The following is a 144,179-nucleotide window of genomic DNA, read 5'->3' as shown; positions in this document are numbered from 1 at the left end:
CCTTTTTATAGTTCAGTAAATTTGGCCTACAACACGTTATCAGCACGCTCATGACGCTGTGCTAAAGAGAGTTTATTCTTCAATCAAGGGAATATTACGTTTTAATCATACTTTTTATGTTTACTTTATTATTTTATTGAATTGATTTACATGCTATTGATTCAATTTAATTTTTTTTTGTTGAATGTGATACAATGCATTTGAGATACAATTCCGACTTTCCGAGAAGGATATTCTACAAAATTCAAAGGCTTTTATTGTTTTTTGACAATTAGGTACGCTTAAAATAAAGGAATATATTTGAAATGACCGTGAAACACGAAAACATTCCCCATATATATATATATTGTATATGTTCATATATTTGTTAATATATATATATATATATATATATATATATATATATATATAGAAGCATAATTTGTGAGTCAAAGAATCTAAATAAAATAGAAGCATAATTTTTTTTTCAATTTTGAAAACCTAAAAAAATCGAAAAAAAAAAGAAGGGAAAATCGCGTTGGAGTCGCGACTTGCAGCCGCGCCCTTTTTGAGCCGTGAGCCATCCTACCAAAAGAGCCAATAGCTCTTGGCCCAGAACCCAGAAACGACGTCGCTCGACGTCGTCTTCAACCGTGGATTCCAGGCTTGCCGCTCCTCCTATTTGATCGCCTAAAGTCAAATGAACGTGGGGCTAGACTGCCACGTCCACTAGCATAAGGAATGGTTCCCATCACCTGGGTCTTAGAAAGTCTAGAAGAAATCCGACTCAGATTTAGAGATCCACCGTGATTTTCATATTGAAAATCTCATCTCCGTCATGAACTTACGGTTCCCATTCGAACATAGGCTCACCCCAGCTAGTTTCCCCGAGAACACCGTCATTCATGGCCGCAGTCGAACGACTCTAGCAATCCCACACCCAGCTTCACTGGGCCTTCTCTCAGGACACCCCAGCCCGTTTTCCAGGCTTGTTGTTCACTTGGCCCAAAACCCAGCTGGGCTTATTTTTCCTTCTTTTCTCTTCGGCCCACTTACATGTAGCAGGGTTGCTAGCCATCATGTTCTGGCCTATTCCTCTCTGCCCATGACATCGCAGCACGCATGCATCTTGCTTTGTAGGTTATTTGGCTAATTTGGGCCTATTTTTTCCATGTGGCATCCAGCCCACATTAAATCACATATGGGCCTAGACAATTTTTTTATTTTGCTTCTACAATCGACCATGTATGGTCCGATCTATTGAATTAATTAAAGTGATCAACAGTCCATTAATCTGACAAGACATCCAAAATTATTGGCCTAAGGCCTACATTTGGGCACTAACAATTCAATATTTTATTTTTTTTCTTTGAACCGCTAACTCCTTTTTCTAGTCCCGAAGCACTCACACTTGAGTTCCTGAAGCAATCCATATCCACTACACTTAGTTTGTATATTGTATTATGTGTTCTTACAAGTACCTTATTTTAACCAGTAGTTTCGAATTTAGTGCCTTTGAAACCCAAAGTTTTCATAAAACAATACACCCATGAAAGATTAATTTTTTCATGTATACCATGTCTTAGAACCTGAATGTTCTAACTTTGATGGTTATGAATATTTTATTTTCTATAGCATCAATCACAATCTTGTTCCCTCTATTTAGTGCATTGTCGAGCCATAACAAGTTCGATTTCACTGATATGGACATTTGTTGACCGAAACCACTTTATGTGGGTACATGACGTGAATCTCCACTTCACTATCAAGAAGCTGAGTAATCACTGAAGCTAACAATGGCATGGAAGAGCTAAATAAGCCTTGGCCTTGATCTTCACTCAAAGACTTATGCTTAAAGCATTACAAATGGAAATACCTCCTGACCAAAGATTCCATGGCTTTTTGGCTCACTCATACAGACTGTATAATCATGAAAGATATTCCCTAAAGCACACCATGATTATGTCCATGAATGAGTACCATTCGGAAGTTTATAAATCTGATCGAATTTTGACTAGAGAATATTTTTCTCGTCCTTCCATGTTTCTAACTTGCTCCTGAAGCAGCAGTGTAGAAAGCGGAAGTTTACCAAATTTTCGGATTTGATTACTATCATAAATGTGATAAAATGGTATAGACTTAGCTTCAGCTGGAGTCTACCGAATGGTAGTGCCCTGTTTCAGCAGGGATGCACCGAATGGCATACTCTACTTTGGCAAAGGTGCACCGAACTATATTGTTCTACTTTGGTAAAGGCCTACCAAACAGCCTACCGAACCCAAATCTTAGTCTGTCTATCTCACAATCCATTTTCAAGTTTGTTTTTACAACATATGGTATAATCAGGGCCTGCCAAGGTGTGGCATCATGCCCGAAGCGTGGTCATTGGCACTTAAGACCTAAAACTTCAATAATAAGGGATAATATTTCTAAACCTTAACCCTGCAGAATCTACTTCTGTCTTGATGGAATAGATCATTGGTTATGCACCTATTCGTGCCTCTACCAATGTGGTTGAGAAGTACCATTTTCATAGTCAATATGTGATACTAATTTTGCTCCACCAAACATCGTTGGAAGAGCAGAATTTTGACATGGATGGCCTTGTTGGCTGAATCCCCTTAGTAACTTTGTGAACATTTTTCTACGTTCTTGGATTCCAGTTTGGTGTTTATTTTGGTCATGGATAATCTTATCAATATTGTCCTCGAATATGAGTTAATTGAATCATGTTTCTTGTATAGGGTTTAGGTACATGTGACCGAATTCATGTGACCAAATTCAATTAAACAAGTTATTAGGGACGAATGTGGGAAATTTAGTTGTTTGGACGAATGCGATACTATGCACATTAACTTTATACCTAAATCACATATCTAGCAACAACTTTAGGTCTATCTAACCTAATCAAGAGCATTGGCATGCTCATTGTTGTATGAATGGTACTACATTACCATTTAAGAGACCTTATATTCTCCCTGTTCCAGACAAACGTCGTTGAGTTTTAAGGATATTCAAGATGACAATGATCATAAATGAAACCAATGAAGAAAATAGCATTATATATCTTTGCACCACCTCAAAAAATGAGTCTGAAGCTTTGCTATGGGGCCAATAGGCTATCTCTCAACTGGGAACACGCCACATGTGGCCGGCCTGGAGCCAGGTGATTCGAGCAATTTACTTGTATTGGCACGACCATTTGGGACACTTAAGTCGAACAAGGATGCTTTAACGCATCTCCTTACCCGAAATAAGGATCTTATGCTTACAAGCACACTTTGCCGAGCTTACTCGTTTGAGAAATTGATTTTCTAAATCATCCTTTGCAAAGATATAAAACAACCCTATTTCCACAGTGGATTCAAGGGCATATATGTGACCTAATCCAACCAAAATGCGGACCATATAAATACTTACGGTTTTGGTTGATGAATCAACAAACTGGTCACATGTTTGTCCACACACATTGCTGCTAAACCTCATGGCCAATTTTAAGGGTTCACCACCCTATTTATCCCATAAAGTCTGGAAGACTGGATAATGCCGGAGAGTTTATATTGACTGTTTTCGATAAAGTATTGCATGTCTTTTAGGTTTATAATTGGACATCGAATTCTCAGGTTCACCCCAAAACAACTTGCACAGTGATCATAAAGCATAATTTTATTGATCGCCCAGACCTTGGTGAACGCACCAAGCTTTCGGCTTCTGCTTATGGCTATGCAATTTTGTATGCAGCTATGTTGATCCGTCTTGAGGCCCATTGCCACCGAACCATTTTGACGTTACAGTTGGTTACTAGGTACGAACCTGACATTTCATATTTACGTATTTGGGTGTGCATTCCATGTGCCAAGTTGTGTCGCCGTAACGTACCAATATGGGTCCTCAAAGAAGGATGTGAATATTTTTTTATTACGATTCTCCTTCATATTAACTCTCTTAGAGCCCTTGCAATCGATCTATTTACCACTCAATTATGGATTGTCACTTCAATGAGATAGTCTTCCCACCGTTAGGAGGAGATAAGAATGTCAACGTTCTTGTAGAATGTCGCGAATTTGCATGGACGTTGCCCACTATGTCTTATCTCGATCCTCATACTGCATAAGTATGATAAGCAAGTGCGATGTATTCTAGCTTTCAGAATGTTGCTCCAGACGTATTCCTCTGATCTAGCTAAAGTGACGAGATCATATACCAGCTGCAAACATGCCTGCAAGGATAGACGTACTTAACGGACGTCGAGTTAACATCCTCAAATAATGTGCAGCCCCTAAATGACAGTTTGGCCGCCTCTGTTGAATGGTCTGGTACACTGACAAATAGCCAATCAATTTGTCTCAACCTGAAACACGACATATCACTCGATTTATAGGATTTTCCATAGAAGAAGAAGGTCATGACACAAAATGAATCCATACTCTATCATTGTCTCAAATCATTTCCATATCATGAGATTAATCCGGATTACTCCCGAGACTTAAAGTTCTTGGTCCAATATACTAGTTTGGATGAGATAATGGAATTGGAATAAGATTATCATCGATGATGTTTTCACTTATATGGTAGTTACCGACATAAATGAAAAGTGACGATATCGAACTGTGTTCCGTTGATTAGTGATAATTAGGTGCAACTTGGGTTGGGCCAATCAAAACACGCCCATGTCCAACCCGACTTTAAACCCGAACAAGTGGGTTTTTTTAATTATAACTTGCCCGAACCCAACTCAATTTCAACTCGTTCATTGATTAGGTTGAGTTGGGTTGATCACTTGCTCGTCCATCCCCAACCCAACATAACCCGACTAACCAAACCCAATCTAACCAGATTGTAACCCATATCAATTAATGCTCATACTACATCCAAGTGTGCCAAGTCCAAAAAGCAACGCCCTTTCTAATATATATTTTTTAATAATAAATTATCCTTTATAATTACTTAAGCTTTTAGGGAATAAGAGGTTTTGATTAGTCAGCCCATATTTGTAGTCTCTAAATCCTAAAACTTTATAGAAGATTGATTTATGAGATTAAAGTAAGCTAGCTTTGATGCTACTTGGCTTAATTTTTTTTAGGAATTCATGGAAACTAAGTTGTTACAAGATCAAACTTAAAAAAGTTGGGCAACCCAAACCCAACCCAAGTAAACCCGAGCTCAAATGAACCCGAATGAAACCCAACTCAAACCCGAGCCCGAATTGTAAAAATTGGGTTAGGATTTGGTTGACCTTCCAACCCGCCCAACCCACCCGAGTTGCACCCCTAGTGACAATGTAGAATTGATTAGACAACTGAAATTACAATCCAAGTTAAATTCCTTACCAAAGTGTGTTTTAGACCTATTGTTCCTACACTGCCCAAGGTAACCCTGCTGTGTTACATGTGGGAAATGAAGTGTACTGAGATGAATGAAATAGTGCAATATGTTGCACGCCTAACAACGTAAGGTTTCTCTCAAACACCCTGTGATTGACTGCAACATTATGAAATGTGGTTAATGTTTCTCCATGGGGATATATATATGGAGATTTACATGTAAGTTCCTGAAGAATTACATGGATTGGTTCAAATAAATTCCAAACCACATAACACCTTTTCAACTTGTTTGAAGCATTTACTTATGGATTATAGCAATCCATCGGATGTGGTATACTCGTCTAAGTGATTATTTAATCAATTAAGGATATAAAGTATGCCCTTGCGTGTTAAACTATGAATTCTTATTCCGAATTGTTAGAATTACAGTTTATGTCATTGACATGAATCTCACTAAGACTCTAAAAGAGTTTGAGAAAACTATCTCGCACCTGAAGACGAAATTTGAGATAAAGGATCTTCGGAAAACTCATTTATACCTTGACTTGAAGTTCAAGTGTTGTTCTGACGGTACTTTGGTCTACCAGTTGAACTACACCCCGAAGGTGTTACCTTTGAGTATACCTATAATCTTTCATACGCTATATGCAAACGAGACCCTTGAAGAAGTTATGGAATCCAAAGTTCCATATCTGAGTTCAACTTTGCGCTTGTTGTACTTAGCTCATTGCAATTAGACAGGACATCTCCTTCACTGTTGATCTATTGGTAAAGATGCAGCACTGGGCCTACATGCAACCACTTAATTGGTATTAAAGACGTTTTTTCGCTACCCTGAAAGGTAGTATGGATTTGGGCTAATTCCAACGCATCTCGAGCAGATCTAACCCCCCTGATCCTCAAAATGATGCTTGCCTTGTTTGTTATGCTAACGTTGGTTACTTATCAAACCCACACAAGACACATTCCCAAATGGTTATGTCTTTACCATTAGGGATATCGCAATATCTTGGAGGTCCACGATATGACCTTAGTTGTGAAATCTTCGAATCATTTCAAGGCTCACCTCACTTCACTACGCCACACGTGAGACATGGTTAGGAGTTCTTGTTGAGCATATTCAAAGTATTTGTTGTTTTCATCCATCGTTGAGTCCCGACGACGATCCATGAAGAGTATGCCGCATGTATCCACTTGACCAAGACATGATACATTAACGAAGTTAACGCCAAGCAATATTACGTCTACATCACATCAGCAAAGGATCAGAAGATTAAAGTCAAGCAAATCGATCCCAGATAACCTTGCAGATAGCAAAAAGTTGATTTTAGCCCACATGTGATGCATATTTTAGGGAAAATTCAAAAAATTTATATCTTCAAATTAAACCCCATAGTATTCCACATAACCAAACTTCTCATTTTTAACGTGATTAGTTATATTATGATTTTGAGTGAATTTCTCATACCAATTGTGAGTTGATTTTTACAATGTTACATATGCAATTCATGAATCCTTTTTCTTTGAGGCAAAATCATATGTTACATACCATTGATTGAGCCTAAATTGAAAGCTCCCAAAGACAAACAATAACAAACATTCTTACTAACTGCACACTCAGAAGTGATGAATGCATTAATGATGTCTCTTGGAGTGCCCAGGAGCACGACGTTAATCATAATATTAGTGGATCGATGCACGTATGGAACAAGAATTTAATTTTACGGCTTAATTTTTCGTATATTCCACAATTATGAATAAAAGGTACATACAATCCTTGTTACAAAAGGAAACAAAAATAAAGGACATAATATCCTTCCTAAAACATGACTCTAATAATTACAAAATATTTACATTCCTTTTCTCCTAAATATTGACTTATCCCAATACTCCCCCTCAAGTTGGAGCATAGATATTACTCATGCCCAACTTGACATGCGAGTCATCAAACCTCCTACTACACACGACATAGGTAAGAATATCTGCAAGTTATTCCTCTGAGTTCACAAATGGTATTGACACAATCTTCTTCTCCAGCTTTTCTTTGATAAAATGTCTATCAACCTCAACATGCTTAGTCCTGTCATGTTGTACTAGATTCTCAGCAATTTCTCTAGCAGACTTATTATCACAATACAACTTCATTGCCTCTTTCTGTTTAAAACCGAGACTCTAATGTAACTTCCGTAGCCAAAGAATCTCACACGCACCCTTTGCCATACCCCTATACTCGGCTTCAACAGAGGACCGAGATACCACGTTATGCTTCTTGCTCCGCCAAGTAACCAAATTATCTCCAACAAATGTAAAATACCCAGATGTAAACCTTCTATCAGTCACATCACTTGCCCAATCAGCATCAGTAAATCCTTCCCCTGTTACGGATATACCAAGCAGGACCATCCATGTACCACTACTACATGGTGCAGTTAGATTAACACACAACCTAGTTACCCTTATCTCAACCTCTATGATTTACAACGTAATTACCTGCACTATCAATTTCTCATGACCACTAACTAACATGTCACACAAGTACACAAGTTCTATGGGAATACTTCTAATAGGATTCTAGGGTCACATTGTCATAATAATTATCATTCATATCATTCATATTATCGAGAAGTTAAATACACATATATATCACCATAAGGCATCCCATACATGTAACCGAGGTATATATTACCTGGATAGCTCACTAACCAATATTGGCCCACTAAGCCCTACTTAGTCACTAGTAATACTAATTTTAATATTTAAGATCAATTCGCAACATATTGACCAAAAATCAACTCTATGTCCATAGTGGGGTACACAACCCTATATAATTCGATTTGGAACATCCGCCCATGGATTTCTAATCCATAACTTCCCAAGAATCTGATTAATCTTCTAGAACATTATCCTAAAATTTCTGAACCATTCAACGGTCAGATCTCCGCCAATTGCTAGAATTAGGTGGCGGTCGACAATTAGTTTTACAAACTTAAATATTCAATTAATAAAGATCCGTATGTCAAATTCTTGAACCATCAGTTTCTAATGTCTTCAAATATTACGTGCTATAACACATTAAGGTTTGGCGACAATCCAACTGTAGGATCGTCGATGATTATAATGATCAAGAGGTGGACCCTAACAAAACTATGTTCGAATGATGGAATTTCGTCCATTGGATGTCACATATGGAATCGAGGTATCAAATTTAACCTAGAAGGGTCAAGTGGGTCCTCGGGCCACTCGCTGCCACCACCACACACCTCCGCATGCAGAGGCTGGGCGTCCCAACTAGCCAGAAAATTCACCTAACTTAAAAAATTACCAAATTTTACAAAATTGTAGAACACAACAAGGGGAACAACTTTCCTACCTGGGCCAAAGTCCAATTCGGTCAGGAAACACCTGAAAACCACCTCGATCCACTGGAAACCCTAGAAATTGGTGTTCTCGATTCGACCTCAAAATGAACTCTTATGCATCAGCCACTACTTGGGCTTTGTTCTTAAGGTTAGGGAGAGTATATTGGTGGTGGTAATCGATGGAGTTAACTTTGGAATTGACGGATCACCGCCATGGAACCATCGCACCCATTGGTGAGGTTCTTCATGAGTCTGAGCCCAATTTCATCGATTTTGGGGTGGAATTGGTAAAAGAAGGGTCGTGCAGTATTTCCCAAGTGGTTTCTCTACGTAATTCGCCAAAATTTGGCCTGAGAAAGCATCGGATTCCATGGTTCCCGCCGGGTTGGGTCGCAAAGGGAAACGGGTCGAGGAATCTCATGCTTCTCCTTTCTCTCCCTTCCCCTCATTTGTTTCTTTTCTAATTGGGTAGCACCCCCTCCTTTCCCTCCCTTATCTCTTCCTTCTCCAATCACAGCCACACACGTGGCACATCAGATTTGCTGAGACTTCTAGATTTATGGTCAAATGACCATTTTGCCCTCAATTTCATTTTTTTATAACTCTTTTGTTATAACTCAAAATTATATTGTGTTTGTGCCCATGCGTCCGTGTTGACGAGTATTATCCGAATATGTAAAGAAATCTGGAAAATCATGAAAGGATCAAATACGTTCGTGAAAAATCCTGTTTAATTCAATAGGGGTAATTTCATCCTTTTACTTATCGGGAAAAAAAAAAAACTATACTCCGAAAATACAAACGCATCAAAACTAAGAATGTGAAATATGTAATTTTAAATAGTGAAATCTGGGGACGAGATTTCACGCATCTCCTATTGTTTGTCAAAGTTGTTTGAAAGGAAAGTTTACAAAACTTCATTTTCAATCAGTGTCAACTAGGTCTGTAATCCCTTTTGAAGTTATCCATAATGATTTGTGAGGACCTGCACCATATATATCCATTGATGGGTTTAGGTACTATGTCATTTTTGTCGAATATTGTACAAGGTTTTGCTGGATGTTTACCTTAATCAATAAATCAGACATTTCTTATGTCTTTGCTACATTTTATCAGTTTGTGTGTACTCAATTTTCAGCAAAGATAAAAATCTTGCAGAGTGATGGTGGAAGAGAGTATATAGGAAAAACATTTCAATTTTTTCTCACTTAAAATGGTATTGCTTACCAAAAGTCTCGAATGAGAGACGATACGCTGCTTCTTGGAACTCTACGACATTAGATTGGATCCAAAAATACACAATATCTGGTTGTGGACCTTCTGGTATCGAGGCAGCCTGCCCAATCTGCATTAGAATAGTTGACTAAAATAGAAGAAGTAGAAAACCATCGAACAACAGGAGATGTCAAGACGAGTTATGGTTAGATATTGTAGGGTGCCAACCATTTATCGATAAAGGGGAGGATTAGTGAGATCATTACAATCAGTGCGGGAAAGTGTACCTTTAGAGGCCATAGGGGTGGAAACAGGTTTACAGTCCAAGAGATTGCTGTGTTTGAGAAGATCGAATGTGTACTTGTTTTGAGTAAGATGAACAGAATCAGAGTGCTAAGTAACCTCCACACCAAGAAATAATGTAAATGTCCCAGATCTTTGATATCGAATTTGGCCCCCAATGTTTGAATAAATGAATGTAAAGCCGACGATTAACTACCAGTGAGAACCATGCCGTCCACATAAAGTAGCAAAACCATAATGGTTGAATTATCTTTGTAAACAAACATAGAATTGTCAGCCTGACTTTGAATAAAACCTGTGCGAATAAGGAAGGAATTGAACTTTTGAAACCATGCCTGATGAACTTCCTTGAGGCCATAAATGGCCTTATGAGGTTTACATACATGATTGGGAAGAGTAGGATCAACAAAACCAGGCGATTGCTGCATATAAACTTCTTTAGAAAGATTGCCGTGCAAAAAAGTTGTTTTTAACATCAAGTTGCCTAAAAGGCCAACCAGAAATAATGGCAAAAGAGAGAACAGTTCTAATTGTTGTGGGTTTTACCACTAGGCCAAATCTATCAAAATAATCAACACCAGATTGTTGATGAAAACCTTTGGCAACCAAATGTGTCTTGTATCGCTCAATCGTACCATCAGATCATCGTTTGACTTACCTCATCATTAAATGATTACATTCATAGTTTTTGTCTTATTACGTTTTAGACAAAAACATACAAAGTTACACTAAATTTTAAGTCTTCATTCACTTGAGGCACATAAAAGAACAACTGAACCAGTGCGGCAGTGCCCCAGTCGGTGCATAATCATTTGGTTAAGAAGTCAGACTTACGCACAACTTTCACAAACACTCAAACACAAACAATGCATATTGGGAACCTCCAACAGACGCATGCCTACTCTATCTTTCTCTTGAGTCATCCCATGGCTCCGAGACCATAAGCAACAATGGGAGCAAATATGTGTTGAACCCAGTCCAGACTTGTTCTAAGTTTTGACACCAACACTAAGCATACGAACAACTACATTCCTTGTAGGAATTCCTTCAGAGAAAATTTTCATTGTGACCAGAATACGGATGGTACACCATGTGTTTTTATATAAGTGATGGGAAATTTTACTTTTTAAGTTATTAACTTTTTAACACACATATCTCACAATATGCATAGTGACACGTGGTATACCATCCTGTGTTTTGATCATACTGAAAAATCTCTCCCACAGTTAAACATTTGTCCTTTTCACCCCAGGCAAGTAAAACACGTTCTTTACATTATATTTCGCAGAGCGGATTATAGGGAGGAAAAATAAGGTGGTTGGTAAAAGAGGAAGGAATAGTCTACAAAATCCCTTCAAAGCGGTCAGATTGAGAAAGTGAAATATATCAAATAGTTGTAAGGTTTTGGTATGGATAGGAAATGGTAGAGATACAGAATGTTCTGGCTACATGTGGAATCACCTAATAAAGTAGGTAAACAAGAGAACTTGCAAGTTTGAAAGGGTTCAAAGACTTGTCAAGTTGAATTTATTGACATGAAGTCTTACCCTAGGTTTCAGAAAGACTTAGGTATCAGTGAAATAAAAGCATAACTTTTGTTGACGATGCAATGCTAACGATGACGTTTGGATGAAGATGGTAAGGATTATGTTATCAAGGGAACATGCATGTAGTCCGGTGTATAAAATCTTGATCTACTTTGTTTAGTTTTCTTTAATTTATTGTGAAGAATTTGACAATGGCTATTAGAATTTTTTGAATATCCTTGTGGGTTCATAAATGATTTATATGGTGAAGTACCAGACTCACTACTAGAAATTTGGAAAATTGCCACTGTTCAATCCGTGGCCTTGAAAAGTCAAGATGTGCTGGGTCATTTCAAATGCGACAATACTTTATTGAGAAAACATCTACTTTCTTTTTTCTTTAATACAAGCGACAGTGTAGGAGGGGTCGTTCAAGACCTCAGGCGTGGGAGGGTTCTTAACAAATTGAGTTACATGGTCTCTAACAAGAAAACATCTTATTTAACGATAGCAATCTAAAAGGAAGAAACAATAAAAGAAAAGAAAATACATGACAGTAGAAAATAAAGGGCAAAAGAGGAACCAGCCGCTTGGACCTTGGACCAAAGAACTCAAATGCGACAGTATTCCTGGACTGTAGGGTCAGCCTTACCGTCAAGTACTTCTTTGAAAAATTCTACATGATCCAGTGGCTTGTACAGTCGAGGGTGATCCTCGTCCACGAGTTCGTGTGGTATGCTCACCACGTCTTTCATTAATGTGAATTGCCTAACCGAGAATCTTACCCCATCGTCGTCAACGAAACTTTATGTCTACAAGGTCGTATTTTATCATTGCTCCAAATCTATTTTGAGAAATTTGAATCAAAATATGCATGAGATGGTATAATTATACTTGAAGAGGTTAATATTTCGAGATCGATGTACCTGAAATACATCTCCTTCTAGGTATATAACGGATGACGGCAGTGGATCAAAGACTATCCAGTCACCATCCTTTGTATACATCTCCAGACCACAGACCTGGTTTTGATGAAGTATGGTGGAGAAGCTATTGTCCGTATGAGGGGTTAACCCCACATCCCCAGTTTTCTTGGGATTTTTGTATTTATTGAATCGGAGATGGTAAGAAGTTGATTGAACGTGAGCATCATGATACTTCTCTACACCGTAGTTTTCAAATACTATTCTTGTCACAACTTGATTTAGTTCTTCCATCGCTTTTGCATACTCAAGTGCACCCTCACTGGTCAATAAAGAACATTTTCTAAATGGGTAAGTTACAAGTGAAGTCAATATGTTAAAACATTAATTAATATGCATATAATTTAATGTTCTCTTGATCACCTGATGATAACTAAAAAATGCATATATAATCACCCACCCTTGGATTTGATATCAAGGATGGAGAATAAATAGATTTGCTTCTTAGCCCCAAAAAAATATTTGTTTCTAATGTTTTAATCAAAACCGTTGATTTAAAATCCTACGGTATGTAATATTTTGGTCCATAAACTATACTACTACAGGAAAAAATGTAAATAATGTCTTCAGTTTAAATCTTAAAGACGAGAGTTGTTGATATGTAAAAAATATGCATAAAAATCATATACCAAAAATGGTCGTTTCCATTAAGCCAAAAATAACGAGTGAACTTCTGAATTTCTCCAGAAGTGTCACTAAGCACCCCCAAGGCCTCATGGGCAGGAGTGATAGATAAATATATTTACTTGGAGTGGAAGACAATGAAGCCATGATTTTGTCTTCTCTTCTCTTGGATTCAGAAATAGTATCGCAATACTCTCAATAGGATCGGTATTCAATACGAGAACAAGTAGTACCCGAAAAGAGAGACCAAAATCAACCTTATATGCTGCAACTGCTCTTTATTTGAATTGATAACCGCCTTTAGTTTTCCCTCTAGTATAGAATTAATCCGGTGTAATTCATATAAAAATCATTCTTACATATCAAATATAAGAATATATATGGACTTGAATGGTCAATTAGTACCCTTCCACTTAAATATTTGCACTCTGGTTTCAATGACACTCAAATATAAGTCATTCTTACAACCTAATCATTCAGTTTACAAGAGCCATCACTTTAACATTCTTCTAAAATATATATACATACATACATACATATATATATATATAGGCCTTTTAAGGGAAGAGATCCACATTTAAAAAAAAAATGGAGACACCTTGTTGACCGTTAGATTTAGTTTTAATGAAATTTTGTGGTTGAGATTAAATCACAGGCCACAGAATCTCAACCACATAATTTCATTAAAGCCAAATCTAACGGTCAAGTAGGTGTTCTCATTTTTTTTTTTTTTTGAAATATAAGGATCCCTTCCCTTAAAGGCTTTATATATATATATATGTGTGTGTGTGTGTGTGTGTGTGTGTGTGTATGTATGTATATATGGACACAATATTGAACATCACTGCCTTGAGATTGCAATATTATATTTCCTTTGTGTGAGAAACGTGGTTTTAAGATTTTAATCTCAACCATTGATATTAAATCCAATAAAATATGACTATGCATATAGGGCCATCAGGTGATCAAAAGAACAGGACTCCTAAGACACAACATACCTCTGGAAACATAATTATGCGTGTTTCAAAAATTGTTGTTAAGACAACAATATCTACAAGATGGAAGAACGTACGAGTCTTGCACCCAATATGTGTTTGTCATTCATGACTAATCCGGCATTCGAAAAGCTTCTCTTCATAGGTACATGTTGAGGCTTTCTCTCGTATTAACGGTTGAATTCACACTGCATCAGGCCCAATGTTGTTGAACTTGATCTTCATCGATCTTTATGCGAGTGATGCAAATGACAGAACTTTGTTGTCGCCCTCGAAGCCATTCTCATGTCCGAAACGCTGGCGGCTTTGAAATTGATGTCAAATTGTAATACTTGTACTTCCAAGTCTCAAATTCCTCTACACTACAATTGGTCATCCATAATAATGCGTCGGCGCAAAAGCTTTTCTCTTGCTACTTTTGTTCTTGAAGAACAAGCCTGCTATGAGCATAGCAAACTACATTACTCAACCGACCCGAGGAACTATCGATCAAGTTGAACTATCGACAATCTATACTAAGCCAACTGCCCCTTCTCCTATATCTGGCTGAGATGGAAAAGCATGGGGTGGACGGAAAAAGGGAAGGAATTTTCTCTTCCTTTCCTGTACGGAGGAAGAGTGGAGGGGTGTGGTGTGGTTGCAGACCCATCACCATTCTACCGCGTAAAAATTGGACAGATTGGAGGAATGAAACAAATTAAATCGCAATACGGTTTGATGCAAGCTCAAATTGTAAACATGGGAACATAAACCTGTATGCAGCACATATGAGAAAATGGCTCTTACGGTCAGAAATGACGGATTAAGCAGCAATTCAAGGACTCCCCTCAACAAATCTAATGAGAAAATTGACCAGTACCATCAAGTCTCGACCAATACGAAACTAAGTTGCAATTCTTCTGGGTGCAGACCAAAAGGAAATTCCTAAGCAGTTTCATTTTATATCAACTACAAAGAGAGCATTTTGGTGTTCCTTTCAGCAGATTGGTCCTATAATAATTCATCATCAGGCAGACTATTACCGTTTCTTGTGATCAAAGAAAAGAGAACAATTCAATGTCACCGAAACTATGATTTTTTGTTCAACAGGATCCAAAACCAGTCAGTCCAACTAATACCAATCATGCAATCGAACGAGAAGGAGTTCCTTACCTTTCCTACTTGCATTGAACAGATTAAAACAGGAATCCAACAATATATGTATGCATATGCCAAAGTCAGAAAATTCTGATCAGATGGAAAACATCAAGCAATTACTAAACTAACTCAAAAATTGCAACTAACAAGGCACCAATAGCAAAAGCTTTCCACAATATCGATCCAATCCCTAACTACGACTGATTAAACCAGCAAAGCGAACCCAAGTTTCTAAAGTTACCCAACAATGTAAACAATTTCTACTACGCTACTAAAGGCATAAAAAACCCGACATTTCAATTTTCATCTCGAAGTTTCAACATCTCTATTCCATTCCACAAACTCGCATTGAACAGAGGCAATCAGGAAACAACGATATATGTATATACATAAGCCAAAGTCAGAACCATCTGATCAGATGAGAAACATAAAGCAGTAACTAAACAAGCTCATAAGTGCAAGTAACAACACATCAACCCGAAAAGTTATCCACAATGTAAACCGAAATCCCTAATTCAGGTCCATTAAAACCAGCATTGTAATCCAAATTTCTAAACTTACCCAACATTGTAAGCAATCGTGCTAAAGCCATAGAAAATCGACATTTGAATTCTCACCGCAACAATGTCGAATTGCAATCCACTAAGCACCCCTAAGATTCAATTGCCTAGCAATCTCATAAGAAATGAAAGCATCAACAGCAGCATACTGAATCTGATCATAAGTAAGCCACTGACTGTCCCACCTGCTCATCGTCACCCTCTTCGGCTTCTGCAGCTCCTTCCCCAGCACTGCGCTCGCCAACCGCTTCAACCCGGCGTTCCTCAGGTCCGGAAACCCCAACCTACGCGCCGCGAAACCCCGAAGATCGACCGCATTGGCGACCCGCAGCTCGTAGTCCAAAAGTAGCTTCTCACAATCGCTCTCGATCCCGACGCCGACGAACGTGAAGGCGGGATTGGCGAGGAAGTTGGATAGGGACTGGGGAATCGATTCTGAGTGTATGACCTGGAAGATGAGGCAATTGGGGTCCAAGCAGACGCCGGGAAGCACAGTGCCGGGCGGGATTTGGAGGGAGCCAGCGTAGTTGGGGCCTGTGCAGAGCTGCAGGGTGGCGATCGGGTTGTCAGAGTTGCGGCTGAAGTTAGGGCGCCACTCGACGTCAAGGCCGACGATGCGGTGGTTGGGGTTGGCGAGGGTGACGGTGGAGAGCCAGGATTCCACCATGGCGGGGCTGTTGGTGAGCATGGTGTGGATTCTGTCGCCGTAAAACGTCACGTCGTACTCGTTGTGGGTGTCGTACGGTAGCTCGTAGTCCACTATGCTGATCGCCATCCTGCACAGAGAGAGAGAGAGAAGAAGAAGAAGACCGCCTGTTGACCTCCTCTGGGGATTTGGTTTGGAAAAGTGAAAACCGAAACGCAGCGTTTCATCTCGTCGACAGAAATCCCGCTGGACCCGCATAAAGTTCCGGGTTTAAAATTTTTTCCAACCCGCCTTCTTCTCCGTATTTGAAAAGCAGAGATTAGTTTATGACAAAGTGACAGTTTTGCCCCTGTATTATGCGGTTTATTATATGGCAAGAAAGTTAATTTCACGAGGGTAAAGTGGAGATTTGAAAGTGTTACAGTTATTTATCGAATCCTAGTGGTATTAAACGTGTAACAACTTTGAATTTTTTTTTAAGTGGAACTCGTTTAAATTGCTTTCCCTCTAAGTAATCTCTAGCAGCCTTGATCCGAGAGAGCCGCAGCGGGTGAGTCGGTCCGCAGCGGCTTTTAGTATGTGATCCTAAACCGAAAATACAAATTGATCAAATAATTGTAATTAAAACGTCAAACAACGGATCATGATAAAATCAGTGAATTACAAGACGAGTGCTTTGGCACATGCTTCCATTCCTCAAAACAAAACCAACATTTTGTCTACGAGATGGAAGAATATATGGGTTTCTGCTCCCACCCTTGACATTCGCGGCATACTTCTCCCACACTATTGCTTTTGTCGAGCATGTACTTTCCTTGCGTGATTCTTCAGACATTGAAAAGTTTCGCCTTCACGCGATGACATCAACAGTTCATCTTGTGTCGATGGCTGGATTCGCAAGCTATTCTGCATAATGTTGTGTTGAACTTGATTTTGTGTTGAGATTTAGGGGTGGTTTGGGAGTGAGGTGCTTAAAAAAAAAGCACCCATGAAAAAAGGCTGTGACGGTTTTAGGTGTTTAGTAAACTGAAAAAAAAAGAGCTTATTTTGGAAGTTGATGTGAGAAAAAGCTGAAATCAAAGGAAAAAGCTGAAGCTACTATTTGTAGCTTTGGAAAACTGGCTTTTTTTCAAAGCACACAGAGTTATAGTGCTCATTTAATGAAAAGATCCATTATCAGATTGTTTTTTTTTTTCAAAAGCACTTTTACAAAAAAGTTTACCAAACACTCTGCTGATTTATTTCATAGCCGCTTATTCTCACAACACAGCCACTTATTCTCACAGCAGCTTTTTTTCAAAGCACAACAATACCAAACCAGCCCTATAGTTGCCCGATCGAAAACCTTTTCACATGCAAAACGCTGAAGTTTTTGAAGCTGGGGTCGAATTTTATCACCAATGTTCCGGCCTTGAAGATTTGGCTATAGAAGGATCTCGCAGATATAGCGAAGTTATAAATTTCAACATTAATTCATGCTCCTGAACTAAAGATTAGTATTAAAATTTGGAGAACAACTTACATATATTTTGATTTCATTGGCACAAAGTACCACCATGACGGTATACCGTGCCATGCAAGTCATTTTCAATTTTAGATCTTATAAACCAATGACCCAAGTCATGGGCTAGCTCGAAAGTCTAATTTTCTTTTATTTAGCTATTGTAATTATATTATAAGTGTTGATAGGCTCATTCCATTGTCCTATTTCTTCACCCATATTATAATTTCACTCATCTTAAAATGTTATTTTCCCATCCCATATTATTCCTAAAATAATATTTAATTAATATATATTCAAAGTTTTACACATTTTTTTAATATATCCCTTCCTTAATCGCAGCACCACATTCATGGCGACAGCCGAAGCCCCAGTCCGCCCACTCACCTCTGCTCGCAACCCATCCACCACCACCTCTAAATAATCAAGTATCTTTCTTACCTACCCGCCACCACACTTTCTCCTGATCTCTGCCTCTCTGCCACCCAAACCTGTCCCCATTTTCACGCCATTACCAAATCCTTCTCCAACTTCATAGCCAATCCATAATCCTTACTCTAGACAGCCCCCAAACCCCATCCTCATCTGGATTTTCAATGAATCTCATCCAACCTAAACCCTAGAACCCAACATTTTTTTTGGTGCAAATTGAAGTGGTTATGGTGGTTGATGGTGATGCGGCATTTACACATCAGCTACCCATGTATATGTCAATAACATTTTGATTAAAAGGTGGATGGCGAATAAGAAAATGAGATGGATTTAGTAGCACTTTTATATTATTTGAAGTGACAAGTGGGTGACGTGGCCACACCACAGTTTGGAGCCAAACTCGATGCTGAAGGGTCAGTAATATAAGAGTTTTGAATAAACCCTAGATTGATAATTTGAAAGTTACAGAGATGGTGGTGGTGATAACCAGTTGGTATTTTCCAGGGTAATCCAATCTCAGCAGCTCAAGCTCTCTCGTATCAGGTTATATATTTCTTTCTCTTAATAACTTTACCATCTGTTTGGTTACCAAGAAAATTGCCCAAAAAACAATAGAGAAATATATTCAAGTTCTTATCTATAGATTTTTTTGATACCTTGACTGAATTAAAAATAATAATAATAAAATTCTTTGTGTGATGAACAGACCAAGATCACCATAACATCGCCTGGTTAGGAGGCAATTAATCACTTTAATGCCCTACTTAGTTACAAACCCACGCTACTAGACTCAGCATAATAAAATTCTTAGCGGAATGGAATTTTATGAGTAGATATCTGTGAAGAAAATTAGCGTTCAAGGACTTAATTTGTTGTTACATGTAAAACTTATGATTATTGCCATTAATCTGCAAATTCTTGATTACAAAATTCGAAATATAGTGGTGTGTTTGTGTTTGGGGGGGGGGGGGGCGGGGGGATTTAGTATCAGGATACAAATGCCTTCGATGTCAAAGCGTCAAGCAAAATTCGAAATATAGTGGTGTGTTTGTGTGTGTGTGGGGGGGGGGGGGGGAGGGGGGGGGAGAGAGAGAGAGATTTAGTATCAGGATACAAATGGCTTCGATGTCAAAGCGTCAAGCAAACGATGCAGATAGGATCCGTGCATTGCCTGATACAATCCTTTGTCACATACTTTCTTTCCTTGAAACATTGCATGCTGTAAGGACCAACGTTTTGTCTACGAGATGGAACAACATTTGGACTTCTGTTCCAAATTTAGACTTCAATGATGGTCGTAAAAGTTTTTCGTCTGAAGGTGAAGATCCATTTGAAGGTTGTATCGAATTTACTCTCTTTTGTAACTATTGAAATTTGAAGGTGTATTTTTTATTATTATGAAGAAACAAAGTACAAAGATAGCTGAGCGTGGGAAGAAGAGAAAAACAACAACAACAACAACAAAGCCTTTTCCCACTAAGTGGGGTCGGCTATATGAATCCTAGAACGCCATTGCGCTCGGTTTTGTGTCATGCCCTCCGTTAGATCCAAGTACTCAAGTCTTTTCTTAGGGTCTCTTCCAAAGTTTTCCTAGGTCTTCTTTACCCCTTCGGCCCTGAACCTCTGTCCCGTAGTCACATTTTCGAACCGGAGCGTCAGTAGGCCTTCTTTGCACATGTCCAAACCACCGGAACCGATTTTCTCTCATATTTCCTTCAATTTTGGCTACTCCTACTTTACCTCGGATATCCTCATTCCCAATCTTATCCTTTATCGTGTGCCCATACATCCCACGAAGCATCCTCATCTCCGCTACACCCATTTTGTGTACGTGTTGATGCTTCACCGCCCAACATTCTGTGCCATACAACATCGCTGGCCTTATTGCCGTCCTATAAAATTTTCCCTTGAGCTTCAGTGGCCTACGACGGTCACACAACACGCCGGATGCACTCTTACACTTCATCCATCCAGCTTGTATTCTATGGTTGAGATCTCCATCTAATTCTCCGTTCTCTTGCAAGATAGATCCTAAGTAGCGAAAACAGTCACTTTTTGTGATCTTCGCTAGATTGCTCCGGTCATTAGTGTGGATAAGTATATAAATGGATAGAGATAGGAAAGCAAACACAAGATGTACGTGGTTCACCCAGATTGGCTACGTCCACGGAATAGAGGAGTTCTCATTAATTGTGAAGGGTTTACACAAGTACATAGGTTCAAGCTCTCCTTTAGTGAGTACAAGTGAATGATTTAGTACAAATGACATTAGGAAATATTGTGGGAGAATGATCTCGTAACCACGAAACTTCTAAGTACCGGAGTGTGGTATCGTCTTGACTTGCCTTATCTGTCTCATAGGTAGATGTGGCATCTTCTCTGGAAGTACTCTTCCTCCATCCAGGGGTGGTATCTGTAACTGGTGGAGATGCACAAGGTAATGTATCAATTTCACTTGAAGCTTACTTGTAGTTTCAGGCTTGGTCAAGCGCGATACAAACCAAGTAGTAGGAGTCCCCCAAGTCGCCGGGCTAGGGGATCTGCTGAAAGAGGTGACAGACAAGGTAAGCAATCAGAGCTCCGGCTGATTGTTCACATTCTCCCTATCTTGCAGGCAGCATGAAGGATAAAGAGAAGAAAAATGAGAAGAGATGATATAGGATACTTTTGCTTTTGAAGAAGTAACTTTCCACAGGCTTATTCTTGAACCGGGCTGGAGGGTTTTCTGGTTTCCTCCAGAGTATAAAGCCGACTGAAGAATTTGAGGGTCAAAACAAGTCCATCAAATCTAGAGTACGTTCGACCCTGCTGATATGGGATACTTTTGCTTTTGACAGAGTAGTGGATGTATCGGCACGTGTGCTGTTACGCTTGTCTCCACATGCTTCATTGTATCCTTCTCACTTGCCCTATCTGTTCCTCAGGCAGATGCGGTATCTTCCCTGGAAGCATAAGATGTTGAAGATGAGTACTCGAGAGCAATGCCAGGTAAGTAATCAGGTAAGGGGTTCCAGGCAGTCAGTTCCTGGCTGGAAGCTTGATTCCAAGTGCTGACTGATTGCTCTCTTTCTCCTTGTCTTGCAGGTAAGAACAAGGCCAAAGGAAAAGACAGGGAAAAAGCATGATATGGGATACTCTTGCTTTTAACCCTGATGATATGAGATATTCTTGCTCTAGTATAGCTTGTTTACAGAGGTATTATCGGGGGGAAAGAAAGCTGAATATTTCGAAAGGCTTCGTTAGGAGTGCCCTCTCAGATAAGAGAAAGGGTTGAGCATTTTTGCAGGTCTGCCTGTCCGTTAGGGATGGAGGTCGACATATATAGGAGTCTCCCTAACATCAAGTAATAATGCTATTCCTTTACCCTGCTTGGTCATAACACGGTAGTGGGAGCTGCCAGCTTCACATGTTTTAACTCTGTCAGAGCACTTTGAAAAAGTGGTCTGTGGTATCTGGAAAGCTGATGTTGCGTGTGAAGATTACAGACAAGCTTTATCCAAGGAGATCCAGCTCTTGAAGTTGGGAAAGTGGTGCCTCTTCGGTTTTCGAACAAGCAATCCTGTCGGGGATCTGGCTCTCGAGATTCGGAGAACGATGCCTCTTCGATTTTTGAGAAAGCAATCCTGCTAGGGGTCTGGCTCTCGAGATTCAGAGAGCGGTGTCTCTTCAATTTTTGAGAAAGTAATCATGTTGGGAGTCTGGCTCTCGAGATTCGGAGGGCGGTGCCTCTTCGATTTTGAAGCAAGCAATCTTGTTGGGAGTGTTTTCTCGAATGTGAGTAAAGGTTGGGCATGTTTGCTAGTCTACCTTGCCACACAGGGACTTTCTAATTATCCAGCAGTGGTACTGTTCCTTTACCCTCTCTTCGATTTTTGAGAAAGTAATCATGTTGGGAGTCTGGCTCTCGAGATTCGGAGGGCGGTGCCTCTTCGATTTTGGAGCAAGCAATCTTGTTGGGAGTGTTTTCTCGAATGTGAGTAAAGGTTGGGCATGTTTGCTAGTCTACCTTGCCACGAAGCACAAAGGTTGACACACAGGGACTTTCCAATTATCCAGCAGTGGTACTGTTCCTTTACCCTCTCTTCGATTTTTGAGAAAGTAATCATGTTGGGAGTCTGGCTCTCGAGATTCGGAGGGCGGTGCCTCTTCGATTTTGGAGCAAGCAATCATGTTGGGAGTGTTTTCTCGAATGTGAGTAAAGGTTGGCATGTTTGCTAGTCTACCTTGCCACGAAGCACAGAGGTTGACACACCGGGACTTTCCAATTATCCAGCAGTGGTACTGTTCCTTTACCTTTGTGGGTAATAATATGGTAGCTAGACCTTCAAAATTTATGTGTCTAAACTTTGTTAGTGTTGTTTCTTTGCAATTCTTTTACCCTTCTTGGTTAGAGCGATGTAGCGGGAGCTGCAAGCTTCACGTGTCTCAACTTTGTCAGAGAACTTTGGCAAAGTTATCTGTGGTACCCATGAGTTACTGTTGCGTATGGGAAGTGGGTGATTGAATAGTACGATTCATGTGCTTTCTACTTCGCCAGAAATCTTCGACAGAATGCCCATAATTTCCGCAAAGCTGAGTGTGCGTGTGACAGGTGCTGACAAGGCTGGAAAAGTAGGTGCCTCTTCGATTTCTGAGATCGGCCCTCGTGGTCTCTTAGCAGCCCAGCTTTTGAGAAAGCAAGCCTCTTCGATTTCTGAGATCGGCCTTCGTGGTCTTTGAGCAGCCCAGCTTTTGAGAAAGTAAACGCCTCTTCGATTTCTGAGATCGACCCTCGTGGTCTCTGAGCAGCCCAGCTTTTGAGAAAGCAAACGCCTCTTCGATTTCTGAGCAGGTGCCTCTTCGATTTCTGAAGCTTCGTCGAGTGCAGATTTTTATAGGGGCTGACATTAAGTTCCAAAGCACACTTGAATATCCACCAGTAGAAGCTCCATTCTTGCACTTCTAAGATCTTTGATTTGTCCGACCTCTTCTCTCTTCAACACCTTTGAAAAATGTCTGGCCATCCGACCGTCGTTTTAACTTGAACCTCGTTGAAGAGGCAGCCCCGCCTTTTCCAGACAACATATGGCGCCCATCCTTCGTCTCCCCTACTGGTCCTCTTACCGTTGGGGATTCCGTGATGAAGAATGATATGACCGCTGCGGTAGTGGCCAGGAACCTTCTCACTCCCAAAGATAACAGACTACTTTCCAAACGGTCTGATGAGTTGGCTGTTAAGGATTCTCTGGCTCTCAATGTTCAGTGTGCAGGTTCTGTGTCTAATATGGCCCAACGCCTATTTGCTCGAACCCGCCAAGTTGAATCATTGGCGTCTGAAGTGATGAGTCTCAAACAGGAGATTAGAGGGCTCAAGCATGAGAATAAACAGTTGCACCGGCTCGCACATAACTGTGCTACAAACATGAAGAGGAAGCTTGACCAGATGAAGGAATCTGATGGTCAGGTTTTACTTGATCATCAGAGATTTGTGGGTTTGTTCCAAAGGCATTTATTGCCTTCGTCTTCTGGGGCTGTACCGCGTAATGAAGCTCCAAATGATCAACCTCTGATGCCTCATCCTTCTAGGGTTTTGTCCAGTACTGAGGCTCCGAATGATCCCCCTCCGGTGCCTTCTCTTTCTGGGGCTCTACCGACTGCTGAGACTTCTCCTAAGCAACCTTTGTGAAGGCTCCCTCTTGTTTGTTTATTTTGACTCAAGTATATGTACATATTTGTAACTTATCGGGGATATCAATAAATAAGCTTTCCTTCATTTCAACGTATTGTGTTAAATACACCAAAGCCTTCTTCGCTAAGTTCTTTGAATTTTCTTTTGTTGAAGCTTGTATGTTGAAGCTTTGTGAGTGGAGCATGTAGGTTGAGGTAGTGTTCCCTTAATTTCCCGAGTGAGGAAAACTTCTCGGTTGGAGACTTGGAAAATCCAAGTCACTGAGTGGGATCGGCTATATGAATCTTAGAACGCCATTGTGTTCTGTCCTGTGTCATGTCCTCCGTTAGATCCAAGTACTCTAAGTCTTTTCTTAGGGTATCTTCCAAAGTTTTCCTAGGTCTTCCTCTACCCCTTCGGCCCTGAACCTCTGTCCTATAGTCGCATCTTCTAATCGGAGCGTCAGTAGGCCTTCTTTGCACATGTCCAAACCACCGTAACCGATTTTCTCTCATCTTTCCTTCAATTTCGGCTACTCCTACTTTACCCCGGATATCCTCATTCCTAATCTTATCCTTTCTCGTGTGCCCACACATCCAACGAAGCATCCTCATCTCCGCTACACTCATTTTGTGTACGTGTTGATGCTTCACCGCCCAACATTCTGTGCCATACAGCATCGCCGGCCTTATTGCCGTCCTATAAAATTTTCCCTTGAGCTTCAGTGGCATACGACGGTCACACAACACGCCGGATGCACTCTTCCACTTCATCCATCCAGCTTGTATTCGATGGTTGAGATCTTCATCTAATTCTCCGTTCTTTTGCAAGATAGATCCTAGGTAACGAAAACAAGGAACAAAAAACAATCTTCCTTCCTTGATTTACACCTAATCACTTAACAACTAAAGCAATGGCAGCAACTAGACTAACAACTAAGGCAAGGTCAGCAATCCCTTGAATTAGTGAGAATGACAGCCATACTCAAGTTGTTAGACAACACCCCATGCATACACCCATTCTACCTACCAGCTAGGGTAAGTGACAGATAACCAGACTAGATCTTCTTCCAATACTCCCCCTCAAGCTGGATCAAACGGATCGATTGATCCAAGCTTAGACAATAGGTGATGAAAAATAGCAAACGGTAATCCTTTTGTGAAGATATCTACAAGTTGATCATGACTACGAATGAAGTGTGTATCAATCACCTTGGACTACACTTGATTTCGAACATAGTGGTAGTCAACTTCAATGTGTTTAGTTCGCTCATGGAAGACATGATTTGATGCTATGTGCATCGCAGCTTGATTATCATAGTAGAGAGACATAGGTTGCTGATGAGGAAACCCTAAGTCCAATAACAGATTTTTGAGCCAAATAAGTTCACAAGCAGTCGAAGCCATAGCACGATATTCTGCTTCTGCACTAGAGCGTGCAACCACGCTTTGTTTCTTGCTCTTCCAGATGACTAGGTTACCTCCTACAAAGGTGTAGAAACTAGTGATAGACTTGCAATCGAAAGCGTTCCCTGCCCAATCTGCATCTATATATCCTGAGATATGAGTGTGATTATTGTTACACATGAGAAACCCTCTACCAATGGAGCCCTTTAGATATCGAAGCACATGATGAACAATCTTTATGTGATCCATGCTTGGAGCATGCATAAACTGGCTAACAAGACTTACGGCATATGCTATATCAGGACGAGTGATAGTTAGATAAATGAGTTTGCCGACCAATCTCTAATAGTACTCTATATTGGGAATGAGATCACCGTGAGATTGCAGCTTCAAGTTACTATTCAAAGGTGTGCGAGCAGGTTTACAATTTGTCATGTTGGCCTCATGAAGAAGATCAATAACATACTTGCGTTGATTTAGAAAACAACCCTTGTGAGAGTGTGCCATCTCGATCCCTAGAAAATTTTTAAGAATGCCGAGATCTTTGATAGCAAACTTGTGATTGAGATATTGTTTAAGAGCACTAATCTCTGACATATTATCACCTGTAACAATTAGATCATCAACATAAATAAGCAACACAAGTGCACCCGATGTGCTTGAACGCACAAATAAGGAAGAATCAGCATTGCTTCGACAGAAACCAACTCTTTCTAGAACATGACTGAGCTTGGCATACCATGCACATGGACTTTGCTTGAGACCATAAATGGATTTATGAAGTTTACGCACCATTTCTAGATTGTTTGATTGAGGATGACCTGGCGGCAGTTTCATAACTTCTTCTTTAAGCTCACCATGCAAAAAAACATTTTTAACATCCATTTGAAAAAGAGGCCATGAATTGTTAATGGAAACAGATAATAGCACCCTCACAATGTTCATCTTTGCCACGGGAGAAAATGTCTCCTTGTAATCCACTCCATAGGTTTGAGTAAATCCTTGAGCAACCAAACAAGCCTTGTTCCTTTCAATCGTACCATCTGAATAGAACTTGGTCTTGTATACCCAACGACTTCCCACAGCCTTATTTCCTTTGGGAAGTTTCACTATAGTCCAGGTACTGTTTTCATGAAGAGCTTGAAGCTCTTCTGCCATAGCAGCTCTCCACTCACTGTGTATATTAGCTTCTTGAAAGCTTTGTGGTTCATAGGTTTCAATAATTGCACTGAGGAATGCAGCAAAGGAGGATGAAACTTTGCTGTAATTAATAGCATAAGTCAAGGGATACCTGGCATTGTAAGTTACATAATCATGTAACTTGGATGGAAGTTTCCTCTCACAGGGAGGATTTCGACGAACTGTGAAAGATTGAGTTGCTGGCAATTGAGCAGTTTCTTGGTTGGAAGGACTACTTGAGGGTTCTTATGAGATAGGTTCTTCAGGGACCACAAGTAGAGAATTCTGCAGGTTGCGAGAATCAACCTCATTCAATACCTGGTCCCTTGAAATATCTATTGTATCCTCTTCACTTGGATATGGTATTGAGAACAAATCAAGCAAATTCTCCCCCTCTCTAGAATAGTTCAGAGGTTGAGTGAAGTAAGGCATGGTTTCTTCAAATTTCACGTCTCTTGAAACAACTATTTTTCTAGTTGTTGGATTGTAGCATTTGTAACCCTTTTTGAGTGGATGAATAGCCAAGGAAAAAGACATTTGGCAACCCTTGGATCTAGTTTGTCACGATTTGGTGCTTGTATGTGAATGAAGCATGTACATCCAAAAACTCTCAAATGGGATAGATTGATCTGCCTATCTTTCAAGACCTCATAAGGTGATTTAAAGTTCAATATCTTACTAGGCAATCTATTGATGAGACATGCAGCAGTAAGAACACCTTGTGACAAAAAAAAATTAGGCACCTTCGAGTGAAACATAAGAGTTCTTGTTTTTTCAAGTAGATCTCTATTCTTCCTTTCTGCTACCCCGTTTTGTTGAGGTGTTCCAACACAATTTGATGTAATACACCATGTGTGCTTAGATAATGAGACATGTTATGGGACATATATTCGGAGCCATTATCTGATCGTAAGACATGAATGTTTGAAGAAAATTGTGTGTTTACAAGTCTATGAAAATCTTGAAAAACTTCCAGCACTTCACTTTTAAATTTCAAAAGATACAACCAAGTGATCCTTGTGAAATCATCCACAAAAGTTACAAAATATTTGTATCCGTCAAAGGACTATAGGACTGGTCCCCAAACATCGGAATGCACGATTTCAAAAAGATTACTAGCCCTAGACAAGGAGGAAGTGAAAGGTAATCTAGTGGACTTAAAGAAGTGACAAACATCACAGGAACTTGTAACTTTGCACAGGTTTGGAAACAAAAAAGACAGAACTTTATTAGAAGGATGTGCAAGTAGTTGGTGCCAAAGTTGTTGTTCTTGAACTAGGCTTGAAGTGACTTAGAAAACCTTGGGAATTTGGACATGCTTGGAAAGGTAGTAGAGGCCATTTAAGAAAAAACCTTCACCAATCATCTTCTTGGTGGTGGTGATATCCTGAAAAACCATAGTTTTTTGGGAGAAAATAGCAAGACAGTTCAATAAGTTTGTGAATTTTCCAACAGATAAGAGTTGAAAAAGGAATAAGGGAAAATAAAAATCCTCAGACTCGACATCACTAGAAATCAAATGTGTTTTCCCTCTCCCTAGAACCATAGCACCCTTGCTATTAGCAACTGACACTTGAGATGGACATGTGAGTTTTTCAAAATTATGAAGATTTGTAGACTTGTTAGTCATACGATCAGTAGCTCCTGAATCTATAATCCAATAATCATGCACATTACCTACTTTGAGAGCATTTGAGAATGATTGTAAGATATTTGGAATATCTTGTTGTGTCACACATTCATTTTCAACCAAAAAACCAGCAAACTGCCCGAGTAGAGCAGCTTGTTTGTTGTCACCTTGACTAGTTGATCCTTCATTGTCTCCATGACCTTGTTTCTTGTGGAGGAAGACAGCAAATTCATTGATCAGGGTGGTTGGATTGGAGGTGAACTTCTGTGCTCCCTTGGAATGAGTGGTGACGGTATGACTTGCCTTGTAGGATAAGTTGTGTGAACCTTTTAGGGAAACGTTTGTAGTTGTCCCTAGAAAACTTGGGCCTTAGTTCAAGATGGAGAATCCAGCAATGATTTTGTGTATGTCCACCAATATCACAGTAACTACATTTCACAATAGATTTCTTTCCTTTGTAGCCCCTATTTTCACTAGTTTTGTGGTTAGAGAGATATACCCTAGCTTTTGGTATATTTTCCTTTAATTTTTCACAGTCATGATTTTTCTGCGAGTTTCTTCCCTTTGAATCATGGCACACACACTTGAGAAGAAGGGAAGATCAGGATTCATGAGGACATGACTCTTGAGATTTTCGTATTCAGGACTTAAACTCGTAAGAAGTTGAAATATTTTGTCTTCATTAGCTCTCTTGGTCAGCATAACAGCGTCAATGGTGTGTGGCCGATAGACATTCAACTCGTTCTACATGGTGGTTAACTTCCCAAGGTGTTGCACAAATGAGTTTCCTTCCTGTTGTAGACCAGCAATATCATTTTTTAACTGGAACACTCGAGATACATTATTTTGATTCCCATACATTTCTTTGAGATTTTTCCAAAGGCTGCAGGAGGATTCAGCATAGCTAAAAATTTCTGCAATATTTCGATCCATAGAATTGAGTAGCCATGACATGACCAACTGGTCCTTGCACAACCAATCATTGTAATCTGATGAGGACACATTAGGCGTTGGAATAACAACATTAACATAACCAAGTTTCGATCGTCCTCCCAAGGCAAAGGTGACTGCTCTCTCCCAGGGAAGATAATTGTACTCATTTAGTAAGACAAAACTGAGAAATTGATTTGGGTTGACATCAACATCTAAATGAAATGAAGATGGCACAGCATGCGAGCCAACTTCTTCGCTATGCACTGAACTCTCTTTAGCCATGATAAAGAATCAGGAAAAACTCACAGATCTCTCAAGAAACTACTCAGAAGCAGGTCGATTATGATCACTGCTATGATACCATATTGAAATTTGAAGGTTTATTTTTTATTATTATGAAGAAACAAAGTACAAAGATAGCTCATATATATGAGCGTGGGAAGAAGAGAAAAACAAGGAACAAAAAAACAATCTTCCTTCCTTGATTTATGCCTAATCACTTAACAACTAAAGCAAGAGCAGCAACTAGACTAACAACTAAAGCAAGGTCAGCAATCCCTTGAATTAGTGAGAATGACAGCCATACTCAAGTTGTTAGACAGCACCTCATGCATACACCCATGCTACCTACCATCTAGGGTAAGTGACAGATAACTAGACTATATCTTCTTCCAATAGTAACTACCAATTTGATTTCACCCGAGTTGATGGTTGGGTTTGCACTACGGCTAGGCACAATGTTGTTGAACTTGATTTTCATCATTGTCTTGATAAGCCCAGAACCACTTTTGAGTTTCCTCAATGCATTTTCATGTGCAAAACATTGGTGGTTTTGAAGATTTTTTTCAAATTGCACCGCTTGTTCTCTTCCCCCGTCGGGTTGTTTCCCAAGTCTTAGGTTTCTTCATGTTACACTTCATTATCCTGACAACTCTGTTGAAAGGCTCATTTCTTGCTTCCCTGTACTTGAAGCTTTGACTATAGATGGTACACTTAGAAGTCTTACAAGTTGTGTAGATTTTAATTTCGACATCTTTGCGCCTAAACTGAAGACATTGACAATAAGTTTGTCCATTGGATGTCCAACCGAGCCTTATTATGTTTTCATTAATGCCCCAAAGCTGAAAAACATTCATCTTAGCCAGAATACAATGGCACATTATTGTTTCGTGAATGTAAAATCCTTTGTGAAAGCCAATATTGTTCTTAAAGCCTATCAAGAGCAATTTATAATGTTAAACATTTTTTGCTTTCGGGTGAATTTGCAGATGTAAGTACACCCTAACTCTTGTTCCCTTACATTATTGCTTGTAGACAACATTAAAGAAGGAAAGACAAAGAAGGGGGGTGGCAAAAGGTTAAATTTCTGAATGCTTTTATGTTTGATAGATGTTTATATATTTCATAAAGGTTAAATCTAGAACATCTTGTCTTAGAAGATGTGAGTGGAATCGATCTATTTACACTTTCTCTATTTTTATGCCAATTTGCGCCTTTTAACCTCATTTCACTCCTTTTAAATAACTGTCAGATCACCAAATTTAATTGGAGGTTCTCAGAGCATCAGTGGAATCCACCAGAATTAGTGCCTATTTGTTTGTTCCAGCTCAAGACCGTCTCCATACGGGAATTCCTGGGACGACATGTTGAAATTGATAACACTTTAAAAACAACGCTATGCGTAACTCAGAAAAGAACCAGAAAACTGAAAAGTAAAGAAAAGAGAAGAGATAGCAAAGAGAGAAATTATATTGATATGTGGAATTGACTAACTGAATTACAATATGTATTCTCTGCTATTTATAAGCCAACATACAATCTTAGCTAGCAAGCTTTATCTTTTAACTAACTAACTAACTATAAAACTGATTTGGTATTCTATCTGACTGTTGATTGAAGTAATGAGTTGGCACTCCATCTAACCATTGATTTATCTCAGTCAACATCCCCCCTCAATCGTGGCTGAGGTACTCAGCCTAAGATTGTAACAGTGTCGAAGAAAAGCTGGACTGTGCAAACCTTTTGTAAGAACATCGGCAGTTTGATCCTCAGTTGGAATGTACACCACTTCTAGATCTCCTTGTTGAACACGTTCTCTCACAAAGTGAAAATCTGTGTCAAGATGTTTTATTCAAGAATGAAACATAAGATTTGCAGTAAGAGCTATGGTAGACATATTATCGCAATGGATTGTAGTAGGTAAAGACAAAAATACTTCGAGATCTTTCAGTATTCCTCTCACCCAAGCAACATCAGCTGCAGTGTGAGCAAGAGCCTTATATTTTGCCTCTGTTGAACTCCTCGACACTGAGCATTGTTTCTTCGATTGCCAAGACACGAGATTGTTACCCAGATACACTACATAGCCTGTTATCGACCTTCTAGTGTTGAGATCTACCGCCCAATCAGCATCTGAAAATGCAGTTAATGTTGTGACTTTAGCTGCTGAATATAGTATCCCATGATGTTGTGTGCCTTGAAGATATCATAGTATGCATTTTACTGCTGCATAATGCATTTTTGTTGGAAACTACATAAACTGACATACTGTATTAACAACATATGCAATATCTGGCCTAGTAAAGGTCAAATACTGCAATGATCCTACAATACTCCTGTAAAGAGAAGGATCTGTCATCAAATAGCCCTCTGAAATTAACAGTTGATCATGAGGTTTGCATGGAGTAGCTGCAGGTTTACATGAATTCATACCAGCCTTATGAATCTCATCTTTAATATATTTGGATTGATTTATAAAAATATCTCCATTCTCCTTATAAGAAATCTGCAATCCAAAAAAGTATGTTAACTGTCCCATATCTTTGAGTTCAAGATAGCTCATCAATCATCTTCTGAATTTTGACTGAGTTTGAACCTATCAAGATGATATCATCGACATATAGTAGGAGGATAACAATGTCACTATCATCTTTCTTGATGAATAAAATTGTATCGGAAGCTGAAGCTTGAAAATTCATAGCTGCCAGATAAGATGTAAACTTTGAATTCCACGCCCTTAGAGCCTGCTTTAGGCCATATAATGACTTGATTAATTTGCATACATGAGTGGGATGTGATGCATCTACAAACCCTTGTGGTTGTTTCATGTAAATTTCTTCTTGTAAATCACCATGCAAGAATGCATTTTTAATATCAAGCTGTCTAAGTTGCCAATGATTGGTTGCTGCTAAAGCCAACACTATTCTCACAGTGGTATGTCTAACCACTGGACTAAAAGTATCTAAGTAATCAATGCCTTGCTCTTGAGAGAACCCTTGAGCCACAAGCCTTGCTTTATACCTAGAAACACTACCATCAGGGTTTTTCTTCACTTTATATACCCACTTGCTTCCAACAATTAACCTGTCACTTGGAGATGGTACTAAACCCAAGTGCCTTGACTCATGAGAGAGTCATATTCTTCTTGCATTGCTTGCTGCCATTGTGGTAATAAAGCAGTCTTCCTGAATGTGGTTGGTTCTGTTGTATCAGTAATTGTAGATACAAAACTATAGCCTCCCCCAAAACGATCTTCTGTGGTTAGCTTTAGAGATTGGAGTTTAGGAAATGATGCAATGAATGCACTATAATCTTGTCTCTGAATAACACCACTTTTCAATCTTGTAACCATTTGGTGGACAGAACCAACATTATTTATATCAGTAGAATTTGCAGTATTAATGGATGATTCACTTTGTGATGAAAAAGGTAAGACTACCTGAAGTTGTGAATCCGTGTGGACAGGCAACATTGATGATGTACCAGAGTGATGATGAGAAGTGTTTTGAGCTTGATATTGCTATGAATCCAAAGTTAATTCCCTTGACTCCCTTGACTGTGTGCCAGTATCACTATTTGTAGCTGATATAGTGAGACTTAGAGGTGAAGATTGCAGTTCAACATCATTGATAGCATGTGATCCTGAATTTGCCTCTTGGATACTCATCATTCTGTACATTGAGAGAACTAGACACTGGAATGGGTACTTGAACAACTATATGATTCTGATGTGAGCTTGGAGAAACACTTGAATGAACACCCTTTGAACTAGACGAATGTTTAAAAGGATAGACATCCTCATCATGTATTACATGCTGTGAAATAATGAATTTTATACTAAGAATATCATAACAGATCACACCTTTGTATCCCATTGAAAAACCAAGAAAAGCAAACTGCCTTGATCTCACTTGCAACTTATTTTGATTGTAAGGCCTGAGATATGGATATATTATTGTCCCAAACACCTTAAGATTATGTATTGCAACATTTTCACCAAATAAAATCTGATAAGGTGACTTGTCATCCAATCATGTGCATGGCATCCTATTTATCAAGAATGCAACATATGAACAGGCATGATACCAAAATATAGCAGGAATTGAACCTTCTGTCATTAAACTCAAAGCAGTTTTAACTAAATGCCTATGTTTTCTCTCTACAACTCCATTCTGTTGAAGTGTGTAAGGACATGAAATCTGATGTGTAATACCTTTTTGATCCAAAAAACTCTTCATCACATTATTTACATACTCTCCACCACCATCAGTTTGCATTTAATTGAGCTATTAAACTAAGTGTTAACAAACGCATGAAACTTTGCAAAAATCTGGAACACATCCGATTTATTTATCATTGGAATAATCCATACAAATCTTGAAAAATCATCTACAAAGCTGACATAGTACCTATATCCTTCTATAGATTTCTGAGGTGATGGACCCCAGACATCCGAATGTATCTTTTCAAACCTATATGTTGTTCTAACTTGCTTTACAAAAAAAGGCAATCTACACATTTTCCCTGAAATACAAGCTGAACACATAGTAGAACAAGGGTTTTTATGAACAGATACACCTGTAATCTTCAACATTATAGACAATACTTCCTCATATGGATGTCTCAACCTCTTGTGCCAGACTGAACTTCTCACTTTCTTCCCAAGAAATGCACTACACTTCTCCAATTTTGCAGCAAATGAACTTCTGAAAATAGATGCTGGTATCTTGAACAATTCCCCATCATCACTCTTTCCTTGGTATAAAATCACCCGAGTTTCCTTGTCCTGGATAAAAAACACCAAATCATCACAAATAAACCAACAACCATTATCTCTACATAATTTCTTGACTGATAACAAATTCATTGCAATAAGTGGGCTATGCAGCACATGATTCAACACAAAAGTATGAGTATCAATAATAAGTTTAGATGCACCAATGTTTTTGACAGGCAAACCTTCTCCATTTCCTATGGTGATTTTCGATTCACCATTGTAAGAAGTGACTTGATTAATATGGTCAAGGTTAGCTGTCATATGATGAGTTGCACTTGTGTCAACTACCCATGTATCGGCATTAGAAAAACCATGAATACTTTGAGCTGCTTGTGTTGAATTTGATGACTGAGTTGTCATTCCCACAGGTGTTGGATTCAATGACTGAGGTGGAGGAGGGCCTTGATAAGAATAATTGTTCATGTGATAACATTGTATAGCCGTATGACATTTCTTGCCACAAATTTGACAAAAAACTCGCCCCTTGAATACTTGATCACTATCAGTCCTATAGTAGCAGTTTGGTGCAATATGACCCTTTCTTGAACAAATTTGACACTCTGGAGATATAGCAGCCTTGTAATTTGTATTACCATGCCAATTACTTCCTTGTCAAAAACCATTCCACCAGGCAAGTTACTAGAACTACCATATTGACCTTTTTTATTGTCAACTGATCCACTGGAACTATTTGAACCATTAGAATCACTGAAACCATAAGATCTATTCCCAAAATTAGAATAGGACCTGGTATTGTTGTTAGGACCATTGAACCTCCTGTTATTATTGAAATTCGATCTCTGTTGAAAAGATCTCCCACCATTTCCAGCAAAACCAAAACCACCATTAAAACTGCTTGAACCATTAAATCTCTGTGAATTAGAACTTTCACCTTGTTCAAATGTCTGATAGCTTCCTTGACTTCCTTGTCCATGTGTCAAATCACCACAAACATACATTGCTGACATTGTCCCAGCAATATTGTTCAATCTTGTTTCAAAAGAACCCTCAACTCCAATCAACTGAGCCCTGAAATCCTTTAGAGATATATATGTATCTCTAGCAAGAATTATAGTTTTAATGACTTCATACTTTGGTGACAACCCTGATAACACTACAATCATCAAATCATTCTCAGTAATCCTCTCCCCTGCAGCTACAAGTTGATCTTTAATAACCTTCAGTCTCAGCAAGAATTTATCAACCAATTCAGACCCTTTTTTAGCAGTGTGAAATTCAATTTTTAACTGATTGATCCTCACTACAGAAATAGAGGCAAATCTTTCTTGTAAACTTTCCCAAGCTTTTTGTGCAGTCTTGCACCCTATCACATGATCCATAACTTCATCACTGAAGGTAGCAATGAGTAAGCTCAGTAATGCCAAATCTTTCTGTATCCATTGTTTATAAGCCTGAGTGATCTCCTTTGTAACACCTCATTCAGGCGTAATACAATACTTCGGTGGACATTGTGATTCCCCATTGAAAAAAATCAAACAGATCATACCCACGAAGAATAGATGAAAACTGATAGTTCCATTTGACAAAATTATCTTCTTGCAATTTTACAGTAATCATACCAAGTAATCCTTCAATCTTGATTGAATTCATAGCCCTTGTAACAAGAAATAACACTTAACAATCAACAAACTTCTAAATCTTGATACACAAAACACACTTCACACTGCTGGCTTCGACCTTTTGATGCAGTACACAACTCAACAATTAACAACTTTCATTCTTTCAATCTTCAACACTTTGACAATCAACAATCTTTCAACCAAAATTTTCAATCAATTACAATCATCTTAATTGATCAACATTATTTCACACCAAGCAAATCATATATTTCACTGAGACATTTCATCAAACAGTTCACCTACAACTTCAAGAGCAGAAAAGGTAATCGAAAAACTAGAATACCATATTTCCAGAAACTCCCCAGTAAGCATCTTAGTCGTCCTGATACGAAAACTTCAGCAAAAGAAACCCAAGCGATCGTCTTGGGCTCTTGATACCATGATAACACTATAAAAACAACACTATGAGTAACTCAAAAAAGAACCAGAAAACTGAAAAGTAAAGAAAAGAGAAGAGATAGCAAAGAGAGAAATTGTATTGATCTGTGGAATTGACTAACTGAATTACAATATGTATTCTCTGCTATTTATAAGCCAACATACAATCTTAGCTAGCAAGCTTTATCTTTTAACTAACTAACTAACTATAAAACTGTTTTGGTATTCTATCTGACCGTTGATTGAAGTAATGAGTTGGCACTCCATCTAACCATTGATTTATTTCAGTCAACAAAAATGGCGGTGGCAAAGTATTTGTTGAAGAATTGTTTAGTTTTGAGTAAGATGACCATATATGCAGGTCATGGGATTATAAAAGAGAAGAAGTTATAACAGGAATTTGCCATGTTTGAAAGGGGATCAACGACTTGTACTTTGGTTTCTTCTAAGTAATTTACCGAAACAAGATGATGGAATTTATCTGGTTTTGACACATTTCTGTTTTCAAATTTGTATAAGCCTGAACTTTGTTGAATCAAGAGGTGTCTGTTGACAGACACATTGGTATGGTATTGACAATTTGAACAAAGTGACGTTGGTTTCTTATGATGGTTACTGGGGATTTTCTAGCAAAGTTACTCGAGAGATCACCTAATCTAGAATACATTGTCTTTGAACTAGAGTAAGCTTAGTGCACTTTGTATGTGCATGTAACAAAGTGATGTTCGATGAAGTTTTACAGTTTCAAAGGGATTCAAAGACTTGTCTAGTTGAAATGCAATTTCAGGTATCAGGAAAGTACAATTTTCAGTTGAATATCAGAGTGCATGATTAACAAATGAACAAACTAACTATAAACTAATATAATTTTATTAAGTGAACGAAAGATTGCAATGACGGCTACATAACCCAAGAGACTACATTACGAATGACTTGTTATTCTATGAGCTACAAAGCATCATTTATATAAAAAACTAACCTAACCCTAATAAGCAAGAAAACGAAACCCTAATACTAACGGGCTAAGCCCAAATTCAAACAATAAAATAATCCTAAATTCCAACATCCCATGTCAAACTCATGGCAGTACACGTCATGAGATTGCTAACAAGTAGATGCAGATGCAAGCTCTGTTAGGCGAACAAGACAAGACAAGCTCTGTTAAACGGACACGACAAGACAAGCTCTGTTAGGCGGACACGACAAAGCAAGTGCTTCAAGTGAACAAACGAACAATCCATTCAGACAACATATGTGCTATGTTTTTCTTGTTGTAGCGGCAATGTGCAGATGGGGCTAATGCAAGTGCAGTGGCGATGAGATTCTGTTGCCGCAGTGGTTCAGTGGGTTCAAGACGGAAGCGGAGTACAAGTTCGAGCAGTAGTGCAGTGGTCGTCTGTGCAGCAATGCAACAAGGATGTGATGAGCAGCGAGCATGCAATCCTGGGTTAGTTGAATCTGGGTGATAGTATGAATACAGATCAGCAGAGTTCCTGATTGCAGCGGCAACATGGGTGGATAGTGATGAATTCGTCTGACCACGGTACTGGTGATCAGATTGTTAGGAAGGGAATTGGAACAAGCATAGCGGTGGACAACAGCAGGTGCAGCGACGGTGGATGCAAAAGATAGAGAATGCAACAGTGGGTTCGAGAAGATGGTGACGCGGTGGTTCAAGCAGGCGAGGTGCAGATTCAGTCGAATTTGCAGCGGGTGGTTCCAGTGGTAGCGTGGTGGTGATCTGATGAGGAAACGATGGCGGGTACGGTTCAGGGCTTCAGGTATGTAGGGATCTGGGAGTGGTTCCGAGCAAACATAGTCAATTTTTTTTCTTCTTTTCAAAACGAATATTGAAAACTAATATCAAACAAACAACATGGATACTTATCAAGAATAGATTAAACCCTGAAGGATCAAACTTGCTCTGATAACAAGTTGAATATCAGAGTGCATTATTAACAAACGAACAGACTAACTATAAACTAATATAATTTTATAAAGTGAACGAAAGATTGCCATGACGGCTACATAACCTAAGAGACTACATTGCGAATAACTTGTTATTCTACGAGTTACAAAGCATCATATATATAAAAAACTAACCTAACCTTAATAAGCAAGAAAACGAAACCTTAATACTAACGGGCTAAGCCCAAATTCAAACAATAAAATAATCCTAAATTCCAACTTTTTCAAGTTCAATTGTAGGGTTTGGGAGGATTTTGTTTTCAAAGTTGCAAATGAATCCTTTTTTGTTTTAGAAGAGTTTGTTTCTATGTTCATTTGTAGGGTATGGAAGGATTTTGTTTTCAAAGCCAATATTGTTCTTGAAGCCTGTCGAGAAAATGAATGAAGTATTGTCTTTGCCAATCGTGTCATTATCCTTATAGGAGCAATTGCCGATGTAAAACATGTTTCTCTTTCAGGCGAATGTGCAGAAGTATACCCTGACTCTTGTTCATTTACACTATTGCTTGTAGAGTTGTGTACCTTTCATGATACTTATCTTAGTGTTCTTTCTTCCCTAAACATAAAGGGTGTTGACGTACGCCTTTATGATTTGAAATAGTAGGCGAAATATATTTCTAAATGCGTTTATTTTGATATGTGTTTATATATTTTCATGAAGGGTTGTCGGCATCAATACTTCCTCCCAGAGGACTTGTTTTTGCATGATTGCTCTTACTGGGATTTACTACCAGCAGTGCTCCAGATATCACAGAATCTACAACATCTCGACTTAGAAGATGCCCGTAAAATCGATGTATTTACAGTTTCTCATTTCACTCTTTCTGAATAACTGTCAGAGCACTGAATGTAGTTCGAGGTTCTTAGAGCATCAGTGGAATCCACCAGAATTTATGCTTGTTTGTTTGTTTTGGCTCAAGACTCTCCATACGGAGATTCCAGGGATGACATGTTAAGATGGCAGTGGCAAAGTATTTGTTGAAGATTGGTATAGTTTCGAGTAAAATGACGATATGTGCAAATCGTTAACATATGGAAAAGAAGAAGTTGTACCAGGAATTTGCTACATTTGAACACTTGTGAAGTGGAAATCATTGAAGTGTAATTTCATTTCTACGAGTAATTTATTGAAACAAGGTGAATGAATCTATTTGTTATTTGTAGCTACTTGTTTTTTGTATAAATTTCTTATTAAGAGTGACATGCATATATTTTGCAGCATCAATATATATTTATTTTTATGTTGATCCTACCGGCCACATCATCAAATCGTGTAAGCAGTAGGGATTGACTATATATCTAATAAAGTTGATTTGTTTCTGGTGTTGGTTTATTTTGATCGGTTTCTTAGGGATACAATGGAAGAGAATTGAGAGGATATTGAAGTGTAATTTTCAACTTCAAGGTTGTGTATTATTCAATGCATCATCCATACTTCATTAAGTAGAGAAGATGTGTAAGGGTATGGTACATTTCTATAACCCATACTTGTGTAAAAGAGTTGGTGATAAGACAATATTTAAACACTAAATCACCTTACTACTCCAGATTAAATCCTAGCCCTTCATTGGGATTTAAGTGATCTAATCTAGAGTGTACATTTGTCACTCACACATTTAAACAAAAAACTAGCCATTGAAGACTAACCCTTCATTTCTTCTTCTTCCTTCTTTAATGCAGACAACACATTTTGCTCATGAGCTCCTTACTGCCTTCAACCCATCGACTCCAAGAGCTGGTTAGCTTCCAACACTCCCTTCTAAACTGCTTCTGGGAGTCATTTCGAGCAAACCCCTCGGGTAATTGAATCTCTCATTCGGTAGTGCTTTTGTGAATATGTCTGCGATATGATCTTCTGTGTTGCAATAGATTAGTTTGATTGTATTGTCCTCCAATGCTTATTTGATGAAATGATATCTTCTCTTGAAGTGCTTTGTTCTTTGATGAAAAACTGGGTTTTTGGTCATGGCAATTGCAGAAGTGTTGTCACACAAGAGTGATGTGGCATCAACCTGTAACTCACCAAAATCTTTGAGTATAAACCTTAGCCAAATAGCTTGAGCCATTGCTTCTGATGCACTCACGTACTCTGCCTCGGCTGTGGATAGCACAACACTTTGTTGTTTTACAGAGGCCCACGAAAACACCTATGAACCAAAGGTGAAAGCATAGCCCGATGTGTTTCTGCTATCATCTTCACTGCCACCCCAGCCATTGTCACAAAATCCAATTAGGATAGTTAACTTCCCCATTTCATACTTGATCCCATAATCTAGTGTTCCTTGCACATATCTCAGCACTCTCTTAGCTGTGCCCATATGTATCTTGCTAGGATTCTGCATAAACCTAAAAAGTAAGCTTGCTGAGAACATTAGATTTGGCCTCGTTATAGTTAAGTACAATAGACTGCCAACAATGCTCTTGTAGAGACTAGCATCTGCAAATTCACTTTCATTATCCTTCTTAAGTTTCTCATTTGCAATTAGAGGTGTAGAGACCGGTTTGCAACCCTTCAAACCAAACTTTTCAAGTAAGGTTTCAGCATACTTCCTTTAATGAATGAAGATGTTGTTTGCCTCTTGAATTACACCAATGCCAAGAAAATGATGCAAAAGGCCTAGGTCAGTCATTTCATACCTCTTCATCATTTCTTCTTTGAACTCTTCAATCATTGCAGCATCATTTCTAGTGTAGACAACATCATCCATATAGATTGAGACAATGAGTGTCTTGTTGTTGCTTTCTGTCTTGGTGTAGAGTGTAGCTTCACTAGGATTTTTCTAAAATCCTTTTTCAGTGAAATAGGAATCAATCTCACTGTACCAAGCTCTTAAAGCTTGCTTTAGGCCATAGAGAGCCTTCCTTAACTTGTACACTTTTTCTGGAAACTCTTGACTTGTGAACCCTTGAGGTTGATCCACAAACATCTCCTCCTCTAGCACTCTATTTAGAAATGCAGATTTGACATCCAATTGATGTAACTTCCAACCCTTCTTGGCTGCTAAGGTTATCAAGGTCCTTATGGTGTCTAACCTTGCTACTGGAGCAAAGGTTTCATTTAAGTTTACACCTGGTTTAGGCCATAGAGAGCCTTCCTTAACTTGTACACTTTTTTTGGAAACTCTTGACTTGTGAACCTTTGAGGTTGATCCACAAACACCTCATCTTCTAGCACTCCATTTAGAAATGCAGTTTTGACATGCAATTGATGTAACTTCCAACCCTTTTTGGCTACTAGGGTTATCAAGGTCTTTATGGTGTCTAACCTTACTACTGGAGCAAAGGTTTCGTTGAAGTTTACACCTGGTTTCTGTGAGTAACATTTGACCACCAACCTGGCCTTGTTCTTTTGCATAGAACCATCTAAGTTGAGCTTTCATTTTGTACACTCATTTCACTCCAATCACATGATTGTCACTTGGTCGATTTATAAGTTCCCAAGTGTTATTCTTCTCTATCATTTCAAGTTCTTCCTTCATTGCTTTCTTCTAAGCTTTGTCTTTCTCAGCTTCTTCATATGTTTCTGGTTCTACTACACAGTAATTACATGTAGCATAAATCTCATCCAAGTTTCTCAATCTCACTGGAGTTGAACTTGGAGTTGTTATCTTGATTGACTTGATTGTGGACTCATAGTAGCTTGCTGTGGAGTCCCTTGTATGTCACCATTATCTGTGACTTCTTCTTGAACTGAGGTCTCCATATGCTTCCTTGTTTGCCTTTTGTTGATGTTAAGTTATAGAGAGACACTGCCCTTTTCTTCTACCCTTGTTTCCCAGTTCCACATTGAGTCTTCATCAAAGATAACATCCCTTAATAGGATTATCTTCTGAGTTAACACATTATAAACTATGTACCCTTTCTCACTGGTACCATAGCCTACAAAAACATCCTTGTTACTTGATTTCTCCAACTTGTGCCTTAGTTGGTGAGGGATGAGAGTGTAACACACTGAGCCAAACACTCTCAGGTGCTTCACAAAGGGCTTGATGAGAGTGTAACACACTGAGCCAAACACTTTCAGGTGCTTCACAAAGGGCTTCCTTACACTGAACACTTCGAATAGTGTCTTCTTGTCCAGTGCTTTAGTAGGGCACCTATTCAATAGGTACACTGAGGTGTTCACAGCTTCACCCCAGAATGTATAAGACATGTTTTTCTCATGCATCATAGACTTAGCCATTTCGATTATAGTCTTATTCTTCCTTTCTGCAATCCCATTCTGTTGTGGTGAATATGCCACAGTGAGTTGCTTCTCCAACCCCACATCTTCACAGAATGCATTAAACTCATGTGAGGTGTACTCAAATTCCCTATCACTTCTCAGTCTTTTGATTTGGTATCCACTTTGCAATTCCACCATTGTCTTGAACTTTTTGAATATTGTGAATACCTCAGACTTGAACCTCATGAAATACACCCACACACATCTGTAAGTAGTCATCAATGAAGGTTAAGAAATACCTACTTCCATTGATTGTTGTTGTTTTCATTGGTCCATACACATCTGTGTGAATCAATTCGAGTGGCTTTGTTGCCCTCCAAGCCTTGCCAACTTCAAATGGATCCTTGCGATGCTTCCCAAATGCACATCCTTCACAGGTTTCATTGCAGTGATCCATCTTAGGTATCCTTTGTACCATTTCATACTTTTGTAGATTTTCTAGGCTTGTCATGTTTAAGTGACCAAACCTCTTGTGCCATAGTTCATAGAACCTGTCACACTTGCTTTCCTTGCCACTTCTTCTAAGTACTTCAACACAAGTGGAAAGCTTCTGTTTTTCACTTCCACTTTGGTCACCAAATTTGATAGGGATTTGTCATCATAGATCTCAACCACAGTTCCCCCAAAGAGTAGGAAATACCCATGCTCCATCATTTGACCCACACTAAGTAGGTTTTCATCCAATCATGGCACTAGCATCACATCCCTTATGCATCTTCTTCCTTTCTTGGTGTTGATAACCAAAGTTCCTCTTCCAGTGGCCTTGACAATGTTTCCATCTCCCATTTTCACTTTTCCAATGAAGTTTGTGTCAATGTCAATGAGTAATGACTCATGTGCAGTCATGTGGTTGCTGCAGCCACTATCAATGTACCACACTTCATTGTTTTTCTCCACTTTTGCACTAAAGGCACATAACACATTTGCTTTTTCCTTCACTTGGTTTGCACTGTTCACTTGCTGCACAATTTTTGATCTACAGTCCTTCATAATGTGCTCAAACCTGTTGCATTTATGGCACCTAGGCTTGTCTTTGAACCAACACTCTCTAAGATGAAATTTGTCACAATGTTTACATTGTTGTTTGGTTCTTGAACCTACATTAATGTTGCTGCCTTGGTTAGGTCTAAAGTTATGAAACCCTTTTCCTTCCCATTTCTTGTTCTTGCCCTTCCATTGTGGTTTCTGATTGCTTGCACTAGCTTGATTACCAGATCCAACATTGAGTGATTTAAAGGCTTTCTCAGGTGCAAAATCAACATGCCTCTCGAGTCTTTGGTCAAAAGCTCTTAAGGATGCCATCACATCTTGCACACTGAGAGTTTCAGTGTCTTTGGTTTCTTCTATAACACTCACTATTGAATCATAGGGTTTAGTCAAACTAATCAACAGTTTTTGGACAATTCTTTCATTAGGAAGTTCCTCACCATATGTTTTCATCTTGTTTACAACATCAAACAACCTAGTGAAGTAGTCTTTTAATAGCTCATTTTCTCTCATTCTTGTATATTCGAAATCTCTTCTAAGGGACTGAAATTTTACCTTTCTGACTTTAGTGTCTCCTCTGCACTCTTGCTGTAAAACTTCCCAAGCTCCCTTTGCAGTCTCTTCATTTGTTATCCTCGAGAAAATGGTGTCTGAGACAGCACCTTGAATGATTCCAAGTGTTCTAGCATCATCCATCTGATTCTGCTTCAGTGTTTTGAGTTGTGTTTCTGTGAGATCGTCCTCTAGAGCATCGATCTCCATCTCAGGTAGTTCATACCCTTATATCCCATAGATCATAGGATTTGAAAATGGTTGTCATTCTTATTTTCCATAAATCATAATTCTCCCCATCAAAGACTGGAGCTTTTAGCTCACTGCTACTGCTGGATCCCTTCATTTTCAAAATTGTTTGTTGGTTGTTGTTGTTGAGGACACTTCGTTAGTGCTCCCAAAAGTCTTAACTTTCACAGATTATGCCCAGAAAGATTTCAGATCAAAAACTGAGCTTTGAGGCCATGATAAAGTTGATTTGTTTCTGGTGTTTTGGTTGGTTTATTTTGATCGGTTTCTTAGGGATAGAATGGCAGAGAATTGAGAGGATATTAAAGTGTAATTTTCAACTTCAAGGTTGTGTATTATTCAATGCATCAGCCATACTTCATTAAGTAGAGAAGATGTGTAAGGGTATGGTACATTTCCATCACCCATACTTATGTAAAAGAGTTGGTGATAAGACAATATTTAAACACTAAATCACCTTACTACTCCAGATTAAATCCTAGCCCTTCATTGGGATTTAAGTGATCTAATCTGGAGTGTACATTTGTCACTCACACATTTAAACAAAAAACTAGCCATTGGAGACTAACCCTTCATTTCTTCTTCTTCCTTCTTCGATGCAAACAACACCGGTTAGCTTCCAACAATATCGGCAAATGCGCGTGCTCGGTGCTTAGCATTGCCAAGGCAACATTGCAACTAAGAAAAATATATTGAAGAAGTGAGTTTAGGAAGATTGGCATCTAGGATCAAATTCTTCTTCCCACAAATTAGAATAGTTTAGAATACCGGCATTATTACATAAGTATAGGCCAAATTTTGAACTTATTAGCAGGCTAACTTATGGATCAAGGCCCGGAGACCACGCCCCAAAAACATTGGCATCATTAGTCATTTTTTTATTTATTTATAATTTTTAAGATAAAAATATAATTGTATTTGAAGCTAAAAGTTCGACATCAAAATAAATAGAAGGGAGTTTTGAATAAACCCTAGAGAGTTGTAGAGATGGAGATGGTGATAACCAGTTCGTATTGTCCAGGGTAATCACAGCAGCTCAGCTCTACCAGGTTATATATCATTTTCCCTATAAGAAATGATTTCCTTATCATTCCGTAACTTTCTGTTTGGTTACTAAGAAAACTGCCAAAGAATATTTGAGAAAATTAAGTCTTATACTTTGTGTCGTTTTTCTCAAGGAAAAAAGGAACAAACAAAACAAAACCTGCCAACCACCAATTTTCTCCCTTACATACCTCTGGTTAATCATTTTCGTTAATGATTTTGTTTGATTTTATTCAATTTGGTGACAAAAAATAAGAAGGGTGTGTAAGAGGAGAAAAATGGTGTTTAGTTCTCCTAAATCTAATAATAAAAATATTAGTAAAATGGAATTATTTATATGTAGATATCTATGATCCTGGGAAGAGAATTAGCATTCAAGGAATTTATTGATAAACTAAATGCAGATTATAGTTATTTCCATTTAGAGCTTAAATAAAAAAAATTCGTATTTACTCTACTCAATCTTAACTGAAATGACCAGACATGGATGAGGGGAGGTTTAAGTATCAGGGTACAAATGGGTTCGATATCAAAGCGTCAAGCAAGCGATGGAGATAGAATCACTGCATTGCCTGACAGCCCTCTGACTACAAGATGGGAAAATGTATGTGTTTCTAACCCTATCTAGATTTCCGCTGAGGGAATTTTCCTGCTGATTCTGGTGCTCTTTTAAAATTTTGTTGAGCAGCCATGATCCATCGGATATCCAAAAATTCGGTCATGCCTGTGATTATCTTCATACCGTCAGTTCTTCTCACATTGATAGTTGGATTCACACTACTTTTAGCTAGAAATATAATTTTATCGAGCTTGATCTTTATGCTGCTACATATGGAGACCAGATTATTGAGTTGCCTAATAGTATTTTCATCGTCCAAAACACTAATGGTTTTGACCCTGTGGTCTAATTTTTACCAATGTTCCTGCATCCGGTTGTTTCCCGTAAATTCCCTTACATTATACTTAATTATCCTGAAAATGACTCAATGTTTAAGTTTTTCCTGAACTGGCCTGTACTTGAAAATTTGGCTATAAAAAGGGATATGATGTCGTTTTAAATTTCAACATTTATGTTCCTTAAGTGAGCCCTTTGAAGATGGGCAGTGGCGAAGCCACGTGGGAGCGAGGAGTGGCGGCCGCCACTCCCCTCGCCGGGAAATACCACTGGACCTCGGGTCTTCGCCACTCCCCTCGCGCGCCTCGCCGGAACGCAGCAGAGGCAGAGCCCTCTGTTTTTCTGGGTTTTCTGGGCAATCTGCACTGCAGATTGCATTATAATTTTTTTTTTAAAAAAACCAGGCCAAAACGACGCCGTTTTGGACCTGGTATAAAAAAATTTAAAAAGCTAAATCAAAACGGCGCCGTTTTGATGTTGAATTTAAAAAAAAAATATTATAATGGGGTGGGGGATCCGCGTGTCACCCCAATCAAACCCTAAATTTCTTTTTCTGTCTGTACCCCCCCCCCCCCCCCCCAACCCCCCAACCCACACACACCATCCACTGCCTTTACTCTTTTCTATCCTTTTGTTTTGTCTTCTTCATCAATTATCTTTTTCTGTCTGTACTCTCCCCCCCACCACACACCATCCACACTACCTTTACTCTTTTCTATCCTTTTCTTCTGTCTTCTTCATCAATTATCAACACACAGAGAGCGGGCCACCATCCATCTCAGCCAAATTTGCTCCTCAAACTCCAGCAGCCAAGCCAAAGCCACAAAGTCCTCTTTAATTTCTGTTCTCTCCTATGAGATTGAGCCGGCTCCAATCACTATTTAAAGGTAAATTTTTTAATTTTTAAATGCATAATCCCTACCTTAATTATGTGAATCAAATGATATGGTTATAACTTATAAGTTATTGATTATTCATGTCATGGTTATTTAATACAAATTATGAAATTATTTTTTAGGGTGAAATTATTTTTTAGGGTGAAATTATTGATATGAATTGTTGGGAATTAGAAGAATCATGTGTATGTATAATTGTACATATAGATAAATTGGCATGTCAAAAGTCATCTTTAACTAAACTTATTGGTAATAAGCCACATTTTGAATGAAATTATGAAATTATTTTTTAGGATGAAAATTAAAATTTGAATTCTTTGAATCTTGATGGATGATTAGTTGAATTGCTTAGTTGTATTTATATGAATATGATTAGTTAAATTACTTAGTTGTATTCATATGAATATGATTAGTTGAATTGCTTAGTTGTATTCATAGAGTCTAAGAATTTTTATTTCTTTTCATTTTACAGTTACGTAATGGAACGATACTATAAGAAACAGTGCTTAAATCCTCATTCAAACATTTTGGGTAGTCCTCCTCCTTCAAATATTCCGAGTAGTCCTCCTCCTCCTTCAAATATTCCGAGTAGTCCTCCTCCTCCTTCAAATATTCCAAGAAGTCCTCCTTCAAATATTCCAAGTAGGTCACAACAAAGTGAGGCCACTGAGTTGGATGAAATATTGGCTAATCTTTTTGCATCTTTTGACAAAGCAAAAATTGTTCGTTTAGCCAAACTTTATTCTCAAGATTTTGATCGTATGGACCTCATGAATCTTCCAATTCAACTTGACAATTACATTCATGATATGAAGATGCATAGTGAGTTTTCATCATTGAGAGGAATTAGTGATCTTGCACAAGAGTTAGTGAAGACCGAGAGGTCTGAAAGTTATATGTTAGTGTATAAACTTCTTACATTGGCTTTGGTGTTACCGGTTGCAACCGCTTCGGTGGAGAGAGCTTTTTCTGCTATGAAGATTGTGAAAACACCATTGCGTAACAAAATGGGAGATCAATGGTTGAGTGATAGCATGCTTGTTTACATTGAGAAAGATGTAATTGCTTTTATTGATAATGAGCCTATTATGCGACGTTTTCATGACATGAAACCTCGCCGGCAACAATTGTAATTTGTTTGTATTGATTAATTATGGAAGACATTACTATATAAAAAGATTTAGTTGTTGCCATTTTTCTTTAACCTTGCATTCTTTTAAGTTCGCCCCTCCCCTCGAGAAATCCTGGCTTCGCCACTGAAGATGGGTACAATGTTTTACATGAGCTTTTGCTCGAAAACCTTGATGCCCGCTGGGTTTCTCAGATTATATTTTAGAGAAAGCACATTTTATATTCAAAGCCAAGATTGACCTCCAGGACCATCATGCAAATGAACCAATTCCTCAATTCTAACCATGGAACCAAGCTTCTGGCAAGGATTTGCAATGTTAAACATGTATCCCTTTCAGCTCATCTTTTAAAGGTAGGTAAATCGGAACTTGTTTTTTTTACAATTGTAAGATGGAAATGGAAAGGGTAATTTGGATGAAGCGAAGGATGCTGCTGGATAGTCTGGATACATGTTCCATTGGTGATTTTGTGTAATGTGGAACAGTTATGGGGTGCGGCATTCATGCTGGCCGGTAGTTTTCAATCCCTTTAAAGTTAGATCGACTGAATGTGAAGGAATGAAAGAAATTAAGTAGCAATTAGGTTTGGTTGCGAAGGGTGGAAAAACTGAAATATCTCTATATCAGACAAACTGCAATTTCTGCTTGAAGCATCAAAGATTAATGCTATGCATTTCTTTTCTTTCGTCAAGCTTTGTTATGAATTTGATTGTGGTATGTGATATGCACTTCGTTGTCTATGCTTGCGAAATTGGATGCTGAATATGGAATAGTGCTCTTACTATATTTGATTGTTTTTCCTATTATATGATAATATATCAACTTTGTTTTTACTGGAAATGAGAACTTGTAATTTTTTTCTCCAGATGTTTCCTTTAAATGTTTAAGTTTATTTTGTAATCTTTCATATTTATGCAATCTCATCATTGATAAACAAAGACAGCTCAAAGGGAGGTGTAGCGTTCGAATTGAACGATTCTGATTATGACACGTGTCCCGTGAAGATTCATATTGTTCATAAAAAAGTACGAGGGGACCTGCTATCAAAGTGTTCTATGTATAAATAGATAACTATTGACCCCTCATCCCCTCAAAATTTCATCGCCGCACGAAACTGAAAACCCTAAGATTGAAAATTTGGGTCTTCTATCGACACTCACACCTCGATAAGACGAAGAATCAAAGTCTTCTATCAACACTCACACCTCGATAAGACGAAGAATCAAAGTTCTAAGGCACCTCTACAAGAGTGAAGGTGAGCAATCATTGAAACCCTTGGTTTGATTTTCAGAACTCCCTTAATTTGCATTTTCGTTTTATCAAATGAAATGTATGTTTGGAATATGATCTCCTTATTCAATGATCTGCTGAATAGACTCATATCAAACTGACCAAAAACCTATATAGAGAAAAGATTCATATTAGTCATTATTTATTTTAGTAGCAAGTGAATTTTAATAAGTGTGTATTGTTTTGTGCTTCACTCTCATACTTCAGATATTGTCTCACTAGCATTTTGACTTTCTTTCCATTAACATCTGTTTGGCTACCAAGTAAACTGTCAAAAACACTAGAGGAATAGTGAAATTTAAGTCTTACCCTTTCTATTGTTTATCTCTAGAGAATATGAAATATTTATTTTGTTCATTCTGTCTAGAATATAGTATCCGGAACAATTGTTCCAATATGATGAATATTTTCTTGGAAATATTTGTTTTCATTAAGAAATAGTAATTAGATATTTGTGAAGGCAATTATCATTAGAGGACATTATGGTTAAATGCAAAGTTATTGCCATTCATTTGTAAATACTCGATTTGAAATATTGAAATATGATATACTAAATTTTTTGCTCATTTACTTCTCCATTAGATTGTAAGTTACCATATGCACATTATAAATATGCTTATCTTTTTAAATTTTGACTAAAAGGTACAAATGGGTTCAATGCCAAAGCCTCAAGAGAGAGTCAGTGATAGGATAAGTGCACTACCAAATGAGGTTCTTTGCCACATACTTTCGTTTCTTCCAACGAAGTATGTTGTTAGGACCACTGTTTTGTCTAAGAAATGGAACAACATATGGACTTCCGTTCCTAATCTGTACTTTTGTGACGATGACTACCCTAATGTTAATGCGTTTATATCATTTGTGGATCATGTACTTGACTCTCCTGACTTATCACGCATCGATGTGACCATGACTACTTCGAACCCCCACCTATTGATCGTTGGATTCACAGTGCAATTAGACGGAAGGTTGTTGAACTTGATCTTTGTGTTTCTCACTTAGATCCAGACGACAATTTGGAATTGCCTCAAACAAATTTCATGTGCGAAACACTAGAAGTTTTGAAGCTGCAGTTTCATTTTATTGCTCATCCTCTTACATCAAGGTGTTTTCCAAATCTCAAGTTCCTCTATGTTCTAATTCATCATCCTGATATTGAATCAGTGAAAAATGTTTTATCTTACCTCCCTGTACTGGAAGGTTTGAGAATTGGGGGATCTCTTGACGATTATGATGTTGAAAGTCTGGATATCAACATCTCTGCACCGGCACTGAAGACGTTAGCTATATGTTTGGAGTTTGACGATTTTGATGAGGAGTTCAAGATTTGTATTGAAGCTCCGAAACTTGAATCCCTTGATGTCCAGCTACTTACCAGTTTGTTAAATTTTTCTTTGTTGATCAAGGAAAATCTCATAGTCAAGGCCAATGTGGATCTCTCATACACAGAAATGCCTAATAGTGATATTGCAGACGTGGAAGATATTCTCTTATATGCAGAAGAGCCTGATCGCGCAATAGCACTTCTGAGAAATGTCTCCAATGTCAAGTACCTGTCTCTTTCATCTCATAGTTTGGAAGTAAGTTCTTTACTGTTTAAGATACAAAAACGCGTAAATAAATGTTCAGTTTCTAAATGAGTTTCTCTTTGATCATTACTTGAACTTATTTTCATGTAGGGTGATTGGCCTGCATTTGACAATTTGAACCAACTGAAGCTGGTTTTTTACAATTGCGGTTATTGGAGATTTCTGACAAATTTACTCGAGAGATCACCTAATCTAGAATATCTCGTCTTTGAACACAAAGTAAGACATAATTCAACTTATGCTACTGTTTACCATCATAGACCAGTCTTTCGGATTCTCATGATTTATTTATGTTACATGCATTTTAGGATTGTACCATATGCAATGTAGAAGACTTCAGGCATGAATTTATTCCACCAGAAGTTGTGCCTATTTCTTTGTCGTCGCAGCTCAAGACTATTAGTATAAACAGATTCAAGGGAAGGCGTGGTGAGATGGAATTGGTAAAGTACTTGTTAAAGAATGGCGGAGTACTAAATAAGATGACCATTGACGCTTCAGGGAATACAAATCTTCCACATGCACGTACGAAGGCGTTATCAAAGGAAGTTTCACTGTTTCAAAGGGGTTCAAAGACCTGTCAAGTTGAAATTCGATTTGGGATTTCATAATGGAATCATTTTCAGGCGCATTTCAATAGTTTGGAAGGAACATTGTTCCAAAGAAATTACTGGATCGTGCACACAATTGTTCCTCAAGAGATCACCTTTTTTGGGCGTTGCCTCAAAGATTTACAAACAATTTAAGTAATCAGTACCGATTAGTCAGTTTGTAGTCGTTGTTTTGTACTTTCTGTGTCATCGTTTTGAACAAGTTTTGCTTAATTAATCAGTCAGTTTATGAACATTATTTAAGTTTTAATATATCTGGTTTTCTAAAAAAATCACTACTTTAGTATATCAAAAGATGTGCTAGCATAAGTAAACGGCTTGGAACTCAATTTAGTTAAGAGCATTCACCTTTATACAAATGTTCGGGGTCAACTTTCCATTGCCAGTGTTGCTTGTATTAAACAAAGAAAAAATTTATTAGAGAAATTAGGTTTTCATCCCTCTTTTTTCAACTCCATTGATTGAAACCTTATTCCTTTTTAATTTTTAATCAAGGTCCTTGGTTTTAATAAAAATAATTAATTATTTCAATAATAAAATATTTTACATATCAAGATAATTAAATTTTATTTATAAATTATTCATTTAGTGTTAGAAACGTTACATTTGATATATTTATATTTATGGTTAAATTTTGTATCATATATTTTTATTTTTATTTTGTACCCATTTTAATTTGCAACCTTTTTTTTATATTGTGCCAATTTTCTATTCAGTTTTAGTTTGTACCCATATATTAATTTCTTTTTGTGTCCATATTTTTCAAACTTTTATTTGTACTCATATTTTTGACCTTTTATTTGTACCCATAATTTATTAATAATTTACCCATTTGTCTTAAAATAATGTACCACTTTGTTATATGTAAAATGTACCCATTTTTTTTCTTTTTTGTAAGTACCATCTCTTTTTTGTGTAAAATGTACCCATTGTTTTTTTTATATGAAATGTACCCATTATATAAAACGTATCACCTTTATTTTGTATAAAATGTACCAACTTTTTGTATGTAAAATGTATCGTAAAAATTACCAATTTTTTGTATGTAAAATGTCATTAATACAAGTAATGACAAATCATTGGTTTTATTTAAGTATATTTTTTTATAAATATTTTCAACAAATTATGGATTTTATTTAAAATCTCATTAATATAAATGTAGCATCCCACATCGCCCAGGGAGTGAATCCTCTAAGTCTTATATGTATATTCTCATCTCTACCTAGCACGAGACGTTTTGGAAGTTCACTGGCTTCAGATTCCATAGGAACTTCAAAGTTAAACGAGTTCGCGCGAGAGCAATCTCAAGATGGGTGACCCACTGGGAAGTTCTCGTGTGAGTCCCAGAAATAAAACTGTGAGAGCGTGGTCGGGGCCCAAAACGGACAATATCGTGCTACGGTAGACTCGAGTCCGGGATGTGACAATAAATAACTACAAATATCAAATTTTAATTTAAAAATTATAATAACCTACATAGAAATGTATTATTGCATTAATTTCAGGGACTTCAATAAAAAATCGAAAACCAACAAGGTTTCAATAAAAAAATGTTGCTAAATAGGGACCGCATCCAAAGTTACCCATTTTATTTTGCTAGTGTTATTCCAAGTGATAACTGTGGTTGCGACCAGACAATGTTTTCTAAAATCCATCAGGTTAAAAATGGTTTCGGAGTTAAGAATCAAGCAAGATTCATGTTGTCATGTTCCCCATTTGTAGAGAGGAAGGGGGAAGTGGTGAAAAATACATCTAGGATCATAGTTTTTAATCCCTTCATAGCTGGACAGATTGAAAGAAACGAAAGCGTGGAAGACGCTGGTTCTTCACAGCTGTTGTTTATTACTTCATCTTTCTTGAATGGTTGTTCTCTACCTGCTTTTGATAATTTGAGCAAATCGACACTGGTTCTTCACAGTTGTTGTTACGGGTGGGAAATGCTAATAGAGTTGCTCAGGGGATCACCTGCTCAGAGTTTCCATGGTATGCACTGGATTTTGTTCCATTTGTTTATCGTCATAAATCAAAACTATCTCCATGAGGGCACTCCAGGGAAATCCAGATGAGATTGAAGTAGCAAGGTTTTTGTTAATGAATGGTGAAGTCTTGCAGAAGATGACTATTTTATACTGCTGATCTTTTGATTAGGAAGGAGGACTTATATGATAATTTCTCAATGTTCGAAATGGCTTCAAAGACTTGTGATTTGTGAAGTGGAATTCATCGAGATGTAGGAGGATTTTACTTTTGGAATCTAATTCTAGGTTTAAAATCGGTTTAGGTGGTTTGGACACGTGAACCGAATACTTATTTATGATTCAGTTAGATGATGCAACTATAAGATGGAGGCTCAGGGCAAAAAGGAGCAGAGAAAGTCTAATAATACTTAGGTCCCATTTGGTATTGCTTTCTTTTCACCAGAAACTACTTCCCTTTAAAGTTAAGTAGTAAACAAATGTTTGGTAAACGTAAAATATCCGACTTATTTTACAAGCAATGACCTCTAAATAACAGTTTTTAAAAGTAGCATGTATGTTGCTTTTAAAAATTGCTTAATAAAAAGCTAAGTTGAGCCACTATAAATATTTTCAATTACTGTAATACCGTCATAACTTTTTTGAAAATGACATATTTAGCCTTTCACACACATTTTATCTCTTAGGGCGTGTTTGATTGGCTTCTCTAAGTTTCACCGGATTGGCTAGGATACTTAGACCGTGTTTGGTGCAGGCATGGATTATGTTTAATGAGACTAAGCCAAACTCGGTGCAAGCATGGATTATGTTTAATGAGACTAAGCCGAACTCGCTGGGATTAAACGCTTTGCTAAGGGGCCTTAGCGAGACCCCCCGAAAAGGAGAAGATTGTTAATATCGTCTCCTACACTTGCTTTGCTTCATCTTAGGCTTTTCTAGGACTCCAGTATGCTTCTCATTGTCCTTGTAGCCGTCCGACGATCGATGACGGACCTGCATCGTCGTCGAAACTCAAATCCCCAAAATACGAGATATTTGAAAGAACGCTGCTAGAGGAGCGTTGATGTAAGCACAACGACAGCGCTGCAAGAACAAACCACCACTTCAACAAGGTCAGACGCAAAATAGAACGAATCTAGGTCAACCAAGCTCGCCCATTTGAGATTCCACGCCCACCGAACAAAAACCTAAAATACCAAGCTCGATTCTTCATTTTGCAGAAACAATATTTGTCAATTAATCAGAAAAATAAGGAAGGGAAGGAGAGCGTGGGACGGAGAGAACGAGGGAGATAAAAGGGAGAAAAATATAGACTGATGGAGGCTTCCTGAAGCTAGTCCAATTTGAGATAAAAAGGTATAATATAATATTATTAGATATGAATTAAAAAATATAATATTGTAGTTTGGTATTATCCTTCTTTTTAGTTCGACACTGCACCAAACGTTTCACTAAGTTAGTCTAGCTTAGTGTAGTCTAAGCCAGTCTAGCTTAGTCCCTGAAGCTAGTCCAATCTGAGATAGTCCGGTGCAACAAACGCACCCTTAGAGAATAAAGTGATTGCTATCGCTTACCACCACCATTAATGTTGCCACAACCACCACCATAACCATAACCTCCACCAATGTGACCACAACCACAACCCTCAACTACCACCATTGTCACCACTGCCGCCTCCACCACCGTTGCCACCACCACCATAACCAAAACCGCCACCACTACCATCGCAACCACAACCACAACCGCCAATACCACCACTATAACTGCAACCGCCATCATTGCCACCACAACCACAACCGCAATCACTAGTGCTACAACCATCCCTACCACCATTGTTACCTCTGCACTCAAACCACCACATCCCACTATTAGCATCACCACCATACCTACCATTTGTTGCTACTATCACTATTACTGCAACCACCACCACCACTATTACCACCACCATCCCCGCCGATGTTGTCGTCACCTCCACTACTACTATGTCCATTTTGTCATTATATACAATTATATCACTTTTACCTTGCAATTTACTAAACACTTTTATACTGTTTTTCAAACTCACAGTACTTTTAAAATACAGTTAACCAAATGCTAATATACTTTACTTTGCAGCTGATTATTTTTAAAACACATCAAAAGCAGTTTTTTTTGAAAAAAACATAGTAATCCTAAACTGTCCCTTATAAAGGGACTTTAAGAAAAGATGTGAATTACTTAAAAAAGATGTGGAATACTTTTGTTAGTACACATTTGTTTTCTCTTATGCACATATTTTAATCACATTCGTAAATTATTCTTTAATATATACGTAGCATTTAATGATAAGAAAAATAAATGATTGAAATTAAAAATAAAATATTTAAATATTTGTGGAAATCAAATTTAGCATTCGTTGTTATCATTTAAAGTGTAGGATTGTACATTTAATGACACGAGACACGAATGACTAAAATTGAAAATAAAATATCTAAATATTTGTGGAATCAAATCTAACATTCGTTGTTATCATTTAATGTGTGCGACTATATGTTTAATGATACGGATAATAAATGACTAAAATCGAAAATAAAATATCAAAATATTTGTGGAAATCAAATCTAATGTTTGTTGTTATCATTTAAATTGTGCGATACGGAGAACAAGTGACTAAAATTGAAGGTAAAATATCTAAGTATTTGTAGAAATCAAAGGTTCGTTCTTATCATTTAAAGTGTGAGGCTGTATATTTGACGACACGAGAAATGAATGACTAAAATTGAAAATAAAATATCTGAGTATTTATGGAATGAAATCTAACGTTGGTTGTTATTATTTAAAGTATTCAACTATGTAAGGGAAACAAATGACTAAAATTGAAAGTCAAATATTTAAGTATTTGTAGAAATCAAATTTAACGTTCATTGTTATCGTGTGCGAGTGTGTGTGGTTATCATATTTATTTCAAAATTAAGCTAAAAAAAACCTTCGAAAAAAAAGGACAAGGGAGTATTTATATAATTTTTGGTCTGAAAAATGAGCCAAAGCTGCCAGCTGAGTAAAATTGGCAGCGTAACGCAGAGAGAATGAGTGAGAGAATCCGGTAGAAGAGAGCAAGCACGCCATCGTGATTTTCGATGAGGAAGAGAGCACCGCGAAGAACCCAAAAGCCAGAAGAAGAATTGCAGACCCGAAACCTCCACCCAATCTCTTCGTCTTCAGCTCCAATTCTTCCTCCTGGCTCCGTAAGCTCTCGTTTTCTCATCTGGGTTCTCTCTCACTCCTCTTGTGCTGCGACTTTCCGCGAAAAATATTGAAACTTTGGTTGCAGGCACGCGAGGAGCAGCGGCGGCGGTAACATGTGCCGGCAGGAGGAGCGGGTGCGGATGTCGTCGGAGGAAGAAATTGCGGCGGAGGAGAGCCTCTCTGTCTATTGCAAGCCTGTCGAGTTCTACAACATTCTCCAACGCCGCGCTATTAGAAATGTACTACTTTTTTTCGGATTGTTTAGCCTAATTATCTGCATATATGTGACAATGAAATTGAAGATTTATACTTTGGTTGCCAATTTGTAATGGGTTTGTGTGCATTTTTCGAATGTAGCCAGCGTTTCTTCAGAGATGTTTGAGCTACAAAATAGAAGCCAAACACAAAAGGAGGTAATGACAGCAATAAAATTTTAACTTTTGTTCTGTACAATGTGTGTGCTAGTTTTTTTTTTTTCCTGACTGGGTTTGAAATTTAGGATACAAATGACGGTTTCCATTTCGATGAATGAGATGGAAGGTCTACAAACCCAGAATCTCTTTCCTTTGTATGTGTTTTTAGCCAGACTAGTTCCTGATGTTGCGGTTCCAGAGGTATGTATATGCATGTTTTTAGTTTTAGAATTGTTGATCAACGTGTTGCTTTGTTGTGGTTTCATCTACATGTATCTGATAAGAGTTCTGTCTTGGAATGTATAAACAAGTATTCTGCTACATATCGATTCAGTCGAGCTTGCATGTTAAGTAATTCCACTGGGGTTGATGGGAGTAGTCAACTGCAAGCAAATTTTATTCTGCCCGACATTAATAAGCTAACATTGGAGGCTAAATCTGGCTCCCTTGCAATCTTGCTCGTCAGCTTTGGTACGTTGTGAAATTTTGTTGGTATGGAAGCCTTTTTTATGTGGAATGTCATCGAACTGTTTGGGCTCATATATTAGTTCATTGTAGTGGGAGCTCAAAACCCATTTCGTGGAATCAATTTATCCAAGGGTCCTGTGGATATGTCTTTTTTCCCTTGTAAGTTATAGCTTTACTTGCAAAGTTCTATCACATGTTTGAATTTTGATGTCATTTTGATATGTTCTTTAACAGATTAAAATTTAAAACTGTGACAGGTCTGACATAATTGTGCAATTTGGATTTCTTTAGTAAGCTTTAAGTTCTACATGATGCAGGCACATTAGCATATGTAGAGACCAGATGTTTAACTATATGACCCATTTGCAAGTCCCTAAAGTTTTAATTTCTGATATATTTTATCAACTTTAAAAATAAGATAGGACGAGTATACTTTGGCCTCGTTTGATAGGGAGGACTAACTTGGATAGTACTATTCACTACATTGAAGGCATTTTGAGGAAGAAATGGATGAGATCTTCCATATTTTGTCCAAGTTGAAGGTTACTCATGAAGAAAAGATATCCCTACTAGTCCCCACAAAAATGGTAGGATTAAAAGGGACAACTTTTCTTGACAAAATAGGGAAGTTGTCATCCATTTCTCCCTTCAAAATGCCTTCAATATAGTAAATAGTCCTATCCAAGCTAATCCTCTCTATCAAATGAGGCCTTTATGTCATGCCCTTGTCTCTTCACACCAATATATGTGGAGTGAAAGATGAAGCATTCTTTGTTACTTGTAATATTAAGAATTATTTTACCAAGTTTAATCTTCTTTCTTACGGGATTGGTTGCCCAAATCAGTTTTTTTTTTATTTTATTTTTATTTTATTTTTTCTAAATTCACCATCAATTTTGCTTGACAGCAAATGCAGGAGGATATTGTCTATGGAGCAAGATACCACTTGAATTACTTTATATCTCTTGGGAGAATTCTCCTAATTTTGGTTTGGGACAGAGAGCTGAGATGATTTCAACGATTGACATGCGCTCTTGCTTCTTGAAGGTATGGCATCAGTACCCTGACTATTGATTAACTATTTGCAATTTTTCTTGACTAAGAGTTCCTGGTTAACAATGTGCTAAACCTTTTGACATTTTAGCTGTCAAAATACTTTTTTTTTCTTTTTCTAATCTCTTGTTTGTGACTGGACCCGTATAAATTGTAGACCTCCTGTTTTCCACTCTCAGTTGATATAGTTTTTTCCCTTGTGCAGTTGAGCTGTTTAAATGAGGACAAGTGCCTTATGATTGCAACTCCCCATAATCCCGAAACTGTTGTATGTTTTTTTTTGGTGTTTTCTTCTTAGATCAATAATTTGAATCTCACCTCTCTCTCTCTCTAGGCACGGAAAATACATGTACGTGTATTCAACATTCTTTTCTTGGCAACTGTTGCTGATGAATATCTGTTACTTTTGGTTGTTTGGGCCTTTCAAAGGTCATTTCTCAGCTAGTGCAGGTCACCATTTCTGCAGAGGAGTATGGTGCGAGGGAAAAATCTCCTTATAATAGTACATACATATGTAGTGACATTCCTTCTTCATCATTGCCTCATATCATTCGGTAATTATCATCTCTCATCAAGTAAATTTGTCTATTCAGTCATTCTGTTTATTTCTTCCTACTTTTTGCTTCCCTGAAATTGTTGTTATTGGATACTGTTTTGTTTGATCATTAATAAACTTAGTTTTTGGGTCTCTACTTTTATTTCATAATTTTCTTGTTTCAGTCTAAATTGAAATAGTTGATCATTAGTCTCTTGGTATTTTCCCATAAGAATAAACTCTATGAACTTAATTTGGATATACTCCCAAAAAACTTCGTATGCTTCACTTTCTTGCATGCAAATGGGTGATTTGTGGTGCTATTCATCGAGAGTAAATCCCTTCGATCTTAGCAGATTGTTCAAGTGGATTTTATTTTTGGATCAGTATGTATATGTCTGTGTTTGAGCTCTTGGGGATATGCTTAAATATTTGTGACTTGTCTTGTCCAGGTTAAGGGCAGGAAATGTGATTTTTAATTATAGATACTACAACAATACATTGCAAAGGACAGAAGGTACTAATGATTTCCTATAATTCTTGGCAACTTCTAAATGGTATTTTCGTTATGGGACAAGTTGGCATCTTAAAGTTAAAATATGAAAATTGGTAATTTTATTCCATACTTGCATTTCCTTTTCGATAAAAAATGAAAAAAAATATTTTTGTATTTCAATTAATACGTTTTTTCTTTTCCTCTTCCTCACATTCTTTAACCAATGAAGATATTTTTGCATACCAATGACTACACATTCTGTTGTTTGTGAAATAATCGTTTGTTCATCTTGCAGTAACTGAAGACTTTTCTTGTCCATTTTGCTTGGTTAGGTGTGCAAGCTTCAAGGTGCAACTTTCTGCTCAAAATCTGTGTTATTGTATTGTGATAACAAATTACTTCACAGCCCAACAACTTAAGCTTTTAGGATCCATACATAGAATTGATCCTAATAGCTTAAGATTATGGGAAAAGTAGGAGTATAGCAATCTTAAAATGAACCAGTAGCTAGTGAATTTATGACTGATGCTCAGAATCTATTCAATATTTTTTGTAGGGTCTGAGACATCATTTGTTCTCATCACATGATCTCTTCAACTTTGAATTTTGGGTTAGTATTCTGTGAGAATCTTAGTGGGATTATATTCATTGAATTAGGGTAGACCAATGGCTACTAAACTGATAAGTATTTATAGGTAACTGAAGAGTATCAAGCTGTAAATGTGTCTGTGAAAACTAATAATTGGAGATCAGAGGTATGTATTGTTTTATTATCATTTTACGTCTTTTTTGCATGATAGAGCAAAAGTACCATTTCTCAGCGATCAAGTTCTGTATTAAGTATTAGCAACCATATCTCATAGCCATTCAGAAAAATTGATATTTACACTGTATATATCGTTACCTGAGGAATTATGCAAATTCCATAAAAGTTAGCTGTCCCGATCATTAGTTTCTCCTATGTTAAATTTGGAATTAGATTAGGACATATTTCATCGTGATATAATTTTTCTAGTTTCTTCGGATATACATGTTGAAATAGTAAAGATGATGTTGGCTGCCGAAGATGACGGATGAAACGACCACTAGGCCAATTTAGGAATTGTAGTTAACTTCGAGAATATATTTTTTCTACACAAACGGATGGTAGTGGTACAAAAGAAAAAGCATACACAAATCCCTGATAACTAGCTGCAGAAATTAGTTCTTATTTTTTTCTTTTCAGATTGTTGCTGGTGGTGTTGATCCTAAGTTACAAGCATTCTCCTTTTGGTAAGTTTTCTCTTCTTTCTTGGGCCATAGTTGTGCCTAATAATTTCTTTAACCTTGTGTCATTTTATTGAGATATACGAATGCCTTAAACTGAAAGGAGTAAGCTCATACATTTTCCAGCTCAAAGCCACTTAGACGCAGAAGACCCAAGGGCCTATATCAAAATGCAAAGCACGTGCATCCTCATGTATTAGAGTCTGAGTTGCCTGCAGGACTCTGTGAGCTTCTGGACAAGGCTGATGGTACATGTTCTTTTCTCATGTTCACATAAACTATCTGAATTGACTATATGATCTATTACTTTTAAAATTTTGAGAAAGTATAAGGTGCTGAAGCTCCGGTTTTCCCCCCTTATATGTATTTTTCAATATTATATTTTGGGTGGGTGTTTGTTGTTTTAAAATCAGTGGAGGCAAGACAAACAAAAATGACCAAAAAGATGGAACAAATCAGGCTTTTTTGAACTGTGTCAAAGATTCAAACTGTCTTTTAGCTAAGAATTCTTTCCTCTGGAATTATATGGAAAAGATATATCTTAGTAATGGAGAAAACTTGACATGAATAAGTAAATTGTGTATTAATTCCTTGCAAAATAAGTGTCTGGTCAAAAAATTATGGATCAACCAATCCTCTTGCGTGTCTTGATCTAGTTGATTGGATTATTGTTAGGAACCCAAAGTGTTCCTGACATAGTGAATCTGAAATATCCTGCAATATGAAATTTCAAGCTCCAGACTGCAGATGAAATATCATTGATCTCCTGGAGACCTATGTAGTAACCTCCTTCAGGTGCCTACTAAGCATCCCGCAAATATATTTTTCTACGAAAATTTACTTAAATTACCCCTGAATAATTGAGCAATGTTTCTATTAGACTTGCTTTGGAGCAAAATGATTTTGCGACAAATAGCTACCCTTGTTTAGGATCCTATTAGAAATGACCCTGCGAGATGTTCTAACACATCTAGTTAACTTTTTTTATTTTTACTTTGAGCTGAACGTATTGAGTTAACCCATTGCATTGTGTATTTTTTTTCTTTACCTGATGTCTGAAAAGAATTTTGTAGTCTATTATTCTTTGAGGCAGATTGAACTAATATCTCTTAATGCGTTCCTTTTCCGGATATTGTCGTCAAACACTCAAATTCTTTGCTCAGATGCTCATTCTAGTAGAGGTGATAAGGCTAGAATATCTGGTAGGAGTAATTTGCTGAATGTTACGGATGGTGTTGCTGTCTCTGCAATTTGTTTCATCCAGCTTTTTACTGTTGCAGGGGTTTCAAGCTCCACGCCACAGTCATATGGTGATCCTGGTTGTGTTCAATCAGTATCGGGAAACAATTTTGCAACTCCTGCAATGCTTGTGTTTGCAAAGACAAGAAAGTTATCTGTTGAGCGCCCAGACCCTAGAAAGTATCTTTCTCTCTCTCTCATGAAATAATGCAGTGTAATTACTTATGGGTGGATCTGTCTCATCAAAGTCAAATGTATGAGGTTTTACCTGGTATTCAGCTCCCAATCTAAGGCTTCACATGTGCTTCGATCCATCATATGTTTATAATAAAAAAGATACATGTATGTTGCTTGGATGCATGGCTACTCATTCTTACTTTATCATGTGAACTCAATAAAACTAACAAAATTCAGGTAGCGCTGTCCAACAACCAGCTGAATCTGAACCATTTGAAGCAACTGACTTAAACTGACCTGAACTGGTTATTTGCTTCGGTTCAGTTCCTATTTTCCTGAAACCAAAAGGACTGGTTCAACAAAACTTGTTAAAACAACTTTTAGGATGTGTATAGCTCTGTTGAGCTTGTGCATGCACGTGAATTCACCTTAATAGATGGATGCTAACCGTTGCTCCCAAGCCGCTCTGATGTTAACTTGTCAAATCTACACACACACACACGCATGCACGCACACCCTCAGAACTGATCATGTGTGGACAGGCTGTGTTTCACTTGCCAATTGATTAGCATTTTTTATGCCTAGTTTTCAATTCTGTTAAATGTGGTTTTTAAGCAAATGCTGTGGTATTTTTCATAGATCCTTTTGCATGTCGATTATTAATCTTGCATGTAGCCACATATGAATAAGGTTTTTATCTAGAAGTTTTCTCTATATTTTCAGCTGTGCCCTCCTGCGGAAGCGAAAGTTCTTTCACTCACATAGGGCCCAGGTGAGAGAACAACTCATGTGATGAATGTATCACCCAATACCATTTAAGCTTTATTCTGGAGTGAAATTTTCAGTTATCATTAATTATGAAGTAGTCATATATGGAAGCCATTGTGAATTTGCCAATTTTTCTTTCCATGGTGTATGAATGAGAGTCCAGTCTGATTTTATGGCCTGACACACCATAGTATTATTTCTTTTCTTCAGCACGTATTCTTAACAGCGTCACAGTAAATTATTCTTTCCCTTAGTACTTGCACTTGTATCATAAGTCTGTAACTACTATGGTATGCTATATACTCGTATAATCATAAGTCTGTAACAGTTTCTATATTAGCCAGCTTGCTCAGTTGCTAGCTCCAGAGGCCAACAGGTGTCACTAGTTTAGTTTCTCATTGGCTCATATATTTAAATGATACTATTGCTTAGAATATGCGGCACTGTATTTCTAATTATTATTTTTATGCTTGAAGCCGATGATGTTGGAACAAGTTTTGTCAGATCAGGATAGTGAGGATGAGGTTGATGATGATGTTGCTGATCTTGAAGATCGAAGGGTATAAAACTAAACCTCCTCTCTGATGCAAGAGCATATGTTTCTTAGGCAACTACTTTTCGGTCAGACATGACCTTTATTAATGTCCGATCGAGCCATCGAGGAAAAGATTTTCGTGCCATCTGGACTTGTTTTAAGTTCTTTGTATTCCCGTGCACCGATGGATCTGCGTTGAACATATGGGAGCTTATTTGAAAATATGTTAGCACCACTTTATATTGACGTGGCATCCAGCAAATGAATGAGTGATATTTTACTCTATTGTAGATGCTTGATGATTTCGTTGATGTGACTAAAGATGAGAAGAAAATGATGCATATGTGGAACTCCTTCGTGAGGAAGCAACAGTAATTTCTCTACACTTCTCAATTCTTTCAATTACAACTGTTGGACTTGGATATCAAGGGGCACTCTTGGTAGGGCTCTTCATTTGCACTAATAATGCTCAGTGATGGACAAGCACTGGACCAAAGAAAAAGGGACAAGTTCATTTTCGTATGTGGAAGAACATTATTTTTCTCTCGATTCTTTATGACATATTTTGTGTAATGTTGGCAGGGTATTGGCTGATGGTCATATTCCTTGGGGGTGCGAGGCATTTTCGAGGTTGCACGGGCAAGATCTTGTCAAATCCCCTGCTCTGATATGGTAATAATTGCACTCATTTGATCCTTAGTTCCTTCGAAATTATTGCATCTAGTCATTTACAACCCCCTTTAGCTAATTTTTCTAATCCATTCCTAACAAATTAAAACCTAAGTTTCATGAACTTAAAAGTCCCTCATTCAAACGTACCACTAAAGACTATATGTACAGTGGCGTTCACATAAGGACCTAGTTTAAGTATTTAACTATTTTCACTCTTTGCCCTCAAGATTTTTTTGGTCAGACCCTTTCTTTGGTCTTAAGTTTAAGGACTTCACCTTCAGTATTGAACAGTGTCTGTATAAAGTGATTTTGTCTTTGCATCATTCCTGCCCCTATCCAGCCCCTATCCAGCGAAAGCCATCCGGAATGCATCTAGTATCATCTGACAATAAGATAATTTGTCTTCTCACGCACTGGATGCTTTACGTATTGCCTTGGAGGAAAATGTAGCATTATCATGATGTGCTTTTGATTAGAATTTCTGAATCTCAAACAACGACTCACTTTGGCAGGTGTTGGAGATTATTTATGCTCAAATTGTGGAATCACGGTCTCCTTGACGCACTGACCATGAACAGCTGTAACATAATTCTTGAACAATGTCAAAGCCCGGCCTCGGAACCCCAAAGTTGAACGAGATTATTTTGTTGCCGCCATTTTGTATTATGTTTGCTTATTTCATAGTTGGGCTGAAAGATTTTTCCATGCCTATTGCCTTTGTTGTAATGAGCTGTGCGATTTTCCAGATGAATGTAGGAACTGTACTATATGTATCCATGTATCCTAACATGAGAGAAAACACAGCAAAGATATTCCAATAAATGTCTTAAAAAATTTTAAGTTCTTTCTTAACGGTGATTTAGTGTTCAGGTTATGTTTTAGTTACCTTTTATTTCAAATAATTTATTCATGCTATATGAATAAAACTAACTAAATTGATAATAACCAGGAATAATTGCAATTTGAGTCTATGCATAATAGAAAGATAAAGAGTACCAATTTTGGTGCAGACTTAGGTTTAGTCAAGTTGGTTAGAGGAGTTTGTTCTCTTTCTTTACATTCAAAGTTCGAGTCTTTATTTTTGTAGTATAAACGAATTGTGTAGAATATTTTTTAAAAAGTGTGTCCTTTCTAGGGGGGAACCTATTTGTCCCTCCATTTGAGATTAACGTATCTTTATTGTACAAACATCATATTCGAATTGTTCTTTTTTTTTTTTTTAATCATCATCATCTAAAGATCATCATTGCACAAAATTATTTAATTTGGAGATTATTAGCCATCCTTGCATGTGAAAATCAATTGACGACTTTGATATAAAGCCGTATCATCATATTAAATTGCACATTTGTTGATGCATATGAATTATTTGGAGAAATTTTTCAATGTATCCGGATCACCACCATGCGATGTTGCGATTTCACTAATTAAAATTATAGCACGTGTGTTTATTTACTTTTTATTAATATACACTAAAATTGAGACAACAATTTTATCCTTATCCATGTTATAAAAAAATTTCGGTTATTAACGCATCATTATGATGTGCTAACCATTAAATTTGTCCTAAGTCACGGAGATTTTTAGTAGATCGGAAAGACAACCTGATACACTTATAAGTGTCTTAATCCTATTGGTTGGTGGTTTTTTTTATTTTACTTTTTTATTTATTTTTTAACTTTTCAATCAATTGAATTATTACACTTAATATTATCGGTCGTGTACCCAGCACACTGGAAAAACATATACCTGCAAATGCCACCTGGATCCCTACACCTCCATGCAAACTGACACGAAGCCATCCTCTTACGTACAACACCACCGTTTTACATGTGGATCAAGACTGGATATAAGGTGCTTACAGGGAACAAGCATTTTCCACACCATTCAAACAAGTTCCTCATCACCAAAACTCCATCTCTCTCTTTACTTCCCCTCTCTTTCTCGCTACAGGTTAATGGAAGCCTCACTGGGCAGTGTTGCCCTAACTGTTGTTTTGGTTAGCATTGTAGCATGGGCATGGAGTTTGCTGAATTGGGTGTGGTTCAGGCCAAAGAAATTGGAAAGATACCTGAGGCAACAAGGCTTGGGGGGCAACTCCTACAGACTTTTGTTTGGAGACTTGAAAGAAAGCTCCATGATGCACAAACAAGCAAGATCCAAACCCATGGAATTTTTGATCGGCGGGTCCACCCTACTCTAACGACACTGATATTATCAATGTCCCCAACTTAACCACATACCCAATCCGTCAGGTGTGAGGTTTTATCACAAAATATCTCTGTATTAGTTAGAGTGGGTAATACCATTTAAACCCCTTGGGTTTTCTTCACCCCACCGATGTGGGACAGTTTAACATGTATGTATGTATGTATACTAATTAGTATTGTGAACTCTCACGGTATGCCAAATATTTGATTACATTCATATCACCATGCATGTGTAGAACTCTTATAAGTTAAACATGACGTGGATTAGTTAATTAAACAAAAACTAAAATTTGCAGGTCAGAATTCTTTTATTTGGATGGGGCCCACCCTGAGGGTGAACATTTTGAATCCAGAAGATTTGAGAGATGTCTTAAACAGATACGATGATTTTCGGAAGCCACTTAGTAATCCAATTACAAGGGTACTTTCACAGGGACTCGTAAATATTGATGGTGAGAAATGGACGAAACACAGAAAGATTATCAACCCAGCATTCCATATAGAGAAGCTAAAGGTATTGTACTGTATATTTCCAACATGCATTCAAGTTTCTTGAGCTTTCGTTTTCTTCTGTTCCTTTTTTGCATGAACAATTCCCGGAGATCTAATTAACAATTGTGTGTATTTTATAAGTAACTAGCCTCCCTGTCGTTTTTCATTGTTCATATACTCCACCAGCACTATGAACAATTCTTGAAGATCTATATATATTGGTGATAAAGTGATAATTAATAATTTTTCTCATATTGCAGGTTATGGTACCGACATTTTACCAAAGTTGTAGCGAGATGATTGACACATGGGAGAACTTGGTCGCCAACGAGGGTTTATATGAGTTGGATGTGTGGCCTTGGCTTCAGAGTTTGGCAGGCGATGTGATTTCTCGATCTGCATTTGGAAGTAGCTATGAAGAGGGAAAGAAAATATTCGAACTGCTGAAAGAGCATGCGAGAATTGGTGCAACACTTCTAAGAAGAAGCTTAACAAGTGTCTATATCCCAGGATGGAGGTAAAATTTAACTTTTTTTATTGGAAAAAGAAAAAAAAATTACTACTAATGTAACAAGTTCAACATTTGTGCAGGTTTCTACCATCAAAAATGAACAAGAGGATGAAGGAAATTAATAAAGAGATAAGAGTGTTAATCATGGATATTATAAACAAAAGAGAGGGGACGATTAAGGCAGGTGACAATATTAATAAAGATGATTTATTGGGTGTGCTTTTGGAATCCAACTCCAAGGAAATTAAAGAACATGGGAACAACAAAAACGTTGGAATGAGTATTGAAGAAGTGATTGAGGAGTGTAAGCTGTTTTACTTTGTCGGGCAAGAGACCACTGCAGCATTGCTTGTTTGGGCAATGGTTTTACTAAGCCACATTCAGAATTGGCAAAATCGAGCAAGAGAAGAAGTCTTGCAGGTTATTGGAAGCAATAACACACCAAGCTTTGATGCTCTAATGCACCTACATGTTGTAAGTGTCTAATGTTTTCTTGTAAACTAATTATATGTATAAACTTGTAATTTGAATGTTTTATATCGCTTACATGAAATAATTAGCTGCACCTATAATATGCCCCAGGTGACCATGATCTTACTGGAAGTTCTGAGATTATACCCACCGGGTGTTGAGATGTCTAGAATCACTCACAAGAAAACACAACTTGGGAAATTATCATTACCAGCTGGAGTCGACGTCTATGTACCCATACTTCTTGTTCACCATGACAAAGAATTGTGGGGTGACGATGCAGATGAGTTCAAACCAGAGAGGTTTTCAGGAGGAGTTTCATAGGCAACAAACAACAGATTCACATACTTCCCTTTTGGCGCTGGTCCGTGGATTTGCATTGGCCAAAATTTTGCTATGATGGAATCAAAACTTGCCTTATCATTGATCTTACAACACTTTACCTTCGAGCTCTCTTCATCCTATGCTCATGATCCTTTAACATACGCAACTCTTCAACCTCAATCTGGTGCTCACGTAATTTTACGTAAATGTCGTTATTAGTTTTGTTGTATCGATGTTTGACATTAAAGTTCTAAACCATGTATTGTGTTGTTATGCATATATTTTCTCTAAATAGAACTTTGCCGCCTAATATGTCTTGCATCTTATTTCTAGCAGCTGCTACATAAGAATGAGCTAGATATAGATAGGGCATAGTGACGCAGTGAGTTCAGCTTCGCCTGTGATGCAAGACGTAGCCTCCAGTAAGAATATTTTAATAACCTAATGTGGTGCACATGATATGGTCCTAGTGTTTAATGGATATTATTGTGAAGGGTGATAAATAATTATGAGTTTCAAGGAAATAGGTTCTCTTTACCTATAACAATGCGCATACCCATATAGTGTTGCACTAACGAAAAACACGTATTAGGGTTTTAACGTGCAAGCAAGGCTAAAGAGAGAACCTAATTTTCTCCACACCGACGGCTCATCTACAGAACGTTCAAGATAAAGGTTGTAGATGATATTTAACGACTAGTTATCAAGTTATGTGATTTATGTCTTCCCCATTAATTGTGTGAATATCATGGAGTTCAAGATTTTGGCTCATAAATTGAGTCTTATGACTTTACCCAATTTTAAGTTGGGTTTTTATTACAAATGGTCTCTGAAATTGAAAATCAATCAATGTAGTCCCTGAAAATAGGTGCCCCAAATCAATGTGGTATTTCTGTCACAATTCTATTAAAAATTATGTTAAGTGCTGATGTGGCACATAAATGGGCCCCACAAGTCCTTTTTTCTTACAAATGGTCCTTAAAATTGACCCACGACATCAAAATGGTCCCTAAAATTGACTCGTAACATCAAAATGGTCCCTGAAATTGAAAATTGATCAATGCAGTCCCACAAGTAAGTGTCTCAAATCAATGTAGTTCTTTTGTCACAATACTATTATGTGCTGATGTGATACATAAATGGGTCACACAAGTCTAATTAAATTAAAAAAAAATTAGAAATAGGCTTAATAATTTAGTAGTTAATAAAAAAATTGTCAACTCAAAAACCCAGTCATGCAATCACCTCTGATCCCAGTCGACATTTCTCTACCTCATTCGCTCTCTATTCTCTAAAAGAAATCTCAATACACCTATCTTTACACATTTCGACACCCTTCACTGAATTGAACCTAGATCGAGATCACCTTTGGTGATGGCTTGACCCATTAGCAACAACTATTGGAACATCACCATTAACATTTAGGCGATTAATATCCTCACAACCTTTATCTTGAAGAGCTTGTTTGCGCTTTCCAGGTGGTCTAGTGATGCAAAGAACGACAAGGTCTGACTTGAGATAACGAGGTTATAACCGAGGTGCATCCATTATTGGTTGAAAACTATTTCCATACCCCCTCTTAGGCCTTGGTTAAGTCTTGTGCCCTTGAGAATTTATGAAATGGATCTTTTTTCGGAGTAGGCCTACTATAAGAAAAAAAAAATTCATTGTGCAAAAAGGTATTTAGACAACTTATTTTAATTAATTATTAAACCCACATCAGCACATAACAATTTTTTTTTTACAGAATTGTGGCAGAAAAATCATATTGATTTGCGACACCTATTTTCAAGGACTACATTGATTGATTTTCAATTTGAGGGACCATATTGATGGTGTGGGTCAATTTCAGGGATCATCTTGATTGTATGGGTCAATTTCAGGGACTATTTGTGATAAAAACCTATAAATATTGTGGGGCCCATTTATGTGCCACATCAGCACTTAATGGATTTTTTAACAGAATTGTGACGGAATGACCACATTGATTTGCGACACCTATTTTCAGGGATTACATTGATTGATTTTTAATTTCAGGGACCATCTTGATGATGATGGTCAATTTCAAGGACTATTTGTGATAAAAACCCTTTTAAGCTTACATGTTGTATGCTCTGATAACTCTTATGATTTTCCATTAATATTTAGAGTTTAATTTATTCCGTACCAGTTTTCATGATTGGTGATTTTGATTACATATCACAACAATCCGTCGGGTAAAATTCGTTGCAAATGGTAATTTTTGATAGTGTATCTATAGCAACTTTACTGTATGTGTATATACTCAAACGTCGCGTGGAGTAATCTTTGATGAACAATTTCATACGTGGGTGTTTAAAATGATTTCTCACTTTGGTTTGGCCTGACATGAATAAAGATTATTAGAACTTTTCGTTTGGGTCTTTTCCCTTTTTTGCTATATGAAGGATGTATTATCATGTGTGTCGTAAACAACGTTATTATAGGAATGCGATTGTGTAAATTAGAAATAGGAATTTAGTAGGTGTTTGTAGAGATCAAATCCTTTAAGACTTGTATTACTTGTAAGTAAGAGGTTTTAGGTTTGATTTCACCAAATGTGAATTTGAACAACATTATTACTAGCCCATTGTGAGGCTCAACCAACCTCCTCCCCCTTAGTGTATATAATATTATTGTTCAAAAAAGAAAAAAGAAAAAAAGCAACTCTAACCCTAATCCCTTTGATCTTTATTTTTATTTCATACTTTGTATAATGAGATTACTATGCTTCGTTATATGCAAATTACTTGTCGATGTATGTGTGGGTATATCAAAAAAAGAAAAGAAAAAAAAAGGATTTTAAAAGAGTAATATTACATTTATCACCTATTTGTATCATCTCTCTAATAGAGATAGGACCTGCCAATACATTTGGGTCTTATCTTTATTAGAGAGATGGTAAGAATAGCTATTTTTATTTCAAAAATCCTAAAATCCGTAGTAGCCGTAACTTGAAGACGCGCCCCATGGCAAGAGGATGAGCCATGCCAAGCAACGAGCCAAGTTACCAAACCCTAGCCCTGGCCTAGACAACACATCGTTTTTTTTTACGGTAGTGTTCCTAACCTCTAGACGCCAAGGCCACCCTATCTTCTCGCCATAAACCGAGAAAATCCTACATCTGTGAGGACTAGCTAGTCAACATGATGCCAGAAGCCGCCGTCCCATGATGGTGGGGTCGTCTATGACGACTGGAATCCAAGAGATTACCCAAAGAATCTCATTGGATTAGGGCATCCTAAGGGCACCCGTAACATCTCCGAGGTCGGTGCACCTCGCCACCATCATGTGTGACGATGTCGGCATCGAAATAGGTGGAGGACCATCATGTGTGACGATTTCGGCATTGAAATGGGGTGTACCGAATGGACCTAAGACCTTTGGGCCTCCTGAAGCGGGTCAATCACGTGGCGGAGCCATAAATCCAGGTTGGGAAGGTCTTTAAGCTAGATCATCATTAAACAAAATATAAGGGAGAAAATTTAGAGATTTTTTTTGTACTGGCATGAATAATTATTCTGATGCAACCTTATTTTACACTATGGGGTGAAAGTTTGAGCTAAATCATATAATAAGTCCATAAAAATAATTTGATATCAAACTCGCTATTCACATGAGTCAAACCTAAGTCCTTCTAGTGTTAAGTGAAAAAAAAAAAACACATAATGCTTACATTGGCATGGGTCTTTATAAACTAAAGAAAAGGATGAACCTATAGAGTTTTTATGAGTTTAATTAGTATTGGGAAAATTATACAATAAACATAAAACTAATTGTTGAACACATGGCGGCCAAACTGTCAATACAATGGACCTTTATTTATAACAGAATTAGTTTTTTTTCAACACAATTGATCCTTCATGCAGTTTGGATATACTTGTGTTATAACAGTTTTGTAAAACAACGTGCTATATGCTATATGGTAGGAGCTGCAGAACGGGTCTGGGACTGTCATGGCCCCATTGTGGCTCAGCCACTGATCCGATTATAATTACCGTGAACCTGAAGTTCGCAAATTCTATTGTGCAGACTATCTGTTTGGACCAACGTAAACTGTTGAATTTTATCTAAACGGCTCACATCAGCCAATTAAGCTTAGCGTGAAACCAGGTCATAAATGACCCATTAATTATTGGCCTACAGAATTGGACAATAGTTACAAAAATTGAATTTGTAACTTCCCCGTGAGTTTACTTTGTCGTCTCCCTCTGCCCAACACTTACACGCGAATTCAAAAAATTTCGTTCGAGTTTCACACTGTCTCTGACGGCGTCTTCCACACCGCGTCTTCGAAACCGACAGTGGCATACTTCGTTTTAAACTGTTCCGACACAAAAGACGCACCTTAATTCGTTCGCAGCTTGTGCTGAGGAATGACAGCCTACTTACTTCCTCCAAATCGATTGCCTACCTGCTTCCTTCAAATCGACGACAAACTTGCTTCCTCCAAATCGACGTCATAGTTCCTTCCCTTAAAGTCACTTTGAAATTTCGGGTTGTTGATTTGGTGACTTTGAAATTTTGGAACCCTGGTAAGTAAACTTTTTATTTATGTTCAATTTTTTTAAAATTAATTTAGCGTTCATGGTTAATTATTCATGATTGTTGATGAAGTTTGTTGAAATTTGAGATTGATACAGGTTTATGAATACTTGTTGAAAGTTGTGTTTAGGTTTTATACTGTTAAATTTGGTTGAGATGGAGTTATATTTTTAACTTGGTTGAGTTGTGTTGATGAAAACTTGTTTAAATTTATGAATACTTGTTGACATGTTGTGTTTAGGGTTTATATTGTTGACTTGGGTTGAGTTGGACTTATAGTTGACCTGGGTGAGTTGCGTTGATGAAACTTGGATGTAAGCTCAGATGACTTGGGTGAGTTGCGTTGATGAAACTTGGATGTAAACTCAGATACAAACTCGGATGTCAAATTAATTTATTGTTAAATAACATGTGGCCTTATCAGGTGCTGCCACCTAAGTTTTGCAAGAGTTTGGACCAATCAAAATGCATCACATATTTGGGTTGTGTACAACCAAATTTCGATACTACCCTTGTGGGTATTTTTTGGATGATGCCTTGTGACACGTAATGAAATAATACCCTAAACCCTAGTGATGACATAGAAGCTGTCACATGGCAGTGAGAATAAGAAGTTATATGTGTTTTTCTTGAGAATAAAATCAGAGAAAAATCGTAAAAATATTCTAAAATTGATACAGATTCCTTGAAACATGCTCGTCGTTTTGATACTGAATCATATATTCGATAAAATACAATATACGGTGTAAAATTCATATAAAATCATACAAAACTGAAAAATTATCCGAAAATTGCCACAAACTCCTTGAACCGTGCTGAAATGAGCATATATGGAAGCCATTGTGAATTTGCCAATTTTTCTTTCCATGGTGTTTGAACGAGAGTCTAGTCTAATTTTATGGCCTGACACACCATAGTATTATTTCTTTTCTTTAGCACGTGTTCTTAACAGCGTCGCACTAAATTCAGAAAGGGATCTTCTCCGGATCCCTTTCACCTAATCCTCTTCATCAAACAATCCGAGTTCTTAAAATTTGATTTAACGGCTAAAGTTATTATAACTTTTAAAGTGGGCTCGTGTTTTTAGCAGTTGGATCAAATTTCAAGGCCCCAGATTATTTGATGAGAAGGATTAGGTGAAAAGAATCTGGATAGGACCCCTTTCTAGTAAATTATTATTTCCCTTAGTAATTGCATTTGTATCATAAGTCTGTAACTACTATGGTATGACTATATACTAGTATAATCAGAAGTCTGTAACAGTTACTATGGTATGACTATATATTGGTATAATCATAAGTTTGTAACAGTTGCTATATTAGCCGCACTACAAAAAAATATGAGCACTGTACACAAAAAATTAAATGTGCCCTATGAAGTCAAAGGACACCAACATATGTGCCCATAGAACAAAAGCAACAATGCATCAACTAAAATATTATTGTGCCCTCTATGGCTGTGCAGTTTTGTCAAAGGGCACTGTTACACCCCATCCCAATTTAAATTGTATTTTCACGTAGTTTTGTCAATGCATCAACTAAAATATTATTGCTTTTAAAATTATTTTTGGGTCTTAATAGTTATGCCCAGAGGGCCCACCTTGCTTTTGTGTCCCCGATTTCTCTTCTCTCTCAATTCTCTCTTTTCCCTCTCTCTCATCTCTACCCGTGCTCTTTCTCTGCAATCTCTCCTTCTCCCCGTGAACCCACACACCCTCACTTCCACACCACATCAACGAAGACGATACCACCCATCACCAACACTCGGACCTTCATTCTCTCCCTCACATCTCCGGTCTATTTTTGGCACTATGCACAGTCACTGTGCAGGTGTTTTCCAATAAAGGTAAGTTGAACCACTCTTCCATCTTTCTCCCTGGTAGTCTAGAAGGCTTAGTGGTTGCTAAAAAGGGGTTTTTGGTGAAGGTTTAAACGTGAAAACAGCTCGGGGAGCATTCTCCATATTTTTCGGTGAGCACTATCACTTTCGAGATAATTTTCGGCCAAACCATGGCGAGTTGGCTGGCATGCAAGGTATCAATCTTTTCATCTCGTCGAGTACTACAACTTTTATTTTTGTTTCACTCAATTTCATTGAGTATTGAAGAAGTTATACTCATTTGAATCTTACCAAGTTTCCGGCGCCCTCCGAGGATTAACCACGGCGAGCTAGACATCCTGTAAGGTACTATTATCTTCTTCTCTTCGAGGGCTACAACTTTCTTTTTGAATCACTTGATTTCGTTCAGGTTTGACAAAGTTCTGGCCGTTTAAAGGTTGTGCATTTTCCGGCCGATTTCCGGATTTCTCTTCCATTGGGTCCGGCGACCCACCAAACCCAAGCCCTTTGGGCCTTCCCTACAGAGCCCAACCCTTTTGGTTGTGAGGCCTTTGGGTTGTGAGTGTGTGTGTGTGTGTGTGTGAGTGTATGTGTGTGTGTGTTGTGTGTGGATTTGGGCTTAAGCCCAAACCACCCATTTTGTACCTAACCTATCCAAAACCAAAACCCAATAGATTCTAACCTTATTCAACCTAAACCTAAACCCTAATCTGGATTTCAAGCCTAAAACCTGTTAGACCTAATTTGACCGTTGACTTTAGGGTTGACTTTTTGGGTTTTCGTCCGGGACCCTTCTTAGGGTAATTCGACATTCTGAATCCGTTTCCAATGTCCGTTTTCCCAAATTCAATTGCTATTATATAGTTTTATTTATTGGACTCTTTATGTGCTTAGGGGCAATTATTGTGACTTTCCGTCTTCGCTAATGGCGCAACTTTTGGCAACTAAGTACTGTGAGTGGACCCTTTCTAAAATTACATTTTATAGTTTAATTGCATAAACGATTAGCATGCCTACGAGTTTATGGTTTGATTTATGTGAAGTCTGTTTATTAAATATATTGATTTTCGTCTTGTGTTTTTGGTGAGGAATCAATTGTTGGCCTATATTGAGCTATATTTTGATATATCGTATTTTCTATAAAAACCATGATCTGGTAGACTATCTGATGGATGAAGATAGGATGCTAGAACATGTTTTAGAAACCCCTCTTTATAGTATAGACGATGGATGACTTTATACTATGAAGTGGTTATTTATGAGAGGCGTAACTATTTGTGCGTACCTAGAGGACACTATGCTGCTTGGGGTGAGGATCTGGTGTTGGCATTTAGGCCGGGAGAAATAATCCCTAACTACGGGCTAAGGGACATGAAGCAGGCATTGGGCTGGGAGTTAGTAATCTCTGGCTACGGGCGCAGAGACCACAAAGTAGGTATTGGGCCAGGAGTTATATTTATAAAGTGATCTTTCTAGCAGCACACCGAGCTTACGAGACGATCTATGATACGTTTACTGTTTTGATTTCCGCGATGTTGTTCCGCGATATGACTTTTGAGATATTTTTGGCATGCTAGGATTTTTATTAAATCCATCACTTATTATGCTAGTAGTTTTCATTATATATAAACTGTGGGGGTTGGTATATTGATAACTGTTTTATTATTATATATATATATATATATATATATATATATATATATATATATATATATATGAACTTGGTCCACTTACCTTTGTTTTGTGCCCCCATTCAGGACTTAGGATCAAGGCACCTAATCCCGGCGTCAAGACACTTCCGCAGCAGCATCTTTGAATCCTCTCGATGTAGGACCCACTTCTTTATTCATTCAATTTTATCTTAATTCTTTTTAGTGATTAGGTTTAGTTGTATGCTCTGAGCACGTTCCTAATTTATTATTTCATTGTATTTTAAATTTCTAACCCTTATTCATTTCTTATTCTTAGCTTTTGTATCAATTAATGGCTTTTGTCACCCTCGGATGTCGGCCAGCAAGTGTTTATCCTGGTATTCGGGGAATATCAGGGTCGGGGCGTGTCAGATTGGTATCAGAGCGTGGTTTGTTTAGAGCATACTTAGGATTCTCTTCTATTCTCGTAAAGTGTCAGTTTTGACATCATTTGGATGTCAGGACTTCTAGATTTGGTGTTATTCGGAGCAGTTGTGCGAACCTTTCTTTGTTTGAATTGTCACCTTCTGGTTGAAAAACAAGAATTCTTGTCGGGATTGTGCCTCAAGTGACGTGTTTGTTTTGTTAGACGACTTTTAACATCGGATCGATACTCAGTGACGTGTTTTAGAAATCTCAATTTGAGGAATTCTGGTTAAAACCAGCCGTTGATCCAAAATGGCGATGCCACTCTGCAACATGCGTTTCCTAGGAATTGTAGGTAAAGTTGGCTCTACATCGAAATCTTTGGATTGGCGGTACGAATTGGTTAAGACCAATCGAGGTTCTGAATCGATGGTGTCACTCTATGACATGTGTTACCTAGGAATGGCGGGCAAGGTCACATCTATGTGGAAACTACTTAAGACATTTGACATGCATGTTGGAGAAAACAAGTAAACGTTGGTTGTGATGAAATCTGGAAAGTGTTAGTTGGAATTGGAATCAACATTCTTGAACTCGTTTCCATTGAGGAAATTCGTGTGGATCTTTGGTACAAGTCCTCGACGATTATTCTATCGATAATCTTCTTGATTTCTCTAGCGATGAAGTCAAGTTCCTTAACCGTTGACCGTCAGCTTTACACCAAATTCTTCGAGTGTTGATTTTGTTTACATTAATTGCTTTTCTTGGGAAACTCCTCGGTAACAGACGTTCTCATCAATTTCTAAAAGGAGTTGCAATTCTTATTGTTGTCGTAGTTGGAATTAGATGATGAAGATCCAAACTTGTTTGGATAAACAGATTCCTTAAACTTCACCTAGGTTTGGTACTCGGTGAAAAACCCTAGCTCCTTGTCCATGTACTTTTCGATAGAGATGGACTTAGGTTCTCGCTTGTAGCCCAACTGATCAGTACTCTTGTCCACTAAATGTTCAGCCTTGTAATTTTCAGTTTAATGGCTTGAGACTCTACCATATTCATCATTGTATGAAGATTGAGCTTTACTCTGAACTTCTCTGGACTCAATGAGCTTTGGTTTGCGCAAGAGCATCACTTTAAGGTAGCCAATCGTGTCACTGCATGCATACGCAGGCTGCTTTGTATCTTTCTTCTTCGTCATTCTGCTGATTCAGAGGCTCTATGTTTAATTTTTGAACTTTGAAACAGCTCTCACAAAGTATTGTGAATTTCAAAATTTCTTTAGCGTCATCAAATCTTATCAACAGTTCTTAACTATTCTTTAGCTTAGACCTAATTCCTTTTTGGCTAAGAAACCAGTTGACCATACTATGATGATTTGCAAAATAATCATAAATAGTGACTTCTATTTCTGCATTTTCACCTTCCTTTGCTTATTCGTCTCTCATTGTGAAACTGGATCATTCTGTCGGCATGGTTTCTAGTTCAAATCTCGATATATTGTACTCTGGATTGTAATGGACTTGTTTTGACTCTCAAATTCTGGAGTATTATCTCAGCCTTTCCGACATGGTTTCTCGCTCAATTAGTGAGGAATTCATGATCAATGGATTTGGCGGAAGTGTGTGCCCAATTCTTATCAAATTGGACAGGAATATTAGGAGTATAATCTTTTCACAAGTTTACCAGACTTACCAGAAAGAGTTCCATGTGGGTATGAGGTTTCAGCAGATTGCATCAATATCTTCATGTTGAATTGAATGGTCACCACTCATTATCTTGCTACAATTCATAACCATTATATCTTACTCTGGTATACCTTTTTGATGATGTGATGTGTTCGCCTCAACGCAGCTTTCCACTACCTCTCACTAGGATCCTTTAGTTCGAGAGCACATGGGTGTGAGGTTCGAGCAATCTTTTAGTAAGAGTTGGTTGAAGGTTTTAGTACTGAAGGTCAGCATATTGTATCACCATCTTACTAGAATTCATAGGCATCATATCGGTTATTTTCCAACGATATGTGTTTGTCTCAACGCATATTTCCACTGCTTCACTTTTGAACCTTATTGTTGTGAGTACGTGGTTGTTAAAACATTTCTAGCAGATTTGTTTGGTGCATTCTGGGATGGCACTACAGGACGGTCGAAGCGAGAATTGGATAATCTTTACACTTCTCTCAAAAGGTGTGTACTCTTTTTTGTTTTTAGGTTGACCATTTGCGAGTCGTTCTTCTTTCTACTAACTTTGACCTTGGTTGACTAGAAATATGCAACTAAGCAAAAATGGAGAGGTGGATTGAGCACTACAACAGTTCCCAAGAGATACTGCGTGTTGAGGAAGATGACTTCTTGCTTTTTGCTTGCTTAGTTCGAGTTTTTGGGTCTACTTTTAACATGGTAGCCACTTCTATTGAATCCCAAGGTACAGTTAAAACTGAAGAGAATTTGATGCTTGGTGCTGGATAAAGTGTTACGACTACATTTTCTGTTTTGTTCGGTTTGGTGTATGGCACTTTTTACGACATGGTACAAGAGTTTTTCACGGACAATATTGGTTGACAGAAAAGTCTTGCGAACTTGTATTTGGATGATCGATCCTACGATATGGGAAATTGTACACCTTTGAGAAATTACTACTTTCTTATCAAGACAACAAATGTGAGGTCGATATTGTGGGTTGCAGACTATGATATCGATAGCTTATTTGTTGGGTTCATTAAGCAAATGGGCGGGAAGACTCGTCTACGACAGTTGTTACGGATTTTTGATTCTTGGAGCTCGACCTAAAGACACATCTGTTCTCAGAGTACATAACGTTTCGAATTCTTGGGTAAGACCCACTCTCATTTTTCAGTTTTGGTTTTCAGTATAAGTATTTTAACTTCATTTACTCTAGTTAATTGTTTTGACATTACAAATGTTTTTGGAAAAGTATTTCTATTTTCATTTTTAAGTTGATTTGAGTTTTCAACCTATATGTTATTACTTATCTATTTTGATGTTATTGTATTTCACATACATATTTTTGACCTTACGTTAATATGCGTTTTCGACTTTATATCTTTATAAAGTATGTTTTCTACTTTCACACTGTTGAGAATGAAAGTAAGAGTTTGGAGGCATGATAGAGGATTTTGCAACCCACTCGCGACGGTGTGGCATATTCTCTTTGATGCACCCACTCTGACTTGATTTCTCTTTATACATATATTCTTCTTCCTATTTTCGAGTATTTCAGTTTAGTAAATGATTTTAAATTTCGAAGATGAAATTCTTTTAAGGGGGGTAGATTGTTACACCCCACCCCTAATTTAAATTGTATTTTCACTAAGTTTGAGTTTATCTTGCTTTTAAAATTGTTTTTCGGTCTTAATACGTGTGCCCAGAGGGCCCACCTTGCTTTTGTGTCCCCGATTTCTCTTATCTCTCAATTCTTTCTTTTCCCTCTCTCTCTCATCTCTACTCGTGCTCTTTCTCTACACTCTCTCCTTCTCCCCGTGAACCAACCCACACACCCTCACTTCCACACCACATCAACGAAGACGACACCACCCATCACCAACACTCAGACCTTCATTCTCTCCCTCACCTCTCCGGTCTATTTTTTGCACTATGCACAGTCATTGTGCAGGTGTTTTCCAACAAAGGTAAGTTGAACCACTCTTCCATCTTTCTCCCTGGTAGTCTAAAAGGCTTAGTGGTTGTTAAAAAGTGGTTTTTGGTGAAGGTTTAAACGTGAAAACAGCTCGGGGAGCATTCTCCATATTTTTCGACGAGCACCATCACTTTCGAGATAATTTCCGGCCAAACCACAGTGAGTTGGCAACAGTGAAAGGTATCAATCTCTTTATGTCATCGAGTACTACAACTTTCCTTTTTGTTTCACTCAATTTCATTGAGTATTGAAGAAGTTATACTCATTTGAATCTTACCCAGTTTCCGGCGACCTTCGAGGGTTTCAAGGCATTTTTTGGCCAAACCAAGGCTCGTTAGACGTCATGTGAGGTAACATTCTCTTCGTCTCTTTGAGGGCTACAACTTTTGCTTTTGAATAACTTGATTTCGTTTAGTTTTGACAAAGTTATGGCCATTTAAAGGTTGTGCATTTTCCTGCCGATTTCTGGCTTTCTTTCCCATTGGGTCCGGCGACCCACCAAACCTAAGCCATTTGGGCCTTCCCTGCCGAGCCCAACCCTTTTGGTTGTGAGGCCTTTGGGTTATGAGTGTGTGTGTGTGAGTGTGTGTGTGTGTGTGTGTGTGTTGTGTGTGGATTTGGGCTTAAGCGCAAACCACCCATTTTGTACCTAACCTATCCAAAACCAAAACTCAATAGATCCTAACCTTATTTCAACCTAAACCTAAACCCTAATCGGCATTTCAAGCCTAAAACCCATTAGACCTAATTTGACCGTTGACCGAGGGTTAACGTTAACTTTAGGGTTGACTTTTTGGGTTTTCGTTCGGGACCCTTCTTAGTGTAATTCAACGTTCTGAATCCGTTTCCAATGTCCATTTTCCCCAATTCAATTGCTATTATATAGTTTTATTTATTGGACTCTTTATGTGCTTAGGGGCAATTATTGTGACGTTTCCGTCTTCGCTAGTGGCGTAGCTTTTGGCAACTAAGTACTGTGAGTGGACCCCTTCTAAAATTACATTTTATAGTTTAATTGCATAAATGATTAGCATGCCTACGTGTTTATGATTTGATTTATGTGAAGTCTGTTTATTAAATATATTGATTTTCGTCTCGTGTTTTTGGTGAGGAATCAATTGTTGGCTTATATTGAGCTATATTTTGATATATCGTATTGTCTATAAAAACCATGATCTAGTAGACTATCTGATGGATGAGGATAGGATGCTAGAACATGTTTTAGAAACCCTTCTTTATAGTATAGATGATGGATGACTTTATACTATGAAGTGGTTATTTATGAGAGGCGTAACTATTTGTGCGTACCTAGAGGACACTATGCTGCCTGGGGTGAGGATCTGGTGTTGGCATTTAGGCCGGGAGAAATAATCCCTAGCTACGGGCTGAGGGACATGGAGTAGGCATTGGGCCGGGAGTTGGTAATCTCTGGCTACGGGCGCAGAGACCACGGAGCAGGTATTAGGCCGGAAGTTATATTTATTCAGTGATCTTTCTAGCAGCACACCACGCTTACGAGACGATCTATGATACGTTTACTGTTTTGATTTCCGCGATATGACTTTTGAGATATTTTTGGCATGCTAGGATTTTTATTAAATCCATAACTTATTATGCTAGTAGTTTTCATTATATATAAACTATGGGGGTTAGTACATTGATAACTGTTTTATTATTATTATATATATATATGAACTTGGTCCACTCACATTTGTTTTGCGCCCCCATTTAGAACTTAGGATCAAGGCACCAAATCCCGGCGTCAAGACACTTCCCCAACAACATCTTTGAATCCTCTCGATGTAGGACCCACTCTTTTATTCGTTCAATTTTATCTTAATTCTTTTTAGTGATTAGGTTTAGTTGTATGCTCTGAGCACGTTCCTAAATTATTATTTCATTGTATTTTAAATTTCTAACCCTTATTCATTTCTTATTCTTAGCTTTTGTATCAATTAATGGCTTTCGTCAACTTCGGGTGTCGGCCATCACATGTCTATCCTGGTATTCGGGGAATTTCAGGGTCGGGGCGTGTCAGGCACAATATGGTCATTTGCGCTCTAACATTTAAGAACAAATAAGAGCCTTTTTGTGCCTTGTTCTGACAAGGTTGTTAGAAGACTTTCCCATCCGTATTCACACAATTTTTGTAATCGTGCCCTATCAATTAAAAATTAAAAAATTATAGAAAAAAAATATAAACACTCCCGGCAGCCAAAATAGAGGCCAAAAAAAAAAAAAAAAAAAATTCTTTTCCAAAAATGAAAGCTGCCCACAAGCACAAGCATCTGGAATATTACAATTTACGACATTCGAAACTATCCATTGAAATATATTAAAACAACTTTAATTTTACATATTTTATCCCTAATTAAAAAGACTTGAAAATTACTCTTCTGTGGAAACCTTTGCACTTACATCCCATCTTTGTTGCTCCATAAATTAAGTCACCAGGATGGTCTATGTGAAATCTGAACTTCTTTCTGCCAAAGTTATGAATAAAAACCAAATCAAAGATAAAAAAACCACATATCTTACAAAACCAACATAAATGAAGGGAAAAAGAACAAAGCAACAAAATTGCAAAATTGAATAGGTGCTTTTAATTAAATGCATAACAAAATTGCAAATCACCCAAATTATAAGTTCAATACGAAAATGAAATTACTTCTGCATGCAAGAGAAAGAAGAGATCTTGACCTTTTCATCCTGACATAGGTTGCCACCTCCTTCACCATCCTCTTCGCCTTCCTCTTTTCTGCTTCCAAATATCAAATCCATAAAGATCGAGGCGAGACTTGAAAATATGTATGCCAGATCTCATAAGATATAAACTCAAAATGTAAAAAGCACAAACTCAAATATGATGCATGAGTGGTTTTGGTGTTTTTCAAAGAAAAAAATGAAGGTGTTTGGGTTAATATTTGAATATTGGGCTTGGATGAAGGAAGGTTCAAAGATGCCAAATTAAACGAAGACTCGAGTTCAGAAACAAACTAAAGCTTTCTCAGCCAAGACTCAAGCCACGTGTCTATAACAGAAGTGACAAGTGATGAAGACCAACCTATTATCAGTCAAAAAGCACTTTCCAGTGGCACTACAAGTAAAAAGATGTGACTCACTACCCTCAAAAAGCTTTTGAGCAAAAGTAGAACTAAAAGCAGTCGGGCCAAATTGCCTATAAAAGGGGAAGCAAGCATCAGGAACAAAGAGACTCAACCAATCAAACAAACAAACATACAGACTCTGCTCTCAAGCCAAATTTGCATCCAAAAAGCTGAAATCAACCCAGATTCAGTCATTTTAGCAATAGTTCCCTTAGAAAAGCACTTTTTTGCCTAGTATAAAAGCTATGCTACCTCGCTTAGTGTTGTAGTATCGATTCCATTGTGTAAACCTGTTTACCATAACGTATAACCCCTGTAAACTGAAAGAGAAGTGGTTGAAGAGGTTCAACCTTGCCAAACAAGGTGAAATCTTGCCCAAGTCTTTTTGTTTGTTCTCTAAATTATTATATATATTGCTTAATGCACTCTTCAGCATGTATTCAAGTCATTTCCACCTGTTTTATATTTTAAAAGTCCCATTTGCATCTAGTTTTGGTTAACTTAATATATTTGTTTTCATTAAGAGTAACTTGGAATCAAACAAATGACTTAAAAGGCCTTGGACTCCCTCTACTCGAACATACAAGATCATGAACTAAAAGTCCTTGTTTACAAGGCAAGAAAAAGAACTTAATGCAGACTTAACCCATCTATGACAATCTTTTGATAACTAGAAGTTTGAGTAACTTGGGGCGCAAGTAATCAATTTAAAATACACTTGTTCTACATTTGCTATACTGAGATAGCAGTGGCACGCCTAAACACTTTGTTAGTTTTGATTGCGAGCCTCAAGGCCTACTCCTAAGGTCCCACAAAGGCACTTTTCAGAACTAACTTTGTATTCTTCTTGTAGTGTAGCAACTAGAAAGAAGACCCCCACATTCACATCACCAAGTGCCAGAACTGCCAAGGAGAGTCGTGCAAGGGTCGAATTCTTTGCCTGAACATAATTTTGGCAATGTGTCATCCAGAGATGCCCGCGTTCCCCTCAACTTTAAGATGCCCGCGTTCCTAACTTTTAGTGGAGAAGATGGCAATGTGTCATCTAGAGATCATATCTTCAAGTTTTCCAACCATTGCATAGCATTTGAAAACAATCCTAACTATAAGTTAAGATTGTTTAGTAACTCGCTGATTGGCCTAGCGTCTCAATGGTATTCTCTATTGCCTCGTAATTCCATTGCTAATTGGGGGCAAATGGAGCACTCATCCAAGGTGTTCATTGAGGAACAACAAGTGAAACACTCATCCAAGGTGCCTCATTTTTACAAGAATAAAGCTGGAATTCACCAATTAGAGTTTGAAAGAGCAGCGCCAGAAGAAAATAATGGTCATGGATAAGAGGGAATGGAAATGTGAGCAGCAGAGATTACTACTCCCTTCAAACTTTTAATGGTAAAAGGGTTGGTCTAGCCAGTCAAAGATAAAAAAGTAATGATGAATGATGGTGGATTTGTCCCTATGAAGCTCCCTAAATACCATAGTTATTCTTTTGATTTAACCAAAGCCTCAGAGATCTATGAAGAGTTGGTGCGGGTAAGAGTGATTGTGCCCGACAGCATAAAAAAGATGCCTAAGCCCGAGGAATTAAGAGGAAATAAGTATTGCAAGCTACACTATACCTTCAACCATTCATAACCAACTGTGTACAGTTCAAGGACTGGATACAAGAGCTCATAGTCAAGGGAAAGTTGCTATTGGAGAAACCCCAGGCCAACATGATGATTGACACAAACCCCTTCCCAAAGAGCCCAATAAACATGATCAACCTGACTTGGGCAGAGAGAAGGTAAGTTGACAGACTTACAGAAGGAGCTATCATGTTGCCTGAGAGACCTAAAGCAGCCATAGTCAAAGGGGTGGTGTTGTGTAGCAAGTGCCAGTGTGAGTTAAGCTAGAAGTCCAGCATCATAAGCTATTATTGATTAAGAATTGATCAGGAGAAGAGAGAAAGAAGAGCAAGAAGCTTGCAAGAATATCAGACGGACAATTGAGAAGGAAACCTCCAGAAATGTCTTCCAAAGGTTAGGAGGGGACTCTGAATCAAAAGGTTTGTCCGAGGTATTTAGAAATTATGAAGCCTCAAAAGAAGTGGAGGATAAAGAGGCCAAAATGCCAAAATGGATGGATGTAAGGTCTTCCCAACCAAGTTATAATGATGTTATAATGAAAGGAAGAACAAAAAACCTAGTATCCCCAGTCACTAAAAAGGATTATGCTCGACTCGGGCGAAAATGGTATGTAAAGGGGGCAGGATGGAAAACTAGTAAAGGAGGTGGGAGCTTCTATGATTAGGAGAGTTTAAAGGTAACACAAAGCCCATATGAAATCATTAAAAGTCCCTGCTACATCAGAAACCTCCGAAAATGTGAAGTTTGAAAAGTGCCACATGGGGGGAGAAATCAACTTCAATTGAGAAGCAAAAATAAGGTGGAAAGGGCAATAGCAAGACTGAGGGAGAAGGAGATCATGTGCCATAAAACCTTCATTCGGGGAATTACAGAATCTTGAAGAGAGCTTAAGAAGATATGATAACGATGCTAACCCCAAAATGAAGTCCAAGACCAATATGTTTTGGAACTATTTCACCTGATAGGGGAATACCTTCACCTTTGTTGTTTGAAACCCTTTGTGAAATCCCAGGGCAAGTGCCAAACTTTGGTATAACTAGGGAGGAAGAATTTCTCAAACTAATGTTACCAAAAGAAGCACATACCTGGTTAAATGAATTCACGGACCATATTAGAGGGAAGATTGATGATTCACCTCGACCTAGCAACTTCCACGTAAACATAACATATGCATTATTTGCCATGTTTTGTGCTGAGCCTGATTAGCCTGCTACAATTGAGGGTGATTATTTGGCAATAAAACCTATGATGCCACATGTTAGTGTTGAGGAAACAGGAAAAGAAGAGTCCAGTCCGACAGGTTTGCCTGGACTTCTAAGGAGAGAGCCCGGGAGAGTGTATTCTAATAGGATGGTCTTCAGTTGCCCATGTATGGCCTTAGCTAACCATCTCAAACCAATATATGTAATTGCTCATCTGTAGGGGGTGCCCTTCAAGAGGGTTTTAATTGGAGGAGCTGCGGTCAACGTGCCACTAAAATAAATGAAAAAGTTATGGAGGAGTGAGGAAGATCTTATTCCTACTGACTTAACAGTTTCTAGCTTTTCTAGGACCATTACCAGAACGCATGAGATATTGCTCTTGGAAATTGACTTGGGATCCAAGCAAATCATGCTAGCTTTCTTTGTGGTGGATAACAGTTCCGCTTATGGAGCCTTGCTTAGCAGAGATTGGATTCACCAAAGTATTTCCGTGTCTTCCATCCTGCATTAAAAAATATTTGTTTACCACTATAAAAGGGCTATATGACCATGATTTTAAGAGATAGTAGAGGCTGAATCACAACCATTTATCCCTACAACCAATGTTACAAAAGCCAGTTTTTACAATCTCATTGTTGGGATTCTCCAGTGCCTATGAGCTAATTAAAAATGTTGCTCGACTAAGGTGACAATCCAAAGGCTCTTAGAACAAAGATTGTTTCTCACTAGGGAAGAATGGGATATACCCCATATCATCCCAGCTCCCCAACACCAGTAACGTCAGGACAAAAAAGAAAGGACCAAGTAGTTGCAGTCGGGTCCTTAATCAATAGACTATTGGTGTACGGTAGAGAGAAATCAAGAAAGGGAAAGCTCAGCCAAGAAAAAAGCTTCAAGCAGCCAAAACACAAGAGAATATGAGTTTTTTGAGAAAAAGATAAAGGCAACCATACATATGGCTGAATGTATATATGACTTAGATTGGCCCGATGACATGCCAGAGGGCCTAGAGTCAGTTGAATTTTTATGTAAAGAACCTGACAAGCCAGCACTAAAGGTACAAGACCCCTTAGAAATCATTGATTTGGGAACTAAGGAAGATCCAAGGCCTATACAAATCAGCGGCCTGTTAGAAGCAGAAGATCGGGCAAAGATGGTTAGCCTTCTGCACGAGTTTAAAGATTGTTTTGCTTGGCATTACACCAAAATGCCAGGTTTAGATTCAACCTTAGTAGAACCCATGATGCCTATTAAGGAGGGATATAAACCTGTAAAGCAAGCACCACGAAGAATGTTAAAAGAGATAGAAGAAAATGTCAAAGAAGAGATCGAAATGATGGATTTATTAGGCTTGCCAAGTATGTTGAGTGGTTGGCCAACATTGTACTTGTTTTAAAAGCTATAACTAATGAAGTTCGGTGTTGTGTTGATCGAAACATTATGGAGCCACTCCTAAATACAAATACTCCATGCCCATGGCTGACTTATCCATAGATGCAGTTGCAAAACACAAAGTTCTATCTTTCATGGATGGAAATGCTAGTTATAATAAAAAAAAAATGACTAAATAAGATATACATAAGACAACTTTTAGATGCCCAAGATATATCAGAGCATATGAATACTTGGTAATGCCATTCAGACTAAAAAATGCCGGTGCAACTTATCAAAAAGCAATGAATGCCATTTTTCATGACTTGATTGGCCATAGCATGGAAGTATACATTGATGACATTGTGGTGAAGTCTAAAACCGAAGAACAACACTTAGTAGACCTCAGACAAGCCTTATTAAGAATGAGTACCCATAAGTTGAAAATGAATCCTAAGAAATATGCTTTTGGGATAAGATCGGGCAACTTTTTAGGATTCCTTGTTCATCAAAGAGGGGTAGAGGTAGACAAAAATAAAGCTCGGGCAATAATGGAATTGCCTCTTCCTACCAATAAAGTACAACTGCAGAGGCTATTGGGAAAAATCAACTTACTAAGGAGATTTATTGTTAACTTGGCAAGCAAGATTCAGTCATTGACTCTTCTATTAAGATTGAAAGATAAAAGAGAGTTCGAATGGGGCCCACCACACCAAAAGGCCTTTGGCAGAATAAAGGCTTACCTAGCCTCTCCACCAGTGCTCATGCCACCTCAGATAGGGAAGCCTTTAAAACTTTACGTCTCTACTTCTGAAAAGTCATTAGGAAGTTTGTTAGCCCAAAACAATGAAGGTGGGAAAGAGTAAGCAATATACAACCTCAGTAGAATCCATACTGAGGTAGAAACAAGATATACCCCAGTGGAGAAGTTGTGTTTAGTTTTGTACTTCACTACTTGCAAGCTAAGACATTACATATTGCCTTGCCACATCCACATTATTGCCAAGACAGATGTAATCAAGTACATGCTATCAAAACCAATGCTAGTTAGGAGAATTGAAAAAATGAATTCTAGCACTGTCAGAGTTCAATTTTCAATATGTGCCTCAAAGAGCAATAAAGGGGCAAGCAATTGCAGACTTCTTGGCCGAGCACTAAGAACCACAGGATAAACTAGTCAACGTCCCAGGAACCTTTGAGGTGGCCAGTGTTTGGATTCCACCAAGTAATGCTCACTCGGGCAAGGACGAATGGATTCAGCAAGAAGTAAAGAGAATAACCAGCCTATGGATCACTCATTGAAGGCTGTATTTTGATGGATCTTGCACTCAACATGCTGCTAGGGCTGGGATTGTTATCATTGATCCTCATGGGGTTTAACACTGATATTCATTTCTTCTGGATTACCAAGATACTACCAACAATCGGGCAAAATATGAGGCAGTGATAATTGGCCTAGAAATCTTGATAGAGTTAGGGGCCAACTGAAGTTGAAGTGTTTGGAGAATCGGAGTTGGTGATCAATCAGCTGAATAGGGAATATAAGTGCAAACACATCACCATGGCTGGTTATTATTTGGCAGCTACTCAGCTATTAAGTTATTAGGACACTAAAATATCAGTCAATCATATCCCCAGAGAGTCAAATTCAATTGCTAATGAGATGGCACAGTTAGCTTGTGCAGATCCAAGAAAGAGGGTTTGAAGTAGATGTAGAAGTACAAAGGAGAGCCCTACCTTATATCTTTGAGAGAGGATTCAACCTGGATGTGATGGCTAAAGAACCAGAGATAGAGGACTGGAGAACACCCATTACTTAGTACCGAAAAACCCTTCTTTCCCCATAAGTAAGAAGAATAGACAACAAGTAACTAAGTATGTCATGTGGGATGAATCTATGCTAACGAAGACTCCAGATGGACTGTTGTTGAAATGCTTAGGCCAAGAAGAATCAATGAGAGTGATGGCCGAAGTACTTGAAGGAATCTGTGGGTCACATCAAGCTAGAACTAATATGAGATAATTGCTCAGAAGATATGGTTATTTTTGGCTCGAGATGGAGAAAGATTGCAAAGCTTATGCCCGAGGGTGTGAAGAATGTCAAAGACATGGACTTCTCCAACATGTGCTATCAATACCCTTGAATCCTGTGGTAAAGCCTTGGTCTATCAGGGATGGGCAATGGACTTCATCAGGCAAATTTACCCATTTTCTAGCAAGGGACGCACATTCATAATTGTGGCAACAAATTACTTTACCAAGTGGGTAGAAGCTTCAGCTGTAAGGACTATTACTTCAACTGATGTCAAGACGTTCATTGAAACTAAGATCTTACATAGATATAGGGTGCCCGAGATGATTGTTACAGATCGTGGGACATCTTTTATTTTAAAAGAAGTAGAGGAATTTGCAAGTAAATTCAAGATAAAAATGATCCAGACCATTCCCTATTACCCCCAATCAAATGGTTAAGCAGAGGCCAGGAACAAGATCTTGGTAAATATTATAAAGAGGATGATAGTAGATAGTCTAGAGAAATGGCATGAGAAGTTAAGAGACACTTTGTGGGCTTACAAAACCTCCAAGAGGGTAGGAATTGAAACTACTCCTTATGCCCTAACCTTCGGGCAAGATGTTGTATTACCTATGGAAATTAATGTGAGCTTTATTAGAATTCAAAACCAGTTTAGGCTACATAGCGAAAAATACATTCAAGTTATGTGCCAAAAAGTTGAAGATCTAGATGTGGCCCGAATTGAAGCTTTAAACAAAATTCAAAAAGGGAAGAAAGCTGTTTCCCGAGCTTATAACAAGAAGGTAAAGTTAAAAAACTTCAAGGAAGAAGAGTTGGCATGGAAGGCAATTCTGCCATGGGAGCACAAGTCAGAGGCTTTGGGAAGTGAAGCCATACTTGGGAGGGTCATTTCATTATCAACCAAGTATTGGATAATGGAGGATATTACATGGCAGATTTGGAAGGAAACTTGTAAAGGCATCCAGTTAATACTAAGTTTTTAAAGAAACATCTTCCAACTCTATGGGATGTCAGGGATTATTATATTGATGAGGGTTAGTTATTTCAAGAAGAAATAAAGTTAGATGGTGCAGTTAGAACTTCAAAAAATATGATGACAAGATTATATGAAGAAAAGTCTTTTATTTCAGCAAAAGAAGGAAGTCACAAAAGCTTTAATTTAATAGTTTCACATCCTTGGCTAATGTAGCTATCCTAGAATGATAGGCCTGCATGATTACAAAAATTCGACCAGGTTCTTCTAGGTACATATTGTTATTGGCCAATTGGACTTCAGAGGCTTCAACTTCCTGGTTTACCTTCTCTACCTCTTCTATTTTCTTGTAAAGTTGGTTGGCCAGGTTCAACTTCTCAGCCTTCAAAGAAGAAAACGGCTCCTCCAACTTTTAGATCGTAGAATCTACCATTACTATCCTATCTTCCATAGCGGATCCTTCCTCTACCAACTGTTGAAGTATGGTTGAAGTCTGAGTGTATTTTTCTTGGTAAGACCTCACTCTGTTGGATGTCTGCTTTGCCCGCTGATGCTGATCCCTCAGCTCTCGCAGATTATCAAATAAGTAAAGAAAAAACTCATATTGAGCCTTCGACAATAATTGAGCCTTGTAGAGCTCAGTCAAGGCCTTATCAGCATCATAAAGAGCCTTAAGGCTGCAAAAAACTATGAAGTCTCTCCTCATCCACTCCTTGAAAATTTGGCATGCATTTTAAAGAAGTTGAGGCTCAGAAGGATGAGAGGGAGACTGCAACTTAGTCTTGATTTGCCTAAACTTTTTAACAAGCTCAGTCAAAGATGCCATTGCAGGAATAAATGTTAGAGTTGGGGGCAGTACCCTAACACTTCCAGTGGCAGCAGTAGAAGGGGTAGCCTTAGAAATAATTGAAGGATGAGGTCCAAAAGTCAGAATGGAGGTAGCAGCCTTGATCTTTTTCTTAGGCCGAGGAATTGGAACCCCCATGACCCCAGAAGCCAATAGAGGCCTCGGAAGAGCTGCTTTGCGCACCAAGGGATGAGGAGTTTTCCTAAACCCTCTCTAGGACCCTGTTGCAAACCAAGGAAAAATGAGTCAAAGAAGATAGTAAGTTAAATGAAAGATTAGACAAGGGAACTTAGTGTACCTGGGTTAAGCTCGGAGCCTTAGAAGGTGGATGAGTTATTGTTGCTTGAGATGAAGCTTGAGGTTGGGGGATACGCACTTTTGTTTTTACAACTGCCTCAGAAGGAGCAGGCAGGCTGGCCCGATGAGTAGTTTGGGAAGCCCGTGGGCTAGTTACTTCTGAGACCACAAGGATCCAGGGACTATGGGCATCCCAAATGAAGTTGAACGTGGTTGGTTGATCTTTTGTGCTAGGGATGACTGAAAAACAAAGTAAAATATAAGTATAAATAAAGAGAAAGTTTAAAGACAAAAAAGTTCAAGCTAAAGAAAAATATTCACCAAGTTACTGTTGTCCTTCACAAAGTGCAGCATCTCCCCAGTCCTTGGGTCAAATTGGTAAGTTGGCCAATGTAGAATGAGGAGAAGTAAAAGAGATGGGAATTGAGCCTTGCCGGACTTGAGGAGTTGGTGCCCCAACCTTCGCCTAGGGAAAGAATAAGGAAGTCTGTCAGTATTTTGAGGGTTAAAAGACTAAACCAAGAGTGAAAAAGGAATATACCTTATAAGATTTAGCCCAAGAAGGCGAAGCATACACTACTTGTGCAGGAGAAGAAGAAGCCTCAGGCTGGGAGATCCTTTCTTCCCTGGTGACCTATGTTAAACAGTCAGGTAAAAGATTAATACAGGGGTTTAAAGGAAGTGAATTTAAAAGAAAAAGTGATTTAATACTTAAAAGGATAGTGTCCATACTTTCACATCCTCAAAGATAACTTCAAGAAGCTTCATGTCCCTCTAGTACATCTTGGCGCCCAAGGGTTCCTCTCTTGAAGCAAATGTAGGTGAGTTATTATTTAATGAAGGGAAATTGCAGTTAGGAAAAGATTGAGATGAAGTTCACTTATTGGAAGACTTCTGCTTTTTCCTGCCCGCCTTAATTGAAGAAGCAGCATATGACTTATAAGATTTTGAGGCTTTGGAAGTTTTAGCCTTAATTCTCTTCTTCATGGGGGTTACTCGCAGACCTGGTATAGAGAGTGGAGGCTAAGGTTGCTTATTGGGCTCAGACTCAAAAGATTCCACCACTATTGCTCATCAGGCTTAAACTTAGAAGATTCCACCACTATTGCCCTCGTCCACCTGGTTTCCCGAACCTCTGCTATAGGCTCAACCTCGCCCTCAGAGTCTCCAAACTACTTAAAGAGATCCTCAGCCTCTCCTTCTTGCTAAACCCAACTCATTGCCTTGGAGCATCAGTTGCAGCCCTTTGGAGGACAAGTTCGTCTGCAGCTTCTTCATCTAGCCTAACGTCTACTTTTTCAGTAATGCCTTGGGCTGCAAATTCCAAGATAACCAAGGGAAGGATTAGTGGAAAGCAAATTATAAAAGAATCATAAAATACAAGTTAGAAACGACAAAGGTTACCTATTAGAAGAAGCTGGTTCTTCTAATGAATCACCTCTTTCCAGCTTTCAAGCTTGCTCAGCTTGGGATATGACTTAATGATGAGTTGCCCGAAGAAACGATCGTGAGACTCCCTGATATCCACTCCACACTTCTTGGTCCACTTGGCTTCCTACCAAGTAGAAAATGAGGGAGTACACTCGAAGTTTAACGCCACGAGCTTTTAGGTGATTTTGTTCATCACTTCTAAGCTACACCGAGCTGCTCGAAACATAACTTCCAAAGGAGAGTGGAGACGGTAGGAGGTGCCGCAATGCACAGAGTCAAAGAAAGGCACTGCGATGACTTGTCTAAACCTCAGATGCCTACTGTAAAAGTTCGGGTGGTAAACTTCCAGCCCGTGTTCATAACGGTCGCTCATCACCCCCTAGGCTAGATCTCTCTGCTGGATGCAGCTGATAAACTTCTCCTTGCAGAAGGCACTAACATCATCCTCGAAGGCATCCTGGAAGATTTGGTATGAAAACCAAGGGTATTTTCTCAGTACTTAAGCTCCCCACTCTAAGTCTGCCCAAATGTGGCAAACTCTAAAGAAGTAGAGACATAAAATGTTGAATGGTTGGTAGGAGAAGCCTCTACTAAGATGCGGGTAGGAGCAACACTTTCAAGGAATTCTAATTTTGGTGCCCAAAGCTCGGGGAAGTACCATTGTAGCCACAACTGGACCATCCAGGTTAGCCCGTTGAGGTTGGTCTCAAAGGGTGTGCCTCTGGTCATCTCATATAAGAGGTGGTAGAGGTGCGATGAGGAATGGCCCCGTAGCTACATCATCAAAAGAGTGGAGAGCTTCCACCAAAGGAATCCACTCAACCTTTACCCATTTAGATTTGTTGAAGAAGACATACTTGTTGAGCCAGTACAAGAGAAAGTACATGTGCTCCTAGTCCTTCTTAGCAAACAGGATGAAGCCTGCGAAAGAGGTCCCATAACTCTTGAAGGTTGAAGGGGTGTACTCCAACCGAGTTATGAGATCAGAAGTGCCCAAGCTCTCAACAGTCAGGCGAGATGGGGAAGACCAGTTGTGGGTAACATCCATGACTCTGCCTGAGGGCCTTAGCCTGAAAACTTGAGCCATATTAAGAATGGTTGGGGACATGGGACCCATCCTGAAATCAAAGGTGTTGGTCTCGTTGTTCCAAAATATAAGAGATGTGGTTAGCAACTTGGGCTTGGCAATCACGGTGATCTTGGAAAGCATTATCAGCTCGTATATGACATTTTTCATCCACTTCTTCATGAAAATAGGCTTAAGCTCGTTTAGCCATTGTGTCCAACCTTCGTCTTTTATCAAAGGAAAACCTTTTCAATGGTTCAACCACTTGGAGGCCGAAATGCCAGCCTTGTCAGAATATGGGTTGGGGGTGAACCATTTAGCCTTGGGCATATTGTTCTTCATAGCAATTGGGATCTGGTCCATGTAGATCCCAGAGAGTGCACTCCTACCTCTTCGAAGAAAAGTGAAGTTTGCAGACCAGCCCAATCGCGATGAAGGTCGTTGAGCAAATGGCGCATGGTGACAATCTGTTTGCCAGATTCACAGGAAGGTTGAACAACTTTGGGTGCCATTGATTGATTTTGAAGAGAAAGTAGGAAATAATTGAAGGCAGAAAGCGAGAAAGAACAAGAAGCAAGAAGGTTCTGGAAAGTCTGAGAATTCTGGAAATTCGAAGGATTAAAATGGCTAAGGTATTTAGCCGAGAGATTTAAGTGAAGATTATATAGTAAGGAAGTTAGTTAACGTTGAGGATCGTGGGTTAGTGTAAAGGTTTCTCAGCCAAGACACAAGCCACGTGTCTATAACATAAGTGACAACTGATAAAGACTAACCTACTATCAACCAAGAAACATTTTCCAGTGGCACTACAAGTTAAAAAATGATGACTTACTATCCTCAAAGAGCTTTCGAGCAAGAGTAGAACTAAAAGCAGTCGGCCCAAACTGCCTATAAAAGGGGAAGCAAGCATCAGGGACAAAGAAACTCACCCATCAAACAAACAAACAAACATACAAACTCTGCTCTTAAGCCAGATTTGCATCCAAAAAGTTGAAATCAACCCAGATTCAGTCCTTTTAGCAATAGTTCTCTTAGAAAAGCGTTATTTTGTCTAGTATAAAAGCTCTGCTACCTCCCTTAGTGTTGTAGTATCGATTCCCTCGTGTAAACCTGTTTACCATTCATCCCTTTTTTAACATACAACCTCTATAAACTCAAAGAGAAATGGCTGCAAGAAGTTCAACCTTGCCAGACAAGGTGAAATCTTTCCAGAGTCTCTTTGTTTGTTCTCTAAATTATTAGATTTATTGCTTAATGCACTTTTCAGCATGTATTCAAGTCATTTCCACTTGTTTTCTATTTTAAGAGTCTCATTTGCATCTAGATCTGGTTAACTTAATAGATATGTTTTCATTAAGAGCAACTTGGAATCAAACAAATGACTTAAAGGGCTCTGGACTCCCTCCATTCGAACATACAAGATCATGAACTAAAAGTCCTTATTTACAAGGCAAGAAAAAGAACTTAATGCAAACTTAACCAATCTGTGACAATCCTTTGATAACAAGAAGTTTGAGTAACTTGGGGCACAAGTAATCAATTTAAAACACACTTGTTCTACATTTGCTATACTGAGATAGCAGTGGCACGCCTAAGCACTTTGTTAGTTTTGATTGCGAGCCTCAAGACCTACTCCTAAGGCCCCACAAAGGCACATTTCATAACTAACTTTGTATTCTTCTTGTAGTGTACCAACTAGCAAGAAGACCCCAACACTCACATCACCAAGTGCCAGAGCTGCCAAGGGGAGCTGTGCAAGGGTCGAAATCTTTGCCCGAATAGAAGGTAAAGCCTAGATCTAAGAGGAATGAGAGAGAGAAAAGGATAGATGAACATATGATTTTGTTTGGCTGAGAGAGAGAGAGAGAGAGAGAGAGAGAGAGAGAGAGAGAGAGAGAGAGAGAGAGAGAGAGAGAGCTTTGGGTGGATGATAGAAATTTGTGTGGTGTGGGTGGGTTTAAGGGAAGAGAGAAGATGACTGTGGGTGGGCATAAGTCTTTGAGAAAGTAATAAAGTACTAATATAATTGTGTCTTTAAAAGTAAAAATTGGACTCAATTGACATAATTAAGTCCATTTATTTATATAGTTGTCAGAAAAAAATTTGATTTTCAAATTTACATGCTTATTCGTGCTTAGTACAAGCAATAATGTATTAATTTTACATTGGGCACAATACGTGCCCTATATCATATATTGGCACTTTTTCACCTTATTGGTTTTCAGAAAGACACAACCTATTTTTTCTGTCCTTAATTTCGTACCCAAAAGCCATTTTTCTTATAATGAGAGATTCGTCATTCTGAGAAGAAGGAAGAAGATTTGTTAGAATAGCGATTTCTTTGTTAAGCAATAAGAAACTTATGATTTGATAAGCACTACATCTTTAGTTACTGGAATCATGTAGTAGGATTCTCTCCTCTGTTTTTTATCCTCCCCTTTCCTGGAAACATCTTATATTTATTTTTTAAAGAAAGAGAAAGACAAAATAAAGAGTGTGAGAGAAGGTAAGACCATCTCCAAAAGAGATGTCAAATTTTGAACATAAAATTTAAATTTTGAACATAAAATTTAAATTTTGACAACTTATGTGGTACTTTGACATCTTTTAAAATTTTGTTCTCCAACTGATATGTCAAATTAAATTATTATTTGATTATTTTATATAATAAATTATTAAACTAATTAAAAATTAATATATGACATTTAAAGTTTAATCAGTAATCTGTTCACATTCCTTGACTGAAAAGAAGAAAAAAATAAGAAAATTGCATCGGTCAACTCAACATAATTATAATAAATGATTAAACTAATTAAAAATTAATAAAATACATTTAATAATTAATTAAAAAAACATTTGAAGCTGTTGTCAAATTTGACAACAACATTTTTTTTCTGCCAATCCATGTCATCGCCACATAGGATTTGACACTGAGAATATTAGTGTGATCTTTTTTTTACTATTATAATTTATGTGTATATTTTTTACATTTCCTTTGAAGATATTTAAAAAAAATGAAAAAAGAAGAAAAAAGAATCTTAGTCCTAGAATCATATTTAATCCTCTAATTTTTTCGGAAAGGTGGACGGGTTCCGTGAAAGGTTGAAGTGTGGGTGGGCCACAGGTTATTCAAAAAATAATAAAAAATAAATATGTGAGCTTATGTTCTAAAAAATCAAGACAAATAGGGCAAAAAAATTATTTTTATTTAAATATAATAATACAAAGGACACAAAAATGATTTTCGTGTTCTTGTAAATTAATAAAAAAAACCTAGAATTACGGATATCGAGAAGTCACTTCCAAATTTTATTGATGGTACATACAAACTTTCGTGCTCATGCTCAAGTTTTAATAGGAACAAATACACTTTCCATTTTTTTTTTGGACACAAAGTAAGGGAACGTTTGAAATAGTTTTGTGTTCAATAAAATTTAAAAAGCACAAATATGCTTTTGTGCCATTGAAAATGAAAAGGGCACAACTCAATTGTGGTCTTAGCCTATTTTTATTGTAGTGCCGTTTGCTTAGTTGCTAGCTCCAGAGGCCGACAGGTGTCACTAGTTTAGTTTCTCTTTGGCTCATATATTTAAATGACACTATTGCTTAGAATGTGCGGCACTGTATTTCTAATTATTATTTTTATGCTTGAAGCCGATGATGTTGGAACAAGTTTTGTCAGATCAGGATAGTGAGGATGAGGTTGATGATGATGTTGCTGATCTTGAAGATCGAAGGGTATAATACTAAACCTCCTCTCTCTTGTGCAATAGCATATGTTTCTTAGGCAACTAATTTTCGGTCAGACATGACCTTTATTAATGGCTGATCGAGCCATCGAGGAAAAGATTTTCTTGCCATCTGGACTTGTTTTAAGTTCTTTGTATTCCCGTGCACTGATGTATCTGCGCTGAACATATGGGAGCTTATTTGGGAATATATTAGCTCCACCTTACATTGATGTGGCATCCAGCAAATGAACAAGTGATATTTTACTCTATTGTAGATGCTTGATGATTTCGTTGATGTGACAAAAGATGAGAAGAAAATAATGCATATGTGGAACTCCTTCGTGAGGAAGCAACAGTAATTTCTCTATACTTCTTAATTCTTTCAATAACAACTGTTGGACTTGGATATCAAGTGGCACTTTTGGTAGGGCTCTTCATTTGCACTAATAATTGTTTGGGTTAAAACTTGAACTTTGGGCTCAAGAAGGAGTTGGCCCAAAAGGAGGTCTGGAAAGGGGAAAAGCCCGAAGCCCAGCCAAAGCCCAGAAGGCAGAAAAGGCCTTTCCCGACTAGGTGCAGATCATTTGAACCACTTGCTCACCTACTTAGGGGTCAAGTGGTGTAGACCAGCCAGCTAATCAGCCTAAAAGCATTTTACAGGGGCAGTACAAGTAAATAGCTGATGAGTCATTACCCTTCAAGCTGCATTCGGGCAAGATTACTGCTACAGGAGGCCAAGCCGAAGTGTCTATAAAAGAAAAAAGAGAAATCAGAGATAAGGACACTCAATCAAACAAACAGATACAAGTACAAACTCTGCTCAAAGCCAGATTTGCCTTCAAACGAAGCTGTAGTCAGCCCAAGCCTTCATTCCTCTCGGGATCAACCCTCACCCAAACCTTTTGTAATAGCTCTGCTACCTCGTCTTAAAACTTGTTGTAGTATCGATTTCTTCCTGTAAACTCATCTCCCTACCCCCCCTTTCTAAAGCTCTCAAACCCCTTGATAAACCACAAAGATAGGAAGTTGCAAGACGATCAGCCTTGCCCGACCCTCTTTGGTTTTGTCTTTTCATTCATTAGCCTAGCAATATGTTGTATACTTCCAGTTGTATTGAAGTTATTTCTAGTAAGATGACGATTAAAAGACTCTCTCAATTCTTGAATCCGATTTGAATATGTCTTCACAGTTTAAATCAGATCTAAGTTCTAAGCTCTCGGGCATGTAAGATTGATCATTCAAAAGTCCTTGGTCTCAAGGCATAAAAAAGAACCTTATGTGGACTTAACCCATCCACGACAAGCTTTGATAAACAAGAAGTCCGAAGTTACTTGAGGCGCAAGTAATCGACCTATCTCTTAGTTTTATTTCTATTATATTATGATTATAGTAGAACGTTTGAGTATAGAAGGAATTCTGATGGGAAGCCTCAAGGCCTATATCTAAGGCCCTACAAAGGCACCTATTTGGGTTCATTCTACTCTGCGAGCTCGGATAATCAGAAGTATAATGGTTATAACGGTTCTGCAATCAATGAAACAGACATCGTATATTCGAGTGCTGGGTTAGTTCTTGATTGAAAGCCTCAAGGCCTACACCTAAGGCCCCACAAAGGCACCTGTCATAACTAACACAGCCTCTCGGGTATATGTACAACTAAAACTCAACATCTATTTTACATCTGCCATGCTAAAGATGACAATGGCACGCATGAGCACTTAAAAGTTAATCTTGATTGTGAGCCTCAAGGCCTATACCTAAGGCCCCACAAAGGCACCTTTCAAAGTTAACTATGTCCTTCTCTTTCAGCCTTGCCCGACAAGCCCGCCAGTAAAGCAGAAGCCTGACAGAAAGCATCAACCGGCGCCAACCTCTTGGGGAGCTGTGTGCTCGTCGGCTAGGAAACATCCCCGACGGAAATTCCAGCCACGAACAATAATGCTCAGTGATGGACAAGCACTGGACCAAAAATAAAGGGACAAGTTCATTTTCGTATGTGGAAGAACATTATTTTTCTCTCGATTCTTTATGACATATTTTGTGTAATGTTTAGCAGGGTATTGGCTGATGATCATATTCTTTGGGGGTGCGAGGCAATTTTGAGGTTGCACGGGCAAGATCTTGTCAAATATCCTGCTCTGATATGGTAATAATTGCACTCATTTGATCGTTAGTTTCTTCGAATTTATTGCATCTAGTCATTTACAACCCCCTTTATCTAATTTTTCTAATCCATTCCTAACAAATTAAAGCCTAAGTTTCATGAACTTAAAAGTCCCTCGTTCAAACGTACCACTAAAGACTATATGTACAGTGGCGTTCACATAAGGACCTAGTTTAAGTATTTAACTATTTTCACTCTTTGCCCTCAAGATTTTTTTTGTCAGACCTTTTCTTTGGTTTTAAGTTTAAGGACGTCACCTTCAGTATTGAACAGTTTCTCTGTAAAGTGATTTTGTCTTTGCATCATTCCTGCCCCTGTCCAGCCCCTATCAAGCGAAAGCCATCCGGAAAACACCTAGTATCATTTGACTGACTGTTATATGAGAAGAAGATAATTTGTCTCTTCACGCGCTTGATGCTTTACGTATTGCCTTGGAGGAAAATGTAGCATTATCATGCTTTGCTTTTGATTAGCATTTCTGAATCTCAAACAACGACTCACTTTGGCAGGTGTTGGAGATTATTTATGCTCAAATTGTGGAATCACGGTCTCCTTGACGCACGGACCATGAACAACTGTAACATAATTCTTGAACAATGTCAAAGCCCAGCGTCGGAACCCCAAAGTTGAAAGAGTATTTTGTTGCTTCCATTTTGTATTATGTTTGCTTATTTCGTTGTTGGGTGAAAGATTTTTCCGTGCCTATTGCCTTTGTTGTAATGAGCTGTATGCGATTTTCCAGATGAATGTAGAACAGTACTATATGTATCCATGTATATTAAAAATATGAAAGAAAACATAGCAAAGATATTTCAACAAATGTCTTAAAAAAAATTTTAAGTTCTTTCTTTACAGTGATTTAGTGTTCAGGTTATGTTTTAGTTGCCTTTTTTTTTTAAATAATTTAGTCAAGCTATATGAATAAAACTAACTAAATTGATAATAACCAGGAATAATTGCAATTTGAATCTATGCTTAATAGAAAGATAAGAGTACCAATTTTGGTGCAGACTTAGGTTTAGTCAAGTTGGTTAGCGTGCTCTTTTGCTTTACTTTCAAAGTCCGAGTCTTTATTTTTGTAGTACAGATGAATTTAGTGTAGAACATTTTTGAAAAATATGTGTCCTTTCTATGGGGAAACCTATTTGTCCCTTCACTTAAGATTAACGTATCTTTATCGTACAAACATCATATTCAAATTTTTTTTTTTTCTTTTTTATCATCATCGAAAGATCATCATTGCACAAAATTATTTAATTTGAAGATTATTTAACCATCTTTTCGTGTGAAAATCAATCGATGATTTTAATATAAAGCCCATCATAATAAATTGCACTTTTGTTGATGCATATGAATTATTTGGAAAAAAATTTTGGTCCGGATCACCACCATACGATGTTGCGATTTCACTAAAATTATAGCACTTCACTAAAATTATAGCACGTTTGTTTATGTACTTTTTTATTAATATATTCTAAAGTTGCGACATCAATTTTATGCTTATCCATGTTATAAAAAAATTTCGGTTATTAACGCATCATTATGATGTGCCAACCATTAAATTTGTCCCAAGTCATGGAAATTTTTCAGTATATCATAAATACGATCTGATATATTAAGTGTCTTAATGCTATTGGTTGGTGGTTTTTTTATTTTATTTATTTATTTAATTTTTTTTAAGTTTTCAATCAATTGTATTATTACACTTGGATCCCTACACCTGCATGCAAACTGACACCAAACCATCCTCTTACGTACCACCATCGTTTTACATGTGAATCAAGACTGGATATAAGGTGCTTACAGGAAGCAAGCATTTTCCACACCATTCAAACAAGTTCCTCATCACCAAAACTCCATCTCTCCCTTTACTTTCCCCTCTCTTTCTCGCTACAGGTTAATGGAAGCCTCACTGGGCACTGTTGCCCTAACTGTTGTTTTGGTTAGCATTGTAGCGTGGGCATGGAGTTTGCTGAATTGGGTGTGGTTCAGGCCAAAGAAATTAGAAAGATACCTGAGGCAACAAGGCTTGGCGGGCAACTCCTACAGACTTTTGTTTGGAGACTTGAAAGAAAGCTCCATGATGCACAAACAAGCAAGATCCAAACCCATGAACCACCTCTCACATGATATAGTGCCACACATCCTCCCTTTTCTCCACCAGACGGTGATCACCTACGGTATGTCAAGTCTTATTTGTCAAATATGTATGTATATATGTGTGTGTGTGTGTGTGTGTGTGTGTGTGTGTGTGTGTGTGTGTATACTAATTAGTATTGTGAACTCTCACCGTATGCCAAATATTTGATTACATTCATATCACCATACATGTGTAGTACTCTGTATAAGTTAAACATGACATGGATTAGTTAATTAAACAAAAACTAAAATTTGCAGGTAAGAATTCTTTTATTTGGATGGGGCCCACCCTGAGGGTGAACATTTTGAATCCAGAAGATTTGAGAGATGTCTTAAACAGATATGATGATTTTCGGAAGCCACTTAGTAATCCAATTACAAAGGTACTTTCACAGGGACTCGTAAATATTGATGGTGAGAAATGGACGAAACACAGAAAGATTATCAACCCAGCATTCCATTTAGAGAAGCTAAAGGTATTGTACTGTATATTTCCAACATGCATTCAAAGTTTCTTTAGTTTTCTTTTTCTTCTGTTCTTTTTGCATGAACAATACCTGGAGATCTAATTAACAATTGTGTGTATTTTATAAGTAACTAGCCTCCCTGTCGTTTTTCATTGTTCATATACTCCACCAGCACTATGAACAATTATTGGAGATCTATATATATATGGTGATAAAGCGATAATTACTAATTCTTCTCATTGCAGTTTATGGTACCGACATTTTACCAAAGTTGTAGCGAGATGATTGACACATGGGAGAACTTGATGGTCAACGAGGGTTTATTGGAGTTGGATGTGTGGCCTTGGCTTCAGAGTTTGGCAGGCGATGTGATTTCTCGAGCTGCATTTGGAAGTAGCTATGAAGAGGGAAAGAAAATATTCCAACTGCTGAAAGAGCAAGCGAGAATTGGTGCAACACTTCTAAGAAGCGCAACAAGTGTCTATATCCCAGGATGGAGGTAAAATTTAACTTTTTTATTGGAAAGGGAAAAAAATTACTACTATTGTAATAAGTTCTTCTTTGTGCAGGTTTCTACCATCAAAAATGAACAAGAGGATGAAGGAAATTAATAAAGAGATAAGAGTTTTAATCATGGATATTATAAACAAAAGAGAAGGAACGATTAAGGCAGGTGACGACATTAATAAGGATGATTTATTGCGTATGCTTTTGGAGTCCAACTCCAAGGAAATTAAGGAACATGAGAACAACAAAAACGTTGGAATGAGTATTGAAGATGTGATTGAGGAGTGTAAGCTGTTTTATTTTGTCGGGCAAGAGACCACTTCAGCATTGCTTGTTTGGGCAATGGTTTTACTAAGCCACAATCAGAATTGGCAAAATCGAGCAAGAGAAGAAGTCTTGCAGGTTATTGGAAGCAATAACACACCAACCTTTGATGCGCTAATGCACCTACATGTTGTAAGTGTCTAATGTTTTCTTGTAAACTAATTATATGTATAAACTTGTAATTTGAATGTTTTATGTCGCTTACATGAAACAATTAGCTGCACCTATAATATGCCCCAGGTGACCATGGTCTTACTGGAAGTTCTGAGATTATACCCACCGGGTGTTGAGGTGTCCAGAATCACTCACAAGAAAACACAACTTGGGAAATTATCATTACCAGCTGGAGTCGACGTCTATGTACCCATACTTCTTGTTCACCATGACAAAGAATTGTGGGGTGACGATGCAGATGAGTTCAAACCAGAGAGGTTTTCAGGAGGAGTTTCAAAGGCAACAAACAACAGATTCACATACTTCCCCTTTGGCGCTGGTCCGCGGATTTGCATTGGCCAAAATTTTGCTATGATGGAAGCAAAACTGGCCTTATCATTGATCTTACAACATTTTACCTTCGAGCTCTCTTCATCCTATGCTCATGATCCTTTAACATACACAACTCTTCAACCTCAATCTGGTGCTCACATAATTTTACGTAAACGTCGTTATTAGTTTTGTTAAGTATCGATGTTTGACATTAAAGTTCTAAACCATGTATTGTGTTGTAATGCATATATTTTCGCTAAATAGAACTTTGCCGCCTAATATGTCTTGCATGTTATTTCTAGCAGCTGCTTGTTAAGGAAAAACTTAGAGTACACAAGTAAACAAATTACTTGTATTACACACACAAAATATTACAACACTCAAAAGGACACAAAGACACACTTTAGAAGCAATGACACTCACTCACTTTCTAGAGACAAACTCTAGATCACTCACACTCCTCACAAGACTACTCTTACTTTTCACTCACACTTGGTTACTTGCTTGCTTGATTACTTCTTTCTTATTTTGTTGCTTTTCAAGACACACACACACACACACACCTATTTATAGGTGGTGTTCATCAACTTTCCCTCTGCCCACCGACATGGGCATTACATAATGGCCACACAATTGTTATAATAGCTAGACAATTCTAGCTTGTTCCCACCGACATGCTTGCTAGAACTTTCTAGCAAAATCCCATGTATAATTCATCTAGAACATCAAGACTTCATAATGGGCTAGGCTTTAAGTTATGGGCTGGTGTTGTACTTTCAACACTGCTACATAAGAATGAGCTAGATATAGATAGGCATAGTGACGCAGTGAGTTCAGCTTCGCCTGCAGGACGTGGCCTCGGGTAAGAATATTATTATAACCTAATGTGGTGCACATGATATGGTCCGAGTGTGATATATTCAGTTTAATGGATATTATTGTGATGGGTGATAAATAATTATGAGTTTCAAGGAAACAGGTTCTCTCTATCTATAACAATGCACATACCCATATCGTGTTACACTAACGAAAAACACGTATTAGGGTTTTAACGTGCAAGCAAGGTTAAAGAGAGAACCTAACTTCCTCCACACCGACGGCTCATCTACAGAATGTTCAAGAGAAAGTTTGTAGATGATATTTAACAACTAGTTATCAAGTTATGTGATTTACGTCTTCCCCATTAATTGTGTGAATATCATGGAGTTCAAGATTTTGACTCATAAATTGAGTCTCATGACTTTACCCAATTTTAAGTTTACATGTTGTATGCTCTGAGAACTCTTATGATTTTCCATTAATATTTAGAGTTTAATTATTTATTCCGTACCAGTTTTCATGATTGGTGATTTGGATTACATATCACTACAAAAAAAAAAAAAGATTTCGTCGCCTTAGGTTTTGCTCGACAACAATCCGTCAGGTAAAGTTTGTCGCAAATGGTAATTTTTGATAGTGTATATGATGAGTCCATATTATATTATATATGTTATCTTAATCTTTTAAGTTATTAAGTTTTCTAGTTTTTAGAAGACCATTTCTAGTAAGGATTTTATTTTGTATTAGTATAAATAAGGCTTATTAACCATTAGGGTTTGAGGGGAACACACACACTAATTAGGAGAACTGCTTTTGACAATTCAAGTTTATTTTCAAGGTGTTTTCTATCATTTTTCTATTTCAATAAAATTCTTTTTGTTTTATGATTGTTTGTAACTAATTTCTTTTGCTAGGGCAAGGCCACGAGGCTTAGCATGAATATGTAGTTTGTTGATGCACAAAATCAGTGAGGACTTTGGTATAACAGAAAGTGTCAAGTTTGTGACCTTCATTAGATTGCTCCGGTCACTAGTGTGGATAAGTATGTAAATGGATAGAGACAGGGAAGCAAACACAAGATGTACGTGGTTCACCCAGATTGGCTATGTCCACGGAGTAGAGAAGTTCTCATTAATTGTGAAGGGTTTACACAAGTACATAGGTTCAAGCTCTCCTTTTGTGAGTACTAGTGAATGATTTAGTACAAATGTCATTAGGAAATATTGTGGGAGAATGATCTCCTTTTATAGAAGAGAGTTTCTAGCTTTATTCTGACATTGACACGTGTCGTGTTGTGATTGGATTCTAATGTTGACACGTGTCGTGCTATGATTGGTTTCTAATGTCGACACGTGTCGCGCTGTGATTGGCTTCCTGGTTGAAAGGAAACTCTTCTGGGTCCTTGACGGTATAACGTTGACCGGTTTTGAGATTGGTCAAGCATGGTACAAACAGTGTTCCCCTAAGTTCCTGAGTAAGGGAAGCTCCTCGGTTGGGGACTTGTAAGATCCAAGCTGCTGAGTAATCACGAAACTTCTAAGTACCAAAGTGTGGTATCGTTTTCACTTGCCTTATCTGTCTCATAGGTAGATGTGGCATCTTCTCTGGAAGTACTTTTCCTCCATCCAAGGGTAGTATCTTTAACTGGTGGAGATGCACAAGGTAATGTATCAATTTCACTTGAAGCTTACTTGTAGTTTCGAACTTGGTCAAGCACGATACAAACCCTATAGTAGGAGTCCCCCAAGTCTTTGAACGAGGAGATCTGCCGAAAGAGGTGACAGATAAGGTAAGTAATCAGAGTTCCAAATAATCAATCCCAGATCAGAAGTTTGATTTCAAGCTTCAGCTGATTGTTCTCATTCTCCCTATCTTGTAGGCAGCAAGAAGGATAAAAAAAAAGAAAAAAGAGAAGAGATGATATGAGATACTTTTGCTTTTGAAGAAGTAACTTTCCACATGCTTATTCTTGAACTGGGCTGGAGGGTTTTCTGGTTTCCTCCAGAGTATAAGGCCGACTTAAGAATTTGAGGGTCAAAACAAGTCCATCAAATCAAAATTTCGTTCGAGCTTGATGATATGGGATACTTTTGCTTTTGAAGAAGTAATAGGTGAATCGGCACGTGTTCTGTTGCGTTTATCTCCACATACTTCCTTGTATCCTTTTCACTTGCCCTATCTATTCCTCAGGCAGATGTGGTATATTCTCTGGAAACACAAAATGTTGAACATGAGTACTCGAGAGCAATGCTAGGTAAGTAATCAGGAAAGGGGTTCCAAGCAGTCAGTTCCTAAAGCTGAGTATTTCGAGAGACTCTACTGAGAGTGCCCTTTCGGATGTGAAGAAAAGTTAAGCATTTTTTTTATTTGCAGGTCTACCTGGCTGTGGAGGATGGAGGTCGACATATATAGGAATTGTCCCAACAGCGAGTAGTAACGTTGTTCCTTTACCCTTCTCGGTCATAGCAATGTAGTGGGAACTGCAAGATTCACGTGTTTTAACTTTGTCAGAACACTTTGAAAAAGTGGTATGTGGTATCTAGAAAGCTGATGTTGCGTGTGAAGATTGCAGACAAATTTTATCCAAGGAAATCTAGCTTTCAAAGTTCGGAGAGCGGTGCCTCTTCGGTTTTCGAACAAGCAATCATATTGGGGATCTGGCTCTTTGAGATTCGGAGAGCATTGCCTCTTCGATTTTTGAACAAGCACTCCTATTGGAGATCTAGCTCTCGAGATTTAGAGAACGGTGCCTCTTCGATTTTTGAGAAAGCAATCATGTTGTTAGTATGGCTTTCGAGATTAGGATAGGCGGTGCCTCTTCGATTTTTTAGAAAGCAATCCTAGTGGGAGTCTGGCTCTCGAGATTTAAAGAGCGGTGCCTCTTTGATTTTTGAGAAATCAATCCTGGTGGGAGTCTGGCTCTCGAAATTCGGAGAGCGGTGCCTTCGAATTTTGAGAAAGCAATCCTGGTGAGAGTCTGGCTCTCGAGATTCGAAGAGCGGTGCCTCTTCAATTTTTGAGCAAGTAATCCTGTTGGGAGTGTTTTCTCGATGTGAGTAAAGGTTGGGCATTTTTGCCAGTTTGTCTTGCCACGGAGCACGGAGGTTGACACACGTAGGGACTTTCCAGTTATCAAGCAGTGGTACTGTTCCTTTACCCTTGTGGGTAATGGTAGGGTAGTTGGACCTTCAAAATTTATGTGTCTAAACTTTGTCAGAGATTTTTTGCGAAGTTATCTGTGGTACCTGAGGAGCTGATGTCGCGTGTGGGGATTGTCGACATATTTTACTCAGGAAAATCTACTTCTCGAAATCCGAAGAGTGGTGCCTCTTCGATTTTTGAACAAACGGCCATGTTGCCCTTTCTTTTATAGGGGCAACAATTATGTGCAAGAAGTACGTTCAGAGACTTCTTGCTTGTAGGAATTTTCCCCTTATTTTTATACTTCAAAGATTTATTCTCCTTCATCATTTCTGAAAATGTCTGGCCCATCCGACCGTCGTTTTGACTTGAACTTTGGTAAAGAGGCAGCCATGCCTCCTCAAGACAACATACGGCGCCCATCCTTCTTATCCCCTACTGATCCTCTTACCGTTGGGGACTCTGTGTTGAAGAATGATATGATCGCTACGGTGGTGGCTAAGAACCTTCTTACTCCCAAAGATAACAAACTATTTTCCAAATTGTATGATAAGTTGGCTGTTAAGGATTCTCTGGCTCTCAGTGTTCAGTGTGCAGGTTCTGTGTCTAATATAGCCCAACGCTTATTTGCTCGAACCCGCCAAGTTGAATCATTGGCGGCTGAAGTGATAAGTCTCAAATAAGAGATCAGATGGCTCAAGAATGAGAATAAACAGTTGCATAGGCTCGAGCATGACTATGCTATAAACATAAAGAGGAAGCTTGACCAGCTGCAGGAATCTGATGGTAAAATTTTACTTGATCATTAGAGGTTTGTGGGTTTGTTCCAAAGGAATTTATTGTCTTCATCTTCTGGGGCTGTACCACGTACTGAAGCTCCAAATGATCAACCTCTGGTGCCTTCTCCTTCTGGGGTTCTGCCCAGTACTGAGGCTCCGAATGATCACCCTCTGGTGCCTTCTCTTTTTGGGGCTCTGCCGACTGCTGGGACTTTTCTTGAGCAACCTTTGTGAAGGCTCCCTTTTGTTTGTTTATTTTGATTCATGTATATGTACATATTTGTAACTTATCGGAGATATCAATAAATAAGTTTTGCTTCATTTCAACATATTGTGTTAAATACACCAAAGTCTTCTTCACTAAGTTCTTTGAATTTTTTCTTTTGTTGAAGCTTGTATGTTGAAGCTTTGTGAGTGAAGCATGTAGGTTGAGGTAGTACTCCCTTAATTTCCCCAGTGAGGAAAACTTCTCGGTTGGAGACTTGAAAGATCCAAGTCACTGAGTATTCCACGTACCGAGGTGTAGTAGCACATGGTAAGAGTCCCCAAAGTCTTCGGTCGAGGGAGTTGACGAATGAGGTGTCTTGCTAATAGCCAAGATTCCAAAGTAACAAAACTTCACCATTTTCCTTTCTAAGTGGTAGCCCAAAACTCCTCTTTCATGTATATTTGTTATGAAAGTTGTTAGGCCCAAAGAAGGGGAGGCCTAGGCTTTTTTTTTTCTTTTTTTTTCAAAATTTCGAAATTTTTTTTTTTTCGAATTTTTGAATTTTTTTTCAAATATTCAAATATATATATATATATATATATATATATATATATATTTTTAAAGCTTTATAGGTGAAGTTTTGGAGGGTGAAACTTTGAAGGTTGAAGCTTTGTGGTGAAACTTTGAGGTGAAGCTTTGTAGTGAAGTTTTGAAGGTTGAAGCTTTATAGGTGAAGCTTTGTAGGTGAAGCTTTGAAGGTTGAAGCTTTGTTGGGTACCATGAATTGGTTTTGCTTCACACTATCTTGATCAAGAGTGTGTGAAGTTTTTGGCATTTGTAGTTGCCCTCCATTTGTTGAAGCTTTTGTTGGTGAAGCGTTTGTGGTGAAGCTTTGTTGGGTACCATGAATTGATTTTGCTTCATACTATCTTGATCAAGAGTGTATGAAGCTTTTGGCATTTGTAGTAGCCCTCCATTTGTTGAAGCTTTTGTTGGTGAAACTTTTGTGGTGAAGCTTTGTAGGTGAAGCTTTGTAGGTGAAGCTTTGAGGTTGAAGCTTTGTTGGATACCTTGAATTAATTTTTCTTCACACTATATTGATCAAGAGTGTGTGAAGCTTTTGAGAATTGTAGTTACCCTCCATTTGTTGAAGCTTTTGTGTTGAAGCTTTTATAGGTGAAGCTTTTATGTTGAAGTTTTGTAGGTGAATCTTTTATGTTGAAGCTTTGTAGGTGAAGCTTTTGTGTTGAAGCTTTGTAGATGAAGCTTTGGAGTTGAAGCTTTGTAGGTGAAGCTTTTGTGTTGAAGTTTTGTAGGTGAAGCTTTGGAGTTGAAGCTTTGTAGGTGAAGCTTTTGTGTTGGAGCTTTGTAGATGAAGCTTTGGAGTTAAAGCTTTGTAGGTGAAGCTTTGGAGTTGAAGCTTTGTAGGTGAAGCTTTTGTGTTGAAGTTTTGTAGGTGAAGCTTTGAAGTTGAAGCTTTTGTAGGTGAAGCTTTGGAGTTGAAGCTTTGTATGTGAAACTTTGTAGGTGAAGCTTTGGAGTTGAAGCTTTTGTAGGTGAAGCTTTGGAGTTGAAGCTTTGTAGGTGAAGCTTTAGTGTTGAAGCTTTATCGGTGAAGCTTTGGTGTTGAAGCTTTTGTTGGGTACCATGAATTGATTTTGCTTCACATTATCTTGATCAAGATAGTGTGAAGCTTTTAAGAATTTTTAGCTGTCCTCCATTGATGAAGCTTTGTTGAATTTCCCAATTTTTTTTTTTTTTTTTTGGGAAAATTAGAAATTTGAAAATGTGGGAGAGACAACATATACAAATTTTGCTTTCACACTGTTGAGCAAGAGATTGTGAAGCAAGCCACACCTTGTAGTAGTCGAAGGTTTGGATGAACCGTATAAATTGAATTTGCTTCGAACAGTCTTGATCAAGAGTGTGTGAAGCTTTCTACGAGTTGTAGTTGCCCTTCATTGAAGCTTATGTGTTGAAGCTTTGTAGGTGAAGCTTTAGAGTTGAAGCTTTTGTAGGTAAAGCTTTGGAGTTGAAGCTTTGTAGGTGAAGCTTTGTAGATGAAGCTTTGGAGTTGAAGTTTTTGTGTTGAAGCTTTTGTAGGTGAAGCTTTTGTGTTGAAGCTTTGGAGTTGAAGCTTTGTAGGTGAAGCTTTTGTGTTGAAGCTTTGTAGGTGAAGCTTTGGAGTTGAAGCTTTGTAGGTGAAGCTTTGTAGGTGAAACTTTTGTGTTTAAGCTTTGTAGGTGAAGCTTTAGAGTTGAAGCTTTTGTAGATGAATCTTTAGAGTTGAAGCTTTGTAGGTGAAGCTTTTGTGTTGAAGCTTTATAGGTGAAGCTTTGGAGTTAAAGCTTTTGTAGGTGAAGCTTTGTAGGTCAAGCTTTGGAATTGAAGCTTTTGTGTTGAAGCTTTGTAGGTGAAGCTTTTGTGTTGAAGCTTTGTAGGTGAAGCTTTTGTGTTGAAGCTTTGTAAGTGAAACTTTGGAGTTGAAGCTTTTGTAGGTGAAGCTTTCATAGGTGAAGCTTTTGTGTTGAAGCTTTGTAGGTGAAGCTTTGGAGTTGAAGCTTTTGTAGGTGAAGCTTTTGTGTTGAAGCTTTGTAGGTGAAGCTTTTATGTTGAAACTTTGTAGGTGAAGCTTTAGAGTTGAAGCTTTTGTAGGTGAAGCTTTGTAGGTGAAGCTTTTATAGGTGAAGCTTTTGTGTTGAAGCTTTGTAGGTGAAGTTTTTATAGGTGAAGCTTTTGTGTTGAAGCTTTGTAGGTGAAGCTTTGGAGTTGAAGCTTTTGTGTTGAAGCTTTGTAGGCGAAGCTTTAGAGTCGAAGCTTTTGTAAGCACCATAAATTGGTTTTGCTTCACACTGTCTTGATTAAGAGTGTGTGAAGTTTTTGAGAATTGTAGTTGAACTCCTTTGATGAAGGTTTTGTTGGCACCATAAATTGGTTTTGCTTCACACTGTCTTGATCAAGAGTGTGTGAAGCTTTTGGGAATTGTGGTTGTTCTCCATTGATGAAGCTTTTGATTTCTACCATAAATTGGTTTTGCTTCACACTATCTTGATTAAGACTGTGTAAAGCTTTTGAGAATTTGTAGTTGTCCTCCATTGATGAAGCTTTGTTGAATTTCCCAATTTCCTTTTTTTATTTTGGGAAAACTAGAAATTTATTGAATTTCCCAATTTCTTTTTTTTTAATTTATGGAATTTCTCAATTTCCTTTTTTTTTGGGAAAACTAAAAATTTATTGAATGTCCCAATTTCCTTTTTTTTTTATTTTTTATTTTTTTGGGAAAACTAGAAATTTGAAAATATGAGAGAGACAACATATACAAATTTTGCTTCCACACTGTTGAGCAAGAGATTGTGGTGCAAGCCACACCTTGTAGTAGTCGAAGGTTTGGATGAACCATATAGATTGAATTTGCTTCGAACAGTCTTGATCAAGAGTGTGTGAAGCTTTCTACGAGTTGTAATGTTTACAATGTTACAGAGGACAAATGTCTGAAGCAGATGCAAGAAGGTTGAAGAGCTTGATCTTCGTATACCATGCACTGAAGCCGTTATTGGCTTGCAATAAGACTTTGTTGGTGACTATAACTCTTGTTAGGCATAAGTGCTCCCCTAGTTGAGTTGTAAAACTTGAGGGTTTTTTATTATTTATGAATGCTAAGAGTTCACATGTACAAGTTGTACCATTCGTCTTCTGGTTGGTGGAATGAATGGTGAGTGGCTTTCATCACTTGGTTGATGGTACAAAGGTGAGTTCCTTCATTATCTTTCATCACATTTCATCACCTGGTTGGTGGTACGAAGATGAGTTCCTTCTTCACCTGGTTAGTGGCACGAAGGTGAGTTTCTTCATCACCTAGTTGGTGAGAATAAGGGCAAGGTGTCGAGGCACATTGTAGCAAGTGTCGAATGACACAAAGTATGTTGAACCCTTTCGAAACACAGCTGGCTTATGTATGGATGTGTTGGAATGTATGATTGAATGAATATACTGTGAAGCTGTTCGTTTATTTGTATAGTCTTGTTGACATATACTTAGACTTTGTTTCATGTTGGAAGCATTCATGTTGAAGCTTTGAACCCGAGTGTTTCATTGCTAGGAATGTAAGAGGATTAGGACCGAGTTGTCTAAATCACCTCTTTATTGAATTCATGCCAAATGGTCTTCGTTACATAGGATGCCGAACGACCGAAGCTTAACACTTGTACAATGTGAGTTTACTTGTAATAGTACTTCAAGTGATCAGCGTTCCATGGATGGCCAAGGGCCTTGCCATTGGAGCTTCTGAGCTTGTAGGAACCAAGGCGATTGATGCCAAAAACTTCAAACGGCCATCCCAGTTCGGACTAAGTGTTCATTGACTCGGGACTCTGTCGCAGTAATCTTTTCTTCAATACCCAGTCCCCCACTTTGAAAGAACAAGGTTTGACCCTTGAGTCATATTAGTTGGAGATGCGCTGCTTGTAGGCGACATTCCTCAAGTGAGCCTGGTTTCTGTGTTCCTCGACTAGATCCAAGTTGAGGGTGAGTTGTTTGTCATTTGCACTTTGTATATATATATGTTATTGCGCAATTGTAGATACATATATATATATATATATATATATATATATATCAAAATTAGTCCAAGGACAACACGTTTATAACACACACAAAAACAAGATACTCTCTTATTACCAATTTAATATGTAACAAACTTCTATTTATCAACTTAATCACTTTTTGAATGCGTAATAAATATTTATTAGACGAAAGATGCCATCAAATCTATCAAAATCAGTCCTCTCCACTTTTACTACACACAAAAACAAGATATATAACAAAGCTTTTATTCAATTCAAAGGAAAACTAACGAAAAGTCCAAAAAAACTTCCCTTTTAATGAAAAGCCCTTTTTAAAGGTATAGTGAATATTACCAGGGAAATGTATAAATGTGGTTTTTCGTTAAAAGTGAACAGTACCGGAAGCGTTTTGTTAAAACTCCCTTTATTCAACGGATGGTGCATTTTTCGAATGTAATAAAGCATTTATTAGACGGATGATCTCACCATACTAGTGGTACATTCAATATACTGGTGGTACGTTCAATATACCACCAGTATGGTGATAAGTGTTGATTGGGAAGGACAAAATTATTTGGCTGCAAGATAAACTTGTCCACCAGTATAGTGATAAGTGTTGATTGGGAAGGACAAAATTATTTTGTTTTTAATCAAAAGGAACACACGAGAAAATTTGTGGAAGGACTTGTATGGATTTGGGGATAAGGAGTTCCTCGAGTTTCATACAATATTGAAGCCATTTAATAGTAAATTAAGACTCCATATGTAGTATTATAAAAACAAAAGTATATACGAATATTCCTTCTTTCAATTGAACTCCATCTCTCTTTCTCTTCTCTCTCACACCAATGGAAGTTTCCATGGAGCCTTTTAGTGTCGTTCTAAGTGTTGTTTTGGTTAGCATAGTAGCATGCGCATGGAGGGTGCTGAATTGGGTATGGTTGAGGCCAAAGAACCTAGAAAAATGTCTGAGGCAGCAAGGACTTGCAGGTAATTCATACAGGCTTTGGTCAGGAGACCTGAGAGAAAGCTCCATAATGCTAAAAGAAGCAATGTCTAAACACATGAACCTTTCCCACAATACCGCGCCACGAGTCCTCCCTTTTGTCCACCAATCTGTGAGCACTTATGGTATATATGTTATCTTTTGTCATTTCCTTGTACAGAATTAATACTTTCCTTATGACAATATTAATTAGCTGCTAAGTATAATGTTCTCTTACCAAAATAAGAGAGCTTTTGGTGACAGTTTGTAAAAATATTCACAATCTGATTTATAAATGTGGTAAGACACTGCCGATGACTTGTAAAAAAATTCTTATGTGTTAATACTTTTACTGTAAAAAATAAAAATGCAGGTAAGAATTCTTTTATGTGGATTGGCCCAACACCAAGGGTTAACATCACAAATCCAGAAGATTTGAAAGACATCTTTACAAAGCACGAGGATTTTCCGAAGCCAGCACTAAATCCGCTAGTCAAATTGTTAGGAACAGGTCTAGTAAACTATGAAGGTGAGAAATGGGCAAAACACCGCAGAATTGTTAACCCAGCATTCCATTCAGAGAAGCTAAAGGTATTATATATACATACTCTTGACAATATTCATTATTTAAGTTAATTTCTGAAGTTTTAACAGTTTGATTCAATCGGATTATTATTAGGTGTGCATTATATCATGAAATTGATCGTTTCTGTTATTTTTTTTTTCCTTCTTTGTTTGCTGTAGCGTATGTTACCAGCATTTTATCAAAGTTGTAGCGAGATGATTGACGAATGGGAGAGCTTGGTGTCCAAAGACAGTTCATGTGAGTTAGATGTCTGGCCTTATCTTCAAAATGTGACAGCCGATGTAATTTCACGAACATCATTTGGAAGTAGCTACAAAGAAGGAAGGGAAATATTTCAACTCCTAAAAGTGCAAGCCGAACTTACAATAAAAACGATACAAAGTGTTTACATTCCAGGATGGAGGTAAAATTGTATATTCTTTCAAAAATGATACTTTTTAAGTTCCTTTATAATTAAAACTAATTGGCAAAATGGAGAGTAATCCAACTTTATTCTCAGCATGCCCCCTCACGTGTGGTAAATTTTCAAGCCTAACATATTAATAACACAAACGGGGTGATGTGGAGCACGTTTGGCCATTGGGCTTCATACGTGGAACAACCTATTCTGATACCATGAAGAAAGTTGAGGTTCCACCATAAAACTAATTGGCCATATGAATAGCCTACTTATAAACTTATGCAAGGTTCCTCCTCCCAACTGTAAGTATATAGGATATGGAGGGTGTGGATTATGACACATGTTATTAACCAAATACATAAGGCATTTAGGAGTGTGGCTGTTAGAATAATTAGTTAGGATTGTTGGTAAGGGATTAAGTTGGTTAAGGCAGTTAGCTTAGGACTCATCTATATAGCAACTACCCCTTGTAACCATTCAATTAATCAAGAAATACAAGTGTGATTCTCTCTCTCTCTTTCTAAGCCTCTTCTGTTCTCTTCTTCTTCCTCTGCGATCTCTCTGTTCTTTTTCTGCAGATTACTTAACATGGTATCATCGTCTTGAAAGCCGTTCGTGCTTTCTCGATTCTTGGTTTGCTTCCGCTACGATCTCTACATACTGATTCTTCTTCTCTTGTTCTAGGAATTTTGGGCTTCTTTCTAGTCCCAATTCTCTAATTTGTTCTTGGTGAATTCTTGCACACCAGGTGTTTGATTTTTTTGTCTTACTCAAATTCTCTCACGATGATCACTGCAAATCAATTGCAAATCTTGCAATCACTGATTACCAACTTGATTTCATCAGTTTCTAATTTAGTTACTGTGAAGTTGGATGATTCCAATTACCTTCAATGGCAGTTTCAGTTGCAATTAATGCTTGAAGGGTATGGAATCATGGGGTTCGTAGATGGCACCAATGTGTGTCCTCCTCAGTTTTCTTCACATGGGTCTCCTGATTCGGACCTAACCTCTGCGTCTTTAACCCCACAAACTGAAACTGATGAGTACAAATTTGGAAGATGCATGATAGGGCTCTCATGCAACTTCTTACTACAACTTTGTCATCCTTTGCTATTTCTTGTGCCATAGGCAGTACTAGCTCAAGGGATCTTTGGATTCGGCTTTAAACAATTCTCTACTGTTAGTTGTACATCCATTTTCCAGATGAAAGTTGACCTTCAAAACATCAAAAAGGGCTCTGATTCTGTATCCATGTATCTTCAACACATTAAAGCAGCAAGGGATTTTCTTGCAGTTGCAGGAGTTATCTTTGCCGATGAAGATATTGTGATCTTGGCTCTCATTAGTCTTCCTACAGAATATAACACGTTCAAGTGTGTTATTCGTGGAAGGGAAAGCTCTATATCTCTCAAGAAGTTTCGTTCTCAATTACTTGCAGAGGAAGCCATTGTTGAGAACAATGCCTCGATGCCCTTTATGTCTGCTATGGTGGCCAAGAACAATAATCAAATATCGTAACGTTATTCTGTCGGGAATTCTTCTACAAATGGTCTTCATAATCATTCTCAGACAATCAACAATGGTGGTAATTTTGGATTTAATGGTCAATCTGGTCAATCCAATTTCTTCAATGGTGGCAATCAATCAAAGTATAAAGGGAAAGGGAAGTTTAACAACAATCAAGGACAGAGATATTATAAATATGTGGTACGTGATTTTGCTCCTGGAATTCTTAGGACTCCATCTTCCTATCATAATGGTGCATCTTCTTCAAATGTTATCTGTCAGATTTGCTCTAAACACGGTCATTCTGTTGCAACTTGTAACTATAGAGATGCTAAACCTGTTGAGCCTTGTCAAATTTGTGACAAGAAAAACCATACTGCCAGAACTTGTTTCTTCATGAATAAATCTCTCAATCAAGTCCCACACATGGTCGCAATGAATACCACATACTCAAACTCAGTGCCATCTACTCACATGATGTCTCCTCCAATGTCCAACTCTGTCCATTTGGCCACCACAACACAATATTCACCTGAAGTTTGGCTCACGGATTCTGGGGCCACAAACCATATGACTGCTGATATGAGGAATCTAAGCTTGGCATCACCATATCCAGTTACTGAAACTGTTCAGATTGCGAATGGGGAAGGTTTGCAAGTGTCTCACGTTGGCACATCTCTCTTAAGGACTTCTCATCATCCTTTGAAATTGAACTTAGTTCTTTATGTGCCTAGACTGTCTTATAATCTTTTATCTGTGCATCGATTATGTTTAGACAATAATTGTTGGTTAATATTCGATGCATTCTCTTTTTGGATCCAGGACAAGGCCACAGAGAGAGTTCTATTCCATGGAGCATGCAATAATTGACTATATCCTATACCATCCTTTCTACCAAACCAATCTGCATCAAATTCGAAACTCATGACTTGCTTAGGAAAATTAGTCAATTCAACTCTTTGGCACAATCGACTAGGTCATCCTTCCAACTCAGTTTCTTCTACAATGCTTAAGAAGTCGAACATAGTTACTATACATGATACACCTTCCACATTGTGTCAAAGTTGTTTAGAAGGGAAATTTAGCAAGTTACCCTTTTATTATGTTCAATCAAATTTGTGGTTCCTTTTGAGGTGATACATAGTGATTTGTCGGGTCCAACACGTTGTCAATTTGTAGATGGTTATAAATACTACGTTCTGTTCACAGATGAATGTACTAGATTCAGTTGGATCTTTTCCTTAATAAATAAATCAGATTTTCCGTACATTTGTCTCTTTCTATCATTATGTTTGCACTCAATTTACAACCAAAATTAATATTTTGCAAAGTGATGGAGGAGGAGAGTTTATAAGCAAAAGGTTTCAAACTTTTCTCACTGCACAAGGTGTATTTCATCAGATTTCATGTCCATATACCCCTGAACAAAATGGGTTGGCTGAACGAAAACATAGGCATATTGTAGAAACTGCCCTTACTTTGTTGCAAACTGCTTATTTACCCCCATTGTTTTGGACCTATGCATGTCATACTGCAACCTATTTAATCAATAGAATGCCAACCACTGTCCTTCAAAACAAATCACCATTTGAAGTACTATATAAAGTTGTCCCTGAACTTTTTCACTTAAGAGTGTTCGATTGTTCGTGCTATCCTCTCCTTAAATCATATAATATATCTAAACTACAACCTAAAACCTCCCGATGCTTATTTTTGGGATATGGTCCTCATTATAAAGGTTATATCTGTTATCATTTAGAAACCAAAACAACCTACATTTCTAGGCATGTCATGTTTAATGAAAGTTTCCATTCTTATCACTACCAGTTTACCCAAAATCTATAGTCATTGCTCCCACTCCATCACTTGACACTGCACCATTACCAACTCCAAACCTTCAAAATGTTCTTGTTTCACTAATTTCAAATTCTAGAATGCAAACTTCATCTTCATTTAGAGATACTCCATCTCCATTACCTCAAGGGCATGCACAGTCACCTCCATCTCATTGTCAATCACCTCCCATGCATACAGGGTCAATTTAAAGATATATTGAGTCCACAGATTTGTCCCACTCTTTTAGCTCATATAAGACTAATACCCCAAACACACCACCGTCAATTATTATTGCTCCATCTTCCTCTATACCATCTCCTATGGCACTTGATTTCTGTCCTGAGACATTTCAAGTTGTTCTTGAGATTCCACCTATGAATCTCCATCCGATGCAGACTCGATCCAAAAGTGGCATTGTGAAGCATAAAGCCTTATATGCATCAGTTTGTGATTCTGTAGGGGTTGATCTTACTACAACAGAGCCTGCAACAGATAAGTCAGCTTTGAAAGAACCAGTGTGGCATAAGGCTATGACTGAAGAGATTGAAGCTTTACATTCTCAAGGAACCTGGAGTCTAGTAGATCTTTCTCATAATAAAAACCTTGTTGGCTGCAAGTAGGTATTTAAAATCAAGAGGAATTCTGATGGGACAATTGCGAGGTACAAAGCGAGACTTGTTGCAAAAGGGTTTAATCAAGAGCATGGACTCGATTATGGAGAAACCTTCAGTCCGGTTGTTATACCAACAACTGTCAGGTTAGTATTAGCTTTGACAGCTCATCATGATTGGCCCCTACATCAATTAGATGTCAAAAATACTTTTCTTCATGGCATTCTTCAAGAAGAAGTTTATATGTCCCAACCTCATCATCCTCTTAAAGTCTGTAAACTACACAAGTCCCTCTATGGACTCAAGCAAGCCCCAAGGGCTTGGAATGACAGGTTCACAAGCTTTCTACCTAAATTGGGGTTACACAATACATATGCTGATTCATCATTCTTTGTCAAGAGTTCTGGTTCTTCACTTGTGATTTTGTTGCTCTACGTAGATGACATCATCACTGGAAATAACACTAAGATGATTGCACAGGTTATTACAGATTTAACAAAAGAATTTGATCTTAAAGATCTGGGGTCTCTCCATTATTTTCTTGGGATACAAATTACAAGAACAGGTGAATGGTTGTTTCTATCTCAAGAAAAGTATGTGAAAGATTTGTTGCAGAAAACTGAAATGTTTTATTCTAAACCATGTGCAACTCCTTGCTTACCTTATAACAGATTATTGAAGGATGATAGGGAACCTTTTAATAATCCTAGTCTCGATAGAAGTATTGTTGGTGCCTTACAATACTTGGTTTTTACAAGACCTGACATAGCCTTTTCAGTTCACCAAGTTTGTCAGTTTATACAGTCTCCAATGGCGTCTCATTATTTGGCTGTGGAGAAAATCTTGAGGTATCTCAAAGGGACTATGACACATGGAATTCGAAATACAAAAGGCAGTTTAACACTTAGATCGTTTAGTGATGCTAACTGAGCTGAAGACCCTAATGATAGACGGTCTACAACAGATTTGGTTGTGTTTCTTGGTAACAATCCTATCTATTGGGCTTCAAAGAAACAACAAACAGTATCAAGATCATCAACTAAAGCTGAATATCGAGCTCTTTCATCCATTGTTGCTGAATTGGATTGGCTGCAACAATTGTTTCAGGTTCTGCAAGTTCAAATTCCTCACCCACCAGTTCTTTTTTGTGACAATCTTTCTGCAATCGCACTATCCTTTAATCCAGTTCAACATCAGCGCACCAAACATATTGAAGTTGATGTTCACTTTGTGAGAGAACGGGTTGCAAGCAAGAAGCTCTTGGTTCAGTTTGTCTCTTCTTTCAAGCAGTTTGCTGATATTCTTACCAAAGGTCTAAGTTCGCCATTGTTCAATACTCACTGCAACAATCTCATGCTTAGGCCACCATGAGCTTGCGGGGGGATGTTAGAGTATATAGGATATGAAGGGTGTGGATCATGACACATGTTATTAACCAAATACATAAGGCAGTTAGGAGTGTGGCTGTTAGAATAATTAGTTAGGATTGTTGGTAAGGGATTGAGTTGGTTAAGGCAGTTAGCTTAGGACTCATCTATATAGCAACTGCCCCTTGTAACCATTCAATTAATCAAGAAATACAAGTGTGATTCTCTCTCTCTTTCTCTCTCTCTCTCTCTCTCTCTCTCTCTCTCTCTCTCTCTCTCTCTCTAAACCTCTTCTGTTCTCTTCTTCTTCCTCTGCGATTTCTCTGTTCTCTTTCTGCAGATTACTTAACACCAACAATGCGAGATTCATTCTCAACACTCTTATCATATTTTTCATATCACATTGGTACCACGCTTTAATAGATGTGAGACCCACTTGTATTGATGGGTCCTACGTTCAAAGATAGTATAAATACGGTATGAAAATATGGGAAGCGTAACATACTCCTATTAAGGGCAATGTTAAGGAGACAAAATTTATAGACAAAATTTGCAAACTAAATGATGTGTCACCAATAAAAATGAGCACATTTATCAATGTTTAAGTAATAATTCAATTATCAACTTTTATGTCATTTAATTTATAAAATTTAGTCTTCCTAGCATTACCTCTCTTATTAGTTTTATTTTTTATTTTTTATTAAGCTGGTTATTGACTATTGAAAACAATGCAGTCGATCTTTACATAAGCGGTGAACGACTGAAATCGGTGACCGGTGCCCTATGGCTTGTTTTCTTGTAGTGATCCAACAAAAATAAAAGCATATTATCCAAAGCTTTTTGTGTCATTTGTAAATAGTGTGAAAGGTTTTGTTTGGCAAAGTTATTAGAGAACCAATATTTCAGTAGAAAAAAAAAATTTCCCTACGAGAGGCGGGTTCTCTACAAGTTACATCTCATACTTGGGTTTTTTTTCTTTTCACATCCATATTAATCAACTTAAATTTACTCGTTTTCTTCGATCATATCGTGTATATATATCTTACAAAACCCATTGGAATAATACTGCTATTGTGCAGGTTTCTACCAACCAAGATGAATAAGAGGATGAAAGGAGTTGACAAAAAAATCAGAGAGTTACTCATGCGTATTATAAATAAAAGAGAAGAGGCGATCAAGGCAGGCAAAGCCACAAAAGATGACTTGTTAGGTTTGCTTTTGGATTCCAACTTCAAGGAAATTAAGGAACATGGGAACAAAAGAAAAGCTGGAATGAGCACTCAAGACGTTCTTGAGGAGTGTAAGCTGTTTTACTTTGCAGGGCAAGAGACCACTTCAGTATTGCTGGTTTGGACGATGGTTTTACTAAGTGAAAACCAGAATTGGCAAGATCGTGCAAGAGAAGAGGTTTTGCAAGTCTTTGGAGGCAACAAACCAGACTTTGATGGGCTAAATCACCTAAAAGTTGTAAGTATAGAATACGTTTAATCAAATATTTTTAGATACATTCTCGCTATAAAAACATTTTGATGTCATGCATGGTGGAAATCATCAAACACTAGAGTTACTTTTGTTTACCAAACGTATGTTGCTACAAATTGAATATGAACTACACTTTTTAGGAAATCAAATCTAATGGTTGATTATGATTCACATTTCGACAACATAATTAAGCGCATGTCATGTTGAATATAGTCTGGCAAGAGAATATTTCTCCAAGCTTGCATAAGTTCGTTGAGATTCCTGATGCGCAATTTCTTTCGCACAATTTTAAATTTCTTCCATCTCATTTTTTGTTTAATTCGATGGTCCTTTGATGTTGAAGATGAATACGAATTTGTATTATACAAGCCAATATTAACTTAAATATGTACTCTTTGGTTGTATAACTCTCCAGGTAACCATGATTTTACTTGAAGCTCTACGATTATACCCACCAGTTGTTATGCTCACTCGAATGATTCACAAGAAAACACAATTTTCAGAATTCTCATTACCGGCTGGAGCCGAAATTTCCTTGCCCACAGTACTAGTTCACCATGACAAAGAATTGTGGTGTGATGATGCAACGCAGTTTAAGCCAGAGAGGTTTTCAGATGGAGTTTCAAAAGCAACAAAGAACAAACTTATATACTTCCCTTTTGGAGGGGGTGCACGGATTTGCATTAGACAAAATTTTGCTATGATGGAAGCAAAACTGGCCTTAGCATTGATCTTACAACACTTTACCTTTGAGCTTTCTCCATCCTATGCCCATGCTCCTTCTAGAAAAATCACCCTTCAACCACAGTTTGGTGCCCATATCATTTTACACAAACTTTGATTAGTTATGATCCATTTGGCAGTTGCACAAAAGTTGATGAAGAAAGGATATCAAACTAATAAAGATAGTCATACGCTTGTATTAAACGATGTATTATAGAACTATAGATATATTGATGCTAAATTAATAAGGGTGTGGTGATTTTCACACATCATATTTTAACTCTTAGTTTTATAGTTTTTTAGAGTGTATGAAGTAAAATGGGATGTGTGAAGGTGGTTGTATGAGAATTGGATTAGTCTAATGATATTTTTGCACTAACTTTTATATAAATCACATTCGACAACGTCGAATACTTTATCCCACTAAGTGGGGTTGTTTGTAGGAATCATAGAATACCGTACTGTGCTTTGTTTTAAGCCAAGTCTTTCGTTACCTTCAAGTACTCAATATCTTTTCTTAAAGTCTCTTTCTAAGTCTTAATAAGCCTTTATGTACACCTTTTTTCCTGAGCCTCTATCTCATAATCGTATTTTCTAACCGGAGTATTTACAGGTAGGGGTGGGTTTGGTTTCATTCAGTTCGGTTCGGCTCGATTTTATTTCGGCTTATTTCGGTTTGGTTTTGTTCAATTCGGTTTCAATACGGTTTCGATTTTTTTATTTTATAAAACTTATCTTTTTTTTAATATGGAATTTAGAAAAGAGGCTTGCATTGGTAGACTAATAATAAGAAAATGGGGAACTTGGGAAGGTAGTTGTACATATACAAGATCATATAAACCAATCATATTCTATCAATAACCTCAATTGCAAAGAAAATGATCACTGTATCCATTCAAAAAGCAAAATGACACAATAATTTAAAGAATTAGTGATTTTACTGACAGACATGAAATTTAAGCAGAAGGAGAAAACACATAAAACTTTGTCTAAGGTGATATCTGAATTGAAAGGTCCGGTGCCAGTGGAAGTGATTGAAACCGTAGATCCGGTGGGTTAATTAACAATGAATAATGGGCAAGATTCTGTCTTAGGTCAAATGTGGTCAGTAGCTCCGCTAGTCAAAATTCAAAGTTTAGTAAAGGTCAAATTAATTTAGACATTTCTAAAAGGTGACAGACCTGAAGCATTTGCCTAAGAATTTTTATTACCAAAGACGTGGTTAGCATTTATTATAAATATGGTGTGAGCAAGTTGTTGAAGCTCTTTTGCGGAAAACCCATTTAATGGGTTCGCTTGAGAAGACTGTCGATTGGAGGTCTGGGCCGGCGCATGAAAGCTTTGAGACTGCTGCCTCAATTGGAGGTCTGGGCCGGATCTGCAGAGTCATCAGCTGTGTTGGCAGCATGTAAGAAGGCAGGTGCCTTGTTGTCACCTCTTTTTCCCACTATGGAATCCATTATTATTACACTTCTGATGTGATATGTCGGCAAGGAAATTTGCGATTGTAAAAAGAAGTACGGCACCACCACAAAGACCACAAAGTGAAATGCACTCGTCATGGCTGAACTCATCACAAAATTAGTCCAAGGATTCCAAAAAAAAGATACCCCACCACAACAAAGACCACAAAGTTAATGCACTCGTCATGGCTGAACTCATCACAAAATTAGTCCAAGGATTCCAAAAAAAAGATACCCCACTACGACAAAGACCACAAAGTTAAATGCACTCGTCCTGGCTGAACTATAATAAAAAATTAGTCCAAGGACTCCCAAGTCCCAAGTTTACCACACACGAAAACAAGATATCCTCTATCACTAATTTATCATCTAAGAAACTTTTATTTATTAACTGATTAACTTTTTGAATGCATAACAAGTATTTTTTAGACTAATGATGCCACTAAATTTGACAAAATTAATCTAACGACTCAACTTTTAGTACACACAAAAACAAAATATACTCATATAACAAAGTTTTTATTGAACGACGGATGCATTATTTGAAATCTAACAAAGCACTTAATAGACGGATAATCTCAATGTGTGTGTACATATTTTTTTAGTTGCAAGATAAACTTCTCCACCAGTATAGTGATACAAGTGTTGATTGAGAAGGACAAAAATATTTTGTTCTTTATCTAAAGGAACACACGCGCGAAGGACTTGTACGGATGAACTCCATCTCTCTCTCTCTTCTCTGTCGCACCAATGGAAGTTTCAATGGCGCCTTTTAGTGTCGTTCTAAGTGTTGTTTTGGTCAGCGTAGTAGCATGCGCATGGAGGGTGCTGAATTGGGTGTGGTTGAGGCCGAAGAAGCTAGAAAAATGCCTTAGGCAACAAGGACTTGCTGGCAATTCATACAGGCTTTGGTCAGGAGACCTGAAAGAAATATCCATGATGCTAAAAGAAGCAGTGTCTAAACCCATGAACCTCTCCCATGATACAGCGCCACGAGTCGTCCCTTATGCCCACCAATCTGTGAGCACTTATGGTATGTTAAATATCTTTCGTCACTTCCTTGTACAGAATCAATACCATCCTTATGTCAATATTCGCTGTTAAGTATAATCTTCTCTTACAAAAATAAGATAGCTTTTGGTGACAGTTTGTAAAAATATTCACAATCTGATATATAGAAGTGGTAAGACGCTGCCGATGACTTCTTGTAAAGAAGTTCTTATATATTAAAACGTTTATGGTAAAATATTAAAATGCAGGTAAGAATTCTTTCATTTGGATTGGCCCAACGCCAAGGGTTAATATCACAAATCCAGAAGATTTGAAAAACATCTTTACAAAGCACGAAGATTTTCCGAAGCCAGCACTAAGTCCGCTAGTCAAGTTGTTACTAACAGGTCTAGCAAACTATGGAGGTGAGAAATGGGCAAAACACCGAAAAATTATTAAGCCAGCATTCCATTCAGAGAAGCTGAAGGTATTATATATACATACTCTTGACAGGATCCATTATTTAAGTTAATTTCTCAAGTTTTAACAGTTAGATTCAATTGGATTAATATTAGGTGTGCATTATATCATGGAATTGATCATTTCTGTTTTTTTTTTCTTTCTTTTTTGTTGTTCTTTGTTTGCTATAGCGTATGTTACCTGCAATTTACCAAAGTTGTAGCGAGATGATTGAGGAATGGGAGAGCTTGGTGTCCAAAGAGAGTTCATATGAGTTGGATGTGTGGCCTTATCTTCAAAATATGACAGCAGATGTGATTTCACGAACATCATTTGGAAGTAGCTACAAAGAAGGAAGAGAAATATTTCAACTCTTGAAACTGCAAATAGAACTTACAGTGAAAATGAAACATAGTGTTTACATTCCAGGATGGAGGTAAATTTCTATTTTCTTTAAAATACTAAAGTTGAGGTTCGATCATAAAACCAATTGACAATATAGAGAGTAACTTAACTTACTTATAAGCTCATGTAAGGTCCCTATTTCCATCAATGTGAGATTCATTCTCAATACTCTTATCAAACTTTTCGTATCACGTTGGTAATACTATGTGAGACCTACTTGTATTGGTGGATTCTGCCTATATTAGAAAAATAGTATAAATATGGTATGAAAATTAGGTAAGCGCAGCATACTCTTATTCTTCTATTAAGCTGGTAAATAACTATTGAAAACAGTGCAATCAATCTTTACATGAATACCGATTGAAATCAGTGTGCCCAACGGTATGCTTGTTTTCTTGTAGTGATCCAACAAAAACGAAAGCATTATCCAAAACTTTTTGTGTCATTTGTAAATAGTGTGAAAGGTTGTTAGGAGAAGTTATCAGAGAAACCAATATTTCAGTAGAAAAGGTCCCTACGATAGGCGGGTTCTCTACAAGTTAAATCTCATACTTGGGGTTTTTTTTTCCACATCCATATTAATCAATTTAAATGTACTCGTTTTCTTCGATAATATCGTACCTTTGTCTTACAAAACCCATTGGAATAACATATACTTCTATTATGCAGATTTCTACCAACCAAGACGAATAAGAGGTTGAAAGAAGTTGACAAAGAAATAAGGGAGTTATTCATGGGTATTATAAATAAAAGAGAAGAGGCGATCAAGGCAGGCGAAGCCGCAAAAGATGACTTATTAGGTTTGCTTTTGGAGTCCAACAACAAGGAAATTAAGGAACATGGGAACAAAAAAAAAGTTGGAATGAGCATTCAGGACGTTCTTGGTGAGTGTAAGCTGTTTTACTTTGCAGGGCAAGAGACCACTTCAATATTGCTGGTTTGGACGATGGTTTTACTAAGTGAAAACCAGAATTGGCAAGATCGTGCAAGAGAAGAGGTTTTGCAAGTCTTTGGAGGGAACAAACCAGACTTTGATGGGCTAAATCACCTGAAAGTTGTAAGTAGAGAATGCGTATACATTCAAATTTTACATTTAAAAAAAAACATATATTTAAAATAAAAAACGTTAATTTATATTTTACTTTGAAAAGTTTCATTAGGTTTACAAGCAATAATAAAACAAAGTAATCAAATATCAAAATGACATTCTCGCTAGAAAAACATTTTGATGTTATGCAATAGACAAATGTATGCAATAGACAAATGCTTATGTTGCTATAAAGTGAATATGAACTACACTTATTGGGAAACCAAATCTGATAGACGGTTGTAATTTACATTCTGACAACATAATTAAGCATGTCAAGTTGAATATAGTCCGGCAAGAGAACATTTCTCCAAGCTTCCATAAGCTCGTTGCGACTCCTAATGCACATTTTCTTTTGTACAATTTTAGGTTCTTTCATCTCATTTTTTGTTTAATTCGGTGGTCCTTTGATGTTGAAGATGAATATGAATTTGTATTATATAAGTCAAGTTTAACTTAATATGTATTGGTTTGGTTGTATAACTCCCCAGGTAACCATGATTTTACTTGAAGCTCTACGATTATATCCATCAAGTTTTACGCTCTCTCGAATGATTCACAAGAAAACACAATTTGCAGAATTCTCATTACCGGCTGGAGTCGGAATTTCCTTGCCCACAATACTAATTCACCATGACAAAGAATTGTGGGGTGATGATGCAACGCAGTTTAAGCCAGAGAGGTTTGCAGAAGGAGTTTCAAAGGCAACAAAGAACAAACTTACATACTTCCCTTTTGGAGGAGGTGCACGTATTTGCATTGGACAAAACTTTGCTATGATGGAAGCAAAACTGGCCGTAGCATTGATCTTACAACACTTCACCTTTAAGCTTTCTCCATCCTATGCTCATGCACCTTCTGGAATTACCCTTCTTCAACCACAGTTTGGTGCGCATATCGTTTTACACAAACTATGATTAGTTATGATGGATGTATATGGCAGTTGCGACAAAAGTTGATGAAGAATAAAGACATCAAACTATATTTTGTAATCAACTACGTATTATAGAACTTAGAGATATATTCTCATAATTTAATCAATATTGATGTTAACTTAATAATTATTTATTGTCATTCCATTGTAATGAGTCCTACATATTCATGGATATAACACTACTCAATGAATTATTTCTGGCAATACAACGTACGTTAAATAGTTGGGGGCATGTAAGTTGTTTTACTATGCAGGACAAGAGACTATCTTCAAGTTGCTTGTTTGGACAGTGGTTTTGGTGAGTAGATATCAAAGTTGTCAGGCTCGTGCAAGAGAAGAGGTTTTTGAAGTGTAGTTTGGTAACAACAACCTGGATTTAGAGGGCTACTTCACCTAAAACTTGTAACTATAACTAGTGGAATAATACTTGCATTCCCCACTTGCAAATAAGTATTTTTTTCCGTAGAAATTTCATATTCAAAACCTTCAATTTCTTAATATTCAATTAAAGATCATCTCTAAATATATTCAATCAAATATAATTTAGTCATCAAAATTTATCAAATAAATGGATAGTTTGTCATTAGTATGTTACTTGATACCTACATCATTGATTTGTTTAATGTGGCATGCATGTTTTATTTTACAGTCCAGATCTTCTCCTCTTCTGTAACAACTAGAATAACTTTGTTGTGACAACTTTAAAATAAGATAGTTTCAAACTTTGTGTGCCACTAGTAATATTATAGGAGATACCAAACCTGTCCCGAAACTTCCAATCTCAAATGATATGGCATCTTCTCATTTGTTCCTATTTGGAACCACTTTACTAGCTATTTCATTCTCTTGTAAAAAAATAGGGAAATATTTTTTTATATATATAATTACTGATATTTTTTGTATCATCACATTTCAGACACGTGTACCCGGGAATGGAATGATTTACTTGAAACTCGTCATTTATATGTAAGTGGATATTCCACTTTATAAGAGATGTGATTCTGTAAAATTAATGTAACTGAGAATTTATAATTCTAATAAAATACCACTTTTGACTAATTAACTAAAGAATGCCACAGTTAACCATGATTTTACATGAGGTTCTTAGGTCATACCCTCCACTACCTATCCTTGTTCGAGCTATGCACAAGGAAAACAGCTTGGAAATTTCACCTTGACCAAGAACTGTGGGGAGAGGACGGCAATGAGTTCAACCCAGAGGTTTTCAGATGGAAGTTTTAAAAGCATGCAAGGGGCCAAGCTAGTATCTTTTTTCACATTTGGATGGGGTCCTCGGATATGCATTGGCCAAAACTTTGGTTTGATGGAAGAAAATATGGTCATTATTATTAACCTAGTTGATTGGAGATCTTATGGTCTAGGTTCAATAGGCAAATTGGTTTGGCTAGATTCAAGAAGAAACACACTTACATACCCATTCCTATGATGGAAGAAGTGCGGTGACTGCTGAAGGTGTAGGATACATTAGTTTAATGATATTGGTACTTGTAAATCAAGTGGAATAGTAGCAGCCTATTCATAATCAATATCATCTATATGAGAGTAAATGTGGGGTCGCATTTGCTACATTCTCTAAACCTCTCATGAATCCAGGATTTGTTCAAGACCAAAATGAAGACAAACGTATGAATTTGCGATGTGTTGGTGTGACATATGTTTTGCTTATTGTCTTGGTTTACTGCGGAGATGAATAGTTCAAGATTTTATATTCACTGCATCATCTAGTAAATCTGATAAGTATATACTAAGGTAGGTTCAAGTCCAAAAGACACATTTCCTGATGTATGTCATATCTATTGTTTACTCTCGTGTCTCAATTTCTCTATGATCAAATAATCGTCTCAAAATGTGGGGTATTGTTAGAGTTTTGAGACTCTTGTCCCACATTTGAGAAAACAAGATTCCTAATCACCTTTATATAAGTTTTGTCCTCTACAATATTAGTTAATGTTGGATCATTTGGAATGGGGATTGAGGCTTGGGCCACCAATTGTGTGGATTATGTTTGATGATTATACCATAATATTAATATTGTTTATACCATATTTAGAGTTTCCGTATCTAGACCTCGTATAAATACTAGGGGGACTTAAATATAATTATGTAATAAAGGAAGGGGCAAATATGTAATAAGTGAGGAGTCCTTATTCTATAAAATGACCCCTCACCCTCACAATTAGGGGATGCCATTTCTGAGGCCAATGCCTAGGCTATCAGAGACCTCACTCTCTCCCTCAGAGGCTTTGAATCTTTCTCCCTCACTTCTCAGATAAATACATAATCAGTGTGGACGTAGCCCAAACCTTTGGGTGAACCACGATACATCTTGTATTATTTACATTACTTGCAGATTCACAGTCGGATTTATGTTGTTCCAAGACCTCCAGTTTTGTGCATCAACATTTGGCGCCGTCGGTGGGAATCGATACGAAAAGTTGTGTCGGTTCTCTTTCATTTCTTCACCTCCACCGTGAATCTGCAGAAACCAAGAACCAAACACCTGCATAGTCATTGCAAAACCCGTGCCTTCCGCTCCAGCTTCCCATCACGGCAACAGCTACAACCAAGCTTCACAATTCTTAGATCTTCCTCTCCCTCTCTCTCTCATCTAAGCCATGACAAGCACCGGCTCTCTTGTTTTCTTCTTTGAATGGTCAAACCAGGGACGTCCAAGTGTTGAATCACAAAGTATTAAATAAACAATGTGTCTGACGTCCAAGTTCAAAGCAGACAGGAAGACAGAGAGGGAGAAATCACCCCCTCGAAAAATGGCTTCCTTCGACGCGTTCAGCATGGACGACGACGATCTCCACGCCCCTAACAGCCACTTTGACTAGGACGACGTCATCGTCGAGAGCTACGCTGACTACAACTCCTACACCGACCACGCTGCCGCCGTCTCTGCCTCCCCAGATATTTCTGGATTCAAAGATCCTAGCCCCACTCGTCAATAGGCTGCGCTTCATCGAAATTGTTCAAGAAAAAAAATAACAATGGTGACGACGAATACGTCATCAACCACGTCGCCTCTCTCACTTTCAGCACTTACGGTGTTCTGAACCTCGAAAACGGCCAACAACTCATCAAAGACTGCATGGCAGAGAGCAAAAGGGTCGCGATGAAATCTTCACCCCCCGGGAAGATCCGAAGGTTATCAATGCTTGGGAACTCATGGAGGGGGCTCAAAGAAAGACGAGACATGCAGCAGCAACAGCATGCCAATGGCATCACTCTCTCCTCTCCCCACTCTCTCCTCTAACGGACGAGACATGCAGTAGCAACAGCGACCAGCGTCAACTCAATCACTATCTCCCTGATAATGAGAAACCAGGATGCATGCCGATAACTCATCAGTTTCCGGCCACAACGAAACTATTTGTGTCACTAAAGCTGGAGACTGTTTGAGAATAGGAGATCTGAGATCACTGCGAAACGTCCCATTCAGGCAGAGGTCGCTCCTATCTTACCTTTCAGGCGGAGATCCAACTCTACTTCCACTGCCTCTAGAATAGTAGCAGCAACAAATGATCTTATTTCTTGCGCTGAGGAGAGAGAGACTTCCATCTTCTTTCCTTTCTTGTTGTTAGTTTCTGTCAATGTGTGCTCATACAATCTGAAGATGAGGAAGTCGCCGAATGAGGTAACAGTGTTACGACGGCATTTTGTTTGTTGGGCCAGTGTTACGAGCGGAAGAGGATGAGGATACAAGATCAAGGGAAATGAATAAAAAATAAAAAATAAATAAAAAAAGATCATGATGTTGTTGGGAGAATATTTCAGAAACAGGAAAAGAGAAAAGGAAAAGTAAAAGGCAATTGGCTGGCGACAATAGTGCGACTTTATGGTTTTCCTATCATGCTTCCCTACTTTTTCTTCCCAGCAAGCAGAAAGAATCCAACCCCTGCAGTTTTGAAAAACAGAAAAGCAGTGGGAAACAAAGCAGAAAAATAGAAACAAAAGTGAAAGCAAAGCATAAAAAAAAAACTGAGAAAGCAAGAAGCAAAAGAGAGGCTTTCCTCTACGATAGCACATGGTGACACTACAAAAGCAAGGAATAAACATCCCACCAAAAAGATGTGATTTACTTTTCTTATTTTTGAATGATGTAATTTATTTTTTGTATCTTTCGGAGATATCTATATAAACCTCATCAGAGGGTAAAAAAAAAAAAAAAAGGGCAAAGCCCAAAATAAATGGGCTGGAATGTTGTGTGGAGAGCGAAGACCTATAAGCCCAAAATAGCTCCAACTAGATGACCAAAAGTATGCCCAATACTCCAAAATTATTCGGCAACCTACCATTATTACCACCAACCAGGTGATCAAAAGTACGCCCAGTACTCCAAAATTATTCAACAACCCGCCGCTATTACCACCAACCAGGTGATGAAGTGTACAACCCGTACTTTAAATATCATTTGCAACTAGCCATTCATGCCACCAACCAGGTGATAAAATGTACAACCCGTACTCTAATATCATTTGGCAACTAGCCATTCATGCCACCAACCAGGTGATGAAATGTACAACCCGTACTCTCCTTCATGCCACCAACCAGGTGATCAAAAGTACGCCCAGTACTTCAAATTATACATGAGCATCACTCATGTCAACATCCATGAGCATCACTCATGTCAATCAACATAAACACTCATGAGCATTACTCATGTCAATCAGTTTCAAAAGCTTCATTTACAAAAGCTCTAGCTTCCAAAGCTTCATTTACAAAGCTCCAGCTTCAAAGCTTCACTTGCAAAGATTCACCTACAAAGCTTCAGTGCAGGGTATACAAATACCGCCTCTGAACAACTGCTATTTCGGCCCATACATGGATTCAATTTGAAGTCTCCAGCCAACAGACTCTATTGACCGAAGACTTAGGGGACTACATTATGTACCATATATTGGGCCTCAACTGGGCCTCATGAAAAATACTCGGAAGGCTTAGCCCATTATCTATGTACTGAGGAGCAAGCCCTTATTCTATAAAAGGGACTCCATCACTTTCATTAGAGAGCACTCATGAAAAATACTTGGGGGACTTAGCCCATCACTTATGTATTGACGAGCAAGCCCTTATTTTATAAAAGAGACTCCCTCACCTTCGTTAGAGAGCATCGCCGCCAGCTAAGCAACCGCATCGCCACGAGCATCACTCTTAACCCATTATTCATGTACTGAGGAGCGAGCCCTTATTTTATAAAAAAGACTCCCTCACCTTCGTTAGAAAGCATTGCCGCCAGCTGAGCAACCGCCTCGCCGCAAGCATCACTCCTAACCCATCATTTATGTATTGAGGAGCGAGCCCTTATTCTATAAAAAGGACTCCCTTACCATCATTAGAGAGCATCAACTCTAGCCCATCATTCATGTATTAAGAAGTGAGCCCTTATTCTATAAAAGGGACTCTCTCACCTTCAAACGCCACAAGCTGAGCTAACCAAAGCAACATAAGCCACGACCCGAGCAGCCTCGCAGCGTGTGCTACTTCTAGTTAAGCATTATTTCAGATTGAGCACTGTCTTATATCGAGCATCAGTTCAAGACAGCATCTAGTTACTTCGGCCCACACATGGACTGAATTTCAAGTCTCCAGCCAAAATACTCTCTTGACTGAAGACTTGGGGGACTACTGTTTATACCATATTTAGGGCCTCCATATTTAGACCTCGTATAAATACTCGGGGGACTTAAATGTAATTATGTAATAAAGCAAGGGGCAAATATGTAATAAGTGAGGAGTCCTTATTTTATAAAATGACCCATCACCCTCATAATTAGGGGATGCCATTTATGAGGCCAATGCCTAGGCTATCAGAGACCTCACTCTCTTCTTCAGAGGCTCTGAATCTCTCTCCCTCACTTCTCAGATAAATACATAATCAATGTGGACGTAGCCCAAACCTTGGGGTGAACCACGATACATCTTGTGTTATTTACATTACTTGCAGATTCACGGTCGGATTTATGTTGTTCCAAGACCTCCGGTTTTGTGCATCAACAAATATAAATTAATATTAATTAATCAAGACAAGGGCCTTGGAACTTGGGGCACTTGGGGCCTAATAATTAAATTAATATAATCAATTAGTTTTAATTTTGGAATTAAGTTTTTAATTAAAATTAATTAAAAACGTTTTGATTAATAGACACAACTCTTTGGAAAGAGTTGTATAGCTTCAGATACATCCAAAAGGTATTTGAAGAGGTATGAAAGAGCCTATATAAATGGAGTCCTCAGTTGCATTCCAGATCATCTTTTCTTCCTCCTTTCTTCCGTACGAAATTTCTAGAGAGTAAACACACAAAGCAAATTCGCTAGAATTCTAGAATCTAGTGCGGGTTGTAGAATTAGGTAGTTGAATCATGGTCAAACAGAAGTTGTTGAACCACAAGCACAAGAGTGGGACGAAAATACTGTTCGAATGACATAGCTATTACGCTAGCCTCTACCTTCTGTAATCACGTTAGTACCATTGATATTCTTATATTTATTTCTGTATTTCATTCTCCACAGCAAGTATTTTGATTAATAAATATTCTACAATTTTGAGTTCTGTTATTTTTTATTTATTTCTGAATTGTTCTCCAACAGAGCTTTTCCCATCTTATACGCACTCATGCTTCATTCACATTTATACCCTTCAACCACAGTCTGTTGCACACATTATTTTGCATAGAAGATAATGTGTGTTATGAGCATTGAGAGGGGAGTATTTGATTTGGCTTCTATTGTTGTCTAGTTCGTACTTGAGGTGCTTATGATGATTGTTGATTCAACTTATCGTGTTGCTAAGGGAGTTTTGCCAAAGTGGAGATTGTTGGATTTGATGACTCAATATCTTGAATTATGCTTTCTTAACTTCCAAATTGAAATTCGTATAAAATTCGATGGATGCAATGTGGTTTTTCTATTGCCTGGACCCTTTCTATGTAGACCTAAACCCAAATTGATGTGGCTCTTTAGTTGACATATGTAGAGCTCGTGCTAGGTCTTTTTGGCGCTCATATATAAAGCCTCACATTGTGCAATTTGGAGGAGAATGTGAGAATAGAAGCAGTCGCACTTGTGTGAGGGAAAAAAAAAAAGCCAGCACCCAATAGAAGAGAGAAATAATTGAGAGTTGCTGCATTTAAGGTTTCCTGAGACTGAAATTAAGTGGTGATTGTTCCTTGAGCGCCACAACTTTGTAATTGTAGATAGACAAATATTTTGTTGTTTTTTCGTTTTCTATTTGTGAGTGTATTTGGGGTTTGGGTTTGAGAAATTAAACACTCTATAAAAAATATTATTATTAATGGAATTTTCTTGCCATATCCGGACTGAATGTAAGCATACGTCGAATCAATATAAATCATTTGTGTCATTTCTGATCGTTTGTTTTGTCATATTTTTTTCATATTAGTTTATTAGTTTCATATTTGGCGCTTCCACTCAACAAATGGGTACAAAGCTCTAGGTTTCAACTGGGGGCCTTGTATTATGTCTATGAAGCCTTAGAATATGTCGGTGAAATATGATATTGAAAAATTCTATGGAGAAATTATTTTAGTCTTTGAAGTAATGTCTGTACACTGTCAGTATGAATGAAGGTACACCTATTCAAAACCATCTTGATGACTTCAATAAGGATATTATGGATTTGAAAAGTATGGATAATAAAATTGATGATGAAGATCATGTTTTGATTTTGTTGTGTTCTTTACCTCCTTCATTGCAAAGTTCGTTGACACTTTGTTATATGGGAGAGATTGTATTTGTATGGACGATGCAAAGACCGCTTTGAATTCAAGAGAGTTGAAGAACAAAGTATCTGGAAATTTGAATGATAATCATTCTGAGGCTTTGGTAGCAAAGGTAGAGTTAAGGAATATAGTTCAAGTAGTAATAGAAAAAATTCAAGAATGAAGTTTAAGACAGAATCAGTACATGCAACTATTTTTCGCAAGGAAGGGCATTAAAAAGTTAATTGCCCTAAAGCCAAAGATAAATTTGATGGTTCCTCAAATGCTAGTGCTAGCGCTAACGTCATCGACAATGGTGTCGAATTTGCTCTATAATGAATGTTTGGCTGCACCAGACTTGGAAGGAATCTGGTATTTTTTGGTACTTTTGAATCTCTCCTCTACACATAGATATTCAAGAGTTTGTAGGGATTCTTTTTGTTATGATTTGAGAAAAATTGCTTGATAACCTATATGTATATCAGTGCTATATCAGTTGCCTCTTCATCAGTTTTTTTGTTTGGGGTATTGGTATGGTTTTGCCTTTTGGTAGAGTTGTATTCAACGAGGGCCAATTTTTTTAGTTTTGCAAAGTTGGGATATTGATACACCACAGTATTTTGGAGACACCACATACAATTGAGGAACATTTGTGTGGAACCATCTTATAGAAGTCAAGTTGTATGTTTTCTAACTTTGTTTAGAGTTTGGTTGGATTTGTTTGCTCTTGCTATTTGGTTTGTTGGTTATCATCATTTGCAATTGTCTTTCTTTAAAGACTCCAGTTGAGGTATGATTTTAGATTTCTTCTAGTTATTTGAATTTGAAATATTTGGTTGTCCAATTGGTTCTCATCTTTGATTTTGGGGAGAAAGGTTTTGTATGTGGTATGTTTGATATATGTCGCCAAATTATTAATAATCAACTTTGATTTAGAGAAAGTGTTATGTTATGTGAACGAGTCTATCAGTGCAGTTTTGTAAGCATGTGAAGTTTGAAAGATGTTCAACTTTGTTATGATGTGCTTGATTTTTCTGTTGGTGATATTGAAGAATTTCAGTTTCTTCATTTGAATCACTTTGTTTTGATCAAGACACTTATAGTTTGCGAATTTGGAGGAGACGATGAAGGAATATCCTCTCTTTGTTGGCTTTGTTACAATTTGAGTCGAGGTGGAGATTGTTATGAGCATGGAAAGTTTTAGATTGATTTGGCTTTTGTTGTTGTCTAGTTCATATATGAGGTGCTTATGACGATTATTGATTTGACTCTTCGTGCTGCTAAGGAATTTCGCTAAAGTGGAGATTGTAGGATTTGATGACTCAATTCTAGTGCCTTAACCTGTTGTAAACTGAAATAGAAATGACCGAAGTTACCCGAAAAATGTAGAAGCCTTAAGTGGTGAATGATTCTTGGGATGAGTCGCCGACTAAGTTGCTCTCTTTAAGACGTTTCGCAGCTCTGCCCAAAGTGTGCAAGCAGTACTCAAACATCAAGTCGTCCCTAGGATAAAACAGCCCATAACCTTCTTCTGATAAGATTCTTCCTTGCACACTGGAAGAACCTTCGAACTCACACCTTTTCAATATGTTGCTTTCAAATCAATAGATGTAAAACTTTTTTTTCTTATTTTTTCTTCTTATCCGCATGACCCAAAATTACAAATATATATGTTGGTGTGTATCCTGGTATCCGTTGAGATGGCAACTTTTATATATCATGATTGCTTGTGTGTACGTATGTATATATTATAATAATAAAAAATATGTTGAGATTGCAAACTGTAGGAATCAATGCAATTGAAAGCCAAAACGCCAGGAGTCATGGCAATTAAAACGGACAAAAAATCACAATGGGGCAAAACGTAGTCAATTCGAACTAAAAAAGAAAACAAAACAGTTTGAAAATTAACATTGGTAATAAAGGAAAATAGTATGCATATAATATTGGTAATAAAACAAAATATAATTTATTTAAATATTTAAATAAAAACATAACTGCTCCAACAATCCCCCACTTGTTTTTATTTAAAAACTATATATCAAGCAACATATCATAAAAGCTATGCATAAGTAAAGGTGTTTCTCAACTTGAACATGTAAATGTATTTCTCTTTCGTTTAAGTGGAGCACCAAATAGAACAATGTGCAGCTTTATATACGAGCACCAAAATATAAGTGGACCTAAACCCAAATCATGTGGCTCTTTCGTTGATATAAGTGGAGCATGTGCTATGACTTTTTGGTGCTCGTATATAAAGCTGCACATTGTTCTATTTGGATGAGTGTGTGAGAATAGAAGCGGTCGCCCTAGTTTGAGGGAAAAAGAACCCAATAAAAGAGAGAAATAATTGGGAGTTGTTGCATTCAAGGTTTTTGTAAGAATAAAATCAAGGGAACTTTAACGAAAAGCACCCGATACTGTTCACTTTAACGAAAAACCACATTTTTACACTAAAAAGTCAATCCTGGTACTATTCACTTTACCCTTTATTTTGTCCTTATCATTAAAACTCAAAGTTTTCAAGCTCTTTTCATTAGTTTTCCTTAAAATCAATTGGAGATTGTTCCTTGAGTGCCGCAACATTGTAATTGTAAAGGGACGAAGTATTTTGTTTCTCTTTTTTTTTTTTCCTCTTATATTTGTGAGTGCATTTGGGGTTTGGGTTTGAGAGACTAAACACTCTTTGTAATTTTCTTTTAACTATTAGTAGAATTTTTTCGTCGACTTCGAACTGGATGTAGACTTAAGCCAAATCAGTATAAATCCTTGTGTTATCTTGAATTGTTTGTTTCATCATATTTTTGTTGTATTAATTTATTAGTTTTATATTTGGCACTTCCACACAATAATGTTTACTACAATAACTATGGCTTGTGAAAACTTAGTCTATAAGTATCAATAAAGTTACAAGTAGCGTACTTTCTGGTATTGCATATGACACAATTTGTTCTTCGGTCTCATGATGGAGAAATTATTGTGCGAATTCATATCTGTTTAAACCCCCCTTATCGAAAGTAAAGTGATATGTGTATGCATATATATATATGTGCAGGGTCATCTCTGAGATTTTGAGGGCCCTATGCAAAATTTGTAAAAGAGTCTCTCCTTAAGATAGTTTTAACTTTTAAAAAAAAGTATGACAATGCATTAATACTAGAAAACATTCACTTAAATCAAAACAAAGGCACTTAGTACTACGGTCTAGTGGTATTCCTATTCACTTGGAAATAAGAGGTCTTAGGTTCAATTATCGTCAACGGCGAATTTAAACCACATTATTGTTAGCCCACTGTAAGGCTTAGCCCACTTCCCCACCCCCTTAATATCTATATAATATCGTTTGTTCAAAAAAAAAATTAAACTTTTTTGACTCACTGATTGCATGTTTGCAAGTGTCCTTAATGATAAGTAAAATGATTTACAAACATAACCTTCACTAAAAAATCAAAAGTAGTTTTATCTTAAATAATCAAACATGAAAAAAAAAACTTCAAACCTCTAACTTTAAAGTTTTACTTGAATATATACTATTGTTATATAATAAAATTAAGAAACTTTCGTTTTTTTAGGATGTTATTAGACACTAAAAATATCTCATTGTACTCCAAGTTTTTATATTTAGAAAGAAAAAAAAATCTCTAATAAGGAGTGCACAACGCTGTTTTAAAGTGCTAATAAAAAAAAAATTTAATATAGAACATTATGTTAGATGACAAAAATTTAGTGATCCCTTCAAATTTGAGATTTTGTGCGACTGCACATTTCGCTCCCCTCAACGCCCCCTTGTATATTTGTGTAATTATGTGTTACGATTTTTGGTTGGGTACTGAAAGGTGATCAAACCATCTTGTTAAACACACAGAGATTCATTATGCCTCGAAATCACTCATAATTTTTTGGGAAAATAGTAAAAAATTAACAACCCCTAAAACTTCAAGTAAAAAAAGCATTCTTAGTTTTGTAAGGCCCTTAAAATGGTGGTTCTGTAAGGCCCTTAAAATGGGGCTCATTGTTAGGCCCTTAACAGGGCTTTACATTGAGAGCCAATCAACGAAAGATTGAAGGATTATTGCTAAAAGCGTCTACAAATTGGTAAACAACAACAAAAATTGAGAGTTACACAATAAATACAAGAAAAATTGCGTTTGGGATCTTAATCCAAACAGCTCTACTTTTTATTCTTGTTCAGGACAATAGCAGCCCTAGTTTAATGCCATGTGGCATGCACGTTGTATTTTATAGTCCAGTTCTGTGTTTGATAATTCAGACAAGAAACAGTTCAGCTGTGCTTTTGTTGTTGTCTTTTATTTAAAATTGTTTTAGAAAGATAGTTTCAAACTTTGTACACCACTAATAATATTATATATAGGACATACCAAATCAGTCCCGAAACTTCCATCTCAAATGATATGTCATCTTCTCATTTGTTCTTATTTCGAACCACTTCACCAGCTAGCTACGAATTCATCTTATTAAAACATACTTTCTGGGACTATATATATGTCACAATTTTGTTCTTCGATCGGATAAATTATTGCGTGGTACTAGGGTATTTACTTTATAGTCAATAAACAGCTATATTCTAATGCACGCGAGCGGCATACATGCATATTTAAATGTAAACGCCAAAATCTGATGAAATATCAACATCCAAGACCATGTGAGGAAGTTTCTCCCACTATATTATATGAGAAAGTTTCTCTCATTGATCTCCACTTTCATTATTTTCTTAATTACGGTATTGACTTCTATGATTAATATTTGAAATAAAGTATTAGTAATTTTAAATGTAATTGTAACATAATATACATCAGGAATATATGCAAATAATATATGAATTCGTTCAGGTTATACCTAGCGGAATTGACGAATTTCGGACTACCGTCTAGTTTTTAGGATCCTTCTTTGTTTGCGAGCACGAACGCTACCACTTGTATTCGGTTGCATCTAGCCCAGCTAGATTGCCTACGTATTATGGATTGAAACTACAAAAGACTGCTGATTTTCTCACTTCGTATTATATAACCAGGAAAAGTTCTTTTCCTACAAGGATTCTAATAGAAGAATCATAGAGGTTTTTTTGTCCATATAAATAGTGGTCACTACTCTCACACACAAAAAGCTCATTATTGGACTTGGGCATATTATTGAATTTGGCTATGACTTCATCTTCTTCGACTTTTAGGCGATGAATGGAGTAGTCGATTAAGGGGATTAAATGCTTAGTCTTCTTACGGTTTTTTTTTCTTTACCTGATTCAATTTCTATGCGGTATATGTTGAGAGTATGAGACCTACATTGGAAAAAGAAGACACATTAAATGTGCTTACAAGTAATTGAGCTCTCATATTGTTATGTTTTATGATGGAATCTCAATTTTCTTCATTGTATAGAGTAGATTGTCCCACCAGTGAAGCCCAACAGCCACAATATGTTATACACAATCCGATTTGTATTGTTTGCGTGCATGTGCTTATAAGTAATTAACAAAAGAAATAGAGTAAATTACATACTAGCCCCTCATGTTTGAGGTCAATTACAACCCCATACAACAACTTTAAAACATTTCACTTTCATACATCCAGTACCATTTTATTTCAAAATAACACCTCCGTTAGATTTTCCATCCATTAGTCTGTTAAATGCTGACGTGGCTGCCACATTTGTGCTGATGAGGCTGCCACATGGCAAAAAAAAAAAAATTTTAATTTTTTAATTTTTTTTAATCTAATCTTCTAAATATTAAAAAAAAAAAAAAAAAAAAAAAAAAAAAAAACCTGAAAGCTTTACCCGCAACCCCCAAAACCAGAAACCAATTAATCCCAAACCCACCTCCCCATTAATCCCCCCAGAAACCTAGTGCAGCAACCTCCTCCTCCCCCCCACCCCCCAACGAACCATTCCCGTCAAATCCCCCTTCCCCCAACGACCCACTCCCGTTAAATCCCCATTCCCCCACGACCCACTCCCTTCAAACCCCACCTCCCCCCCCCCCCGGACGACCCACTCCCGTTAAATCATCCTTCCCCCCAACCCGAGCCTCGCCTTTTCCCTGCAACCCAATCCCACAAATTCCACCTCCCAAAATCATTCCCTTCACCATCTTCATCCCCACTCCCAATCCCAACACCACCGAACTGTGTGGATATGAGTTCGCGGGGGGTGGGGGAAGGGGTTAATGGGATCTCAACCCAGAAAAGAAAAGCAAAAAAAAAATGCACAAATCTAGGATCTAGGTTCGCGAGGGGGGGTGGGGGAAGGGGTTAATGGGATATGGGGGGTTCGCCGGGTGGGGGTTGCCGGAGAGAGAGTCAGAGAGGGAGAGAAATGAGTGAGAAAGCAGAATGAGGAGAGAGAGTGATGGATATAGGATTGGTGTTGGGGCGAATAGAAAGCGGGAAGAAGGAAGGCGTTGGCGATGGTGACCCGGCGGAGTTGTGTGGGTTTTGGATTTGGGGGGTTTGGGGTTTGAGAGAGAGTGAGGAGAATGGGATGAGGGTCGGGGGTTGGGTCGGAATGGGCTCAACGTTCTGGTCGTCTCCGTGGCGGTGAATTTGGGTCATGCGCTACATCGCGGCCTGTACCGCAGAGCTCTCTCTCTGATCCCTCTGCTCCTCACGGAGGTCCTTCGTCACCACCCGATCTCGCCGTCGACCGGGATTTCTCATCGTCGCCTTGCTGCTCCTGCTCGTTGCAGTTCAGGGGGGATATGGGTTTCGCGCCGGAGGGGTGGTAATGGGACATGGGTTAGGTTTCGCGTCGGGGGGGGGGGTGTGGTAATGGGATCTGGGTTGGGGGTGGTCGTATGGGGTATGGGTTTCGCGGGGATATGGGATCTGGGTTGTTCTCTGGTTTTTTTTTTTTTCCTTCAAAGGTGCAGGTATGGGGTGGGGGAAGATGGGAGCAGGGAAGAAGAAGGCTGAGGGGGGTTCACAGGGGTGGGGTTTTGTTCAAATTCTGGGTTTTTTTTTTTTTTTTTTTTTAAATTTAGAAGATTTAGGTATTTTTTTAAAAAAATTAAAAAAAAAAATTTGCCACGTGGCAGCCTCATCAGCACAAATGTGGCAGCCACGTCAGCATTTAACAGACTAATGGATGGAAAATCTAACGGATGTGTTATTTTGAAATAAAATGGTACTGGATGTATGAAAGTGAAATGTTTTAAAGTTCTTGTATGGGGTTGTAATTGACCTCAAACCTGAGGGGCTACTATGTAATTTACTCAAAGAAATATCATTTCAAATATGCGCTACGAATAGCTATCAAAACGGACGACTCATATATAATAAACTATTGTTGTATCCAATCAAGAGGTCTGACCTAGGATATATTATATGGTAGCAGATTCGTAAGAGAAACTTTATCTCTAGCTCCTGCATTATTCATGCCCGACGAGATGTCGATGCCGTGGGGCAGAGGTTAGCCGAACTGCCACTTTATTTTGAGCAACGAAAGGGATCTTCTTCAGATTCCTT

The 144,179-nt window shown here is 37.8% G+C and overlaps 9 protein-coding genes and 1 long non-coding RNA gene across 17 annotated transcripts; 7 read left to right on the top strand and 3 right to left on the bottom strand.

Annotated features, from left to right (window-relative positions):
• Positions 1-12,049: 12,049 nt before the first annotated feature.
• On the bottom strand, positions 12,050-12,857 carry LOC114819394 (uncharacterized). The gene is made up of 2 exons (XR_003766451.2): positions 12,633-12,857; positions 12,050-12,550 (listed from the first exon to the last, which is right to left on the bottom strand). It is a non-coding gene; the product is annotated as an uncharacterized lncRNA (long non-coding RNA).
• Positions 12,858-15,745: 2,888 nt separating this feature from the next.
• LOC103448943 (3'-5' exonuclease-like) lies at positions 15,746-16,947 on the bottom strand. The gene has a single exon (XM_029108649.2). The coding sequence runs from the start codon at positions 16,907-16,909 to the stop codon at positions 16,088-16,090; it is 822 nt and encodes a 273-aa protein (XP_028964482.2). The 5' UTR covers positions 16,910-16,947; the 3' UTR covers positions 15,746-16,087.
• Positions 16,948-40,568: 23,621 nt separating this feature from the next.
• Positions 40,569-43,297, bottom strand: LOC139189553 (uncharacterized). The gene is made up of 5 exons (XM_070808529.1): positions 43,114-43,297; positions 42,925-43,015; positions 42,188-42,851; positions 41,059-41,201; positions 40,569-40,971 (listed from the first exon to the last, which is right to left on the bottom strand). Exons 1-5 carry the CDS (start codon positions 43,295-43,297, stop codon positions 40,569-40,571), a joined length of 1,485 nt encoding a protein of 494 aa, XP_070664630.1.
• Positions 43,298-50,591: 7,294 nt separating this feature from the next.
• Positions 50,592-52,122, top strand: LOC103413356 (F-box/FBD/LRR-repeat protein At1g78750-like). Its single transcript, XM_029089460.2, has 3 exons — positions 50,592-51,269; positions 51,369-51,497; positions 51,587-52,122. The coding sequence occupies exons 1-3, from the start codon at positions 50,730-50,732 to the stop codon at positions 51,887-51,889; spliced, it is 972 nt and encodes a 323-aa protein (XP_028945293.2). The 5' UTR covers positions 50,592-50,729; the 3' UTR covers positions 51,890-52,122.
• A 4,723-nt stretch (positions 52,123-56,845) lies between these two features.
• Positions 56,846-101,525, top strand: LOC103448911 (polycomb group protein EMBRYONIC FLOWER 2-like). Of its 8 annotated transcripts, none has more exons than XR_011572930.1 (22): positions 56,888-57,089; positions 57,176-57,329; positions 57,448-57,503; positions 57,590-57,704; positions 57,815-57,974; positions 58,062-58,130; positions 58,879-59,018; positions 59,230-59,292; positions 59,454-59,578; positions 60,012-60,076; positions 60,351-60,403; positions 60,612-60,665; positions 60,751-60,810; positions 61,281-61,327; positions 61,448-61,569; positions 62,485-62,740; positions 63,461-63,509; positions 63,982-64,065; positions 64,332-64,411; positions 64,623-64,712; positions 65,225-65,427; positions 101,398-101,525. XR_011572930.1 is itself a non-coding variant. In XM_017335943.3 (22 exons), exons 2-22 carry the CDS (start codon positions 57,204-57,206, stop codon positions 65,343-65,345), a joined length of 1,836 nt encoding a protein of 611 aa, XP_017191432.2. In that variant the 5' UTR covers positions 56,888-57,089; positions 57,176-57,203; the 3' UTR covers positions 65,346-65,564. The 8 variants fall into 8 exon arrangements, 7 of the variants coding, with proteins under 7 accessions (XP_008386391.2, XP_017191432.2, XP_008386390.2 ...); XM_017335943.3 differs by lacking the exon at positions 101,398-101,525 and having other exon boundaries at positions 62,485-62,502; positions 62,602-62,740; positions 65,225-65,564; XM_008388168.4 differs by lacking the exon at positions 101,398-101,525 and having other exon boundaries at positions 62,485-62,523; positions 62,602-62,740; positions 65,225-65,564.
• Positions 67,687-69,137, top strand: LOC114819674 (cytochrome P450 CYP72A219-like). The gene is made up of 3 exons (XM_070808805.1): positions 67,687-67,931; positions 68,006-68,399; positions 68,508-69,137. The coding sequence occupies exons 1-3, from the start codon at positions 67,711-67,713 to the stop codon at positions 68,718-68,720; spliced, it is 828 nt and encodes a 275-aa protein (XP_070664906.1). The 5' UTR covers positions 67,687-67,710; the 3' UTR covers positions 68,721-69,137.
• LOC114819675 (polycomb group protein EMBRYONIC FLOWER 2-like) lies at positions 98,333-101,525 on the top strand. Its single transcript, XM_070807736.1, has 4 exons — positions 98,333-98,531; positions 98,800-98,879; positions 100,581-100,670; positions 101,198-101,525. Exons 1-4 carry the CDS (start codon positions 98,451-98,453, stop codon positions 101,316-101,318), a joined length of 372 nt encoding a protein of 123 aa, XP_070663837.1. The 5' UTR covers positions 98,333-98,450; the 3' UTR covers positions 101,319-101,525.
• Positions 101,526-102,588: 1,063 nt separating this feature from the next.
• On the top strand, positions 102,589-104,912 carry LOC103448941 (cytochrome P450 CYP72A219-like). The gene is made up of 5 exons (XM_029089141.2): positions 102,589-102,868; positions 103,086-103,303; positions 103,540-103,793; positions 103,864-104,257; positions 104,366-104,912. The coding sequence occupies exons 1-5, from the start codon at positions 102,589-102,591 to the stop codon at positions 104,795-104,797; spliced, it is 1,578 nt and encodes a 525-aa protein (XP_028944974.1). The 3' UTR covers positions 104,798-104,912.
• A 9,850-nt stretch (positions 104,913-114,762) lies between these two features.
• LOC103448910 (cytochrome P450 72A397-like) lies at positions 114,763-123,898 on the top strand. Its single transcript, XM_070808677.1, has 5 exons — positions 114,763-115,251; positions 115,479-115,696; positions 115,850-116,094; positions 122,493-122,880; positions 123,311-123,898. The coding sequence occupies exons 1-5, from the start codon at positions 114,969-114,971 to the stop codon at positions 123,734-123,736; spliced, it is 1,560 nt and encodes a 519-aa protein (XP_070664778.1). The 5' UTR covers positions 114,763-114,968; the 3' UTR covers positions 123,737-123,898.
• Positions 123,899-125,401: 1,503 nt separating this feature from the next.
• Positions 125,402-129,083, top strand: LOC103448908 (cytochrome P450 CYP72A219-like). The gene is made up of 5 exons (XM_008388166.4): positions 125,402-126,114; positions 126,341-126,558; positions 126,722-126,966; positions 127,605-127,992; positions 128,514-129,083. Exons 1-5 carry the CDS (start codon positions 125,832-125,834, stop codon positions 128,937-128,939), a joined length of 1,560 nt encoding a protein of 519 aa, XP_008386388.1. The 5' UTR covers positions 125,402-125,831; the 3' UTR covers positions 128,940-129,083.
• The last annotated feature ends 15,096 nt before the right edge of the window (positions 129,084-144,179 follow it).

The sequence above is a fragment of the Malus domestica genome, chromosome 11, assembly GCF_042453785.1.
Source record: "Malus domestica chromosome 11, GDT2T_hap1".
Taxonomy (NCBI): Eukaryota; Viridiplantae; Streptophyta; class Magnoliopsida; order Rosales; family Rosaceae; genus Malus; species Malus domestica.
This window is presented reverse-complemented; position numbering and strand designations above follow the sequence as displayed.

Excerpts from the sequence above, each read along its gene's own strand:
- LOC103448941 (XM_029089141.2), top strand. The coding sequence starts at position 102,589 with ATGGAAGCCTCACTGGGCACTGTTGCCCTAACTGTTGTTTTGGTTAGC. Across the intron at positions 103,304-103,539 it reads TCCATTTAGAGAAGCTAAAG|TTTATGGTACCGACATTTTA; the intron begins GTATTGTACTGT and ends TTCTCATTGCAG. Across the intron at positions 104,258-104,365 it reads CGCTAATGCACCTACATGTT|GTGACCATGGTCTTACTGGA; the intron begins GTAAGTGTCTAA and ends AATATGCCCCAG.
- LOC114819675 (XM_070807736.1), top strand. The coding sequence starts at position 98,451 with ATGATGTTGGAACAAGTTTTGTCAGATCAGGATAGTGAGGATGAGGTT. Across the intron at positions 98,880-100,580 it reads TCCTTCGTGAGGAAGCAACA|GGTATTGGCTGATGATCATA; the intron begins GTAATTTCTCTA and ends AATGTTTAGCAG. Across the intron at positions 100,671-101,197 it reads AAATATCCTGCTCTGATATG|GTGTTGGAGATTATTTATGC; the intron begins GTAATAATTGCA and ends TCACTTTGGCAG.
- LOC103413356 (XM_029089460.2), top strand. The coding sequence starts at position 50,730 with ATGTGCGAAACACTAGAAGTTTTGAAGCTGCAGTTTCATTTTATTGCT. Across the intron at positions 51,270-51,368 it reads TTTCATCTCATAGTTTGGAA|GGTGATTGGCCTGCATTTGA; the intron begins GTAAGTTCTTTA and ends ATTTTCATGTAG. Across the intron at positions 51,498-51,586 it reads ATCTCGTCTTTGAACACAAA|GATTGTACCATATGCAATGT; the intron begins GTAAGACATAAT and ends CATGCATTTTAG.
- LOC103448908 (XM_008388166.4), top strand. The coding sequence starts at position 125,832 with ATGGAAGTTTCAATGGCGCCTTTTAGTGTCGTTCTAAGTGTTGTTTTG. Across the intron at positions 126,115-126,340 it reads CCAATCTGTGAGCACTTATG|GTAAGAATTCTTTCATTTGG; the intron begins GTATGTTAAATA and ends ATTAAAATGCAG. Across the intron at positions 126,559-126,721 it reads TCCATTCAGAGAAGCTGAAG|CGTATGTTACCTGCAATTTA; the intron begins GTATTATATATA and ends TGTTTGCTATAG.
- LOC139189553 (XM_070808529.1), bottom strand. The coding sequence starts at position 43,297 with ATGGAGCATGGGTATTTCCTACTCTTTGGGGGAACTGTGGTTGAGATC. Across the intron at positions 42,852-42,924 it reads GAATTGATTCACACAGATGT|ATGTGTGTGGGTGTATTTCA; the intron begins GTATGGACCAAT and ends GACTACTTACAG. Across the intron at positions 40,972-41,058 it reads AAAGAAGAAATGATGAAGAG|GAAGTATGCTGAAACCTTAC; the intron begins GTATGAAATGAC and ends CATTCATTAAAG.
- LOC114819674 (XM_070808805.1), top strand. The coding sequence starts at position 67,711 with ATGATTGACACATGGGAGAACTTGGTCGCCAACGAGGGTTTATATGAG. Across the intron at positions 67,932-68,005 it reads GTCTATATCCCAGGATGGAG|GTTTCTACCATCAAAAATGA; the intron begins GTAAAATTTAAC and ends ACATTTGTGCAG. Across the intron at positions 68,400-68,507 it reads CTCTAATGCACCTACATGTT|GTGACCATGATCTTACTGGA; the intron begins GTAAGTGTCTAA and ends AATATGCCCCAG.
- LOC103448910 (XM_070808677.1), top strand. The coding sequence starts at position 114,969 with ATGGAAGTTTCCATGGAGCCTTTTAGTGTCGTTCTAAGTGTTGTTTTG. Across the intron at positions 115,697-115,849 it reads TCCATTCAGAGAAGCTAAAG|CGTATGTTACCAGCATTTTA; the intron begins GTATTATATATA and ends TGTTTGCTGTAG. Across the intron at positions 122,881-123,310 it reads GGCTAAATCACCTAAAAGTT|GTAACCATGATTTTACTTGA; the intron begins GTAAGTATAGAA and ends ATAACTCTCCAG.
- LOC103448943 (XM_029108649.2), bottom strand. The coding sequence starts at position 16,909 with ATGCGGGTCCAGCGGGATTTCTGTCGACGAGATGAAACGCTGCGTTTC.
- LOC103448911 (XM_029089142.2), top strand. The coding sequence starts at position 57,204 with ATGTGCCGGCAGGAGGAGCGGGTGCGGATGTCGTCGGAGGAAGAAATT. Across the intron at positions 57,975-58,061 it reads AATCTTGCTCGTCAGCTTTG|TGGGAGCTCAAAACCCATTT; the intron begins GTACGTTGTGAA and ends AGTTCATTGTAG. Across the intron at positions 59,579-60,011 it reads TCATTGCCTCATATCATTCG|GTTAAGGGCAGGAAATGTGA; the intron begins GTAATTATCATC and ends TGTCTTGTCCAG.